This window comes from Schistocerca serialis, chromosome 3 (genome assembly GCF_023864345.2).
Source record: "Schistocerca serialis cubense isolate TAMUIC-IGC-003099 chromosome 3, iqSchSeri2.2, whole genome shotgun sequence".
NCBI lineage: Eukaryota > Metazoa > Arthropoda > Insecta > Orthoptera > Acrididae > Schistocerca > Schistocerca serialis.
In genome coordinates this window covers 239,795,212-239,939,390 of record NC_064640.1, presented here as the reverse complement: position 1 = coordinate 239,939,390, position 144,179 = coordinate 239,795,212, and the positions used below count along the sequence as shown (strand labels likewise).

The following is a 144,179-nucleotide window of genomic DNA, read 5'->3' as shown; positions in this document are numbered from 1 at the left end:
AGGCAGGATTCGAACCTGCGACCGGAGCGGTCGCTCGGCTCCAGACTGTAGCGCCTAGAACCGCACGGCCATTCCGGCCGGCAAGAATTGCTCAACTACATGTTAATTGTATTGACACCTCATTACCCCACACACTACAAAAGTGCGCCATCTTGGTTGGTAAGTATATTATTTACGCTTTCTATTGCTCGTTTATGTGAATGTAATTTCCTGTTGGTGCTAAATCCCTTTACTTAGGAACTGTTGCTGTAAAGCTTAACACTGATAGCAGATTTAGTGACAGGTGAACAAAACTCTTGGATATCACATGGGATATTGAACTAAATTGACAGGGCACTGAACCACGTAAGTCTAAACAAGGCATATGGAGTAGACAACATTCCCTCAAAATAATTGAGACCTTTGGGAAAAAATACCATGTCAAAACTTATCATCTGCTATGTAACATGTATGATAGAGGAGAAATTCCCCTCAGACTTCACGAATAGCGTAATTATTCCAGTTACAAAGGTGATCGTTGCTTACAGATGAGAATATTACCGAACTATCGATCTAATAAGTCATGGTTGCAAAATACTGACACAAGTTATTTACAGAGATATCGAAAAATACTTACATCCTTAAGGCATGCGTTAGTCTTGTTTACCTGTTTTGTACTGCCTTAACAGATATGACATGGTAATGGTCTAAGAACTTTTAGCATTGTCCTTGATAATGGCATAAAAGCCGAAATCTAGATAATATACAAGATAAATACAGTAATACATAGTCAAATGGCGGTTTATTCATTCAAAAATATTGCATAACTATGGCTCTACACCATTGAAAACTTGTTAGTAGAAGCCACGTTCAGGAAAGATCAGTTTGGGTCACGCAGAAAACTGGAAACACGTGAGACGATATTGGCCCTGTCTTAGACAATATGTTGAAGAATGTCATAATTACGTTTCTTGTATTTGTCGATTTTGAGTAAACGTATATCAATGTTGACTGGAAGACACACCGAAATTCTGAAGATAGCAGCATAAAATACAGGGAACTGAAGGTTATTAATGATACAGTTAACGTCTTTGGAAAAGTTATTGTTTGGTTTTCAGCGAATGGGCTTGCTCTGAAGTTTGGAAAAGCATAGTACATCCAATTTTCTACTTCAAGGAGTACAGTTCCTTCAATAAATATAACTCATCAACAGAAGTTAGTAGCAGGGTAGAGCATACTATGTTATTGGAGTACATATAGATGCGAATCTTAATTGGAAAATTCATATTTTGGATCTCCTAAAGTAACTAGGTTGAACAACTTTTGTAATCAGAATAATTGCCAATTTTGCGGATGTACAAATTAGTAAGTTAACATTCTTTGCATACTTTCACTCTATGATGTGAATAATATTTTGGCGTAACACTAAGACAAAAAGCATTCACTACTTGAGAAAAAGTGGTTCGAATAATGTGTGGGACTCATAGTCGCACATCTTGTAGGCATTTGTTTAAAATGTTAGGAGTTCTTACAACAGTACATTTACTCAGTAATGAAACTTGTTCTCAACAACACAGACCAGTTTGGAAACAACAGTGACATTCCTGATTATAATACCAGAAGAAAGACAGACTTACACTATCCTCTGCTTAACCTATCTTTGGCACCGAAAGGGGTAAAATTTGCTGCTGTAAAACTTTTCAGTAAATTACCAGATGAAACAAAATGTCTGACAGACAGAAAAAAATAAATTGAAATCATATCTCCTTGACAACTCTTTCTATACTATGGACAAATTCTTGAATAGGACTAAATAAATCTGTAGGTGTAATATATGAATTTTGTGCCATTTAAGGTAATTGGGTAGGTACTAAAAATTTTAAGCTTTTTTTTAAAAGAAAAGCTTTGATCCATGTGTGCATTTTTTATGCGCCTGACACTTTCCACATCATAACGATCACCGTGAGATTTATCAATGTAACACGTATCTAAGTAACTTACAACTTGTATAAAAACAAGATTGTAGTCCAAGGAAATAAAGGATAGCAATTTTTGAAAAGACAGTGAGAGTGTTGCAGTCTATTCCCGATGTTATTCAATCTATACACTGAGCAACCAGTAAAGGACACCAAGGATAAATTTTGAAAGGAAATTAAAGTTCAGAGAACAAAGAAAATTTTGAAGTTGGCGGAAGACATTGTAATTCTGTCAATAACGCCAAAAACTTCGAAGAGCAGTTGGACGGAATGGATAGCGCTATGAAAAGAGAGGCAATGTTGTCAAATATCAACAAAAGTTGGAGAATGATGATGAATTGTTGTCTGCTTAAACCAGGCGATGGTGAGGGAATTAGATTAGGAAATGGGATACTAAAAGTATTAGATAAGTCTTATTACGTAGTGTAGATGGCTGAAAGAGAAGACAGAAAAAGCAGGGTGCAATTTATGAAAAATAGAAACTAGTTCACATCTAACGTAAATTTAAGTGTTGGAAAGACTTTTTGTAAGGTACTTGTCTGGAGTATAACCGTGACCGGAACTGGAACGTGGTCTATAAGTAGTTTAGAAAAGAAGAAAATAGAAGCTTTTCAAATGTGGTGCTTCAGAAGAATGCTGCAGATCAGAAGGGTAATGAGGAGGTACTGAACTGATTTGGGAAGAATAGAATTTTATTTTACATTGTGACTAAAAGCAGGGATCGTTTGGTAGAAATCATCAAGCAATCGTAATTTGGTAATGGAGGGGGTATGGAGGGTTGGGAGAGGGGGTAATAACAATTGAGGAAGACCAAGGTTTGAATGTGGTAAGCAGGTCCAAGTGGATACAGTTTGCAATAGTTGTGTTGAGATAATACACATGTTAAATTGGTGTAGAGAACTGCCTCAAAACAATCTTCGCACTGAAGAACACAACAACAAAAACAATAGCAACGTCATATGTAATTATCTAGTGAAGGTTTTTTTCTCCTCTAGCCTTCTGAATAATTTGATGCAGCTCGTCATGACTTCCTCTCCTGTACCTGCATCTCCACCTGCACTAAATGTTCTCATTTATACGATGCATTTATTGCAATATCTTTCTTCCATTACAACTTTTGCCCTCTATGGTTCTCTCTAGTATCATTAACATTTTTTCTTGATGTCTTAGCACTTGTTCTGTCACCCTGTTTTAATTAATGTTTTCCACATATACCTTTCGTCGTCTCCCAATTTCTCATGTTATCAGAGCCGGTCGGGGTGGCCGAGCGGTTTTAGGCCCTACAGTCTGGAACCGCGCGACCGCTACGGTGGCAAGTTCGAATCCTGCCGCGGATATGGATGTGTGTGATGTCCTTAGGTTAGTTAGGTTTAAGTAGTTCTAAGTTCTAGGGGACTGATGACTTCAGAAGTTAAGTCCCATAGTACTCAAAATCATTTGAACCATTTTTGAACCATTTTATCAGACACTTAATTTTCATCATTCTTCTGTAAAATCACATCTCAGACTAATCGACTATCTTCTTTTCCAGATTTCAAGTGAAATTGTAATTGTATCACAAAAATTGAAGGGTTATCATGCTAAAGGGGCTAAGAAACAAATGTACTTTTTAGGTTATTCAGAACAAACTTTATTCGAACTACAGGAACTTAAATATGCACTAACTCCACATTAACACTTGCTCACTAACTTTGGGAAAGCAAGTTATCATTCGACATGATCCAAATATAAAAAATAAACACGTCACTGTTACTAGTCACTGTTTATTTATACCCATAATGCGTATCGAAGTTTAAACCTCTATCATCAGGTGGATTTACATGCGTTAGTACGACATGTGAGTGTGTTGTGTCACGACTTTGAGGCAACCAGTGGGACTGTATCCAGTGGTCACAAGCTCCTTTCTCTGTCGTAACACGCACATCTCATGTAAAGTGTCATACTTTATTTAGTAAACAAAAATGGTGTCTTAAAGTACGACAGTCTATATGTGGTGTATTACGACAGAGAAAGAAGTCTATGACCACTGGAGACGGTGCCACACTTACCCCAAAGTCGTAACATAACACACACACACACACACATGTCGTACTAACACATGTAAATCCACCTAATAATGGAGGTTTAAACCTTCGAATCGCATGTTCATATAAATAAACAGTGATTGGTAAGAGACCGCGCGGAGTGGCCGCGCGGTTTGAGGCGCAATGTCGCGGATTTCGCGGCCCCTCCCGCCGGAGGTTCGAGTCCTCCCTTGGACGTGGGTGTGGGTGTTGTTCTTAGTATAAGTTAGTTTAAGTAGTGTGTAAGTCTAGGGCTCGACGACCTCAGCAGTTTGCTCCCTTAGGAATTCACACACATTTGAACATTTGACTGGTAACAGTTAACTTGTTTCATTCGGTTTCAATAACAGTAAGAGTAAACTCTAATCTAAAGTGTTGGCATTTAAAGTTAACACTGAAATGCTAATAGTGGTCAAGTTCTCGAAACAAGTTTCGTAATATTTCTACTTCTAGCAATCATTTTACTATTCAACAATGGAACAATTCACTGTAAAACTGTTTGCGCCTCTCAGGTTGGTGTTATACCATACTTTTGTGGTCTCTTTTCTTCTTTGAATACAATCCTTTTGCACCAGTGACCTCACTAAACGTGATCGTTTTGTATTCTTCATTTCAACACTCTGTCATTCGTTTCTCTTAAACAGGACATCCATAATTATTAATGTTCATAAACAATGATAAAATCAGCTACAATTGTAAAACTTATTTATTTATAAAAAGGAAAGCTCAACTCGGTTTCAGGACCTGAGTCCCATTTTCAGGTGCATCTACAAAATTATAAATCTATAACAACACCTGTCCACATCGTTAATATAATAAAAGCTTCGCAGGACCAACAAAAGTTCTTAGCAAAAAACCATGTACATATATTTAAATGTTAGTCCATAAAGGATGCATAACTCAGGTTAAAATAGGTCAAAATATGATAAAATAGTGCAACCCTGTTATCAGCCTGAAACATGATATCCTCTTCACGTGTAGACGCGGTAATTTGTAATTATTGCCTCACTGGTACGAGAGAGAAGTTAGGTTTCTCTGCGACGGATGCTAGTTTGTGATTTGTTACACCTGTTGTTGGCGGTTACGTTAATTCAAATTCTGATCGTCAGATGGCGCGAGGAGTCCAGCCGCTAACGTTACGGGCACACGGACGCTACCGCCGGCATTTCAACTTTGGGTTGTGCTTGGCACGGATGTGATGGGTGTGTGTGCAGTACTGGTGAGTCGCAAATTTTACTCAGGGGGTTACATTGTTTTTTCACACATGCCTGCAGGTACACAGTGTATATAACACCGTTGTTTGGATGTCTGATGTTTACGTGTACGAAAGATCGCTTATCTGTCTTCATGTGAAGCCACATGTGGCACGTCCTTAAGCCCGGACCATTGTGAGTTTTGTGATGGGGATTTGGGATGTCGGGCGGTTAATATTTTACATTTGATTCAACTGGGTTTCCATTCTTTTAATTGGGGACCTTTGTCCTTTTATGTAGGTCCTCTTCTGCAAGAGATCTTCTGCCAGGCCTTGGATTGAAGAGGATCTCCTGTTTATTCCATGTACCAGAGCTACACTATTTTGAAGTAGTTTATGGACTCACATTCTAATATTCGTACAGGGCCTGCTCAAAGTCCATAAAATAGCTGCCTTTCATGTGAACAACTTAAAATCGTTGCTTGCGAGCTGTTGCTACGATGTTCATGATATCAGCAGAAATAAAATACTTCTTCATCTTCGCTCACGCTTTCTTTTAGAGCTATCACTGTTTCTGTTACTTCTCTTTGCTAAATTATTTATGTTCTTTTTACCATTCAAGACACGCAAGTGAGAGGCTTCAAAACGGCAGGAACACGCGACAGTGTATCATCTCTAGTAACACATACTGCACTTACCACATTTAGCATGAACAACGCATAGGAGCTACCCCTCATGCCATGTACTGGTCTTCGTAGCACCTACATCAGCCATCACTGGAGATACCGGAAGCCCTTTTAGTATGTAAAAGCCCTGTTCACATATGTCCTAACGAAGTAGAAATACCAATTAATGCAAAACTGGCGCTTAACCCCTTCAGCACAACAACCCTTCAATTGTCAAAGGTGAAAGCTCCTATGTGAAAGTTTTAGAATAACCCGTTCCGGTGTTGAAAAATGTTTTGCGACTGATAAAACATTGTGAAGCAGCCAGTATCTCAGCTTTCGGCTGTTGTTTTGAGCTTTGGCAAAGAAGCACTAATTTGTAAAGTTGAGGTAGTGCATCGAAAGTGAAATATAGACGGGAACGAGTCTACAAAAATGTGTCATTCTCTTTCATCAGCGACGTGCCAACTTTCAGTAATAATCTGAACAGTGAAAGGTAGGCGACAGTGGACTGATTATTTATCAAATTGTAATATACAGAACAGAAGCAGTGAGCATCATTTCATTAATGTACCAGACGATACGATTCCTTATGCAGATTAGCTATGGAATGAACATAGTAACTGTAGATAAACGATCAATTACGGTAGTGAGCAACCAGTTGCTAAGAAGAAGTAGTCCCGTACAACAATGACTGCAACCGGTTCTTACTATCGGCCGATAGAACACTGTCATGGCGACTTTCACAACATAGGCAAAACTACTTCCAGAGCAGTTTGGAACTCCTTCTGTATGTGATCAACAGATGAAATGAAATTAAAATTAACGTCACTGACTGAGTCATACACGTAGAGTACTATTTAACGTAGCAGTCTGTTTGAACAATTACTCTTTGATAATCCTCCTATGAAGTTTCTGATAGCCTAGAGGCTTCGCTAGTATAAAACAATCAGGAACTAGTTGTATAACAGACATCGCCAGTTGCGAAGCACTGCATAGAACTTCACCCCACGCTCAGCTTGATGGTCCTCTTACTGACATTTTGGTTTCCCAGCGTCTGAAGTGTGCTGCATCTTGACACGATCATTCATCAGATGCATTTTGCTTTCACTGACAGTGCCATCTCAGCAATCATATTGTAATCGCTCCGAGTAGATGATAATATAATTACTTCTTTTTGCAGATGACACTAATACTGTAATTAATACAAGTATACAAAAACACAATAAATGGTAAGCAATGTCCTTAATAGTACCATTGACTGGTTTTCTATGAAAGGTCACATCCTGAAATTTAAAAAGACATAAATATTCAGTTCTGCACATCTAAAGGTAACATACCGGTGATAAGTGTAACACATAGTCAGGAAATAAAATATAGGGTGTAAACCCCAAAATTCTTAAGTGTACATACTGATGAGAGTTTCAATAGGAAAAACACATTTTGGAACTCCTAAAACATCTTAGTTTAGCCACATCTGTACTTAGAATCATTACAAATCTTGGGGAGAGACAAATCATTAAGTTGACATATTTTACATATCGTCGTTCAGTAATGTCATATGGAATAATGTTCTGGTGTAACTCATCCTCAAGAAAGGAAGTTTTCATTGCTCAAAAACGCGCTCCAAGAACAATGTGTGATGCAAACCCACGAACATCTTGTAGACATGTGTATAAGGAATGGGGCATTCTGACTACTGTTCTAGAGTATATTTATTCCGTCGTGAAGTTTGTTGGAAATAATGCACTGCAGTGCACAAGGAACAATTATGCACATAACTTTAATACCAGAAGCAAAAATGACAATTTTACCCCACATAAAGGTGGTTCTTAGTACAAAAAGGAGTGGACAATGCTGCAACCAAAGTGTTTGATCACTTACTCAGTGATGTAAAATATCTGACAGACATCAAAGGTAAATTTGAGAACAAACTGTAAAAGTTTCTCCTTGACAGCTACTTCTGTTCCGTAGAAGAACTTCTGTTACTGTAATGTGTAAAGGGTAGTGGGTCGCAATTACTAACTCACATTTGTATTTAAAAAGATCTTATAAATGTTCAGCATGTAGCCATATTTACAAATTAATTTAAGATGATAATGTAAAATGACTCGTTCCACATCGTCACGATTTATCGTGCAGACTTCTCCATGGAACACGAAACTAACTAACTAACTAACTATTCGTTATTTTGATTACCGTAGAATGATTGGCAGTTTCGTTTAATGACGTCATATCTCAGACAATACAGATAGCTGATGACAGGTGCTTCTCCCTTCGTGTTATCCGAGGCAGAAATTGAATTTGCAAAGGTTCTAAGCGCTTAAGTTGGGAACCGCGCTGCTGCAACGGTCGCAGGTTCGAATTCTGCCCCGGGCATGGATGTGTGTGATGTCCTTAGGTTAGTTAGGTTTAAGTAGTTCTAAGTCTAGCGGACTGATGACCTCAGATGTTAAGTCCCGTTATGCTTAGAGCCATTTGAAATTTTTGAATTTGCGCTGCACATATTCGCCGATTTCTTTTTTTTCTGAGTTTTTGGGTCCACTTTACTGTCTTGATTTCAAACTCTATGTTAATCTCAGCTTTACGGATACTGCGAATGAAAGCATTCCTCAGAAACATTGTTTTTATGTTCATGACGATCAAAAGAATAAGAAGTGTCATCTCCTCATAATGTTTAAGTGATAACCACAGGTGATGCCGGAAAATGAAAAGAAGAGAATCGTGTCTCGCGAATTAGTGTCTCAGTTTGACAGAAAATACATAAATAAATAATTTCGGCAGCTACTAACGGGTAATGCCATCCAAATAATTCCCCCTGCTCTATATTTATGACGTACGAGTTACAGTCGGTGCGTCTGGATATTGTTTGTAACCACGCTTTAGACACATATCATAGTTAAAGAATGATGACTCATTGGCCTTTAGGTATTTCGGCTACCAGTCAACACAGTAGCTGTCGGCGTCGCCGCAAGGGCGAGCATCCCAAGTGCTAGCAAGCTCAGCACATCGGCTGAGCAAGCGTGTTCTTCTTGTGGCTAGTCTAAGAAAATTAAGAATTGGCAAATTGTAGAATATGTTTGGCAACTACGTGACCATCTATTTACTTCCTGGAGTGACTCAGAATTGTTCTGTTAAATTCACTTGATATTTCGTTGTCATTTCTGATAAATCATCTGAATGTTTCCCACTTAAGGTGTAACATAAGGTTCTCAAATTTATTATTTGATTCCAGTAAGGTCGTTGCACATAATCTATAACTAATCTCTTATTTAACTTCAAGAATTGTCTGGTTTTGAGATCACTACGGCAATGGGAGCATACTACTGCCAGTATCGGCGTGCTCTTTGTAAAGGAGAAGGCGCTAGGTTCTAGGCTTGCTGGAGGCCTAGAAGAGTTTTTAGCTTTTTAATTCGTCTCTTACGGAGCTGTAAGCTTCCAGATCGGAAACCACCAAAGAAATCGTCACTTCACCATCTCTAGTCTTATCTCAATCTCGATTTAGTACACCCAAAGGTGAAAAACTTAGGAAACTGTGGCATTTCAACTTTGTTAAAACTTGGTTTTTTCTACATACTATTTTGCAGATGGGGCAGCCACAACTAAAAATATAATAATGTTAATATTTAACAATCTTCAAATCGTTATTTACCAAAGAAGGTCCTATGACTTGATGGGATTCGCCGTGAATGAAGCCACTTTACCTGTTTTGTAGTCCTTTATTGGGAATACTACCGGTTTCGTACCGTTATAGGTGCATCCTCAGGTGACGCAATGATCAGTCTTCAATCAATCGGAAGCTACGATGTCCCATAGTTCAGTTACAAATCGAAACTGTTGATCCACTATAGGCTGTTGTCAGTTGTAAAATTGGCGTTAAGCACCAGCGGGTGACTATCAGATTGTACACATGATGATAAGACCAAGAAAATGTAAAAATCACTGCCGTTTGTTACGCCAATGCTACGGACTGTAGTTGGTGGTGGTGTACTAGAAGCTCATATTGGCAAGCATTTATCCCCAATTTGATTTCATGAATCCTGAGATTCCTAAGCCTTTTTACAGAGAAGCCTTAATAAAAGCATAAAATCAGGAAAAGCACTTCTATAACAAGCGTTTCCTCCGTCAGGCGTAGACCCAGTACCAACATCCGCGACACAGCTGTTGCAGGTTGCGTGCGATAGACTGGGTCTTGGGCAATTGTTGCTCAAGACCCTGTCTACCGCACGCAACTTACAACAGCTGTTTCACGGATGGTTCCCGTACTGGATCTATGTCTGGCAGAGGAAACGCTTGTTATAGAAGTGCTTTTCCTGATTTTATGCTTTTATTAGTGCGAATCTGCAAAAAGCCTTAGATGAATGCTTGCCAGTATGAGCTTCTAGTACAACTTCGCCTACTATAGTCCGTAGCATTGGTATAACAAACAATCGCCGTTGTCACATTTGCTTAATGGTCTTATCACCCTATGTGTCCAGAAGGTCATTCCCCTGCTGGTGCGTAATGCCAATTTACTAGCGACAACAGCCTATAAAGGATCAACGGTTTCCGTTTGCAACAGAACTATTGGACGTCATAGCTTCCCGATTATTTGAAGGTTGATCATTGCATCACCTGAGGATCCACCTGTAACGGTGCGAAACTGCTAGTGTTCCCAATAAAGGACTACAGGACAGCTAAAGCGTCTTGAAGAGTTTTCACTCACTGTGAATCCCATCAATTCATATCACTTTTTTTAAATAAAAAACGCTTTGAACATTCTTTTCGTTTTGGGTTTACTCTCACTCCGAGGCTTACATATTTTCGTGGTAGTCTCGAAATGCTTCTTGGTTAGGACACTGGACTTTACGTGGACATATACCATATCGGAGACAAACGTGCCTAATACCGTGCTAATGAATGGTTTTTGAGCAGGCTCGTACTGCAGATACTATTTGTTTTATTAAATTAGACTTTTATCGTAAACTGGTAAATTGTAATTAGTTTGTATTAGAACAGTGCATATTTCATAGTTTCTCTCGTTGGGTTATTGAATATAACAGAAAAACATAAGAGAAAAATTAGTCAACGATACATACCCTCACATTAACTAAAGCAGTCTCATGATGCTAAGGCAGTTTCTACATTACAAGCCGATAGAAAGGTATTATTTCGGAGATAAATATGTCATCAGTCCCTGTTTAAAATGCATTTTCGTCCCCAAAGAAATTTTCATGATGGTTTTCGATGAGGGCGCTATATCAGAAAAATTAGTGCGGTAGAGACTGCTTTCCACCCAAGCTCCTTGATAGGCACTTTTGTGAAAACAGAAGAGTGTATGTGGGCATTCTCTTATAGTAGCAACATTTGTTGCAGTTTCCTTGGTTGCTTTTCGTGTGTTGCGACCGCAAGGCGTCTCAGTTGTTGGCAACAGACGCCAACAGCAATGGACATACCTTCTGTTTATGAAGTTAATGCCCAGTGGCTCAAATCCCCGTTTGAATATGATGATTTAGGCTTTATATTATTTCTTTAAAGCGTTTAAGGGATATGCTGAGACCTTTTCTTTGAAAGGACACAGACGATTTCCTTCCCTATCCTTCCCAACCGTAGCTTCTGCTTTGTCGCCGAGGATCTCGTAGTCGACGGGATGTTTAACCTTAATGTTCATTTCTACCAATTTCCCCGAATACTGCCCATTAAATGCAAGTGTCTCACGAAGGCTAAATGGTCAAAGTTCAATACATTTACCAGTAATCGGGTGTACCACAATGGTAAACCAAAAAACGTCATTCCTCAAAGCCCTTTAATCTTTTTGGATGTGGTAAATAATTCACGTCGAAAAGATCCTACTTGAAATGAGAAAATTCTGTCGTGTTTTCTTCCACACACTTATCCCATCTTCACACCTGCCTTCGCTGCCTGAAACCCTCTATTAAATCCAAAGAGGACAAAACGTCAAAAATGTTAAAGTTTTTCCCGTTTCAAGCTTTGCTTTCTAACGCTTCGACAACGCTTATCATAACTATCAAACATGCAACGTTTACGTTCACCACACGGAAACTGAGGTTTTACTTTCTTTCTTTCTTTATTCGTGATTTAATAAATTCTGTTATCAAATGGCCCATGAAATAGTGTTTGGTGCTATTTCACTTGTGTTGTTCCAATGGTAAACGTTATAGCAGGGGCCAACATTTATCTTTGACTTAGTTATTAAATTCTGACCTTCATAAAAATGTAGAATTACTGAAAATCTGAAGGCTTTTCTTTACTATTATTTTCAAAATATCAACGGCCCACAGTTTACTTGGAAACAGTTAGTTTAGTTTAATTCTCTGACGTCGTAATATTGACGTAAACTCCATGAATCTTAAAAGTTCGAAAAGACTATCCGCCTTCGGAATAAAGGAAAGTGATTGTAAGTTCTATTGTAATTAATGACTGTGAAAAATATTGCTGAACTTGTCAGTTGAAATTAATTCCTATACCAAACGAAACGATTCCGTATTTAAATATTTCACTTTTTTTCCTCTTATGAGCCTTTCTCTTTAATAAAATAGAGAGATAAGTTAAAGAAAGTAATCGGGATATAGTTAACTTTTTCACTTTAATTATTTCAAACACTGACATACACGATAATGTGTGACAACTTACATGGATCAGCAATATCGATCACAAAGAGAAATCAATTGAGAGACAATCTAATAACGAGTCAATGTAGCAATGACCGATTTCGCCATTGAATCGTCTTTATATAATACACTCCTGGAAATTGAAATAAGAACACCGTGAATTCATTGTCCCAGGAAGGGGAAACTTTATTGACACATTCTTGGGGTCAGATACATCACATGATCACACTGACAGAACCACAGGCACATAGACACAGGCAACAGAGCATGCACAATGTCGGCACTAGTACAGTGTATATCCACCTTTCGCAGCAATGCAGGCTGCTATTCTCCCATGGAGACGATCGTAGAGATGCTGGATGTAGTCCTGTGGAACGGCTTGACATGCCATTTCCACCTGGCGCCTCAGTTGGACCAGCGTTCGTGCTGGACGTGCAGACCGCGTGAGACGACGCTTCATCCAGTCCCAAACATGCTCAATGGGGGACAGATCCGGAGATCTTGCTGGCCAGGGTAGTTGACTTACACCTTCTAGAGCACGTTGGGTGGCACGGGATACATGCGGACGTGCATTGTCCTGTTGGAACAGCAAGTTCCCTTTCCGGTCTAGGAATGGTAGAACGATGGGTTCGATGACGGTTTGGATGTACCGTGCACTATTCAGTGTCCCCTCGACGATCACCAGTGGTGTACGGCCAGTGTAGGAGATCGCTCCCCACACCATGATGCCGGGTGTTGGCCCTGTGTGCCTCGGTCGTATGCAGTCCTGATTGTGGCGCTCACCTGCACGGCGCCAAACACGCATACGACCATCATTGGCACCAAGGCAGAAGCGACTCTCATCGCTGAAGACGACACGTCTCCATTCGTCCCTCCATTCACGCCTGTCGCGACACCACTGGAGGCGGGCTGCACGATGTTGGGGCGTGAGCGGAAGACGGCCTAACGGTGTGCGGGACCGTAGCCCAGCTTCATGGAGACGGTTGCGAATGGTCCTCGCCGATACCCCAGGAGCAACAGTGTCCCTAATTTGCTGGGAAGTGGCGGTGCGGTCCCCTACGGCACTGCATAGGATCCTACGGTCTTGGCGTGCATCCGTGCGTCGCTGCGGTCCGGTCCCAGGTCGACGGGCACGTGCACCTTCCTCCGACCACTGGCGACAACATCGATGTACTGTGGAGACCTCACGCCCCACGTGTTGAGCAATTCGGCGGTACGTCCACCCGACCTCCCGCATGCCCACTATACGCCCTCGCTCAAAGTCCGTCAACTGCACATACGGTTCACGTCCACGCTGTCGCGGCATGCTACCAGTGTTAAAGACTGCGATGGAGCTCCGTATGCCATGGCAAACTGGCTGACACTGACGGCGGCGGTGCACAAATGCTGCGCAGCTAGCGCGATTCGACGGCCAACACCGCGGGTCCTGGTGTGTCCGCTGTGCCGTGCGTGTGATCATTGCTTGTACAGCCCTCTCGCAGTGTCCGGAGCAAGTATTGTGGGTCTGACACACCGATGTCAATGTGTTCTTTTTTCCATTTCCAGGAGTGTACATCATTCTTGAGGATCTTTGACTTCTTTGTTTTGCTCACAATGATATTAGCACTGTTTTCATAAAGATCACTGGTCTTGTACAGACGACAAATATTTTATACATTAATTATTATTTCACTTCGTGCTTACATGACGCTTTCATGACATCCTTAATGATTTGAATAAAAAACAGAGGTAAATGCTTTTACTTTTGGCTGTGACGGAATAAATGCCTATCCACGTCAGAGAACAACCTTTAACACAAAGTTTATTTCGTCTCGTTCTACATTTCAATGTTAGTTCGTCAAAAATGTTAATAGGCAGTTACATTGACTTTGACACATTACGTTCTTTCTATATGTTTGTACTCCAGCTACATTTTGTTACAAGTGATTGTTTGCAGCTTCTGAACAGCTGATAATCATGTCTGATTTACTTTGTCTTGACTATTGTTCGATTATACAGCTTCACTGGCGTCTGTTTTACGACTTATGCCCCAAAAATTTTATCGTCCACCTATTCAGGCGCAGTCCACTGGAAAAACTAACGTCCAAAAACCAGAGATGGACGTACAGGCTCCAATAGTTAGTTTACTATTACATTTTATTTTGATATGCATATGGTACTACTAGTATTACAAAAATACGTAATACATTTTTACAATGATTTTGAATTATGATCATAAATATACTCGATACTTTCATTAGGAAATACATCACCAGTATTGGATGAGTGGTAAATTTTATTATCTTTTGCCATTTCAAAAATACTGAATACTTGATAAGTGCATGAAACTTTTTGAACGAGAATTTTTTATAAGCATTACAAATTTTCGGAAGCTCTTCCGGATGTAATACAATAGTATTTATACAATGTTTATCTTGTGATGATTTAGTGGTTCGTGAGGAGCCGTCAAGGTAGAGGGAACTCGCATCAGGTCATCAAACAGCTGATCGGTTACACCAGGACCCTCTTAGTCATACTGGAACATGAGCACGTCAGCTGACGTACCGAACTGTGTCGAAAGGGCTCAGAGCTGACAGGTGACATTCTCAAATAAATAAACTTTTTGTTGTCGTTCAACTGTTACAACAATTGAAAATGTCAAGTTACAATTGTATATAAATATGTAGTACATACACAAAGCAGATTAATGAAAGCTGAAACTACAATAAATTTCCAAAAAAGTACGATATTTAAGCCAAAACAATTTGAGCAAAGCGTCTTACGTTGACAATGTTAAATAAATTGTGGTAGACTCCCAAAGAATTACCACCATGCTGTCACATTTTCACATTCATAAAACTCATTCACTCAGTAAAAAGGATTGATGGATAAACGACTGTACCATCTGTCCTTAAATAAGTCGAATTGAGCTTCTACTCATTCTAAAGGCGGTTTATTGAAAATTTTCATGCCCATCACTTCATAGCTTTTCTATAATTTACATAGTCAACAGTAAGGTATGCTGATATGCCTATTATTTCTATTGATGTATCTATTGTTTCTGGTGCCATGAGAGTGCAAATCCTATATAAGCTGGTAATCTGATAAGTTATTCTTTGTTTACAAAAGAACCGTAAATGTACGGGTTTATTGTAGTTAAAATTTTTAGGTCCATAAACGATTATCTGCAGTGGGCAAGTTTCCCTGAGTTTGTAACAACAATAATAACTTTTTTTAAAATACCCAAAATATTCTGAACACATCTGCTATTGTCCCAGAATAAAAGCTCATAGTATAGAATATTGTGAAAAAAAAACTAGGCGATCTTACATAAGCCAAAGGCACATGATTTTTTTAATTTCTTAACAATTACACCACTCTATACAGGCTTGCCCTAACATACTTAAAGTGTGAATCCCTAGACATTTTAGTATCAATGACAGTACCTAAAAACTTAACACTACCTAAACAGTCCCCTACTGGCCAGTCTCTTAATGTAAACTCAGTTTGTTGAATTGTACTCTCATTGATTAAAAATCCGTTTACTCGAAACCAGACTGGTATTTGTGATGGTTGTCTTTAGTCATAGTCTGAAGGGTATCAGAGTCTCAACTGACATTGAAAAAAGTGGTATCCTCTATGTGGAGAATGGAGTGAGTATTTATACAAAACAGCAAACCATTTATCATTAGAATAAATACTAAATATCTCAAAACTGAACTTTGTGGCACACCACACTTAATTTCAGCTATCTGCGATCTCTCATTTTCAGTACACACCGTCTGCTTACTGTTATTAAGAAATGATTAAAAAGTGTCACCTGCTTTGTTGTTAACGACTCCATAATAAACTAATTTGTTGGGAAGCGAATCACACTCCACATAATCGAAGGCCTTGCTAATATCACAAAAAGTAGACTGAGCAAAGTTTCTCTGCTCATTAGTACTAAGCACCTTTTCAATGAAAGATCAGTAACATGAACAGTCGGTTTGCCCTTCCTTAAGTCAAACAGTGCAGCAGAAAGGTTGTTATTATATTCAAAATCGCATAACTGGTAATAGATGATAGATTCTAAAATCTTAGATAAAGCTGGTGTCAGAGATCCATCGGCGATATTACGGGACAATTTCTCTCTCCCTTCTTATATATGGGCACAACTCTTGATAATTTTCACACTTTGAGGAATACACTTTCATTTAAATATTTGTTTATACAATAAGTAAGGGGAAAAACTGTACAACCAACTATGTTTTTTAACTTATTACTAGAAAGATAATAAACATCTGCACTATCAGAAGGCCTAAAATTATCTACAAGACTTAACACAATATCTGGTGTTATCCCTGAAACAAAATTTTGTCTTTCCGTGAATAGCTTACATTATGGCATTTTATGATATTAGATACAGTTTCACGAGGCCTAAAAATGCTTTCACAAATTTCATTGACAGACTCCATACAAGTTATTAAATTCAGCTGGTGATACAGCTACAGCCCCTTTTCTTTTCTTTTGGCACTGGATTTATTACACTCCATGCTTTCTTGCATATATTTTTGGATGACGCTATACTAAACAACTTATGTTTATTCTCAGTCTCGCTGACTGTTCGTTTATAATCCTTTTGAGCTCTTAAGTAACTTAGCTCAGCCATATATGTTTGACACACGGGGAAGCCCCGCGGTCTACGGCGCCTTGCCACGGTTCGTACGGCTCCCCACGCCCCCGTCGGAGGTTCGAGTCCTCCCTCGGGCATGGGTGTGTGTGTTGTCCTTAGTGTAAGTTAGTCTATGTTAGATTAAGTAGTGTGTAAGCCTAGGGACTGGACTGAAGACCTCAGCAGTTTGGTCCCATAGGAACTTACCACAATTTCCATATCTGCTTTGAGTAATCTATAAAAATCAAAATAGATTAACAATCTGTTTTCCATATTTGCTAGTTGAAAAGTATACCATGCATTCTTATTCCTATAGTTATTTGTGTTGGGACTGACTTTACATTTGTGCTGAGGAAAGTTGGTCTCAAAAATATTTAAGAAAGCATGAAAAAATCTATCAAAACTTATACTAACAGTAAAATGTCTATTACTGTTAAAGAAACCTATCCAGTCATAATTCTCGGATGAAACCATTAAATTAGAAATTTTGGCCTTTATTATTGCTCTCGTAATGGCCACTTTAGGCTCTTTGCGCTCTTTAGACTTCATATTAGGCTTAATTACGTCTACCCAAACGGAATCATGATCTGAGATAGCAAAAATAGCTACATCAGAACAGTAAATCTCTACTAATATTTGTAAGTATATTGTCAAGTAGGTTTACAGTTGTTGGAACTAAATAATGGGGAGGGCATCATCTGGCAGTCACTCATGGAATATAACCGTTTAGCATTAATATACATAAATGGGATTGATGCTTCTGGTGAAAAGACGTTTGATTATTGCACATATTACCATAAATATGCTCTTGTTATGTTGAGATTGTTGTTTGTGGTGACGGTTTTTCTTTCAGTTTTGAAATAGAAATATATTTGTTGTGTTCTATGTTTCATATGTAGTACTGTGGTACACGGTGAGATTGCTATTAGCAGCGCACACACGGCTGTCTACAATAGTGGTTACATGTATTGTTATACCTTTAAACAGCGCTATTTGCCCTCGAAGAGTGTCCATAGCAAGGTAGTCATTGTGTGGGCCGTATTTACGTGGAACGCTGTACACGAAGATGACTGGTATTCCACCGCAAAAATATGAACTTCACCCGTAGCTTATTATCGTCTACTAAAGTTGAGACCGAGCGAGGTGGCGCAGTGGTTAGCACACTGGACTCGCATTCGGGAGGACGACGGTTCAATCCCGTCTGCAACCATCCTGATTTGGGTTTTCCGTGATTTCCCTAAATCGTTTCAGGCAAATGCCGGGATGGTTCCTTTGAAAGGGCACGGCCAATTTCCTTCCCACTCCTTCCCTAACCCGAGCTTGCGCTCCGTCTCTAATGACCTCGTTGTCGACGGGACGTTAAACTCTAACCACCACCACCACTAAAGTTGAGACTGCAGCAGAAACGACAGTGGGCGGAATATAATGTGTTCACAAGCATGCTCACTTCAGAGTCCAGCAAAACCTTGGCTTTGGTCCCTTTTAGGAGTTCTTTCGTGTGATGCTGCTTTCGCTCGTGAAATTAGGCACTTCATTTAAGGTAAGTGAAATTCTTCGTTGTCTGATTGACACATGTTTTGTTGTCTGTTTTAACACTAGTATGATCACACTATTCATAACTCCAGTTTCACTCAAAGGTCTAGCATTATGACTTACAATGAAAATCTTTAATAACACTGACTTCGATATGATTCACCATTAGGTATCGTTTAATATGTGAGGTTTTTACTTAGTCACATTTTGAGGTTTTGTTATTGTCGGTTTTATACAGTCCATAATAGTGGCTTAGTGAGTTGCACTCTGTTGTTGATCATAATGTAATGCATAAAAACTTATTTAACAAAATTGATTACTCATTTCAACATATTTACATTGTGAACAATGTACGTTCCAGCCATGCTTTACATTTTTCGCGAAGCGAATTCGTGTTTGACCTTGTACCTTTGATCTGTATGGCTGCACTTTACACAACTGTACTGATTTAAATTTTTTGGCACCCAGTTAAGGTTTCCATTTCAAGGAAACCACTGTTCTGGAGTTTACTCAATCTTTGCTCCATGAACAGCAAAATTCGTGTAAGGATGTCTCACTTTATCAAAAAGGGAAGGATGCCTAAAGAGTGTGCCAGCAATTATGACACAAAATTTTGAAAATGCAAGATTTTCTAAAGTAGATGATTGTGGCCTTTTTACTGTCACTAGGTACATGTACAGTCATCAATACACAGTTCATTTAAAAACTTGTTAAGTGTATTTCTGTAGGAATTCAATGAAAGTGCTCAATACTATTTCAATTCATGCCTTTTCAACAGAAGGCCATATAGTCACTTTATCTACTACAAGTCCAACATGATGCTCAATCACAGCACATAGTTGATTTTGGGGATAAAATACACAGCTGAAATAAATGTGAAACTCTTATTCTTACTACAGTTTCTACAAACCTTAACCTTTAAATTATTTTTTTCCTTAACCTACTATATACGTTTGAAATTATACATTCTCATTTTTTACTGTCATTCCATAGGCAGATATCCGTCAAGTTTCATAAAAACTAAGACTCAGCTGTTCTCGTACTAAGGCACTGGATCCTCTTTAGACATTTCTAATACATTTAGCATTTTTATTGATTTACTACACCATTCCTACGTCGTGGGAGCAAGGCATGTTAAAATGTACACAGGCTTACATTATAACATGAAATACCCTTTATTACTGTAGACAAATAATCAAGTTGAGTAAAAATTTTGTAACTACTGAACACATTTTTCCACTCTTGATGTGGATATAAACCACATATTTTGCTAGATTCAGGAAAAGCAAGTAAATAAGTTCCTTCGTGAGAAATATTCACAATCTTATACAGTCCAGTGTATTAAGCACTGATGCAATAATTTGCAGCTCATAAGGAAATTTAAAGCCTGATGATCATAGAAAATCTTCATACGTTTGTCATGAACGAAACAGTTAAACTTCTTTAGCGACCACACTATTACCAGTGCCTCTAACTCTGTTTGCTGAGTATCATCTTTCACATTCCAACAATCTCCTAGTCGCAAATCCGATGATTAGGATACCAGTGCTACAGTTATCTTCTTCTAACTGAAAGAGAAAAGATCCAAGGCCTGGGAAGGAAGCATCGGTAGCTAAACAAAAATGTTCGTTCACATCAATATTAAGTAAAATTGGTGCATTCATCAGAGCCTGTTTGATCTCGTCTAAATCTGCTTGACAGTTACCGTCGCAGCACCAAGGTACGTTTCTCCTTAGCAGTAGGAGTAAAGGATCATTGTTAAGCAATTGATTCGAAATGAATCGGCGGAAAAATGAGACTAATCCTGAGGAAACATTCAGTTGATTCTTCGTGCGGAGAGGTGGCATATTTTTCACTGCATTTATCTTTTTTGGATCGGGGTTAATACCTTCAAATGAAATGATATGCCCTAAAAACTTGATTTTTTCCTTATAAATTTTAATTTGAATAAATTTTCCGTATCTCCCGCTTCCTGGAACTTTCGAAGCACTCTTTCTAAAAGCTGCGGAGACAGCTACTTCATCCACGAGGTGAGGACCCAAACGTGTGCCTAAGGCTGCGTTCACAGTGGGATCGACAACGATCGTTAGACACGGTCGCCAGAGGTCACAGGTCACCCAATAACATCGGCCGAAAGTTTGGTCATGGCGCGTCTGATTTCCTTCGTCAGTTTTTGGCGGGGTCGAGAAGTTTAGGTGAGGTTCGAATCTATTCTATGTACGAAGCAGGTTTGTTTTTAACCTCCAAGGGTGGTGTGGATACCACACCGCCTCTGTGATTGGAGACCAGTGCTGTAGTGCGGCTCTTGCTATTAAAAAGACGTTGAATACATGTGAACGACCTATATTTGTCTCGAAAATAACATGGCAGGTACTGTATATTCTATCCTCAGTTACTGGAATCGCCAGAGAAGTTTTACAAATATATGAGATGAAGGGAGAAACGTTCTGTCACATACTTGAGATGATTCGTAGTGACTTTGAAAAGCAAGATTACAAAGACTGTTTTGCTGAATTTATTTGAAGTTGTGCACACATAGATCAATTAATCTGCAATGACTGTCATTCATCCTACCTGTGAAAGACAAACAAAATGTTTAGAATCAGATACTCTGAACACCTAAAGCACTGAAAAGTGGAAAAAAATACACTGCATTTGCAAACCCCTTCATGTAACAGAATCATCACCCTCCTCGCATAAAAACGCCAGTAAACAATACTAATAATTTGTAGACAGCTAACATCCACCTATCACGACCTAAAAAAGAGCCACTGGAGTAGGTTTAAGCACTTCTCACAGGAACAATTTTTTTGAGATTGTAATTTACTTCTAAAATTTCCGATATAGAATAATTTTCAATAAACCTGCAGTTTCATTCCATAGTTTCCGAAATATGTCTCGATTATATTTTTTATCCTCAGGATGCCACAAACTCCTTCTTTGACTTAACTCATCAGTTTCTCACACTCCATGTTTCATGTTATGTCGGCCAGTATAACCAAAGAAAAGAAACTGATCTGAATTTCATCGACTGTCGTCCGAAGTCTGTACGTTCGGGAGATGAGATCGGCTACGTAGTGACTGCCCACGTAGTGGCGTACTGGTTTGGAAAGATCGGATGTCTTCGGCCCATATCGGTAGTCGGCAGAAGCCATCGGTGCCACTATGACCGCAGCCTGAGGCTGTTATAAATGCAACAGCGCTCACATTGAGGCTAAATGGTACGATATGAAAATGATAACTTCTACCGTTAAAAATAAAGGCGGTACATTGGCGAGGATCTTCCGACGTTAAGACCTCCCATTAGGAAGATCTCAAATGGATTGAAGACAAATACCGCACATCGAAGACAAATACTGCACATCATAAAACTTCTGGATTTGTTTTCTGGTCGCGTCCTAACAGCTACAATAATCTTATTTATGTCCCTCACATCTAGCACTAACCGTGCGCTGCGTCTGTTTTCGTGACGGGCTGTAGCAGAGTACTATAAGGGGAGAGAGATGGCTCAATTATTCTCCAGTCAGGTATCTTCCTGATTTCTTTATTCTTCTTGGTCCAGCGAATATATTAGGGGGATCGGCAATATGTTTCACGTGTTTTAACTTGCACATGATATACGTATCCTTTTACGGTACTAGGTTTCTCAGTGAATGCTGCTAAGTACTTACATAGCAAGTTACTGAGTTTCATTGAGTCTCAGTTACACAATCAGACTCAAATACTTTATCTTGCAATACAGTTTCTAACTCATGCATGTCAATCCTATTCATTAAGACTTGGGCGACTTCAGCTGATTTGAACACTGGGCTACCTGTGTGTGGTACCTCAATCTGTATATACGAAAACTACCCCCTGCGATATTATCACCCAATCAGAAGTCTGTGAAATTTGCACCCAGAGTACTTGGAAACTACCTGCTCACTACATTACTGCCTATCTGCTCCCCGAGTTCTCGCTCACCCCCTCCCTAAGCCCGCTGGGGGTGATGTGCGGCCCTCTCAGAGCCGCGTCGACGCCACGTTGAAAATGATCAACGTAAAAAGAATATCCTATTGCCGGAAAAAGAGCAAGAGATATTATCTGTTACATAAGCTTATGGCACTAGTTCTATGTGTTTTAACGTTTACATCCTACGTTCTCTTCTTTTATGATGTTTGTTTATTTGCATCTACAGCCACTTCTACTTCTAGATCTACATCTACTGAACTGCTCAGTAATTCACATTTAATCCCTGGCAGATGATTCACGAATCACTTGCACACTATTTCCCTACCGTTCCAATCTTGAACAGCGCGCGGGAAAAATGAACACCTAAACCTTTCTTTGTGAGCTGTGATTTCTCTTATATTATTACAATGATCTTTTCTCCGCCTGCAGGCTGACGTCAATAAAATATTTCAGCTTTTGGAGAAGGACCGTGCGACTGATCCCGGCGGAGGTTCGAGTCCTCCCTCGGGCATGGGTGTGTGTGTTTGTCCTTAGGATAATTTAGATTAAGTAGTGTGTAAGCGTAGGGACTGATGACCTTAGCAGTTAAGTCCCATAAGATTTCACACACATCTGAACATTTTTTTGAATTTTTGAGAAGGAAGTTGGATATTTAAATTTCGTGAAAAGATCTCGCCGCAACTAAGAACAGCATTGTTTTAATAACTGCCACCCCAACTCGTTTATCATATCCGTGACACTCTCTCCCTGGTAGCTACTTCGACATAATACAAAACGAACTGCCTTCTTTGAACTTTTTCGATATTCTCCCCGTCAGTCCTATCTGGTGAGGATCCCATACCGCACAGCAGTACTCTAGCATAAGACGGACAACCGTAGTATAGGCAATCGCTTTACTGGCTTTGTTGCATTTTCTAAGTGTTCTGCCAATAAAACGCAATTTGATTAGAAGTCGGTTGTGAGGAACGGTATCAACAGTCTTCTGAAAATCTAGAAATATGGAATCAGTTTGATATCTCCCGTCGATAGCACTCTTTGCTTTCTGAGAATAAAGTAGTTGTGTTATTCTGAATTCGCGCTTGCTGCATGTCAATAGATCGTTTTCTTGGAAGTTATTCATAATGCTCGAACACAGTATATGTTCCAGAATCATTCTGCAAATTGACGTCTCTGATATAAGTCTGTAATTCAGTGGACTACTCATATTTCTTTTCTTGAGTACTGGTGGGACCTGGTAACTTTCCAGTCTTTAGGTATGAATCTTTCGTCGAGCGAGCGGTTGTATATGATTGCAAAATATGGAGTTATTACATCAGCATTCTCTGAAAGGAACCTAATTGGAATACAATTTGGACCCGAAGACTTCTCTTTATTAAGCGCTTTGAGATGCTTCGCTCCACCGAGGATTTTTCCTTCCAAGCTAGTCATGTTAGTAGCATTTGTAAATTCGAATTCTGGAATATTTACCTCGTCTTCTTTGATGAAGGAATTTCAGAAAACCGTATTTAGTCACTCTGCTTGAATGACACTGTCATCGGTAACATTGCCATCCATATTCTGCCCTGATTTGAAAGATCATTATGCTTTGCCACCTTAAAAAAATTGTTTTTTTGTTACGTAAGTTATGATGTTACGTAATTTGTGATGAATACTCTAATCCTTTAAAGTGTATCTTACTTAATATACAATTTTATAGTGCTCATGTATCTTCCATTCCACAATAACGACAATGATACGCTGAATTACCCGGGAGTACTGCCCCTGTACAATTCTCGCACCACTGCAAAGAGAAGTGATATATATATATTAGTGTCAGTGCTGTTTAAAAAAACTGAAATCGCTAAAATTTAACAACTTTAGCACCCGATGCAATCTCTGTTAGACCCTACACAATACTTTCGTCTGAATTAATCCCTCTCTTAATCATAATCTATTATAGATCCTTAAAACAAAAAATGGTGCCCTGTGGGTAGAAGAAAGCACCCGTCTACAAGAAGCGTATCAGAAGTCATCAACAGAATTAACGTTTAATGTCCTTGGTATCCATTAGTTGTAGAATCTTAGAACACATTCTAAGCTCCACACCAAATAGCATGGATTCCTGAAAGCCATGGATCAAGGCAGTCTCAGGTAGAAAAGCATTTGACTTAGTACCTAATCTATGCTTACTATCAAGAGTACGATTTCATGGAGTATCAAGCGAAAGTTGTGTCTAGATTGAGGATTTTTTGATAGGAAGGATGCAGTAAGTTATCTTGGATGGAGAGTCATCAACAGAAGCAGAAGTAACTTCAAGTGTGCCCCAGGGCAGTGTGTTGGGATCCCCGTTGTTCAAGTTACATAGTAATGACCTTGCAGACAATATTTTATTATGACCTTTTTTTTTTTTTTTTTTTTTTTACTCAATCTCCGATCGCTTAGTATAGTAGCTACGCAAGCGGCAGAAAGTGGACATGCGCTGTAGGATACTGCGCAACTCTCGCACTCATCCACTGCCGACCTCAAGGCATCAGTTGCGTTCTACTGCAACCACGTAAACATGGCTGCCGTCATTGTTGCTCCCGCCAAGTGTGAATTACAAAGTGTAATGAGGTTTCTGCAAGCAGAAGGGAATAGTGCTGCAGAAATTCATCGGAAAATGAGCCGAGTGTACGGTGATAACTTCACGACTGTTGGTGTTGTGCGTGAATGGTGCCGAAAGTTTAAAGATGGTCGAAATGACGTGCATGATGAAGGGGGCCAAGGATGCAGGTCTGTCGTTACAGCCGACCTTGTTGAACGAGTTGACAGAACGGTTAGAGAAAATCATAGATTTACCATAACTACTTTTCCAACGGAAATTCCGGAAGTTTCAAGATTTGTCGTACACTCTGTCGTTACTGAACATTTTTGCTACAAAAAACTTTGTGCTTGTTGAGTTCCAAAAATGTTGGCAGAAGCCCACAAAAGTCGCCGAATGGCGTCAGCTTTAAATTTTCTTGCTCGTTATCATGATGAAGGAGAGAACTTTTTGAAATCAATTGTTATTGCAGATGAAAATTGGATCCAATACAACACACCAGAAGCAAAACGACAATCACAACAATGGATGCAATCAACCCCCAAAAAAATTCAAGCAAACATTCAACAACAGAAAGGGTATGGCTACTGTGTTTTGGAACCAAAAAGATGTGTTGCTTGTAGAGTTTATGCAGCTTGGAACCACTATCAATGCACCTGCTTATTGTGAAACCTTACGACATTTGCAGAGAACCATTCAAAGCAAACAAAGAGGAATGCTGACTTCAGAAATTGTGTTGATCCATGACAACGCTCGTCCATACACTGCTGGCACAACCCAACGGCTCCTCGAATAATTTCAGTGGGACATTTTCGATCATGTGCCGTACAGTCCTGACCTGAGTCATTCCATGTCAAATCAACACACCTATTTTACCTCACCCTCTTAGATTTTGCTGAAAGTTGGTATTCTTATAGTGGGTGCTGAAAGTAAGAAAAATACGAAATTTCAATTTTTTACCTCAAACCATTCCTGAAATATGGTCATGTAAACTTTTCAAAAACTAGCCAAAAATGTGTGAACGGACTTCTTTTAAATTGTCCTAGGAGCTGCCCTAATTGAGCTAGAGAAATGGGAAAGGTGTCATTTTGCAGCATTTTTCATGCTCTTTCCAGTGATAGCTTCTAATTAATAACCTTTTTCAAAATGGTAATTAATATATTGATTTAATTTTTTTCACAAAAAGTACATAACTGAAAATTTTCAAAATATTTCCATAACTACTTCATACTATCGTAAATCACATGGCAAAATATAAATCTGGGATGTTGATGGGTTCATTGTTAAAAAAAATTATTCCGGACTCTTGTTTTTCACTAACGGCCCTAGTTTCACCAAACTGACCTTTAACAAACAGGAATTTCTTTAAAGTATACAGAAAGGTAAGTAAAAAAAGTATTAGAAATACCAAAACATCACCTTATTGAACCAAAACTAATCGGCATATTTTATAATTAAGTTGATTGCTTATTTTAATTTCATTCAACTTCACTAACAGTATATCAACCGATATAACAAAAACATGAAATTGAACATTTAACTACAAATTGAAATAAAGTATGAATAAGTATAAGTATTTACATAATAGTTCTGGTCCATGGTGTTTGAAATGTAACTATTAAACAAATTAAATATGTAATGCTTGTTTTTGAGTAACAGGTATCTGTACATAGCTAAATTTAACACAATAGGTACTAACAATAATTTTGAAACAACTTTCTATAAAATATACATTAACACTAACCTGAGACAAAAATTAAGTTTTGAGTTGAAAGCAGTTTCCCAATAAATTGTCTTGGAACTTCATATACTGTTGTTGTTGTTGTTGTTGTTGTTGTGGTCTCCAGTCCTGAGACTGGTTTGATGCAGCTCTCCATGCTAATCTATCCTGTGCAAGCTTCTTCATCTCCCAGTACCTACTGCAACCTACATCCTTCTGAATCTGTTTAATGTATTCATCTCGTGGTCTCCCTCTACGATTTTTACCCTCCACACTGCTCTCCAGTACTATACTGGTGATCCCTTGGTGCCTCAGAATATGTCCTACCAACCGATCCCTTCTTCTAGTCAAGTTGTGCCACAAACCTTCTCTTCTCCCCAGTCCTGTTCAATACTTCCTCATTAGTTATGTGATCTACCCATCTAATCTTCAGCATTCTTCTGTAGCACCACATTTCAAAAGCTTCTATTCTCTTCTTGCCCAAACTATTTATCGTCCATGTTTCACTTCCATACATACCTACACTCCATACAAATACTTCCAGAATCGACTTCCTGACACTTAAATCTATATTCGATGTTAACAAATTTCTCTTCCTCAGAAATGCTTTGCTTGCCATTGCCAGTCTACATTTGATATCCTCTCTACTTCGACCATCATCAGTTATTTTGCTTCCCAACTAGCAAAACTCCTTTACTACTTTAAGTGACTCATTTCCTAATCTAATTCCCTCAACATCACCCGATTTAATTCGACTGCATTCCATTATCCTCGTTTTGCTTTTGTTGATGTTCATCTTATATCCTCTTTTCAAGACCCTGTCCATTCCGTTCAACTGCTCACATTTTAATAAAGCTGGCTGGGTTTGGTTTACATCACTTTCATTAAGAATGTATGTTCTCCCTGTCGGAGTAAATGGATTCACTTTTGTGAGAACATCCACAACTGACACCCACAGGACATCTCCATGTGCAGGATAAGAGAATGACTTAGCTGGTCTACATGGATGAAGAAAAGTTATTTTCACTTCATCAAGTTCTTCGTTTTTTTCTAAAATGTACCCAAGTCACCAGATTCTGCCGTATACAGTGGTGACATAGCCTGATACATCTTGTAACTTCAGTTTCTCTGGTCATGTAGTTACTTCCCTCTCCCATATCACCTGAGAAGTATTTGACTGTTAATTTTGATGTAGTGTTGGGAATGAAAGTTTGAAATTGCTGTGTTCCTTCGATTGTCAATGCCTCTTCAAGCCGGCTTTTTAAGAATATTTCTGAAGCAGCGTAGTCTTCTTGAGTGGAACATTTGTGATATTATCTACTGACCACTCAAATAGATCCCGTGCGGTTTTGATCTGATTTTGGTATGGCATTTGCAAACTTGCACGAGCTGCCAGTCTCTTTACTGAACCCCCTACTCCATCACAAGGCCCTTTCCCATGTGCTGTGGCTGAAAAGTGCCACTCAGCTTTTATGTTGAAGTCTTCCTCATGAAGGCAAACGTTCAGGAAGTTTTTCTTATTTTTATACTGAGCGGCAGAACCGTCAGAATAATAGTACATCTTTTTTGGAATCTTTTGAAATTTATTTGTTAGATATGAAATTAGCTTCTTTTTAAAGGTGTAAACTGCAGTTGTATTGTGCTCCAGGCAAACAGAAACAATGACAAAGGTCATATGCTCAATTTTGCCTTCCTGTTTGTAATATATAACAAAAGGATGAATGGTAATCTGTTGTCTTGTCCAGTGGAAACTCTGAGCTTCATCCTGTAGAACTACACGATAATTTTCTGAAAAATCACATATGGCAACAAATTCAGATTCCATAAGGTTTTCTCTTGTGGAGTTAAGGAATGTTCGTTGTTGTTGCCAATGAAGTCATGCCAAATCAAAGTCGACATCTTACTACAAAATAAATATATGAATTCTTCAGAAGTTTCCTGAACAGTTTCCAGATTACATCGGTCAACTGACGTCACTGTCGGAACTGAACTTGTTCACTTAAGTTTTCATGAAAAGAGTCTTTTAAAATTTTATGTATGACAGTTTCTCCTGGGCAGTATTCACGGTTTCCCATGTTGCAATCAACTGATGAAGGGTTGCAAAGCATTATTGCAATGCACTGCTTGTAATTGTTTAAGCTACTGTTTGTTACTGTATTTAGTTTGGCATTTTCTATCATAATTTTATGTTTTGGTGAGTTGTGCACACGCAGAGAGTGTGTGTGCCATTCCGGCCAGCTAATACACAATATTTTGGTCTCAACTCAGCAAATTTCGAGAAACCTATTTTTATGTTACGAAAATTGTCTTTAAAATGCTTGTAAGCTTCTTTAAGGTTACACAAAATAAGTATTTTTGATATTTTTGTTTTATTGCCACTTGTTTCTGTAATTTTACACAATCTTTAATACCTGGCATTTCCCTGCTAACTTTATCATTTTCAGTTCAGTTTTGACAGTTTCTGTTGGTAAACACTTCCCTGGTTTTGTGTTTGAACCGTCCATGAATCCTTTCTCTTTCAAAAATTTTTTTGGATTGCCGAACAATGTAATTATGGGCATTAAATTCCCTCATTATCATCCTGACACTCCAGTTTTCAGGTAAACTTGTAGGAATCGTTAGTTTTTTTTCTCTACTTATAGAATTTTTAAAATTTCTTTTAAGATTTTCAAGAATGGATTCATCAGTATCAGTATCTGACAAAGAAATTTCAGGAGCAACAAAAAATTTACGTGTCATTGATGAGATTTTCTTCACTTTTGATTTGGCGTAATGCCTAGATGTTAGTTTTCTCTTGTCAACTGGGGACTCACCTAGTTCTTTAAGTGTTGTGTTAAATGTTTTAACAGCTACTGAAGTTGGAGTGAAGTCAGGAACTTGGTCTCGGATGATTATCTCTGATCCAGAAGATTCTTCTTCAACACTTTCATCACTGATGGGCTCTAGTGTATTTTTCAAGTAGGTTACATCTTTCCTACATTTATCACAAATCTTGGCACCACTTGGTATTTGAGGAAATAATTTGGGCATCCATGTTGTGACATTTCTCAGTTTTTTTCTGTATCTAATAACATGATTTGACTTCTTCAATGGATTACAACACTGCACTCTTACAGCACTGCACTTTTTACTTGGTTCCATATTTATACAAAAACCACTTATAAACTGTCCTTCAATGTATAGATTTACTTGAAAATGAACTATTAAATATAATAGATGCAGACTGGTCAACACAGAGGTAACAATTGATTTGCACTAAAACCACAGTGCAGAATAATGCTGTAGGCACACAAAGCCTTAGAAGGTAACAATGCAGACTACATCATCTCAACAATGGCTCCAGTCTCTGAACTATTGTACAGACATCAAGCCCTATGTATACGGTCCTCTACTGACGTACTATCTTAAAGGACAGTTTGGTCAACCTAGGGCCGTTAGTGAAAAACAAGAGTCCGGAATTATTTTTTTAACAATGAACCCATCATCATCCCACACTTATATTTTTCTATGTGATTTACAACAGTATGAAGTAATTATGGAAATATTTTGAAAATTTTCAATTATGTACTTTTTGTAAAAAAAATTAAATCAAAATATTAATTACCATTTTGAAAAAGGTTATTAATTAGAAGCTATGTTTCTTGTCTATCACCGGAAAGAGCATGAAAAATGCTGCAAAATGACACCTTTCCCAGTTCTCTAGCTCAATTAGGGCAGCTCGTAGGGCAATTTGAAAAAAGTCTGTTCACACATTTTTCGCCAGTTTTTGAAAAGTTTACATGACCATATTTCAAGAATGGTTTGAGGTAAAAAATTGAAATTTCGTATTTTTCTTAGTTTCAGCACCCACTGTAAGTATACCAACTTTCAGCAAAATCGAAGAGGGTGAGGTAAAATTTTTATTTAAAGTGTGTTGATTTGACATAGAATGACTCACCTGGCACCCAGCGACTTTCACCTTTTCCCTGAATTGAAGACGTGGCTAGGAGGGCAGCACTTTCAAACCAATGAAGATCTTCAAAACAATGTCAATGCTTATTTGACAGCATTGACGGCAACATTTTTTGAAGAGGGTATTGCAAAGCTTGTGCGCAGGTACAATAAATGTCTCAATCTTTTCGGCGATTATGTTGAAAAGTAACCATAACTGAACAAAACTTTTGGTAATAAAATAATTGTTTTCTGTGAACTTGTCTTTTATTTATAGTATATCGGAGGTTGAAAAAAAAACAGCCCTTGTAGTAACCTCAGATCTTTCGAAGATGATGTAGTTATCTATAGTGAAGTACTACGTATAAAAAGAGGCATAAATATCTTGATAAGACTCCAATGTGGTGCAAATATAGGAAACTTGCTTAACATGTTCAGAAATGTAAAACTGTGCAGTTAACGAAACGAAAACAACGTTGTATCCTATGATTACAGTATCAATGAGTCACAACTGTAATCGGTAAACTCATACTAATATATGGACATAACAGTTTGTAGAGGTATTAAATGGCATGATCACATAGGTTCAGTCGTAGGTAAAACACGTGGCAGACCCCTGTTCATGGACAGTAGATAAATGCAGTCAGTCTACAGAGGAGACTGCACACAAAAGACTCATTCTAGAATATAAACATAATTGACTTCATGGTTTGAGCTACATATAGAGGACGTGCACAGGTAATGCTAGAAATGGGAGAAAAAAGTACGTACCAACTTACGTCGCCTATAGAGGGTGAACGAGAAATCCACCGACAAAATTTCGAATGTTGTTCACGGATATTTTCTGAGTATTTTGGTACAGGGAACCCGTGGTCTCTGGCGCATCGTTAAAAAGTAATAATGCAATTATGACTAATTTGGCTTTGTTACCAGAATTGTTTTTGGCTCTGTGAAAATACTTCCTCTAATATGGAACCAACAAAACGCAATAACACGAAAGGATCCGGTTATTCGTGGTCGACTATGTACGGATGCAAAAATACTGTTACGAAAAATTTCAAATCAAAAACACCTTCAGCCGTCTATAGTTCCAATTTTACTTTGTTTTTGCTACTAGTTTCAACGTTAAACTACGCCATCTTCAGCCCCTGTGTAAACAACAATAATAACAATGTAAACTACATAACAAAAGGAACGGTGTAAAATTTAAGAAATGAAATTAGGCCTATGTGTTGTAGTGGTCTTGAGTCTGAAGACTGGTTTGATGCAGCTCTCCGTGCTATTCTATCCTGTGCAAGCCTCTTAGTCTTCGAGTAATTACTGCAACCTACATCCTTCAGAATCTGCTTGCTGTAGGCCTACCTATCTCTTAGCCTGCCTCTACGATTTTTACCTTCCACACTTCCCTCCAGTACTAAATTTGCGACCTCTTGATGTCTTAGAATGTGTTCTACCAACTGATCCCTCTTCTTCTTGTCATGTTGTGCCAGAAATTTCTTTTTCCCCAAATCTATTCAGTACCTTCTCATTAGTTACGTGATCTACCCGTCTAATCTTCAGCATGCTTCTGTAGCACAACATTTCAAAAGTTTCTATTCTCTTCTCATCTAAACTGTTTATCGTCCATGTTTCACTTCCATACATGCCTACATCCATACCCATATATTCAGAACGACTTCCTGACACTTAAATCTATACTCGATGTTAACATATTTCTCTTCTTCAGAAATTCTTTTCTTGCCATTGCCAGTCTACATTTTGTATCCTCTCTACTTCGGCCATCATCATTTATTTTGCTGCCCAAATAGCAAAACTCATCTACCACTGTAAGCGTCTCATTTCCAAACTAATTCCCTCAGCATCATCTGATTTAATTCGACTACATTCTATTATCCTCACTTTGCTTTTGTTGATGTTCATCTTACATCCTTCTTTCAAGACACAGTTCATTCCATTTAACTGCTCTTTCAAGTACTTTACTGTCTCTGACAGTATTACAATGTCATTGGCCAACCACAAAGTCTTCATTTCTTCTCCCTGAACTTTTAATTCCTACTCCAAATTTTTCTTTTGTTTCCTTTAGTGGCTGCTCAATGTACATATTGAATAATGCTGGGCATAGGCTTCAACCCTGTATCCATCCCTTCTCAACCACTGCTTCACTTTCATGCCCGTCGACTCTTGTAACTGCCATCTGGTTCCTCTACAAATTGTAAACAGCCTTTCGCCCCCTTTATTTTACCTCTGCCACCTTTAGAATTCGAAATAGAGAATTCCAGTTAACATTGTTAAACGTTTTCTCTAAGTCTACAAATACTGTAAACGTAGGTTTGCCTTTCCTTAACCGAACTTCTATGAGAAATCATAGGGTCAGTATTGCCTCGCGTGTTCCTACATTTCTCTGGAATCCATATTGATCGTCCCAGAGGCTGGCTTCCACGAGAATTCGTGTTAGTATTTTGCTACAGTGACTTATTAAACTGATAGTTCGGAAATTTTCACATGTATTAGCACTTGCTTTCTTTGGAATTGGAATTATTATACTCTTCTTAGAGTCTGAAGTCTGATACACCTCGCTCAGTAGATGGAAGATGTTTGTCATTGCTGGCTCTCCCAAGGCTATCAATAGCTCTAACGGAATGTTATCTACTCCCGTGGTCTTATTTCTACTTAGGTCTTTCAGTGTTCAGTCAAATTTTTCACGCAGTATCTTATCTCTCGTTTCATCTTCATCTACATCCTCTTCCATTTCCATAATATTGCCCTCAAGCACATCTCTCGTGAATATACCATCTATATAAACCTTCTACCTTGCTGCTTTAACTTCTTTGCTTAGGACTGGTTTTTCATCTGAAAAAATATTCATATAGGTGGTTCTCTTTTCTCCAAAGGTCTCTTTAATTTCGCTTAGGTGGCATCTATCTTTCCACTAGTGATATATGCTTCTAAATCCTCACATTTGTCCTCTAGCCATTCCTGCTTAGCCATTTGCACTCCCTGTCAATCTTATTTTTTTAGACGTTTGTATTCCCTTTCACCTCCTTCATTTACTGCAATTTTATATTTTCTCCTTTCGTAAATTAAATGCAATATCTCTCGTTTTCCCAAGGATTTTTGCTATCCCTCGTCTTTTTATATACTTGAGCATCCGCTGCCTTCACTGTTTCGTCTCTCAAACTACCCATTCGTCTTCTACTGTATTCCTTTCCCCTGTTTTTGTCTATCGTTCGCTAAAGCTCTCTCTGTAACTCTCAACAACCTCTAGTTCTTTCAACTTATCGAGGTTCTGTGTCCTTAATTTCCTATCCTTTTGCAGTTTCTTCAAATTTAAAGTACAGTGCATAACTAATAAAGTGTGGTGAGAGTCCGCATCTGCCCCTGGAAATGTCTTACAATCTAAACTCTGGTTCCGAAATATGTGTCTTACTATTATATAGTCAATCTGAAACCTTTCAGTGTCTCTAGGCCTCTTCCATGTATACAGCCGTCTTAAATCAAGTGTCACCTGTGATTAAGTTATGCTCTGTGGAAAATTCTACCAGGCGGCTTCCTCTTTCATTCCTTTCTCCGGTCGATATTCACCTACTATTTTTCCTTCTCCCACTATCGAATTCCATTTGCCCATGACTACTAAATTTTCGCCTCCCTTAACTGTCTGAATACTTCTTTTATCTCATCATGTAGAATGTTAGATGCCTCTGGCACTTAAACAGAACAGTTCATGTAAGTGTAAGCCATTACCTACAAAGTTTTTTAAGAAATTTACTTTATAAGTTTCACAAACTGAACAAATTAGTTCAATTCATTTTCACCCATTTCTTTTAGTGTTCTATTTGAATGATGGGTTCCAGTAATTTCTTTCCATTTGAGACTCCATATATGATTGTCTGAAAGCTGATTAAGGTGATTCATTTACATAAGGTAAAATTTCGAGAATAAAATTATTTTTGAATCTACTGGAGCAGTTTAAAAGTTCTAATTTTACAATTGGAAATTTTTATTTATGCTACATTTTTATTTATTTAGTCATCAGTAGTTATTTCGTAAAGATCATCCAACACACAGTTAATGACATGTCCAAATTATTAAATGATAAACCTTTTTTATATTTTTACCTATAGGAACAACTTTTTTAAGGGTAAATAATACTCAAATTTATGTGTTTTTTTGTTCATTTCGGTTTTAAACGAAAGTCCAGTAGTTTGCTTAGACCTTATTTTTTAATCTATTAAATTCATCTAAGGCATAATTAAGTGTTGAATACATATTAGTTTCCTTTTTATGATAATATTCTATAGCACAATCATAAATTGTGCTCATAATTTTTAAGGTATGTGCCTTAGAGCACATGTTTACATGACATTTGTGTTTCTATTATCGTGTACTTTCAGCTGTGTAAGTTTGCGCCATGCTTTTTGATTATATATATATATGTGTGTGTGTGTGTGTGTGTGTGTGTGTGTGTGTGTGTGTGTGTGTGTGTGTGTGTGCCTTCTTTCACCTGCTGCTGCTAGATCCCATTTCCAAAATATTGTATATGGAAATGATCAACCCAAGCAGAAAATAACAATTAAAATATCGTGTAAGAAAGTGATAACTGCATATACAGGGCTATTACAAATGATTGAAGCGATTTCATAAATTCACTGTAGCTCCATTCATTGGCATATGGTCACGACACACTACAGATACGTAGAAAAACTCATAAAGTTTTGTTCGGCTGAAGCCACACTTCAGGTTTCTGCCACCAGAGCGCTCGAGAGTGCAGTGAGACAAAATGGCGACAGGAGCCGAGAAAGCGTATGTCATGCTTGAAATGCACTCCCATCAGGCAGTCATAACAGTGTAACGACACTTCAGGACGAAGTTCAACAAAGATCCACCAACTGCTAACTCCATTCGGCGATGGTATGTGCAGTTTAAAGCTTCTGGGTGCCCGTAGCCCGCGGTAGTCGACGAATTAAGCAAGCAGGGAGCTAAACGTACCCCAGCCGACGGTTTGGAAAATCTTACGGAAAAGGCTAAAGCAGAAGCCTTACGGTTTACAATTGCTACATTTCCTGACACCCGATGACAAAGTCAAACGCTTTGAATTTTCTCTGCTGTTGCAACAGCTCATGGAAGAGGATGCGTTCAGTGTGAAACTTGTTTTCAGTGATGAAGCAACATTTTTTCTTAATGGTGAAGTGAACAGACACAATGTGCGAATCTGGGCGGTAGAGAATCCTCACGCATTCGTGCAGCAAATTCGCAATTCACCAAAAGTTAACATGTTTTGTGCAATCTCACAGTTTAAAGTTTACGGCCCCTTTTTCTTCTGCGAAAAAAACGTGTATCTGGACATGCTGGAAAATTGGCTAATGCCACAACTGGAGACCGACAGCGCCGACTTCATCTTTCAAGAGGATGGTGCTCCACCGCACTTCCATCATGATGTTCGGCATTTCTCAAACAGGAGATTGGAAAACCGATGGATCAGTCGTGGTGGAGATCATGATCAGCAATTCATGTCATGGACTCTACGCTCTCCCGACTTAACCCCATGCGATTTCTTTCTGTGGGGTTATGTGAAAGATTCAGTGTTTAAACCTCCTCTACCTAGAAACGTGCCAGAACTGCGAGCTCGCATCAACGATGCTTTCGAACTCATTGATGGGGACATGCTGCGCCGAGTGTGGGAGGAACTTGATTATCGGCTTGATGTCTGCCGAATCACTAAAGGGGCACATATCGAACATTTGTGAATGCCTAAAAAAACTTTTTGAGTTTTTGTATGTGTGTGCAAAGTATTGTGAAAATATCTCAAATAATAAAGTTACTGTAGAGCTGTGAAATCGCTTCAATCATTTGTAATAACCCTGTATTAGGCATGCACAAATGAAAAGGAGACCTTTGCTTTAGTGGGCGCAGTTCATTGCCTGATGGATTCCTCCCCATCAGCACAAAGTGCAGTTATCCAATTTATTCTTGGAGAAGGGAAGCATGCTTCACAAATTTATCACTAGATGAAAGAGATTTGCAGAGATGTTTGATGCACAACATTCTGGTGGTGTCCCTGCTATGAGGTGCAGTCTGTGACCAGGAAGACCCTTGAGCTCCCTAAAAAATTTCGACCCTAGAACTTCCTCCTTACAGCCCCTATATCTTCCCATGCAACTCGCATAACTATGGCCCCTTAAAACAATCTGAAAGGTCAGAGGTTCACCTGTTACAAAGAAGTGCAGGACACCACAGAAAACTATCTGTCAACAAATCAGGAGTTTCCACACACAAGCCATCCACACCCTTCCTGCACGCTGTGACCGGTATTTGAATAGCAATGACAATTATGTATAGTTGTACTGTTCCACATTAATAGTAATTACAATATCGTTATCAAAATTTCTTTGCCTATAACTGCAGTTTCCTTATCTTTGGAGACACATTATATAATGAAATAAACCAATCACAAAGTACAACTCCAGTGGGAAACGTAGTATTTAAGTTCTTTTTCTTGTCTCTGCTAGTTTTTAGTCTAAATAAACGGTGTAAATGCGCCTGATAGTATTAGTTTCAAATACTGTATACAGGGTGGTCAGAAACAGTCTGAAAAGCTTGTAAGGGTGCACAGGGTAGTCTGTGCTGAGAAACAATCGTTATGTTGCACCATTCCCGAGTTAATTAGTATTGAAGTTAGTCAATCAGGCTGTTGAGTGCAAATTCAAGTGGCCCACCGGATACAATCGGTGCCAGTTGTCATAGCGTAGATGAAAGTGTCTGAGACTGTTCAGCCTTTGGCTTGGTGTCGATCCTTACTACAATCCAATGTCCAATTTTAGGGAACCAAATGAAGAACACATTTGGCAACACTGTCTCTGTCAGGCCACCTGAATTTGCTTGTGCAATAGCTAACTTTGATGCTAATTAACTCGGAAATGGCGCAACATTTCGAATTTCGTTCTCAAAAGTTATTTTTCAGTACAACCTATCCTGCAAAGCCCTTCTAACCATGCTTTATATGTGTATACAACACCAGAAAAGATTATTTATTGTAAAGCAGGTTTGCAAATTATTAAATGATTATAAGAAATTGATAATAAACAACCAAAATTATAGTTAGCAAATTGTATTGCTAAAAATCGTTGACAATAAACCATAAATTAATTTTTTATATCATTGTTATTATTTACAAAAAAACCTGGCACTTTTGCTACAGAATACAACTGAACTATGGAGAGAAAAAATTATTCTAAAAAATTCAGAACTTAATTTGTATATAACAAACCTGATCCTCTCACTTTGGCACAATTACTCTACTAACAAAACTGGGAGGGGTGAGGGGGAGCTTGAATCTTGTTGGTCCAGAGGGGAGGAAGTGACCTTCACTTTCCCACCAATAATAGTGTCATGCAATTGTCCAAGATGCATAGGGTGGGAGGGGGGGGGGGGGGGGAATCTTATTAAGTTCTGACCTTCATTGCACCACACACAATAGCCCAATGACTACGTGATCAGTATCGGATTACTTCATGACCTTGGATGTACCACATCAATGTTCCACAACCAGGTGCATCGGCAGGACGAGAGGGTTCCCCTGGGTGACCTTGAGTAGAACTCACCCAGCTGCCTTAGGTGTAATCTTATGCTACATGCCCTTATCTTATCTAAAGTAAGTAATGGAGCATAAGCGGTTTGGTCGTTGACCCACCCTAAATAGCTGCTACTTATCAATTACTGCATCACTTTACATAATCACCAGAGGTGATGCATCAAGCGATGTTGACCTGTCTTCATATTGATACTGCATAACTAATGACGTGAGGTAAGTGACTATAATCTGTGTGAACTAGAACCAACTGCTATCCAATTACCTCAGAAGTTATCGTCAGCTTGTCTAGAAATACCTGATATGTTATCTTCAATTTGTTGAATGAGTGTCATTACAGAAAATTAGCAACAATTTATTACATGTGGCTGAAATTGAAGCTGAAACATAGTCTCAGTACAGGTATATAATTTCAAATGTGAAAACACATTGCCTTCAAAATTTCTTTTAATAGCACTAGGGATGTTCAATAAGTAATGTAGCACTTTTTTATCGGCCAGTTAAGATTGAAAAAATGTGAAATTTGCTGTGGGATATCGCGGAATATTCCCACTTCAGACCAAAGAGTTTCACGAATTTCCGATAGGTAGTGGCGCTATACATAGCCTTCAAAGTATCGTCTGTGATGGAGGTGCATTCCAAGCAGAGAGCTGTCACTGAGTTTCTTTTGGCAGAAAACCAGAGCAACACAGATAATGATAAGTTTTAATGTGTATGGAGATCTGGCATGAATAAAAGTACTAGGGGTTGTTATGTGAGCCGTCTGTCATCTTCGCAATAAAGTAAAGTCATGATGACGGTCTCCTGGGACTGTGAAGGGGCTATTCTGTTTGATGTCCTCTCTCATGGAGGAACAATCAATTCTGAATTGTGTTTTACTACCCTCAAGAAATTGAAGAAACGACTTCAGCATGATCGTCGACACAAAAGAACAGTGAAAAGAGTAGTGAATAATACTGTGTATTTTAATCCTGATTAAAACCAATCTGCCTTCAAATGCAGATAAACACATAAAGGACAATGGAGACGGACTGCGGTTGCACTGACTGCCTGACACAGAAAAAACGCAGTTTATCTGCTGCTGAACACTTCTTTCTACTCCAATAGGATTTTAGCTTTGTTTATGGCACTAAAGTGGATAGTATGCTTCTGGAAAATACACAGTCTTCTTTTAACAGCATGGAGAGATGTAACTACGCAAACTGACACCTAAAAAAGGAGTTATTTTGGTCTACTCGTTGAAGTAGGCCACTTCATTATTGTATGTATTTTGGAGTCCTTTTGATTCCAGAGAGCAGAGTTCATTCCATACATGGTAGCAGGCAGTGTTCTACCTGTGAATAAATTTTTTAGCTAATCAGAAACGTGCTAATATATCTCATATGAATATATATTGTTGTTAGGTTTGTGTATGAAAATGAATCAGAAGTTTTATTTGATGGTGCCTATGACAACAAATAGGGACAGAAATGTTTCTCTTCAGTTTTGTGGGGTCAATTGATTATTTATTGATAAAGTATGTCTGCCACTCTCAGTAAGGTCTGCTTACTGTAACCATATATGATTGTTCATGAAGTTTATTTGAGTTATCACAATTGGTAACTGAAGTAGAATTAACAAAAACCTATAACACTTTAGCGACATACTTAAGGCATATTGAAACTGTAAGCAATTATTATAAATAACAAGACGCATGTGCTGCAGCTTCTGCATTTTGCTACAATTAATGTTACCTGTTAAAGTATTCTGCTAAAGAGGACATGAAATCAAACCCTCACTCCAAAGAGTCAGAGAAAGATTCTTCCCTTCTTGCCAGTATGTTTGTGGCTTCTTATGGATTAAAAAAATTATAGTCATGACACTTAACGTTTATGCACTATTGCACTCAGCTGTGTAGTCTGCCAGATTGCACTCACTACAGTAGCATTAAAAACCTATCCAGTATATGAAACTCCTTACCTGAAACTGATTATAATGTCCTATTTGATCTCGTTAAAATGATAATATTACACGTTTTGATGTCAAAGAACAAAACTGGCATATACTTTTTCATTTCCACTTTGTTTGATGGCTATTCATTGATTCAGATTTATGTAACATTAACCTTCTTCATTTTATATATATTCCTAGTCACTTTATACCGCTATACTGTTCTGAACACCTTCCAACTAAAACAAAAATTAATCATGTATTTATTCACGAATCAGTATACTCTGATATAGTCAAAACATTACTTAATAGTGCATTGGTCTGCATTTGGAACTCAATACAGCAGAAGTTCTGTGTGGTCTGGATTAGACAAGTATTAGGTAGGTTTCCAGAGGTGTGTGTCATGAGATAACTATGCATGGGACACAGAGTAACCATACATTACAGGCTGGTGGTTATCAGGTGTGAAGCTGGTGCCCAGTGGTATCCTAGATGCATCTACCAGTTTCAGATCGGACATACTTGGCGCCTAGACATCATAATGAGTTCACTACCATTCTCCTCAAACTAATGGCACACGATTCTGGCTTGTGACATGGACAGTTATCCTACTAGAAGATACCATCACCCCCTGTGAAGACATCAGTCACATAGTGATGCAGGTGGTCCACAATGGTGCTCACATAGTCCACAGCTGTCATGGTACCTTCTGTTACTAGCACCGTTCCCATGGACGCCCTGGTGAATATCCCCCAAACAATAATAATGCCAGTCAAAATATCCACGGGTGTGCTGCCGGTCTATAGTGTCCAACAGGCACAATATTTCGGCGATCATACATGTCGCCATCATCAGGTGAACTGACGGACTGAGCTCGTGTCAACGTGCCGGCACGGAGATCCGTACGCTATGGCTGCTCAGAGGGAACTGGGTTCGGTCGCGGCGGCGGCCGATTTAAATACCCTCCGCCCGCGGCGCGCTCCCTCCGCCGTCCGCGCCCCGCGCCACGGTCGCGCGGTGGAACAGATTGCTACGGCGTCTGAGATGACGTCGGTGTCATGGCTCTATCCGCCGTGGTCGTCACAACTATACGTTTGCTCGATTTACTCTTGATTAACCCAATCGCTGGTTCCCAAGCCTTGCTAAGATTATAGCCACAGTCACGGTTTATGAGGTCGTCATTGGTGCGAATTTCGATGGCCTCTCTAACAACGCTGTCCCAGTATCTCGACGTCTGTACCAGAATCCTCGTGCGGTCATACTCCATGGCGTGATTTTCCGACAAACAATGTTCAGCGACCGCCGTCTTGCTCGGATACATCAGTCGAGTGTGCCTCTGGTGTTCACGGCATCGATCCTCGACGGTACGCATCGTCTGACCAATATACGACTTGCCACATTGACACGGAATCTGGTACACGCCGGCCTTCCTCAAACCGAGGTCATCTTTGGCGCTCCCCACCAGTGCACGAGTTTTATTTGGAGGACAAAACACAGTTCCGACCCGGTGTTTCTGCAGAATGCGAGCGATTTTCCCCGAGAGTGCGCCTGTGTATGGAATAAATGCAGTGCCTAACTCCTCCCTCGTGACTTCATCCATCTCAACAGGTTGTGCTGTAGTGGTTGGGCGGAGAGCACGTTGAATCTGCCACTCTGAGTACCCATTCTTTCGAAATACAGTTTTCAGATGTTCCAATTCCTGGGGTAAACTCTCTGCGTCAGAGATAGTGCGCGCCCTATGTACTAGAGTTTTAAGTACCCCATTCCTCTGTGAAGTGTGGTGGCAGCTGTCTGCGTGCAAATACAGATCAGTGTGCGTTGTCTTCCGATACACCCCATGACCTAGGGTGCCGTCAGCCCTTCTCTTGACCAAGACGTCAAGGAAAGGTAATTTACCCTCCGTTTCAGTCTCCATAGTGAATTTGATGTTGGGGTGTATGGAGTTTAGATGTGTAAGGAAGTCAAGGAGTTTATCCATACCATGTGGCCAGATGACGGACGTGTCGTCCACGTAACGGAAAAAGCAAGTAGGTTTCCATACGGATGACGACAGGGCTTCCTCCTCGAAGTTCTCCATGTACAAATTCGCTACCACCGGTGAGAGTGGGCTACCCATGGCGACTCCCTCCGTTTGTTCGTAGTATTCTCCATTAAAAAGAAAATACGTGGAAGTCAAGACATGCCTAAAAAGTTCACTGGTCTTCTCGTCAAACTTCTGACTAATCAATTCTAGTGACTCTCGCAGGGGTACCCTCGTAAACAAGGAAACGACGTCAAAACTCACCATGATATCTGACTCATCCAACCTGAAGCTATCAAGGCGTCTAACAAAATCCACGGAATTACGAATGTGATGAGGGCATTTACCCACATAAGGACTTAATATTCCCGTCAGGTATTTGGCCAACAAATATGTAGGTGCCCTGATGTTGCTGACAATGGGGCGTAATGGTACCCCCTCTTTGTGAACCTTCGGGAGTCCATATAGTCTAGGCGGTACCGGACCTTGGGGTAACAATGCCCCCACCAGCCTGTGTCAGTGTTGCAGTGCATGACAACATTTGTGATTCATCTGACCTGGCAACACGTTTCTGTTGATCAAGTGTCCAATCTCGATAATCCCATGCCCATTGCAGTGATAACTGATAATGTTGTTGGGTCAGCATGGCAATCCAAAAGGTTGTCTACTGCAGAGCCCCATGATCAACAATGTGTGCTGAATGGCGCATTATGAAACATTTGTGCCTGCACCAAACACTGTACTCTGTCATCAGATATAATACAGATCGCAGCCTATCCTGCTTTAGAGAGCGGGATAGCCTCCCAGCGCTCCCGTTCTGTGATACGACATAGACGCCCAACTCCTTGTCACCTACTCGTTGTTTTACTGTCCTTTATCCGCTTTTCCATAGGTGCTCACGACAGTTGCATGTGAACAGCCGACCTCTTTTGCACTTACGTCTGGGGACTGCAAATTGTGGAGCCATTCGAGTGAACTCCGCTAACTTCGGTTCGGTTGACTTCGGGTCTGCTGCATTCGTAGTGCTTCTGGTGGCTGACGGTAAAAGGTTGACGGTTTACACTTTACAGTCCCGGTTACTTTCGTCTGAGTCTTGTGTGTACTGTTCGTTACCTCGCTTGTTTTTGTTGTTGTTACTATGTTGTTCTTATTGTTGTTGTTATTGTTATTTTTTGGTACAGTTCTCCTTAGAAATATGGAGCAATACAATTGCAACAATAGAAACTTATATCGCCACGTCCGCTGCAAGCACCCGGCTGCTGTTAGTGAAAAATTTACATGTGTTTTGTGCAGGTATTCCACTCCTAGAGCAGAGTCTCTAAAGTGTCATGATAATGTTGTACATAAAACAGAATGCAAAAATATAGTACTGTGTGCTTTATGTGAGTTTGGCAGCTCAAATAGAAACGAAATGCTTCAACGTTATTCATTGCTCCATGATCTAGTTATCCGCGAAGAAAAATCTTGAATTTTGTGATCAAAGTAAATTTTATGAATGGAAACGTTAATTAGAAAAAGATACTGTGAACGAATTTGTACATGCATGAGGACAATGTAATAAAAGTGTTGATGGAAGCAGTAAGTTATATCTTTAAGTGCCATGGTGATGGAAATTACAAACCCGATGGAAGCAATGAGCGTCAGTTAAAACTAATGGGCAGTGATAAAATTGGTGGTCACTGCTCATCTAGAATGGATGTGACACTTTATCAATCAAGCCAAGTGAAAGTTATCTTTTATAGCACACATGCGGGTCATCAGCAGGAGATGGGCCGGTTGAGGCTTTCGAAATTTGAAAGAGAGGAAATAGCAAAGAAAATTGCTATGAAAATTCTATTTGATCGCATTCTCAACTCCCTTATATACCCGATTCAAGATAGTGGTTCGCAGTGTCATAACTTGCTGTCAAGAAAAGATATCCACAATGTAGCACAAAGTTACAACCTGAAGTCTGAGGCTAAAAGACATAAAAACGATTGTACTGGTGTGAATTGTGGGTGAGGGAGACGCAGGAAACAGGATCTGTTGACCAGTACTACAAACCACAAGATGTTGCATCACAAGAATACAATCTGTGAAATGAAGATTTCATTTTAATAATAATGAACAAAGCTGAAAAAGATATGTTGGTGAAATTTGGAGGTAATTGTGCTTGTATGGACAGCACTCATGGTTTAAATGACTATGGGTTCGAATTGACAACTTTATTGGTGTTAGACGAATTATGCAGGGATTTCCATATTCGTTCATATTTTCTAATAGATGAGATCTTCTAGTTATGGAAGCTTTTTAAGTGTCATAAGAAACGCACTGCAAGTCCCAGTACACACAAATGTGTTGATGTCTGACATGGCAGATGTATTTTTCAATGCCTGGTGCAAAATAATGACTCCACCCAAGCACAGATTTTTCTGTTCATGGCATGTTGACAGAGCATGGAGAGAAAAATCTGTGTACGGTAAAGGGACACGAAAATCAAGAGCAAGTGTGTAAGCTAATTAGAACATTAATGGAGTACAACAGCCGAGAAAGTTTTCAGGGAATTTTAGAAGAGGCTTTACACTACATGAAAACAGAACCGGACCTTTCGGAATGTGGAATGTATTTTGAAAAAACCTACAATGCCACATCTATGAATTGGGCATATTGTTACCGACAGCACAACACTCCGAACACCAACATGCATTTAGAAGGAATACACGGTGTGATCAAACTATATATTTGAAGGGAAAGAAGCCAAAGCGACTGGATGTGGCCATCCACGCCCTTATGCACTACTTGCAAGACAAGTTGGGTGATAGGTTGATTCATATGGACAAAAGAAAACTGATGATCAAATTATCAACCATTGGCAACGGCATCTATCATCAGGGCAGTTGAAACCTGGAAATGTTATTTGTGGAGATAGAGAGTGGGAAGTAGTATCAGCAAACAATGAGGAGACATATATTGTAAAAAAAAATGCAAAACAATCTATTGCAAATGTGAGCTACGTTTCTCTGACTGCAAAGCTTGCATTCATGAATGCATCTGTAGTTTTGTTGATTCAGCTATCAAACTCAACATGTGCAAACATATTCATTTAGTTTGCACATTTACAGCTGAAAAAGTTGGCAGTGAACCTGAGTCCTCGGACACTGACTTGACTGTCTGTGAGCCAGGTAGTGGCGATAATCAGAACATCATAATAAAGGTACTGCAAAACCCTGTCACATCGAAACACTTTAAAAGCCTGGAACACAAGCGAGAAAACTTTTGCAACAGTTGAATCTATGTTTGAATGAAGCCACATCTGAAGAGGCATGTGAAGTCATCAGCAAATGTCTGTCCTCTCTGATGCCCTCTCTCCAAGCTATGCAATCTACATCAACTAAATTACCTGCCCTTTCATCAAGTAACATTTCTCAATTTGAGCCTCAGAAAAGGTTTGTGTCCACCAAAAGGAAATGGGAAACACTGTATGAGTCAATCTTGAAGCCTGACACCTCGGAAAGAAGAAATACTGTCACTGGAATACTACCAACACATCAACATGAGGGATTGAGCAGTGACTGATATACACTTTGCAGGAGTGGTCTTGTGTCTTTAATGTTGAGACTTGGAACGGAGACAATAGACAGTTCTTGAGTGAATGTTTAGAACCCTATTATTCTTGAATTCAAAACACGTAAAACATATTTTTTTAATTGACTGCTGTACTGATGTTTTTTTCATATTTTGGATATGAGGAGCAAGATCAATTACCTCCTTAACCTCTCCATTTCTGATTGATGAAATACGTATCAAAAGCTGGGCAATTCTTCATTCTATTGTATATACCAATACATATCTGCAAATTTTTACAACACTCTTGGAGGTTTTTTAAAGAGGCACTCCATACGTAAATGGAGTGGGGAAAAATCTAATAATCAGTACAGAGGGCTTAACCTCTGTCATACACTTCACTGGTTTGTGATGTATGGAATAATGAAAATCAGCTGAGAAGCTACCGAGTATAGATTTGTTTTATATACATGGCCACACTACTGATTATATTTCAAAATCATTCTCCTTGAATATAATTGTGGATGTATCAAATGTTGCCATTAAAGAATTATGTTGACAATGATATACCAACATACCAAACTTTAGGCTTGTCATGCAATGCAAACCAAATTTCATCAAAATGGTAACTGATGAAATTTTTATAGATATTTGAACAATCTGATACAGAATGTCTTATGTGAAATTTAAATTGCATATCTGAGGCATTTAAGATTACAAATCTTTTCAAAGAAAAATACTATCTTCTACTTCACCATGGTTCAAACCACATAAAAATTGTGCTTTGACGGTTTCCTTTACTTTTATCAGTGTATATATGACATTAAAGTGGCGGGCATTACTGTTTTACACTTAAAAGCAAATACATTTATGCAAGAAATGTGCTTAATGAGAATTAAAGGACAAATTAAAATGATATTACTGGTGGATATTCTCACCACATATGATAAAATAAAAATACACTTATTACAAACGTCTTATGCCAGCTACACACAAAATTCTTTCATTGAAATTCCAGGTACATGAAACGAGATATGCATTGGTACTTAAAAATTAAGATTACTGTGTGCACAACAGTTCGCGAAAACATCGTTCCCATGATATAACACGTCATGCCTAACAGGGTTTCACAAGATTAGCTGTCAATAAAACATACATGAGACAAACTGACCACAAGCACATCAGGTGTCGCTGCAGTACATAGATTCCATCAGTAAGAGTCAAATATGCAATTTAAAAATAACCATGATTCCAAATATACACATATAAATTATTCTGAAGCGTTTATTCTACTCATTAGATGAATTTTTGGATATAGTAAGTGGGTAATTTCCCCACTCCCTACCCAAAAAAAATTAAAAATATTAAGTGCCATGTAATATTTTGTAAAATGTAATATCTTGTATAGGCACCTTTTATTTACCTGACACATTCCACATCATTATGAAGTGTTGTATTCATGATCTATGGAACAATTACTAATCTAATCAAATCTCTAATCTTATAAAATATTGTTAATGACTTCTTCATGACAGAATACTGCTAAAGAACCCTAAACATAATGTTTACGATAGTTGGTTTATATCATTACAAAACTGCAATTACCAATGTTTTGGCGAATTGTGGCGCACATAGTAATTTTAATTCTGACATGCCAATGCATCTCTCATTTCACGTTTCATGTACGTGTAAATTCAATGGAATGGTTTAGTGTTTAGCTGATATGAGATGCTTGTAATAACCTTTATGATGGTATGTTGTCATTTGGTTCTTATATGGGCTAATGTTCCATTATTTATATAAAAATTGGTAGCACTTCTTGTAATTTTATTACAGATCTAAAGATTGTAACTTAGTTTTACCGAAACTGGTTATCTACAGTGAAATTTTTTGTAGTGATCTCAGCTAAGAAGTTCTTCCTCTCCTAAGTAAACACTGCGGATTGGCCCTTTGAGCTAAACATGAATAAACTAATAGTATGTTTTATGTTTACAAAACCGTTGCCATACCACTTGCTAACATCACAATCAGCGTTACTACAAGTAAGAACAGCCCCTTTCATGAAAGGACTCGAATAAACTGATTTACAACAAAAAACTGTACAAGAATAGCAGAAGTATAAATGTGATTTGGCGTAACAAAACAATTATTTAACTTAATGAAACAGAAAAAAGGACAACAGTCGGATTTGTCCTGAGGGGCATTATGGATATTATGGAAGGGTAGGGAATTTTTAGCATTTGTCAGCAGATTTGATAATTATGAAACATGGTAAAGAAATTATTTAGCTGGAGAAGTATATAGAAAGGCTTCATTTCATAAATTCCAGCAAAAACAGTTTTCAGTGCATCCTTTGAGGTAACTAAAAGACTTCATCATATGACTCTGAATGTACGTAGATATACATAATTTGATTAAAATGTTTATGATATTTATATTTGTCTTTGATGCAAATATTTCTGTAGAAAGTTCCAATCTGTAAACTACTTAATTAAGTGGTTAGGTGGATACCACTATTCACAACGATTTGAAGATGAATAAGTATAATAATAATTGTAGAAAAAGTTAGAGATGTGTCAAAATTTGACAGTGGAAAAAGCAGAAATACCCAATGGTAACTACAGGTTATAGTGACACGGAATAGATAATGTTCACTAAGAACATTGGTTTGTAATTTATGAACGTTTATAGGAGATGTCGTAATATTTGATCTTGTCACACTAGTAGTTGAAGAAGTGACAGAGCGTTATTAAAACATGTCTAACATAAAATTTTATTTCATTGGCGACTTTCGTAACATGATTGAATGTGTCCTATTTTATACAGTGTATTTCATTTATGTATGATATGTATATTCTCATACTTGAGATGAGATATATGGCAAGTCAAGGAACTGTATATTCCAATTTCGGTTACTAATAACGGAAATATCTTTTTTTTAACAAAATAGTTACTCTTCTGTAACTTCTAATGGCAATTATCAGTGCTGTTCTGGCAATTATTGAAACCAAATTATTTCAGGTATTGAGTTTGTGTTTAATACTGCCCTCTGTATGAAGATCCGAATCTCTAATATTGTTCTTATATATTTTTGAGGGACTTAATAAAGTTACTGAGCAAAAAAGAAACTCTGCTTTGCAATATCTGGCATACAGTCACCCTCGACGGGAAATTTACGCAAGAAGCGTCTCACATTACACTCGTAACATCGCTGCTGCAAAGACATGATTTGACTGTCAAATAATCAGTGACTAACAAGAATACGGACTTCACTAATAATGCAGATTAGGTGTAAAATTTTGAGTTAGTGGAGCATGATTTGTTTGTGACGTTTAAGAAAAATAAAGTATTTAAAAAATAGATATGTGATCACATTTTGCGTGTGCATGTTTGTACCCAACACCTACGAAAGATGAAATAGCTGTAGTAAGTCCTCCTGCTTATAATGTCATGAAAGCTGTCATATGGTAAGCTCACGACAGTTCTTATAATTACTTTAATTACTATCTAAAGCTGGCATACAGTAATTTTCCGCAGTTTAGATGTGCTTGATTATTTTACGTAATTTGCTACAAAAGTTTAGCAGATAACAGAACGTCGAAAAATGTAGGTGGTATAGGGACACACAGATGTGGGAATCTCGTCAGTGAGCAATTTATGCCAAGTGACACCTTTATCCTTGGATCATCGGTTTGATATGTTAATTCTGTGACATCAGCGTAGAGTGAAAAACTGGATGTACACCTGCTACATATTTAATGATGATATTGTACGTATCTAATCAGAACTTAACTTGGATTATAGCAGACCAGCCTAATATTTCCGTATTAGCAAGACGTTTTACGTGTTTTACTAAGGGAAGATGCATGACGTTTGGTTACTGAAATGTGGGTCTGCTTCAGCTGAGCTTCGTAACTATTCCTGTTATCCGTATGCTAACTGAATCGTCCCGTTGTTACGCAGGAGAGCAAGTAGAATACGGAAACTATATTTGGTGTCACTTATTTCATACCTACGAGCTATTGTTGAGCCGTTAACTAGTTAAACACAGCTCTGAGTTATAAGAAGAACAAGCCACAGGTGACTGAAGACTTAAAGTATCATGTCACACGTTATCATATCTCACATTCAGCATAGCTGTTACATTGTTAAGTGCAAATTGTATAAAAGCTACATGGTACTTGTGAAGGGCAGCATATTGGGTATTCACATAAGGTGTGCGTTTGCAGAAATTTCAGCAAATAAAACTTTGAAGGATTTATTATGTAAAAACCTTTAGCATGGTGTGTGCCAGGAAATGAAAGTGACATGAGCGCATTGCAGTTAGAGCTTCCATTCAGTTTCATGAGAGAAACATTTGTTCTTCATTTTAATTTACACAATTTTTTGTGTGCTGTACTTTATTACTTAAAAGTTTAGTAGTGTCTACTGCACATAAGGACATTATTGTTACTGTTAGCATATTAACAGTATATAATTTCAAACTGAAATGTTTGTAAGGTCTTTAGTGGGGTTATACATTATAGGTCCATGTAGCCTAAGTGTATCAGTTGTTTTATTGGTGGAATAATTATGTTGTGCATCTCAATGCTTACATGGAATGTTCATTGCAGAAAATATGCAGCAGCTAGAAGTGTCTTATAGACAGTTTATGCATAGGCCTACTGACAACAGCCTTACAACATTTTTACAAGGAGCACATATTTACTTTGAGGTGGCACATATTCAGCATTGTGTGTGTGTGTGTGTGTGTGTGTGTGTGTGTGTGTGTGTGTGTGTGTGTGTGTGTGTGTGTAGGGGTGGTCATTTAACCCTTGTTAGGCACAGTTTAACAATTTTCTGAATTGGATTTTTCTCATTTTATTATAGTGTAGTTACTCCTCTCTAATGTTATTAACAACAGCTCTCAGTTTAAAAACAGTGACATTCATAGAGGCATGGAAAAAATGTGATCTCCGTAAATTGTAGTGTAACCAAAGATCTCAATTATGCAAATAAAAAAATTGTTCACTCTTCCCCAACTGAGTAAAATTTCTAACAGACAATAAGTAGAGTTTTAAAATTACGTGGAAATCTGTATGACAGTTCACAGTTTCTGCCACAATTCTTGGGTTCATTCATTAATTGATAATTATGTATGGACATGAGATTTCGGTCCAACTGCCTGAAAGGTGCATATTTCAAAATCTCCTCTCTTCACATGTAGCTTGTCACTTCTATATAGACAAGCATGATTTTCTCATAAATGTTCCATAACATAATACATATATTTAAATAATACTTATAATGAAACTTGGGATTTCTGGACTTTCAGAAAGTTAACAGTTGCCACCTGATTCCCTGAAGGTGAAACTGTGTCTTGAAATAACGTGTACTTGTATAAGGTTGTTGACATACTGTCATTTAACTTCTGAAAATGTCATGGTTATTGAGTTTATATGTGATTTGGATTATTTATTAGCCCAAGGATCATCTCACAATGATATAGGATTTGTTGTTATACAATGAAAATAAATAGATCAAAATAAACACACACAAATAGTATGTAAGTATGCTTCTATGAGGCGAGGATATTTAATTGGCAGTGACCCTGTTGAAGGAACCATCCCAGCATTTGCCTGAAATGATTTGCGGAAACCTAAATTGAGATGGCCGGACAGAGCAAACTCCATCCACCGTAATATGAGGTCAGTGTCTTAACAAGTACATTGCCTAATTTGGTTGGTTTCTATTGTACAATGTCCTTTAATTTATGCACAATTTGCTCCATATAACATAAAACAAAACATAATTTTACTGTGCAGTAAGAACATCCACTAATGACTGCTGGACCTTGGGCATGCTGCTGTGCCCGTTCTATTAACTCCAGTCTATTTAGAAAGCTTACTCTGGGCCCATGAACATGCAGCTAAGTCCAATGCATGTCTTCGTGTCCTCCCAACAGGCTACCTGAAAAACTGAGTCGACATCTTCCTATGGTAAGTGGGATGTTGAGCTCAGGAGAATGATAAGACATTACTGTTGCACATCATAGGTCTTTTGTAGTCCCTTTTTTGCAAGTTTAAAAGTCATGTCCATCTTGTACCTTCAATCTCTAGTAAAAAGTCCCATGGCCAAGAATTGATGTATATAGGAATGTTGCCACAAGTCAATGACTGTTACAAACTGATGATAGAACTTCAATTCCTTCACCCAAAGAAATTTCTAAGTGACAGATGTCTGAGAAGAGGTGGCATGTACTTCGACTAGGCATAATGATGTTTGGCAAAATACTCATGAACATATTGAAAATAATTTAAAAAAATGGAAACTGAAGAGAGTGTTAATTCAAAAATGTCTTGTGAAAAGGAAATATATGAATGAAATTGAAATGACAAAGTACTTAAACTCATTCACAATGACAAAAAAACAGAGATGACAAAAATATTAAATGTAGTAGTGATGAATTAACAGTTGTCATCACAATATTCAGTGCCCAACAAAGTGCAACAGTCAGAGTTTGAGCTAGAGGGTTTAGACATGGGTGTTGTTCTTATCACAGAACATTGGTGCAAAGAATCAGAAATTAATCATGTAATCTTAAAGTCTTAAGATTTAGCATGTGCATACAGCAGAACATCTAAGAAGTATGGAGGTAGTTGTATTTACGTAAAACAGAAGTGTCCGTTTAATTCAAGAGTAAATGTAAATGTTGTGTGACTAGGACCTCCTGTTGGGTAGACCGTTCGTCAGGTGCAAGTCTTTCGATTTGACGCCACTTCGGTGACTTGCACATTGATGGGGATGAAATGATTATGATTAAAACAGCACAGCACCCAGTCCCTGAGCGAAGAAAATCTCAGATCCAGCCGGGAATCAAAGCCGGGCTCCTTAAGATTGACAGTCTGTCGCACTGACCACTCAGCTACTGGGGGCGGACAATTCAAGAGTGATCACATGTGCAGTCAGTGAAGAGAAGCATTTTGAGTTGTCAGCAATAAATTAAGGGACCAATATAAGTGTAGAAAATTGACTATTGTATGTGTGTACAAATCTCCTAACAGAGAGAGAAATATATTTTTGTTTAAACTAAATAGGGTCTGGATATGATATCTACTCCAAAGGACAAGATCCTCACATATGGAGACCTAAATATAAATACACTGAATCCTGATACTACCTGTAATTTATTCTTAAGCATCAGTCAGTTTCAATTTAGTGTCAATGGTTAGCAACAAGAAGAACAGACCAATCAATAACAGTTATTGATCATGTTTTAACAAATTTAGACAAAGAAAACTGTAGTGTGGGTGAAGGAGAGCTAGGGTTATCTGACCACTTCAAGTCAAACTGTAAATATGGAAGTGGCCACAGCAGAAACATTGAAAATCCATATTTATAAATGAATATTTTCTAAACCAAAAAGGTATGACTTTTTCAAACAAATAGCAAATCAAACATGGGAGTAGTATACAAAGAGTTAGATGCAAATGAAAAATTCAAAAATTTCAGGACACTGTTCAAACTAAAATTCAAAGAGACTTTTGCTAAAATCCATTAGCCTCAGTGGAACAAAACATATGGACAACAAAGGGCAAAAAAAAAAAAAAAAAAAAAAAATCATGCCAAACACTGAAGTACCTCACGTCCATAAAAAACAGCCAATCTAATACAGATTTCTCACGCTTTTATAAACAGGATAGAGAAACAAACATGAAAGTTCTGCTTACAGCAAAGAGGGCTCATAATTCCAAATACTCTTAGCTGAAAACAAAAACAAAGCATGTGGAATATTGTAGAGGAGGACACAGGTACCAGAAAGATGAATAAAACAAACCTACAGATCCAAGACAAGGGACCCTAATAGCTCCAAAACCTTTGCAAACTATATAAATAACTACTTCAGCTGCAGAGGAACAAAATTACAAGAAAAATTCAAAACAGCCCCTTATGTCAAAAAGTTTACTGCATTCAAAGCTATTACTGCCCACAGCAAAATAGTAAGTCTATAGAGCAGTTGTTGTGGTTGTCAGTCCAAAGGCTGGTTTGATACTGCACTAAATGGTACTCTATCTTGTGCAAGCATCTTTATCTCTGAATAATTAGTGCACTCTACATCCTTATGAATCTGCTTACTGTATTCATCTCTAGGTCTCGCTCTATAATTTTTGCTCCCCCCCCCCCCCCCCCCACCACACACTCTCTCTCTCTCTCTCTCTCTCTCTCTCTCTCTCTCTCTCTCTCTCTTCTTTCTTTCTTCCCTCCAATACCAATATGGTGATCCCTTGATGTATCAGAATGTGTTCTATCAACTGATCCCTTCTTTTGGTTAAGTTGTGCGACAAATTTCTTGTCTCCCCAATTCCATTCAGTACTTCATCATTAGTTAAATGATCTATCCATCTAATCTTCAACATTCTTCTGTAGTACATCACTCCCTTCCCAACCACTGCTTTCCTTTCATGTCCCCTTACTCTTATAACTGCCATCTGGTTTCTGCACAAGTTGTAAATAGCCTTTGCTCCCTGTTTTGTGCCCATGTTATCTTCAGAATTTCAAAGAGAGTATTCAAGTCAATGTTGTCAAAAGCTTTTTCTAAGTCTACTAATGCTGCAAACACAGATTTGTGTTTCCTTAATGTATCTTCTATGAGAAGTCGTAGGGTCAATATTGCCTCGCATGTTCCTACTTTCTCCGGAATCCAAACTGATGTTCCTTGAGGTCGGCTTCTATAAGTTTTTTCATTCTTCTGTACAGAATTTGTATTAGTATTTTGAAACCTTGACTTATTAAAATGATAGTTCGGAATATTCACACCTGTCGGCACCTCCAGTTAACAAACTGAAAAATAAAATTTCAGCAGGTTTGTATGCTGTTCCAGCTTGTCTTAAGGACTGTACAGGGAACCTAACATCACAGTTAGTTGACATTATAAAACATTTGTCCAAATAGGGTTGCTTTCCTAACTACTTAAAGTATGCTAAATTTCTGCCTCTCTTCAAAAAGTGACATGGAAGATATATACTATTGGAGGCCACTTTCACTACTCTCGTGCTTTGCAAAAATAGTAAACACTATTGTGAAAGATAGATTTATTAACTATTTAAATAAATACAACCTTCTTTCCAATGACCAGTTTGGTTTCTCACCAGAAAACGGTACCGAATTAAAAATTGTGCATCTCTCAAAACATGTTGTAGAAGCATTGGGTACAGTGAACTATATACCATGTATAGTCCTCAGTCTAACTAAAGTATTTGACACAGTCAACCACAAAATACTGTTAATTAAACTAGATGAATTGGGAATAAGGGGGCTGGCGAAAAAATGGTTTCAGTCATATCAATAAAATAGAGTACAGTTAACTGAGGTTATACATTTATCAAGTAGCTGTAAATATATTTAAGAAAATACTCTTGACTCTAAATATATAAATATAGGCTTACCACAGGATAGTGTGCTAGGTCCAGTACTGTACCTTATGTTCATTAATGATTTATGACGAAGTATGAAGTGTGGGCAAACAATATTGTTTGCAGATGACTCTAACATACTGATTACCGACAAGTTGCAAGAAGCACTAAGAGAGAAAGCTGATGAAACTCTTAGTAGTGTCTATAATTGGGCAATAAACAATAAAGTCACACTTAATACAAAGAAAACAAGCAATATCAACCCATACATTAAAAAAAAAAAAAAAAAAAAAAATAGATTTGAATTACCTGAAAATAAATAGCAAATTTATACTGTGTGTGGAAAGCACAAAATTTTCGGAAATGCGTGTTGACTGTCAGTTAAAGTGGGAAGAGCATGTAAAAATACTTATCAACGGAACCTCTACAGATGCTGTTGCCTGCTAATTTTTACATCAGTGTGTGATGTTTCATGCATCGAATCAGTACATTTTGCTTATATTCATTCTGTTATTAGTTATGCCATAACATTTTGGGGAGTGAACAGAAATAATATTAAAGCTCTATTCAGACTGCAGAAAAGAGCATTATGTATAATGACCATGAGTGGAAGCATGGATCATTGCCTCAAACTTTTTAAAATGCTGCAAATATTAATTTTTTCTTTTCAATATATTTTAGTGTTATGTAAAAAAAGAAATATTGACTACTATGTTAAAAATTGTTTAGTACATGATTATAAAACTAGAAACAGTTATGATTTGCATCTGGAACAGAAAAAAATAAAGTTAAAGCTCAGCAGAGTTTATTGTGCATTGGAATCAAATTATGTAGTAAAGTACCACAACATATAAAAGACATAGAAACTATTTGCTCTTTTCAAACAGGACTAAAAGATTATTTACAAAATAAAAGTTTGTGTGTCGTAATGGAGTACCAGATTTGAAACAGGTTACCTTATTTAAGTAGTACTGTATTATTTATAGTAATAATAATTAACCAAGGTTAAAAAACAAATGTAATTAGATTAAATGAAAAGGCATTGATGGCTACTATATAATAGATTAATTTTAGGCTGTTAATTTTCCAATGTTTTGAATGATGAAATCCCTGCAGTGTATATTGTTTCACTGATTAATAAAGAAATCATTGAAAAGATCATAACCTGCTGATGAGATTCTTTTTGCCAGTAACTTTGTGCGTTCATTCCACATTAATTGAATATCTGTATTCACCCCTAAACACTTCGTATTTGTTACACAATATGTAGATTTATCATCTATGCTTAATGTGGCAGAGTTATTTCCCCTCTTTATGTAGGAGTACATGCTCTTTAGTCCAGCATTAGTTTACTGCATAAAGCCCAATCATAAACATCCTTGAATGTTTTCTTTGCTTTCACTAGTAAGAGTTCTGGTGTTTTATCAGTTGCTGTGATGTTGCTGTCCTCAGCAAAGAGGATTGCGTCTTCATGTTTCAGACTGTCTGGAAAGTCATTAATAACCATTAAAAATAGAATTGAACCTTCGATATCCTTTGAAACCAGAATCGAACCCAATATGCTGGTACACCCATGTTTATACGTTTCTTCTTTGACAGTTGTTTTACCAAGAATTTTTCAGCAGACGTGAAATATCCCTATCTTTTCGACCCTTTTTTCCAGATAAGACTGGAACCATTCTACTGAACTTTTGACAATTTTCCTTTAGTGTCAGGGAACGCAAATTTTTTTACAAATAAAGACGCACTGATTTGCCAAAATTTAACGCATAAACAATCAGGTTAGGTCTGAAAAGTTCATGCAACAGTAGACTTCGTTACGATAATGAATTTTCTTGCATAATTTTGTGTAGCTGGCTTGAAATCTGAGCAGTGTACTGTCATCTTGTTTTAAAGGAACTAACCCTTACAAAATTTACTAATTTCTCTTGTGAAGATAGTTCCTATCTTTGAATTTAGTGCTTATCAGCTTCTAACACATAATGCTCCTTCACTTCTCTTATTGTTTTTTTTTTAATAGTAAAATGAGAATATTAAGTTGAGTTATTTTTGGAGTAATGTGCTCCAAGCCAGCAGTCCCCATTGATATGGTTGCTACTTCATAAGTACAGCCATAAATTAAAATAAAAGGTGAATTATTATTATTTATTAAATAATCCTTATTATTGTAATGAACATTGTTACTCAGTAGGTAAGCAAAATAGCATTATTACTTTATGTACGATTTGTTACTTCCACTATATTTATACAAAGACACTATGCCAGTCTTTTGTTGAAACTTGTTACATGCTTATTTTTGTGTGTTTGCTTACCAGCTTCATAATAAATGTCAGTTATCCAAAAGTAGGTATGTAGTTTTCTCCATCTTGTAAATGACAAGCCTTATGACATTTACTGACAAACAAAAGTAAGTAGCAATGATAGCCTGTCCTCTGTTACGGAGTTAGTAGTGAGGCATGTACACATTGTGATGCACAAAAAAATTGTTAGAATTATTCAGGAAACTTTGAAGTGACATTCAGCTATTCTGACGTTTCCTACAACTAGCCCAGTCAACGAAGGAAAATTAGGGGAAAAAATTTGTGTAGTCGCAAGTTTTTGTAGAATGGTAGGGCGAAGTGTCATGAAAAACATACTAAAAATCCTGACCTGTAGGGTGTGAACATTGGGGTGGGGGGGAAATTAAAGGGCACTTGTTCATTTTTTCCTTGAATAACTCGAAAACCATGGCTTCAAACAAAACTGTTTCCCAGTACAAAATTAAAGTACATTCAATTTCCTACAAAAAAACTCCTATTAATTTTTTCTCTAGAACTAATAGTTTCCGAATTACAAGGGGTGTAAAAGACACAATTTTTTTAAAAAAACAGTGTTTTACTGGTGTAAATTAATGTTTAATGCCTAATGAACTTGAAAATAACAGAAAACATACATTGGTTATTATAAAACATCATCTTATCTTCGATTTGTAAATCTCAAAGATTAACAACTGTATTGTTATCACCACCACCTTCTTCTTCTTCTTCTTCTTCTTCTTCTTCCAGATCGAGCCATGGTGCACTATTTGTATGTGTACCATGGCACATGCCAAAGACATCACCACATTCTTCTTAAACTGTTTTTTGTCACCAAAATTACAAGCAACATTACTCTGCATGGTTCTGGAACCAATTTCTATTTTTGAGTTTCCGGTTATCCCTGTCAAGAGAGACATTGGTGAACTCATTTTTGAAAAAGGAGGATGGTCACTGAACCACTCGTAGACCTTTGCCCGGCCTTGCCCATCCCTAATTTGCCATGACACCCGGAGATCAACATGCTGGTTCCCACTTAATAAAGTCACTCCAGTAAACTCCTCTAATGCTGAGCAGATGGTGGCTGCTCCAGGAGATCCTCCAACCAACTTTGCTAGAACGGAGTTAGTTATGACTCCTCCTCATGCCAAACCACCTGAGCTTTTAATGGAGCATGTTAGTCTGTTCTATGGTCATGTCTGACAAAACCCCTGCCCAAGAAGGTGCAATTCTATTTATGGTGAAATAATCCTTAGCTGCAAATCCTTGAACGCATCTGGCCAGCTAGTTTTTAATGCTATCATATCTTGAATGTAAAGATGTGCACATTTTGCATACTGAGAATTATCACTTGCATGAAAGAAAGGTATCATTTTCTGAACACATGCCAAATAGCCATTCCCATTACCATGACATTCAAAATCTATTAACTTGTTCATTAATGAAACCATATTGAAATACTCAACCCACAAAGCAGCAGTAGGTCCATTGTCTGTGTGACGAGCCAGCTCATTCTTAAATTTATTTGAAAGTGATGCCAAACAATCATACCCCTCAATTTTTTGTACAGTAAGATCTTCTTTGTTGCTAAAAATGCTGATAAAACTCTTCTTTCCTTCCTCTGAGACACTGGCATCTTCCTGAATGATCAGAGATAAAACACTTGAACAACTAGGTGTTCTCTAATACCTCTGTTGTAAGCATACAGAATTTGCGGCATAAACTAAGCTTAACACTTCTTTCAGCCCAGACCCTGCCATTGTGTGATCAGTGCACCCCACGAACGATTTGAGTGTATGAAATCCTCCAAATCTCACGGATATTATCTCACACTGGATTTCTCGAGCCTTTATGTATAGTGGCTGGTCGAAAGTAACGAGACAAATTATGGCATCTTGCAGCTGGCTATTGTTAGTAGTGTATTGTAAATCTGTGTACTCTGTATTGTAGTCATTTGGTGGTGAATTGATGAACGTTAGGAAATTTTCTGCACTTCTTTCAACACTACTTGTGTTACTGAGAGGCTGCATAAATCCCTTTCACTGGGGAACTGCTGACACTTGTGGAGTGGTCTGCACAGAATGAAGCCATTTAACACACATCCACAGTATATCTGGCATGGTGGGTGTTAATATGTCAGAGGGAATGGGATCAATTATGTTAAAGTCAGGGACAGTAATGTGCCATAATGCATTTCTTCTGGGGTGTTCAAATGTTTGAAGTTCCCTGACACCAAGTTGGCCTACTGCTGTGCCAGAGAGAGCCAATTTAACCTTTTGGACCTCTTTAGATGGTGGAAGAGCTGAGGCTTGGGTGATGCATTTGATGCCCCCCGCCCCCCCCCCTCCCCCCCATGCCCAAATACTGTGGAAACTATTCCAGCTATCGATAGTGGAGACATTGAAATTGGCGTTGTCGAATACATACTGACAAAATGTTCCACTTGGGACAGGCTTTTCAGCGTGGCAGACAACTGATAGCTCTAGCTTTGTCCTTTCTAATATGTTCCACTGAATCCGAAACCAGCTAGTAGATTGATCAAAGTTTTTGATCCACACTTGCTGTGAATGAAGAGTGTGTCAGCATGTAGTATAGGTGATAGGAATGAATGAGGGTGAATGGCAGCAATGAGCGTATGGGATATAGGTGTCAGCTTTCTTTTAATTTTCTGTTTTGCCCTTTTTTTTTCAGCTTCACTACAGAATTTTTGTCACTGGGTGGAGAAACAGAAAATCATACACCGTTAACTGAACGTCTTCTAAGATTATAGTGGCAGCTGCCTTTACAGTTCTTACCTATTCTGCTTGTTCATTTGGCACTTTGAAGAATACCATGCATCATTTAAAATTTTTTCGCCTGAGCTACGAAAGCGCAGAACAGTTTTTATGGTGTGGACTGTGCTGAAAACAATAGCATCCCCATACTTTTCTCTCTGTCTGTCCTTGACTGTCTTTATGTGAGGTAATGTTCCAGAAACTTGCGCCAACAACTCTTCTAAGGTGAACTGGCAGTCAAAATTCCCCTCTATGTAATAGAATATTTCCTCTATAGATGCATTAATTCCTTCATTCTCATGGCATCCACTCTGTCTAGATTTAGGCACTGAACCGATGAAGAACCTTTTGTAGCAATCCTCATGATACTTTGCATTTGCAGTGTTTAGATCTCTAATGGAACAGATATGTCTTTAGGTGGTATCTCCCCATTCATCCTTCCTCTGCTGTGCATGAACTAAAATTTTATTATCGTAACTGTAAACCTTCCAATGCCATTTTTGGGTTTTTTCTTCTGTCTATCAAAAAAATTCTTCATCAGTTGCTTCTGCACAAAACAGACAGTTAGTTTTAAAATCAAATTTTGCTTCAGCTGAACGCAGTTGTTTGACTCCAGCTGATGTTGAAGGCTGTTCCTCTGAAAGAGATTCTCTTAAAAACCTTTTAATTGAATCACCTATAGTGTACTTTTTCCTGCGAGATGCATGAACAACACCGCTTGTTTTGTTTCTGAAACCTTCAGCTTTCCCATCTTTCCTGAAATAACTGGCATTTAGCAATCCACATATTCCTTTCCCAACAACATTGCATAGGTCTCTGTCATCACACTCACAGATCAAACACTTCTCTGCCATTGTGTATAGGAACATATTTCATGTACAGTCTCTCTTAATAACTTAGTAAAATTAATTCCAAATATAAGACAGTCTCTGCTAGAATATTTAATAAGGAATGACACGTTTCGTGCTCTTAGTGCATGATCATATAAACTGCAACAAGTAATTATTACATGAAACTTTTGATTTGTGAACCTGTCTAAACCATTAAATAGTAGTATAAACAAAAAGTGCGAGGTACGAACATACCTTATAAAGGTAAAGGGTACCACTGAACTCACTCAACAGTAAAGTTGTTTTGTCGACTCTCATAACAGAAGTGGACATAAAATGCCGTGTGTAAATTGAAGAGTGAGCAGTTCTCATGGTGGGGGAAGGGGTCTTTCCCAGAAAAAAGCCGCAACAAACGTACAGTGTTCCCAGCAATCAGTTTCCCACCTACTGGTGCAAGGTGGCGTGCAGAGATGTATGTAGATTCTTTTCAAATGTGTAGTTCCATTAATAACTAATATCTGTATTCCACTTACTGTTAATGCAGTGCCGGCCGAAGTGGCCGTGCAGTTAAAGGCGCTGCAGTCTGGAACCGCAAGACCGCTACGGTCGCAGGTTCGAATCCTGCCTCGGGCATGGATGTTTGTGATGTCCTTAGGTTAGTTAGGTTTAACTAGTTCTAAGTTCTAGGGGACTAATGACCTTAGCAGTTGAGTCCCATAGTGCTCAGAGCCATTTTTTGTTAATGCAGTTGTGGAAAATTAAACACTTCCTGCATGTGTCATCGTCCAACGCATTTTGTGAAATATCAAAAATCTCCAGCTGTGTCTGCACACTGCGTCACCAGTGATTTACAAGGTGCGCTGTGGAAGGGTCAGAATAACTTGGTAAAAACCCTGGAGTTGGTCCTTGCAACATAATGGGGTAGGCGGAGTGAGGACTCATTAACATGCTCTTTGTTTTGCAGACGCACAAATAAGGGAAGTGCTTAACATCGTTCCACGTCATGTGTTCCATCATCTTCTACCCTCCACCGCCCATCCCCTCCTCCTCTCTCCAAACCCCTACCCTTACTTGCTGCCACCTGTTACATCATCAGACCAAAATTTGTCCATAAGTACTGTTCTACTATGTAAATGAGTTAGAGCCATTTAATATCTGGTCTTAATCAACTTCATTTAACAATAAACATTAATTGTATACCATTAAGGCATTGTTTTCATAAATTTGCAATTTTTCACCCCTTGTAATGTGAAAACTATTGATCCTAGAGAAAACATGAATTGGACCATTTTTGTAGAAAATTCAGCATACTTTAATTTCGTTCTGGGAAACGTTTCCGCTAGATAGAAGCCACGGTTTTCGAGTTATTCAAGAAAAACTTTAAAAAAAGTGATATTTAAATGTGCCCCCCCCCCCCCCCCCCACACACACACACACACACACTCATGCCCTACAGATCAGGATTTTTAGTATGTTGTTCATGACACCCCCCCCCCCCCCCCCCTTACCACTATACAAAAATTTGCGACAACATGAATTTTTTCCCCTACTTGCCATTTTTTGTCTTCGTTGACTGAGCTATATGCTATTTGACAAGTGCAAATTCCACAGATTATCAGTTGTTACATTGCTTATAGTAGTGTTAGTGAATAAAACTAAGTTCAACAGAATACCAATCCCTATTCATAAAATTCTCTCTTGCTTCCAACTAAGTCAAGTAGTTTAAAATTCATGAGCTTGTGACTGAGTAGTGCTTGGCTATTTTCAAATGGTGGCTGTCATGATGTTACTGCTGCCATCCTTATACAGGGTGTCCAAGTTGAAATGGTCAGTACTCAGGAATATGACAGGAATGATCAATGGAAGCAACAAAGTAAAGTAAAGTAAACGTGGACTATCAAATGCATACCATAAGAGATATGAGCATCTGATAATCTTTGATACTGTGGAACAAATCTCTTTTGGTGCAAGTTCTTTGCTTTTCATATTTTGGGAAGAGGTAATATGGACAAAAATAAGGGAGAAAAAGTCCAGTAAACATGGGCTCTAAATTGCGTACCTTGAGAGCAACAAGCAATCATTCATCTCCGCTACTGTGGAACATAGTTCTGCTGAACAAGTGCACAGAACTCTTAAGTTATGCATTTTAGAGCCCATCTTTACTGGACTTACTTGCTTCGAATGATTGGTCCTTTCATAGCTCTAAATATTTGCCATCCGTTGTGGGGCATCCTTTATACCTGTGATGTCACTGACGGCCAGTCCAGTGCCATATAATATAATGTTCTGGTTGCAAAACAACTGTGCTTCATTCAACCTTCCAGTGACTTGAGTCCCAAGCTGTGCTTAACTGCAGCCCGTCACATTTATTTAGGGCATTGTCAGAAATTTCAGTCTCAATTGCTTTGATTAAGCTATCCCAGAAACCATTTGCCCGTTTAATAATAAATCTTATGCCAAATACAATTCAGTGTTTGTTTCCTGGAGCATGCTCGGTTACTGCTGATTTCTCAGGATCCTGTAGGCGGAAACATGTCTTATGTTCTACATGCCACTGTTCCAATAGTGTACACAGTCAGTCCATTACAAATCTGTCCACACCCATGCAGTATTGTGTACATTACTGGCGTGCTAAGGCTTACTTCATATTTCACTGGACTAATCTGTTGTCTTATTTTTGCTGGAGACCTGACGACTAAATCAATTGTTTTCCTCCTTTGGAGCCATCTAGTCTTTCCTGTTACTGAGCCACATAGTGGCAAAAATATGAGCTGCTTTGTGTCATCCTAGTCGGCCAGTGAAAGATGATACAGGCCTCCGAATGCCAGCATACCAAGTAGGTGTGGATATTTTTGTGTTGGAAAGACTGTGCGAATTGTTGGTGTTTCCGCCTGTGCTTTCCTAAGAAATCAGTGGTAGCACTGTCTCTATTGATACATATCACTAAACTGAATTTTGTACTGGACTAACTGTATACTGCTGTATTGAACAGCCATGTAAAGTTTTGCTTTAAAAGTAATTTTGTTTGGGCTAGTTCCAGCTACACATTGCGCGAATTAAATTGCAAATATCTGCCCAAACGCCAGAGTAAATGGCTCTGACAACTCTTAGGTGAGAGACCCAGTATAAGGATGGCGGCAGCAACCGCACGGCAATCACTACTTGAGAATGGCTAGATAGTGCTCTTCCAAAAGCTCATGGATTTTAAATGACATCATTTTGCTGGAAGCTTGAGAGAATTTTATCATATTGCTGTAAAACCATGCATTCATGTACCAGTCCCTTTATTTTGTAAAATAACTCAAATAATCTTACTACTTTATTGAAATGTGGTGCTCCAATTGCCAATTGTTTTGTACCACTAGTTTTGTTACTGTGACTTCCTACCAGCCAATTGAGAGTTATTCTCAAATGCTTTAAATGTTTATTCTGAGGACAGTGCAATTATATAAAAAAATGTATAAATTCAGACACACAATTGTTGTCTGGAGTAAATAACTAACTACGCTGAAATAACTAACTAAGCTGAAATTTTGTAACATTAGTTACCAGTCGATCAACTGATACTGATATTACATCAGACTTTCTCTAAAATTCTTGTACTTGCCCTCCATTTTGTAAAATGTGGGAAACGTCTTTGTCAGACTTTAAGATGGAGCTGAATAAAGAAAACATCCCTAATCTGAAGACACTTCTAGAGAATCTTCATATTTTTAACAGTGTCTGGCTAACTGAAGTTACAAATTGTCCTATTGATCTACAGTATTTTCGGTGCTATCAAAAAATTTAACTTTACCTGTTTTATGCTTATACCAATTAGTGATTGCTTAAATTCTGGTTACCAAAGAATGAATAAAAGCAGTTTACCTGGATTTTTACTTTCACAGCCTCTTTATTTTATGTACTTTGTAAGTTATCACTACTTTCTTCTTCATCTCATCTCAAAGGTTAGAGTGTGTTCTCTGAAATACTGATCATGTTGACAGACCTATCTGTAGTGTAGCCTAAGGTGTAAATTAGCCTGGATGGTTATAGGCCTAATTTAGTGAGTTGGTGAAACCAGCAAACATTAATGCCAAACAAAGGATATTGTAACAGATTGACCTGTAGCGTAGCCTAATGTTTACATCTGCACCATGTTTAAAACGCTTCGTAATATTTAACACTGCAAGGTTGATTCAGGAAACCTATATTGGACAATAGACAAGTTTATTTTGATATTTTTTACACATCGTACGTAAACTACAAAAAAAATCTGGGGGGGATTCCACTTTGTAACTTTTGCTCATATTCAGCTGAATAATCTAGTTTCTGTGGTTCTGAACTACATATATGTCTGAGAATAAATTCATGGTAACACTCTTTTTAGGTGTTTTTGTGTGTTGCTACCCACTTGGCTTTTATTCTTTTTACGTGGAAAGCAGCTCCTGATTTTCATTTTTGATGTGCTGACACGAATACGTATGTGTCTGCCATTAAACCAAACTGTTTCTGTTCCAGATGGAGAGGGTGCACAAACTACATGAAGTGCGCCCATCTCTCAGCCAGATCACACACACAGAGTTCCATCATGGCCACAGCCGTCGATATCTACGATGTTTTGTAGCATGTTTCGTGTTCTTATTCTTTCTGTTAATGCTGTATGTCCCAGCATATCATCAGACTCGTACACGCGAAGACCAAATACACATTGGTAAGTTCTTTGCATGATGTCTTTCTAGGGTTTAATGGTGGTATATCTTTGGAATATCTTGTCTGCATCTGGAGGATTTATACAGACAGACAACTGAGATCAATTCGCAAAGAGTATTTAAAGAACCACATTGTTTGATCAGAAATGCATAGTACCTAAAATAAAAGATTTTCCCGATTATGACTTGAAGTTGTACAGTCTACTCTAAAAGTTTTGATAAAGTAATCAGGTACTTTCTATAAAGTTATGTGCACAGTGCATCTCCTCATACCATTAACTGAAAGCTCCATGATATGCCTCCTTATGTATGTTGTTCAGCAGAGCTACAAAGAAACAAGCTGATTCTGTGGTTTAAAAGTCACTGGTCGGTTTTTTAAAAATTGAGGGGGGGGGGGGGGGACAATAAGAATCCATACAGGGTAAGAATCAGATTGTAAGGTAATAGCTGAAATGCCTGTGTTGAGGAAATCTCAAGAAATGCTTATATGTTTTGTTAGCCAGTGAAGCACATTGTCACGACACATTATTTTGTGCAGGCCCACATTAACTTCCTGAATTCGTATTAAAAGGTTTGACAGTTGTTGTGCAACTTATTAATCTGTGATTACTATCCTTATTTCTTAATGTAATGGTAACAATTCTGACCTTCAAGAAAAAATAAAAAAAATTCAGTACAGTGTGTGTTCTGATCCTTGACTGGACAATGTAATATCAACTAACTGCATTCCTGAGGTGAAGACTTTAGTACAAACTCTTAGAGGCATTAGCTGCTTGAATCCCAGGAGTACTCTATGTGTGTAGGTAAGGACAGTGATCATTCTCCAAAACGACAAATGCACTTTTTGCAGAGTGCCACAAAAGACAGTAGCTGTGGGAGGTGAAAAATCAACAAATGCACCCACAATCAAATCCATATTGAAATCATAACAAAGGCATCACAGTCATGCTCCCACTTAATCTCTATGGTTGACTGTCATGTGGAATGTCACAGAGATAGAGATGATGATGATGATGATGATGATGATGATGATGATGATGATGATGATGTGTTGAGGGGGGGGGGGGGGGGGCAGTCCAGCCATGCAATGCTTGTACAGAATACTACATACAATGTTGCTGTTGTTTGTTGTTCCTTAAAGTGAACAGTGAACCAGATTTCACCCATTTTTAAAAATTTTTGTCTCACTCGTATTAAACCAGAGTCAGAAATAAATTATAGTAATTTTAGTAAAAATGCTCAGCGTACTGTAGCCCTGAGACAGATAGAAATAAATCCAATTTCTCTTAAATTGAGTGGTCTTTTCTGTGCACAGCATATATTTCAAGACTGAGAATAATCACTGAAGTGTAGATGTTGAAGATTTTCTAAGACTATGCACATACCAGTAGGCTTTAGTTTTGAGGAACAGAGCCACAAGTGAAATAACAAAAATCGTGAAATCTTAATAACTGAAGATCATGCAGTAGTACCATAAAAATCTTCTTACTGTCTGGTTGTAACCACACTGAAGTCCAAATAAAAAAACAGGGCCATCAATGAAATACAACACGCTAGAACTGAAAGCAAGTTTATTACCAACACCAGCATACAGCAAGAACAGAATGCAGAGTGCAACGATTTATACAAAAACTGAATATTCAAGACTATACAAACATTACAAACATAATATATGTCAAGAACATTCCAGAAATGATATATACTAAATATCAAATAACTACTGGTGGTGGAGTTTGAACTGATGATGTGCAACATGCCAAACAATGAGGATAACCACTGTGCTGCACTGCATGCACCACAGTGCATAGCATTGCTCCCTCTCCAGGAGAAACAGGAACCCACTGTTTCAGAAGTTCTCACTACATCCTGGATTTAGATTTTGTCAATGGCCTTCTGTATCATGGTGCTGGTATATTATAATGTTCTGGTCTTGATGTTACATCCTCTTCACTGTGATCAGCATTGAAGACCACCACTCACGCCAAAGCTTTATCGTTGAGCGGTTGTTCTGTTTCCTCGAACCTTCAACTGTAGATCTGCACCTCTCAGCTGTAGTAGGACTTCATATAGAGGACATGCACAGTGTCTCTGTGCTTTTGGTGTGAAGAAGGATCATAATCCTAGACTTCACATGTGACACCCAACAAGCACCTAAGGATGCAAAAAAAACCCAAAGTAGCACTTTAGTAACTTTTGTGATAGCTCTACTTGTCGCAAAGGCATAAAAATCCATGCCAAGTCTCCTGGGCTGTACCTCACAGGCTGGTGCTGGCTATTATAGTGCTCTCCGTCTTTCTCCTGGGTGTTCAAATCCCAATACTCATATCTGCTAGACTGTCAAAGTATAATTTTATAACAAACCTTTCAAATCACTTCTTTGCATATGTTTGTGAAATGTATTCTGCCTCTGAGAACATGTATGATTGAATTATTCATAAAATAGTGATAACTTAACTTGTTATCCTCATTCAATGTTGTTGTTGGCTCTGTAACTAGAAGTATAATCAGTTTTGGCTAAACTGTAAATGTGACATAATTTGTTTGTTCTAATATTTTTGACAACACAATTGTCAGTATTGAAACATCTTTAGTGGTAGGATGTTCCACATAGTCAACCTGACTATTGTCCAGTAGAACTGGGGACAGTGTAGCTATTGTCATAGCAGCTTCATGACCATGGACTGGAAAGAATGGTGTAAGCCTGTAGTGTGTTGCTTCGCTGTGTTGTATGCTAATGTCACAGTGTGTAGCACTGTATACCAGTCTCTCTGTTCAACATCAATGTGTATTGAGAGCATATCTGCCATTGTCTTATTAAAGCATTCCGTGAGGGCATTCATCTGTGGATGGTATGCAGTCGTCATGCTGTGGGTGATGTCACAATGTGAAATTACCTGTGATACTAATCTTGCACGGAAAACTTTCGTGCGATTAGATATTGTCACACTGGATGCTCTCTGTTTCAGAATGATATCTTCTGCAAGGAATTTTGCAATTTCTGGGCTTCTGAAGTTGGCACAGTGTTGGTGACAGTGTAGTGGGTGAGACAGTCAGTGCAGACTGTTATCCATTGATTGACATTTGTCAGCTTAGGGAACCTTCTCAAGAGATCGATTCCAATTTCAGGAATGGCACTGCTGCAGGTGGGATTCGTACCAGATGCCCTGGAGGTAATAGTGGCATGTGCTACTATCATTAGCACTCCTTACAGTGATTCGGATAGTGTATAACAGATCAGTAGAGACCAGGTCAGTGACATATTCAGGGCAAATGGTTTCTCGTCTGTTCAGATTCCCTTACAATTGTTGCAGACTGTGTACCCAGCTGAGAAGTTGGCCCTGCTGATACAACACCAACTATACTTGCTCCAGTGGCAGGGAAAACAGGCGTCATTCTGCTGACTCCTCCTTTTTTATTCTTGCAGTCAGCCAACCTAATTCATCTGCTATATTGTTTTAGCTCCTTATACCCTTTTCCTCCTGCTTAGTCAATGTTCTAATATTGACGCAATACTTCGTTCCGTGCTTCTGTGCGGGTACGCATATAGTTTTCTGACTTCTGTTACTTTTATTTTACATGCTGTTTTATACTCCTGTTTAGTGTATTTTACCAACACTTGTCTCAAACAGATTTTGCGCGGACACTGAAGACCTGTACCGACATATCCACACACACATACACACAGACCAGGCCAGTGATATCTGCATCTGAGTTTTTCTGGAGTATTCACAAATCCCAAGTGACCGGATGTTGGAGTATCATGGAAATACTTAAGGATAGGTGGCCACAGATGAACTGAGATGATGAGCAACCATTTCTGCCCCATCACATTGTAGGTCCTCTTGTATAAAATTCTGTTTACCAATTTTCATTTTCCTTTCGTCAGTTCCTCATTCATCAACACTTTTATAGTTTTCAACAATGCTGGATCTTCATTCTTTTCAGCAGCAGTGTCATTTAATGCAGTGATGACTGAGATTTCGTCTGTGCTGCTGTTTTCTGACAAAGGATTCTTTGAAAGGCAGTCAGTGTCCTTACATTTGCATCCTTTTTTGTATACTATTGTGACGACGTACTTCAGAAGCGGTGCCCAGCTCACCAGCCGACATGAAGGATCCTTGAGGCTAGTCATCCAGCAGAGAGTGTGGTAATCCATCATAACAGTGAATGAATGCTTTGCTGAATAAATATGGAAAGAATTTTGTTGATGGCCCACCATTTTAAAGGCAGTCTTCCTCAGTTTTAGGGTAGTTCATCATAGACTTGTAGAATATTCAGAAGCATAAGCTATCATCTTTTCAGCGCCTTCCTGAATTTGTACTAGAACTGCCTCTATCCCAAAACTGCTAGTGTTGGTGTGAAGCTCTGTCTTGACATTCTCATCATATAATGCTATAATTGGAGATGATTGTAGCACTTCCTTAAGGACAAGGAAAGGTCTTTCTTGCACTTTGTTCCAGGAAAATTTGGTGTCTCCCTGCAGTAGTTCTTGAAAGGGAAGTGCCTTGGTACAAAAGTTCTTTATGAAATGCCAGTAGTACAAACAAATTTTGAGAAGACTTCACACATCATGAATGTGCCAGGGGATCGGACAGTCTATGACTGCTCTTATATTTTCTGGACTGGGATGGACTCCATCATCGTTCACTCACTCAAAGATTTTTGTTTTGTGAGTGATTTAGAGGCATTTTTTCCAATTTGGGAGAGCTGCAGTCTGAGCACATTTTAACATCTTTGTCAGGCATTTTAAGTGTTCTTCAGATGTCTTTGAAAAAAGATGGCATCATGCATATAGCAAAGATATATCGTTCACTTAAGGTGTCGAATCAGGTTGTCCTTCATACATTCGATGGTGGCTGGAACATCAAATAGTCCAGACTGTGTAACTCCTGCTGTGTCATCTGAACAAGACACAGCCAGGGCAAAAGCTCCACAGGCACAAAGATGTGAGCTGATGCCAGTGCCACTTGCACAAGTTCCACCAGTGTCACAGGTGGTGCTGAGGAAGAAGACATTGACTTTGCCTCGGCCAATTTCTGACTGAGTGCAATCCGCTAATGACCAGACGACAACATACAGAAGCCTACTTGGAAGATAGAAGAGCAGCTCATGCTCACTGGGCTACAGACCATCGTCCAGGGCTGAATTAGACAGGGAACGTCATTTAGTGAGCTGTTAGATGTGAACAGACAGTTGTAAATTGCATTTGCTATGTACTGTGAAGCTTACCTACAATTATTTGCTCTTAGCCTTTGAGAGCCTTTTTTGTGTTATATAATATGCTGTGTTGCAGACTTCATTATTTGACAAGTCACAAAGATAAGTAAACCTTTTTAACTCATTTGTGTGACTTTGTTCCTAATGTGTTGGAGTGTTGTAGACCTGTGTTCTCCTATCCTGTTACCTGACCCTGGGGCATAGCTATGTAATAGGAACAGGGACAAATTGTTGTAGCAGCATACTGCACCAGAAGCTGTTTCACGAACTCACAAACTGGCTGTATCGTAACAACAGTGGCGACTCGGCCTCCACTGCAGTAGCAATGAGGGTTTACAAAGACGTTGAACCCATAGAGGCTGTCAGTGTTGTCAACCTCTATTTATCAATAATGTCCATAGATTATATACTTTGCTCCTTTCAAGCAGTTGAGGGCGTTATCCATGCGGGGCAATGGATAGATATTTTTCTTAGTGATTTTGTTCAGTTGTCCATAGCTCAAAGAGAGATGCCATTGCCGTCATCCTGCTTCACAGGACCACAAGGGAGGACCAAGGATCTGAGAAGGTTGAAAGATGTCGTCTTACAGCATCTTACCCATTCCCTTCTGGTTTTTCCATCATTCAGGTGGTGACACTATATGATTGCTGGATAATTGGTAAATAATCCCCAATGTTGATATTGTGTTTTACCGTGGGCCACTTGATCTGGCTTTTCTCCTCTCCAGAATTGAAAGCATCCATACATTAATGCAGAATGGCTATCACTCACTGACACAATCACTGACAGTGCTCAGATTCAGGCTAGATCCTATTGGCAGTTCAATAGTAGATTCCTCCCCTACACTGTCTGTAGTGATATCAAAGCAAGATTCTTTGCCCATGACACTAATCTTCCCTTCCTGGTCTGGTTTGGCTGTCCCTATACACACACCTTCAGGGATGAGTTTGGGGCTGCTTGTGACAGTAATTGATCGAAAGTTCTCCTTGATCATTTACCACACTTACCATGCTTATGATCATCATAGGCAACTATATTTCTTATGTGAGCCTTAATAGAGTAGCTTTTTTCAATTGGCAAAAGCTGCACAATTTAACTGAGCATCTCGACTGATGACTGGAATGCATCTAGTTTATGATGGCAGGATAACAGTGTCTTAAATGGCAAACAACTGCCAAGAGCAATCTTTATTGTGTGTGACTGTTGGAATAGCTTCAACGTTCTGGATCTCTTCCGCAATCTATGATCACTTGTGATGCCTGCAAAAGTCTTATAAGAGAAGAAGATCGAAAATGACTTTCGATCTGTTAAAATGACAAATGTGAAGAGCGGTGTTCTGTCAGTGATAGTTATTCTTGCAATACATGTTCCCATCAGGTGGATGTACTTGCCATTTTTGATTATCAGTACAATCACTTTTGTATCATGGAACATAGTGTTCTTTAGCTAATGATCATAAGCATCTGACATAACAGGAAAGGAAGCCCCTGCGTTGACTAGTGCCCAGATAGGCTGATCATTGATGATATCAGTGAGATTTCTTGACATTTTGGTGGCTATAATCCATGACATTTTTGCATCGGTGATGGCCTCACTTCCATAAATGGTCACCTTATTTTAGTTTTCCTGAAGTCATAGCTAGGCAGCAGCTGGTACCTCTGTACAGCGATGGGAAATGGCTCCTTTGTGTTAGGGAGCGGCATCTTCTGGGGTACAGCAGTGGACTTCATCCTGCATGTTGACTATAATCACCTTCAGCTGACTGGCATGAATAGCACTGTTGTGATGGATGATATCTTGTGGCGTGGTGGTGGTGGTGGTTTATATAGGGCACTCAACAGCTAGATTATCATAGCCATCCAAAAATCACCTTCTTTCTCAAGCAGTAGCATACAATCTCTCCAGGGCATCGACAGTGGAAACAGACCCTTATGTTGTCCTCCATCCGCCAAATGTCTTTTCTTCTCTGGGACATTTTATTTGGTGGAGGAGTTGATTGTACCTGTATTGGTTGGATGCTGGGTTGTCGGTTGAGGGTGATGGCATAAATCTGCATTGGCAAAGTCCACTCTTCCTAGCACATTCGACTGGTTGTGGAGATTGGTGCCAAACATTGGTAAAGCTCTTCAACATATTCTATCACCTCTTGAATTATGTTTGATGCTCTCTCTCTCTCTCTCTCTCTCTCTCTCTCTCTCTCTCTCTCTCTCTCATGTATACAGTCTGACAGCTCTGGCTGCCATAAAATGCTGTATCTCTTCTCCTACTCCCTTGCATTTGAGAGAGGCAGGATTATGGTGGTCTTCCATAACTGTCATAGGGACCACATTCAGGAGATGATCATAGCTCCTTCATCCAACTCTTTTTCTGTTGCATTTTCTTGATATCCTGGCGCCACTTGATAATTTTTTCTGTTGTTGTGACGTCCTTTGTTAGATTTTGTCGGCTTCTGTCATATCCGGATTCACAACGTTGCAAAGGGTCAAAACATTCTGTGGGTATGACTGTGTCATTTTGTCGTGATGTTGGGCCCTGTTCTTTAATTGTTCTTCTGTGAAGTAGGCTTGCTGTTGATTGTCACCAAATGTTTTCTTCAGTTTGGGCTAGAACTTCTCCCACCTATTGAGCTTCTCTTTGTTCTCAAACTGCTGCTGGACTGTGCTACTCAGGTAAAAGTATACATTTGTCAAATGCATTACATCATCCCACCTATTGTGTTTGGCAACTCGCTTCAATCCTTTCAGCCATTTTGTTAGGTCAATGTACTGCTTGTATTCTGGTTCCTGTCCATGTGGGTGACTGCTTTTATGTTGTCTGAGTGGAACCATGGTGATGTAAATGTTTTGAAGTATTCGGCATCTCCACCAGTGTCACATCATAACCACACTGAAGTCCTAATCCGAAAGCAGAGTCATCAGTGAATACAACACTTACAACTGAAAGCAGGTTTACTACCACAACAGTGTACAGCCAGAACAGAATTGTCCTCCTGGTTGGAGAGTGCAGCTATTTGAATAGCCATTGAATACTCCAGAATACACAAACATTACAAGCATTACAAACATTGAGATATTTCAAAAACTCCCCTGGAGCAGTAAATACGAAGTAACAAATACTTGCTGGTGGTTGGGTTAAACCGGCGATCCACAGCATGGCACGCAGTGAGGTTAACCACTACTCTATGCTACACTACACTGCACTGTATGCATCACAGCTTGTGACATCCCCCTGCGGGTCTGTGGGATAGAATAGGCCCAAGGTATTCCCGCCTGTTGTAAGAGGTAACTAAAGGAGTCCCACACTTTTTGGACCAATGAGTTCAGGTCCCATGCTATGGTTGGACCTGCCACTTTCAAAATTCTACAGAAGTGCGGGCCATATGGGGAAGGACACCTTACGTCGTGCACGAGTTATCCATAATGCCCTTAGATTTGATCTCCTGAATCTCTTGTCATGGCTTTGCATCTCCACCAGCGATTCACCTATTTGGGCGAGGACACTTTCTGGGGTATCTCATCTTCTTCCATTGTCTCTTGTCCTCTTTCGCCCCCATGACAATATTGGATTTCTCTGCGCCCAATATCCAGCACGGTAGCCAGTCCGTTGTGGTGGGGCCATCGTGTACCCATTTGGTGGTAGCCCCCTGACAAAACAGGGATTGTACTGCTGATGCCTGAGCTGTAAACTCCCCATGTATATCAGGGAGAAGATGCCTGTCTTCCTGGGGCATCAGGACTCCTGACAATGGCCATTATGCCAGTTGGCCTTTGCTGTGGCTTGGTGGTACCCATGGGGAGAGCCCCTGATTAGAGTGGGTGGCATCAGGATGGATGACCCGCAATGAAGCGGGCTCATTCATATCTTGCTGGTGACCGTACGGCACCAGCAGTCTCTAAGAAGGGCAAGATCGAATACAACGCCGACAGGTACGACCCTAAATCATTTCCCTCCCTCGCTACACCGTGGGAGGAACGTAGAGCTACAGAACGGAGAGAGCCATATTCACCTCGGTTTTTAGTCTGTAGCAGAACTGATGGGGACTCCTTTCTACCTACGAAGCCACAGTTTTTCATGGAACACCTTAAGGATAAGTTTGGAGAAGTGACAGCGCTGTCCAAGATGTGAAACGGGGCAGTCTTGATTCAGACAGCATCCCCAGTCCAATGCCAAGCATTATTCGACTGTGACACGCTGGGTGATATTCCTGTTTCTGCCACTCCCCATAAATGGCTCAACATGGTCCAGGGGATTATTTTCCATAGCAGTCTCCTCTTGCACTTTGACGATGAGCTCTGCGCCAATTTAGAATGGTGGGGTGTTCATTTCATTTGGTGCATTTACAGGGGACCCAAAGACAACAGGGTTGCTACCGGTGCCTTCATCTTGGCCTTTGGGGATGATTCATTGCCTGAAAAGGTCAATTTGATGGTTTACCGCTGTGACAAACCATACGTCCCTCCCCATATGAGGTGCTTTAAGGGCTGTAAGTTCGGGCACATGCCTTCCTGCTGCACTTCCAGCACCACATTTTGAGACTACGGACGTCCACTGCACTCACATACTCCATGTGCGCCACCTCTCACTTGCATCAACTCCCCTGCTCGCCAGACTGCTCAGTACCGTAAAAGGAGCTGAAAACCATGGAGTACAAGACCCTGGACTGGTTGACTTACACGGAGGCTAAACGTAAATTTGAAAGATTACACCTCATTCAGTTGACATTGACATATTCTGCAGCTACATCGTCATCTCTGTCCCAAGTGTCGGTGGTTCCTCTCTCTGTGCCATGAACAGTCGGCCCTCCAGGGCCACCATAATACATCTGCTCCCTTGGTGGTAGGGGGCAAATCTTCCTCCATTGCTCCCAAAGCACCTACTTCAGGAGCAAGACCTTCCAAACGCAGGGGACATTGGTCCCCTTGCCCCTGCCGGAGAAGCAACAGCCTGCTCTGGCTCCTCTCATGCGGAAGGGGTTCCTTGGGGCCCTTTCTCCCAAGGTCTCCACTAATGCCATGGCAGACATTCACCAGTGGCTCAAGGAGCCAAAAGCTGCTGGATGAAGAGCTTCACGGTCTTCCTGCCTGAAGCTGCTTCGGGGAAATCTTCCCAGCAAGCCCCTAAACAGAAGCGAGAGAGCAAGCAAACTAAGTAGTAGTCTGCTAAGCAACAGGACCCTCTGGTGGCCACAACATCACCACTCCCTATCAATTCTGCATCTAAGGATACAGTGGGGATCCTAGCGTCCCCTGTGGACTTGGATCTCACTGATGCCTCATCCACTATAGAAATGGCTACAACTACTCCATAGGTGACAGCAGGTGCCTCTGAGGCGTAACCTGCCTCCTTGCGTGCTTCATGCCTTTCCAGCCTCACTATAATGTCATCTTCCAGTGGAATTGCAGCAGTTTTTTCCACCACCTGGCTGAGATATGGCAACTCTTAAGCTTTACACCTGCTTTCTGCATTGCCCTTCAGGAAACCTGGTTCCCAGAAATGCAGACCCTTGCCCTCCATAGCTGTAGGGGATATTACAAAAACCATAGTGACTATAATAGTGTGTCAGGTGGAGTTTGTGTCTATGTCCTGAATTTAGTATGCAGTGAACCTGTGCCCCTTCAAACCACTCTTGAAGCTGTGGCTGTCAGGATAAGGACAACACAGAAAATAACTGTGTGCAATGTATATCTTCCTCCAGATGGTGCAGTACCCCTGAACGCATTGGCTGCACTGATTGATCAACTCTCTAAACCTTTCCTACTTTTGGGAGATTTTAACACTCATAACCCCTTGTGGGTGGCACCGTGCTTACTGGCCAAGGCAGAGATGTCGAAAATTCACTGTCACAACTCAACCTCTGCCTCTTAAATCCAGGTGCCCCCCCCACCACGCGCGCGCGCGCACACACACACACACACACACACACACACACACACACACACTTCAGTGTGGCACATGGCACATATTCGGCCATTGATCTCACGGTTTGCAGTCCTGGCCTTCTCCCAGCTATCCACTGGAGAGCACATGACAACCTGTGTGGCAGTGACCATTCCCCATCTTCTTGTGGCTGCCCCAGCTTCAGGCCCACAGACACTTGCCCAGATGGGCTTTAAACGAGACAAACTGGGAAGCCTTCATTTCTGCTGTCAACATTGAATCTCCCCGACATGGTAACATCAATGTGGTGGTTGAGCAGGTAACTGCGGTGGAAAATGCAATCCCTCATTCTTTAGGGTGCCCCCGGTGAAGGACAGTCCCTTGGTGGTTGCCAGAAGTCACTGAGTCAATTAAGGAGCGTTGGTGAGCTCTACAGCAGCATAAGCTGCACACTTCCCTGGAGCACCTCATAGCCTTTAAACGGCTCCGTGCCCGCGTTTGCCAGCTTGTCAAACGATGGAAACAGGAGTGTTGGGAGAGATACTTCTTGACCATTGGGTGCCATTCGTCACTTTCCCAAGTCTAGGCAAAGATCAAACGAGTTTTTGGGTACCAGACCTCAGCAGGTGTTCCTGGTGTTAACATAAATGGCGTGTTATCTACTGATGCAATGACGCAATTGCAATTGCTGAGCACTTTGCTGAGCACTATGCTCACACCTCTGCATTGGAGAATTACCTCTCCCCCCCCACCTGCCCCCCCCCCCCCCCAGCCTTTCGCAATCTCAAAAGGCGGATGGAAGGGAAAGTCCTCTCGTTCAGTACATGCCACAGTGAACCCTATAACGCCCCATTTACAGAGTGGGAACTCCTCAGTGCTCTTGCACATTGCCCTGACACAGCTCGTAGGCCCGATGGAATCCACAGTCAGATGTTGAAACATCCCTTGTCTGACTAGAAGCCACATCTCCTTGTGATCTTCAGCCAGATCTGGTGTGATGGTGTCGTTCCATCGCACTGGCGGGAGAGTGCCATCATATAAGTACTCAAACATGTCAAAAGCCTGGTTGATGTGGATAGCTATCGGCCTATCAGCCTAACCAACATTCTTTGTAAGCTGCTGGAACATATGGTGTGTTCATGTTTGTGTTGGGTCAGTGGAAGTGCTGGCAGCACCTCAATGCCCTCCGCTGCCTGAGCGACACCAACTGTGGTGCAGATCGATCTACGCTATAGAGCCCTTGTTCAATCCCGCCTTAACTATGGGAGTGTGGTTTATGATTCGGCGGTGCCCTCAACATTGCGTTTACTTGACCCAGTGCACCACTGTGGCATTCGCCTAGCGACGGGAGTTTTTAGGACGAGTCCAGTGACCAGCGTCCTGGCAGAGGCTGAAGTCCCTCCATTGCACATCAGGCGTGCACAGGTGCTTGCCAGTTACGTTGCACACTTTTGTAGTTCTCCGGCGCATCCAAATTACCATCTCCTTTTCCCACCGATGGCAGTTCATCTCCCGCATTGACAGCCCAGATCAGGGCTTAAAATTGCAGTTCACGTCCAATCCCTTCCATCTGATCTGGAGTCTTTGCCTTTACCACCTATACCTTAGATCAATTCAGATACACCTCTGTGGTGTACACCTAGGCCGCAGCTTCGCCTGGACCTTTCACATGGCCCAAAGGACTCCGCTGTCACTTCCTCTCCATTCTTGACATGTACCAAGGCCATGAAATAGTTTACACTGACAGCTCAATGGCTGATGGTCACATTGGCTTCACATGCGTCCATGGAGGACATATTGAACAGCATTGCTTGCCCGATGATTGCAGTGTTTTCGCTGCAGAGCTGGTGGCTATATCTCGTGCTCTTTAGCACATCTGTTCATGCCCTGGGGAGTCGTTTCTTCTGTGTACTGACTCCTTGAGCAGCCTACAAGCTATCGACCAGTTCTACCCTCTGCATCCTTTGGTAGCGACCATCCAGGAGTCCATCTATGCCCTGGAACAGTCGGTTGTTCAGTGGTATTTGTGTGGACCGTAGGACACGTCGGAAACCCAGGCAACGAACTTGCTGACAGGCAGGCTACACAGGCTACACGAAAACCGCTTATGGAGATCAGCATTCCAGTAACTGACGTGTGTTCGTTTTTATGCTGCCAGACTTTTCAGCTTTGGGAGAGGGGATGGCATGGTCTCAGTATGAACAACAAACTGCGTGCCATTAAGAAGACTACGAATGTGTGGCAGCCCTCCATGCTGGCCTCTCGCAGAGACTCTGTGGTTCTCTGCCGGCTCCGCATTGGCCATGCTTGGGCGACCAACGGCTACCTCCTGTGCCGTGAAGACCCACCTCAGTGTCGGGTGTGACACCCAGTTGACAGTGGCCCATATTCTGGTGCACTGTCCCACTTTGACTGCTCTGCGATGAAATCTTCAGATGCCAGGCTGATTTAGTTTTACATTTTATTCATGAGGGTATGCTTTATCATTTGATCTAAATTTTAGCACATGTCCTTTCTCCCTCTGTGTCCTCCATCCTAGTGCTTTTAGGGTGGAGGTTTTAATGTGTTGCAGAGTGGCTGGCTTCTCCTTTTTATTCTCATGGTCAGCCAGCCATGGTAATCTGTTTTGTTGTTTTAATTTCTTCTACCTGTTTCTTGTGTTTCTGTGGTTTTCTTCTCCGCTTTTATCCATTTAAGTGTTTGTTGCTCTTCCGTCGTTCTTGGGGTTTTTCCTTTCTCTTCGTTTTGTGTTGTCAGTCTCGCTTGTTTTATTCTCACCCTTGTGGCATTGTTTTATTTGGAACAAGGGACTGATGACCTAGCAGTTTGGTCCCTTTCCCCATCTTTTAAACCAACCAACCAACTGCTTGTGACAATATTTTTACACTGTCTCTCTTTATAACAACTTTTGCTGCAACTTGCAGTTACCACATATAACCTGTTACTGTTGGAAGTTCAGAAAACAAGCAACTACCTTAATACAAACATTATTTTTCAAGCTTCTAGCAGATATAAAGCAAGACGTAGAGAACACACGCACTTTAAAAACTATAGTGTGAAAACTATACTTTACTAACTACACTTCCCAAGAGTCCTCCAAAATTCTGGAATCTCTGTTGGCTCCATCCAATAGACTACATCTATTAGAATAACTCCTTAGTTTCCTTTTGTGTGTAGGTTAAGTGGCTAGGTCAATCTGTTTGAAGGTTGAAGGAAAGCAATGGCATACCACCTCCCAATAGGTCCATGCCTAGTAAAGCACTGCAGTGTTCAAACCAATCATCTGCTTCATGACAGAATAAAATTTTCATTTGCTGTTTCATCTACGCGTACATACAAGTAAAGTTGCAGTGTGTGATTGGACTAACACAGAAGATACTTGTATATAATTACTGATGTAGTGCAATTAAAATAATTTTATAGATGATAGATTGTGAGCTGAGAATGGTTTTTCCATCTGTTGGTTAGCATTCCACATGCTCGTTTAATATGAAACTTTTGTGGTTGTGTGGTCCTTGTAGCAAATAGTTCAAAAGACAAGGTGTAGTGGAAATCCTTGGATAACCCAAGTATTTAACTGATGAAAGGAGAAAATATAAAAATGCAGAAAATGAAGCAGATGAAAGGGAATACAAACTTCTAAAAAGTAAGGTTTTTAGGAAGTGCAAAATGGTCTAGCTGGAATGGCCTAGTGGACAAATGTGAAGATTTGTAAACATATATCACTAAGGAAAAGATAGATACCACCTACAGGAAAATTAGAGGCCTTCGAAGAAAAGAGAAGCAGCTGTGTGAATATCAAGAGTTCAAATGGAAAATCAGGCCTAAGCAAAGAAGGGAAAGTTGTAATGTGAAAGGAGTATATAGGGAGTCTATACAAGGGAGATGAACTTGTGAGGGCATTATTATAGAACTAAAAGAGGATGTACATGAAGATGAGGGGTGAGATTTTGTGTTGCAGGAAGAATTTGACCGAAAACTGAAAAACCTAAGTCAAAACAAGGCCCGGGAGTAGATTACGTTCCTTAAGAGCTATTGGTAGACTCGGCAGAACCAGCCATGACAAAACACTTCCATCTGGTGTGCAAGATGTATGAGACAGGTGAAATACCATCAGATTTCAAGGAGAATATAATAATTCCAATTCCGAAGAAAGCAGGTGGTGACCCTTGTGTATATTACTGAACTATCATTTTAATAAGTCATGGTTGTAAAATACTAACACAAATTCTGTACAGAAGGATGAAAAAACTGATAGAATCAGACCTCGAGGAGGATCAGTTTGGATTCTGGAGAAATATAGGAACATGTGAGGCAACATTGACCCTACGACTTCTCACAGAAGATATGTTAAGGAAAGGCAAATCTACATTTATAGAATTTGTAGACTTAGAGAAAGATTTTGACATCATTGACTGGAATATTCTCTTTGAAATTCAGAAGGCAGCAGGGGTAAAGTACAGGGAGCAAAAGGCTGTTTACAACTTGTACAGAAACCAGATGGCAGTTATAAGAGTGAAAAAGCATGACAGGGAAATGGTGGTTGTGAAGGGAGTGATACAGGGATGTGGCATATCCCTGATGTTATTCAATCTGTACAGTGAGCAAGCAGTGAAGGAAAGCAAAGAAAAATTTGGAGTGGGAATTACAGTTCAAGGAGAAGAAATAAAAACTTCGAGGTTTGCCAAGGACATTGGAATTCTGTCAGAGACAGCAAAGGACTTGGAGGAGGAGCTGAATGGAGTCGACAGTGTCTTGAAAGGAGGATATAAGATGATAAAAAAAAGGCAAAACCCAGGTACTGGAATGTAGTCAAATGAAATCAGGTGATGCTGAGGGAATTAAACATTTAAATTAGGTGAGTTTTGTTATTTTGGCAGGAAAATAACTGATGATGACCAAAGTAGAGAGGATATAAAATGTAGACTGTCAATGGCAAAAAAGCGTTCCTGAAGAAGAGAAATCTGTTGTCATCGATTATGGATTTAAGTGTTAGGAAGTCTTTCCTGAAAGTATTTTTATGTAGTTTAGTCATATATGAAAGGGAAACATGGATGATAAACATATTAGACAAAAAGAGAGTAGAAGTGTTTGAAATTGGTGCTACAGAAAAATGCTGAATTTTAGATGAGTAGATCACGTAAGTTATGAGAAGGTAGTGTATAGAATTAGGAGGAAAAGAACTCTGTGGTACTACCTGACTGGAAGAAGGAGAATAGGTTTGTAGGACATGTTCTGAGACATCAAGCAGTCACCAAATTGGTACTGGAGGAAAGTGTGTGCAAGAGGGGGGGGGGGGTAAAAATTGTAGTGGGAGAACAAGAGATGAATATGAATATGGTAAGCAGATTCTGAAGGTTGTAGGTTGCAGTAGTTACTTGGAGATGAAGAGACTTGCACAGGGTAGAGTAGCATGTAGAGCTGCATCAAACCAGTGTTTGGACTGAAGACAACAACAACAACAACAACAACAACAACAGTAGCATGATGTTCCTTGTTTTTTCTGTTCATTGTTGTGTGTTGTGACAGCAAGTTTTTATTTCCAGTGTAAACACCAGCATTTTAATGGTATGTTTAAAGGTGAATAGCACACAAAAAAGAGGGTTCAGACAAAGCCTGTGGGTCCAGAAAGTTTTGAGGCTGGATTAATAAAAAATAGAGAAGCTGTAGATGGTGGTCTTAATGTGTCATGTATTCTACATAGCCTCTGCCCACTCAAATGCAAAATACTGAACGTTCAGACAAACCAGTGAAACTGTCATAAAAGCCATTCTTTGAGATTTGTTTGGTGTTAATCCAGGACAAACAATGCAATAGCTTAGGTAGTAAACACTGTCAGTCAGAGAAATGAAGGTATGTTTGAAGTCACATGTGTATGAGATCCTGGATCATGAAAAGGATTGCATTATTAGACTGGAGTAATCATACTGTGTTGAATCTTCTTTCTTCTTTTTATTCCATGCCTGTGGCCATTTCTCTACGGGGTCCACATTGTTATATGGGTTGAGGTAATGTTAATGACCAACATGATGCTCTTCCTCACCACCACACTCCCCAGGACAGAATCTGTGTACCTCACTTGTCTGTCTGGTGTAAATCTCATATTCAAGTGTGATAATGTTTTCAGAATGTTCGCGTAGTGTGTAATGTAGGTGGAACATGACAACCAGCTCTGTATTCACCTAGCTGGATGTGGGGAAACCATCTAGAAAGCACATCCAGGCTGGTCGGGTCACCAGCAGAGTGATAATGTTAAAAGAACTCTTCCCACTCTTGCACTGAGGATAGAGAGTACATGGAATTAGACTGAAGAAGAAAGATTGTTTTTGCACTAGAGCTTTTTTTTTTTTTTACCAATAAAAAGAAAATTAGAGTATAAATGTTATAGGAAAGTTCTGGTAGGTTGTAAGTATTTTTGGATTAAAGGAGACCACTCACTGAAGAGCAGAAACATTTAGTAATCAATAGGCACACACAAAAAGAAAGAAAAAACTTGCTAGTTTTTGGAGTAATCATTTTCAAGCTAGAGTAAAATACACACACACACACACACACACACACACACACACACACACACACACAAAGAAAAAAAAACCACCACCACCACATCTGTGCTGACCATACATTTGTTAGTTTTATTGTGTCATTTAATACCTGAGAGAGAGATTCAAAATGGCCAACTGTGGGTGCAAATAACTGTTGGTAATGTTTTATAATATGCACTTTAACACCAAGTTCACATTTGGAGACAGAAGAAAGCCATTATATTTAGGGATTTGAACTGAACTTAATGTGCTCCTCAGTACTACCGGTATGTAGCCAGTGCTTGCAGACATTTAACTCAAGAGTGCAAAGCTTTTGTCTGGCCCAGAAAAGAGTAGTTTTAAATACTTTGATACATCCAGATAATCTGTAACAAAGAATACCTGAATTCCATAAGTGCTCGCTTGAAGAGCACCCCAAAATTAAGGCTTTAGTAGATACAGTATAGACTTCGGGTTTCTGAATTTTTGAGAGCACGATGACATTAATTCAATAAAAAATTATCCACCTATAGAAGTACTCACTTTTGTAAGCTATGTATTACAGTATCCCATGTGAGGGCATCAGCACAAGTGATATTGGAGAGACAATGGATAGTTTCATAGAGATGAAACATTTCATGTCAAAGTGCTGCACAGAAGACTGATTGCATGTTAAATACAAAAATTTGGGAAAAACAGTGGTCTCTTAGCACAAGAATTAAATTATGTTTATGACCAAAATATATCCCAAGTATTAAGATTCTTTTTTCATGTAGGAATACCAGCATTATTACCTTCATGTGGCGGCCAGTGACTCTACTTGTAAAGAGAAGGAAGACAGTTCTGGTTATGAATTTAACAAATGTAGAGAGGACAGATTTTTCTAACTAGGCAGATACCATTAAAGGAGTTACGCAAGGTTCAGTATTAGGTCAGCTTTCAATCCTGATGTATGTAAATGATCCTCAATTTAATACATATGAAGCAGAATTAGTTTCCTTTTGCAGATGACGCAGGTATCATAATAGCATCCAACAAACCTAGAGTAGCAGAAGAGATTAAAGCAATGCATGTAAAAGAATTATTATTGACTGTTTTTCTCCAAATTATCTCTTTCTTTATTAAACAAAAAATGCATATTCAGTCCTGCACTTCAAATGGTAGAGTACCCAGTTATCACAGAGGCAAGAATTAATAAGACAGAATCTTCAAAACTTTGAATTATACATATAAATGAGATTTAAAACTTGAATTATTTTCTGGCACAACTATATTTTAAGGAAGAACACTTTCTTTGCACAGAAGAGTGCCAAGAGAATAATTTGTGGTGCTTACACACGACCATCTTGTAGACGCCTGTTTGAGGAACACATTGCGTCACAGTACATATTTTATCTCACAAAAGTTGTTATAAGTACTCTGTTGGGGTTTAGAAAGAAGTATAAGATTTAAGATATCCATAATTACAGTGCCAGAAAAAAAGAGTCCATCATTACTTCTTATTAAAACTATCTTTAGCTCAAAGGCGGTGAATAATGCTGGTACCGTAATCTTTGGTCACTTACCCAATGATATAAAATGCCTAATTTTTAAAATGGCTTAAAAAGGTTTCTTCTGATATGTAGAAATTTGTACTTGTGTGTGAAAAAGTAATACATCCCTACTTGTGTTACTAAACTGAGTATTGTTATTTTTTCATATGGGTTCATCATGTGCCCATATATACAGGATGTTTTTAAGAGGAGATTCATCCAATTTCACAAGACTGTCTTCTACATTAACTTGGGGCAAATTTTAACTTGTGCACTGAAATTAAAAGTTTTTGTTGGTGCCCTTTGTAAGTTGCTGTTTCATGTGGTTGCCACTTGGGGTCTCCCTGGTGCAGCTAGTTCACTCATTTACCAACATATATTAATTTAAGATGGTGATAATACAGCAAGTGAAGGTGTTTCACATTTTCCATTTCAACAGTTGCAGTGCAGTTAGGACTTATTTTCATTGAGAATACTGCCTTGCACCACCTACAGCACAAAACATGTGATGATAATACCAGCTGTTTTAAGACACTGGTTGTTTATGTAAGGGAAATCCTCTGTGTGCATTCAACACAGCTTTGCACATAGTCTACAGAAGTCTACTCATTTTACCAGCCAAGCATGAGCCATTCCTCATGTGTGTGTTTTGCGACAAACGTTTTTGTTTCAAACTATGCAAGATTCAGTTCCTACAAGCCCTTCATGAGGGTGATAAACAATATGTAGAGTTTATTTTAATTCATTCTGCATGTGTAGACAGAAGATAGAAATTTCCTTTCACGTTTAGTGCTCAGTGATGAAGCTATGTTCTGTTTAAGTGGGAAAGCAAACGACCACATCATAATAATATGGTGAACGCAGCAGCTACATTCTGTAGTTGAGCATGAGAGAAACCCATTAACAGGGTTTTACACCATTTCCTGAGAAATAATTTACGCCACATTCATTTTCGTGGAAAAGACAATTACAGGAATCACAATGCATTGCCAGAACTAGTAAGGTGTAGGAAACCCTGTGGCATTCAAAACAGCTTTCATTTGTCTCCCAATGGCGAAATACGCGTCCTGTATAGTTTTCAAGGGAATCTTACACTATTCTTCCAGCAGAATAGTGACAAGTTCAGGTAATGGAGATGGCGGTGGATAGTGATCACATGCTCTTCTCTCCAAAGTAGATTACAAAGGCTCAGTATTATGAGGTCTGGTGACTGTGGTGGCCAGGGGAGATGAGAAAACTCATTCTTGTGCTCATGCTCACAAAACCAGTTCTGGACAATGTGAAGTGTGTGAACAGGGGCTCTGTTATCTTTGAACCCATCATCACCATTGGGGAACAAAGATTGTACCATTGGATGGACCTGATTGGCCAAAGAGGTAACTTAATGCTTGGCAGTAATGTAACTTTGCAGAGTGACTATGGGACCCATGGAATGGCTGCCCAATTCATCACCGAACCCTGACATGTTTTTCTCTTGGAATGTAAACTCAGGCAGTAGTTGGAAACAGTGTGAAACAACAGCCACCTGACCAAGTGACTTTCTTCTATTGCTCCATATTACAGGTTTTATGGGTTGAACACCACATTGTCATGTTATGGGTATTTGCATCACTGATGAATGGTTATAGAATTCCACCTCACCCTGCAATTCCCTGCTCTTAGTCCTCCCTTCATGTTGTTTTGTTGCTCACAGGGTTCACGAGTGCGACATTCAGTTCTACACTGACTTTTGCAGCTGTCATCATCTTCTTTTTCATCACGATCACTCAGCACACACTTTCATCGGCATTGTGACTTAGTAAATGATGATTTCCCACTTCCTTTCCACTTTCCTTGCATGTGGTATAAATCTTTGATATGGTGCATCTTGAAACACCAAAAGCTTAATCTACATTGGTTATGGAAGATGCTCATTATACAATCACCAGCTGTTTGCCCATGTTCTAATTCACTTAGCACCAACAAGTGCCATTCTTGGTCAAATAAAACAGCACAACCAGCAGGCTTGCATGTCATCTGCATGTATGTTCAAGTATGAATTTCCAGCAGTGTTTCCAAATTTTTATCCATCCATTGTATGTGCCTCCCTTTTCAGCAACTTTGGATTAATTGTGATGCTACATTGCAATAGGAGGGAATGCAGTAACTCCAGGAATACTTCCAATAGCATGGAATGTGTTTGACTAGCATATGAATGTTTGTCATGCGTCCAATGGAGTGCACACTGAACATTTGTGATAGTTAAATGGAATCTATGATTCTAAATGTACTTGTAAAAAGTACCCCAAGGTTGTATGTGCTGCATGCAAAAGATATAGCCTCATAGAATCTGATGGTTCGTTAGTAAATAAAAGCTTTGAAGTACTGTGAACAAGTTCAAATTTAGGCAAAGCTTTTATCTTCATTTGGGAAGCAAATATAGTCTTAAGAAATATAATGCATCTTCTTGTAACACCGTATACTTGAAAATTAATTTAATAACTTGAAAATCTGTGACAATATACTGTACGTGTGACTAATAAACCCATGGAAACAAGAACTAAATGCTGGAAGGCTAAAGAGGGAACAGGGAAAATATTTGCATTAAAATAGATTTGGTGTAATTACTAGCATCCCTGCGTCACAAGTAGCAACGTAATCTCACCTTGACTTTTACAACCAGTTATAGGTCAACTTGAGTTGTGAAAGGAGATGATGCTTGCAGCCATGACAATCAGTTGCATCTGACAGTGTCAATGGCATTGGTAGAAGTTGTTGAAAGGTAGAGTTTTTGTATTTGATATGGAAGTAAGGCCAAGAATATTTTGTACACATGTATTTTTATTCTTGAATTAGTACACCAGGAGAATCTGTGTAATGGAATCCCAAGATAAGGTAAAGAAGTGTGTGATTTTTTAAAAATTTATTATTGGTCTCATGAGTATATTCAGAATTTTGTTCCATGTAATAAAGAATGCTTTTGTGCTCATTGTGTGCTGTAAGGAGCTGACATATGATGGATTTCCTGAAAATGTTTGTTGCACTAATTTCTGTTTTATGTAACTCATATGCAATACCATTTGATTACAGTAAACATTCCGGGCTGGTCTCTAAATACAAGCAGAGATTTGAAGCTGTATGTGCTGCCAGAGAATTTGACAGCAATTATTCCTCAGCCAGATATATGTAGTGAAAAGCTATTCCTCCTCATTGTTGTGTGCTCAGCTGTTGGTAACTTTGAAGCTCGATCAGCAATCAGGCAGACATGGGCATCTGCACCTGTTGTTACTGAAAAAGCTAGTGCTATAAGAGTAGCATTCCTACTGGGTGAATCGGAAAACAATACTCTGCAGGTACTGTACCACATGATTGTAATTCATAATGCTATAAATTAAGTAATTTGGTTAGTCAGGTTACATCAGTACTGGAAGTGATTTTATTCATCAAGTGGAATAATTAATTTAGTGACAAATATAAAATGTTATATAACAACATGTTTACAAGTTCTGCTTTGTGACATCAATGGGAACTGAGAATAATTTTACAAATAATTGGGTTGTAGATTGCTCTCCGTACTTCTTTAATAAATATGTTGTACCAGGGTGCAACTGGGAGATCCAGGGAAATCCTGGGAATTTTTTTCATCCAGGAAAAACCCTGGAATTTTTCATTGTTTTAGTTTTTAGTTAAATTTTTGTAATTTTGGCTGGTAAGAACCTATACCCTAACAAAGTGTGTCTGCCCCGAGTGGCAATTTCAGGGGTCTTCATAGTTAATGTGTGTTAGAGGTGCACATCTCTCACTCGATTGATGATGATCTGTGCCACGTTGTCACTATGTATAATAATCAGGTGAATTGTGGCTCCTCATCCACATAATTGCACTGACTCCTTTGTATTTTGGTGATACAAAAATTGTCAGTAACATTCCAAAGTTGTCGCCTTTAACTTTCTTTCTTTTGATGAAGAGGTACAGTATGTTCATATTTTAGTGTGTAATTCTCCAAGTGTGCCATTATTCATACACATTTGTGTGCTGTTATTCATACACTTTTGAGGCAAATATTGTCAAATCACATGAGTAATCACTTTGAGATTATCATATACTTACTTTATAAATTTTGCACCCAAAACCCAGTTGTTTACCAATGTCACTCATTTTATAAATAACAGTGTGTTTTTACACATAAAATGTGGTCTTGGAAAATAGATTATAGCTTTCGTCTGTTGTGAAGTGTTGTTGTTGTGAATCAGAAAGGTAAAGATTTGGTTTTATAGAAATACAGGAAGATTATGATGTAGTATGGACTTTTAGGTTTTTAAAATATTCTTTAACAGTGTTTAAGATCATGGTGGACAGTTATTTCTTAGAGTGTACCCTAATTCTGTGTAGTGGAGTCCTGCAGTGTGGAGAATCCTCACTCATACACATGAAATAAGACTGAATGTGCGGAATTTGACTTAAAATCCACACGACACCGCTAATAATGAAAATTTATGAACATGGTAGAATTGCAGATCTGTTATGACAGCTTGTACTCGTATCCTTAAACTTGAAATAAAAATGTGTGTCTAAGTTTTTTTGAAAAGTGCTTTAATAAGCATTGTCCCAATAGAAGTAAGGTGTCCTTGCCTTTTTCTGACATTTGGACTGCCTTAACCAGTCAGATGTATGGGGACTTACAGTTTAATGTGGGCGCCAAACAAGGATACATTAGCATTTTTCACACAGAAAAATGATAGCCAAAGGTGAAAGAAGCAATAAAAGCCAGAAAAAATCCTGGGAGTCATGGAGAATTGATCCCCAAACCTTTATTGTTGTAATTTGATACATAACTGTCTTTCCCATAAGAATGTAAAAGTTCAGACTTCCATAAATCCACAAATATTCAATTTTTTTATACCTGCTACAGGTAATGAGAAATTAGTCAGAAAGGTGATTTAGCAGTGAAAAACATTAATTAGGAAGAGCTAAGTCAGAGTCCCAGTACCAATAATACCGATTTAACTTCATCACAGATTTCCTGGAAGTCATGACTATTCTGACGTCAACATTGATAGAATTGGACCAGCATCTCCACTTCCAATACTTTCATTGCCAATAGGATATGAATTACTGATGAAGAGGAGACAAAAGGAGGAGGAGGAGAAAGAAGTGAAAGGAAAGTTGGGAGGGGGGGTGGAAGGGGGGAGAGTGATGAAGAAGAAAGTAGTGAAGGGAAAATGGGGGTGATTAGGGGTGGGGTTGTAGATTTTTGGTATAGGAATAATATGCGGTAATAAAACATTGTCACTCTCCATGGAGATAAAATAGTGACTGATGAACAGATGGCAGAAACTAGGTTGACATTTCAGCCATTGAAATGAAGATCTCATTAAAAGTGATCTGCAAAAAGGACAGGACAGGGAAGGGAATAAGGGGTTGTGCAGGGTGGCACAGAAAATGGGAAAATTTTTAAATGTATGTTGACAGCCTTGCATGGGTATCAAAATTGGGGAGGAGAGGCTTTGACAATTGTAGCAGTACCAGACATTTAGTTACCATGGAGCACTGGAAAAGTGCATAACATGCGTGGTAACAATTTGAGAGCAGCAAGATGAATTTTTGGCACCATTATCAAATCTTGGCCCCATGGTCAAGTTCCATAGTTACACACAGTCTCTATGTATGTCTGTAATTTTTGAGAGACTGGTTCAGTTATGAAGAAGTAGTGTAATGGTGTTGCACAGTTTGTATGTCCTGTGATTACTTACTTACTCCTTGGCACTATAGCCCTTGTGTAGGGTCTTGGCCTCTCTGACGATCAAAGCCCGATCTTGATCTTCCGCTTGTATCCTCCATCTTCTGCCTCCCATCTTTTTCAGATCATTTCCATGTCCTCCTCCCATCATTTCTGGGGTCTCCCCTTACACCTTCTACCACCTTGTTTCCTCTGTAGGTCTTCGTGACAGATCTAGTCTCAATCATTCACTCTACAGGGCCCAGCCATCACCATCTGTTACACTTCGTTTCTGTAACTAAGTCAGCATTACTATACAGTTCCACCAATTCCTTGTTTCTCCAGATCCTCCAATTCCCCACCTCACTCACAGCTCCAAAAATCTTTCTTAATATTTCCCTCTCTCATCTTCTCAAGTAATCGTCCTCTATTACCATCATTGTGCATGTTTGAGCCATACCTGCCCTGCAGCTGTTCGATAGACAGTAACCTTCGATTTTTTGCTCATGCTACATGACAGAAAGATCTTAATCAGGGCCCAGTAAGATCTATTTTCCACAGCAATCCTTGCTTTTATTTCTTCTCTTATAGTGTTATCCTCTGTAACCAAATGTATTTGTCTTTAACAACAGTATATATCCTGGAAGCAAAGAGGTGTGTTTTGGTGTTACTTACATGGAGCTCAAATGTTTGGCCTACTTTTCTAGTCTGCGAAATCTTTCTCTATATTCTTTCAGTCTTCTAAACAGCATACACACCTGATCAGCATGTGCTAGATTTTGGTTCATATGGTTAAATAGTGTGCCATATGGCTTCTCAGTCTCCACCCTTTGTGTCACTCTCTCCAACACAATGTTTAAGAGTAGTGTGGATAATACATCACCCTGTCATAACCCTTGGCTGACGTCAAATTCCCTATGAGTTTTCCTTCCCTTTTTACTTGGCATTTTGTGCTGTGAGAGTCATTCGCACCAATCTGATTATTTTATATGGGAATTCCATCTCCATTAAGGTCTGACACAGATTTATCCTTTTAACACTGTCATAGGCCTGTTTGAAGTCTACAAAGAGCAGACGTATATCCACATTGTATTCACAACTCTTTTCCATTATTTGCCTTTTAGCGAAGATTTGGTCGGTTGTTGATCTGCCCTGTCAAAACCCATACTGGTACTCTCCAGGTACTACTTCTGTCAGTGGAGCAAGTCTCGTAGCAATGAATTCAACTAATACTTTGTATACAACATTGACTAAAGCAATATGTGGTAATTTTCACAGTTAACTTTATCCTTCTCCTAATGAATCAGGCAAATAATGGGCGAATTCTGCTGGTCTGGCATCACTTCCTTTTCTCATATTTCAATAGTTAGTTGATGAACGTATCTTGCCAGATGTTCACCTCCACCCTTGATCATCTTTGCTGTAGTGTTAGCAGTATCTGGAGCCTTATTATTCTGTAGGGTCTTTACTGCCTGTCTAACTTCCTCTGTTGTTGGTATGGGTACAGGTATTTCATCCAGACTAACATCTTTCATCATATTCCACCACCCTCTGATACTTTCCACAGCCCAGCTTTGTTTAGCTTCAAACTTCTTCTGCAGTTCTGTTTAATACTTTTTGGATACTCCCTTCTCTTTTAATTTGGAAACATTGTATCTTTGTGGAGCTTTTCTCTTCCCTCTGTATCTAAACACAGCTATGCGTTGTCTGTATTTCAATCTTACCATATAATGATCCAAGTTGCAGGCAGTCCCCTTGCAACTCTGATACTCAAGGATGTCAGATGCATGTCTCCTGTCAATTACTATATGGACAGTTTGATTAAAAGTAGTGCCATCTGGCGAGCACCAATTGGCTTACCTTACTCTTCACTACCATAGCACTGCCCATGGCAAAGTCTATAAGTCTTTGTCGCTTTTTATTTGACATCTCATGCAGACTTTCATTTCCTAGTGTTTCTCTATAAAGGTTTCTTCTTTTCCAACTTTTGCATTCAAGTCACCTATTGCTATCTTCATAATTTGCCTTGGTATACCTTCTAATTCCTGTTCCAGTCAACCATAAAACTCATTGTTCATGTCATATGCATCATCTTTTGTAGATGTGTACACACATGCTTGAGTGATGTTGAAGAAGAGAGCCTTCATTCTCAAAGTGTGCATCCTTTCATTTACAGGGTTAAAATTTATGCCTACTTCTTTACACTTACTGTCTACAAGAAAGCTTGTGCCGCCTACTATACCACTGTCCCCTTCGCTGTACAAAATTGTATAACTATCACTTTTTATGATACCATTTCCTTTCCATCTGACCTCTTGGATTGCTGCTACACCTATGTGGTATTTCTCCATATCTTGTTTGAGTCCTTGTAGAGTTGCTGGTTTGTTCAAAGTTCTTACATTCCAAGTAGCAAACTATCACTTTTCTGTTTACTGTTTCCTTTTTTTTGTGTGGGTCATTCATCAGTATGGCTTTCCCTGTCTTCGAGTTTCATAACAATATGTTGTTTTTTTTCCAATATGGGGTTGTTAGCCCCGTGATAAACACCCCAACATGAGGGACCAGGGTTTGTGTCAGGTGTGCTCCCTTAGGGAGACTGGCTTCAACATGCCTCTAGAGCCCTCCCTGCCTTATGTTGTTGGACACTCTTCATCTGTCAAGACAACTCTAGCTTGGGTGACCCTACCAGTAGCTGTGCTACCGCTGGTGCAGCTCTTGACTTCGTCGGAGCACCAAGTGCTTCCACCTGGCACTGAGGGGGTGCCTCCAACAAGGTGGTGTTCCCTGGGAGGTTTGTATGTACTGCTGATAATATTAAAGCTGTGCAAGCTGCCATTGAAACGGGGCTTCACTGTTTGGTACAAAAAACTTCCCATGTGATTGCAGCTCAGAAATTGGAGCCATGAAAGAACATTGTCAGTTTGTTTCATTCATACAATTTTCAGACTTAATTCTACTCACTGAGGATGCACATTTGTTCAAAATCATTGGATGTCCAAGTGAAGTCCATTTTCACTTATTTGATTAACTAAATAAGCAGAACTTCCATTAGTGACTTAAAGGAAACCCTGCTATACTTCACCATTCCTCTTGACACAGTACCAGAGTTACAATATGGTATGGAGCATCATGTTGTGCAGTGATAGGCTTTCTTTCCCTCTAGAATGAGCAAGGTTGTGCTGTCACTTTGATGTCTGAACATTATCTCACTCTATGAGACACATTTCTGGCTCCAAGGTTCCATATATTTTCAAATCATGACATTCAGCACCCACCTGATTTTTAACAGGTTAGGGCCATCTTGCACACTACCAGGCAGTTGATGGCAGCAGTAGAGTGTTTGTAGACTGCATAATTTCAAGGGATGCTAACTTTGCTTGTCCTCACCAGTCTCCGATCTTTAAGTCTGTGGCATAGTTAATCAGACAAGACAAGAACGCAGGTTAGCTTAGCTCAAGATGTGGCTGAAAGAAAAAATTGCCAGTATCCTGTGTGTCTTGTTGTGCTGTGCTTTACAAAATCTACAGAGTAACTTAATGAATACATGTGGCAAGATTGACAGCATTAGAATGACGTGATTTTTAAAACATTCTACCTAATGCAATTTGCAGTACTATACAACATATTTTGGACCTCAAATAAAGTTATGTAATATTCCTCCATTTTTTGTAATTTCAAATTTTCCCCTTCTTCTGTGCCACCCTGTTTCACTAAACAAGAGTTGCTGAGAACAGAGAATGTGAATTTACACTTGATATCAACAAAATGTCATGTAAAAGAACAGAATGTCGTTGTCAAATGGCAGTATATTCGCAATAGGTGGGATGTCAGCATAATGTCACATCACTTAGCTCAGTGCTTGAAAGATGGGAGTGAGGTTATAAGAAACTGCCTGTCTTAAAAAAGTTGAAGTATACAAAAGTACAGAGATAGTGGGATGAATTAATTATATCAGACAATACAAAAGGAACTAGCAATGATTGTAGAGATTGTTAATGACAGAAGCAAAATTCATTATGGATATTCTTCACAAAGATTGTATGGCAGAGATGTGAAAGAATATGAAACATTTTGTCCAAATATTCCAAGACATCATTTATTTACTCACCAAATACTCTATCTGATCAAAAGTATCTGGACTCCCTTATGTAATGCAGAATCGATCACCAGATGTCACGAGAGGCAGACTCACCAGTATAAAATGAGGCAGAGAGTATTGTGTTGTCAGTAAAGGAGTAACAGCAGAATGGGTGGGTTAGGAGAACTCATTGACTTCAAACATGGACTAGTCATTGGCTGTCACATGGGTAACGAATCCATCAGGGCCATTTATCCCTTCTAAAGGTGCCCAAGTCAACTCTTGATGTGATTGTGAACAGGAAACATGCATGAATAACCATGGCGAAATTGAGACGAGACTGACCTCATGTTCTGATGATTAGATACGTTTGAGCATTGCAGAGGATGGTTGTAAAATATTGCCTGGGATAATTGGAAGGACTTATTTGTTAGTTCCAGAGTGCTACCAGCAGGCCAGCTAGCACAATGAATGTATGTAGGGAGTCAAAAAGAGTTTCTGGTGGTTGAGCAGCTCCTCATAAGCCGCACATTTCTGTAGTCAATGCTAAGGAGCACTTGAGGTGGTGTAAAAAGTGATGTCACGATACAGTGGCTTGTAAATGAGTGATTCTTAGTTACTGTTCACACATGTGGTAATCAGATGAAAGGGTTTGGGTTTGGCAGATGCCTGGAGAATGTTACCGACCATCATGTGTAATGCCAACACTGAAGCACGGAGGAGATGATGCTCGTGGTGGAGATGTTTTTTGTGGTTGGAATGTGATCCACTTATTGCATGTAAGAAAATGCTGAATTCAGGACAAGAATACATTTTACAGCATTGTGTACTGTATACAGTACAGGAGCAGTTTGATGATGATTAACAAATAAAGAATTTGGAGATGATGAGTGATGGTATCAGGGTTCCTGCCCAGAGCCCCAGTTTCAACCCAATGGCACACCATCATCACTACCTGGCTTCAGGTCTTCACGAACAATGGCTGCCATTCATCCACAAGCATTCAGACACCTCGCTGAAAGTGTCCCCAGTGGAGTTAAAGCCATCATAAAGGCAAAGGGTGGATACACCCCATATTAATGTCCACTAATAGTAGTCTGAACACCTTTGATCCAATAATGTATAGACATAAAAACATGTCAAATGGTATTTAGAAGGCAATTCATAGCACCTTTTTACTTTACCTGCTGTGTTTTGTCTGCCTTTTAGATACTAAATAATGTAAAAACAGGGTGTGTTTCTCTTACAAAATAAATGTGTTAAATGAAGGTTTCTTAGTTGACATTTTCATCAGTGTTCTTTTATATGCACAGTGTAACCGTTTTCTGTAACCAGGTATTGTAAAATCTACATTGTTTTTCACTTTAATATTTGGCTTCTTTTGTGGAAGAACACTCAGTGGGAAAATGATTAAGACCTTGTGGAATGTTCACTTAATGTCACAAAAACAGAGCAGACAATAAAAATAAAGATTAAGAAGGCACAAAAGCACAATATCCCCAACTACACTATAAGTGAGAATAGTTAAATTCTGATGTTACCAGATGATGCGCCTCTCATTTCACCAGCGTCAAAACTCTCTTCCTGAGAATAATTGACATTGACATCTCATTCTGTTCCATTCCATTGTAAGTCTGTGAATGCTGCCATTTGAAATGCATAAAGGAATGTTTTGATGTTCTGTGTCATGATATCCAGTGTAAGTTGACCTTTGTGGTGAAGTGTCCCCTAAACCAGTTGATTTCACTGCCTTCAGCAGATGCCACATGTATCAATTATCCATTGCACCAAATGATGACCAAGTGGTGTGGCATAGTGGTTGAGATGTTGGACTTGGATTTGTGGGAAGTATGAAGTTCCAATACCTGTCCCAGTCATTGTGATTTAGATTTTCTGCGATACCCCTTAATTATTTCAGATGAAGTCTGGGATGATTCCTTCAACAGTTATAGTCTATTGTCGTCTTCATCTTTGTCTGTCCAAACAATGTTGTGCCATTCCTCTGTGCAAATTATTGGAAAAGTAATGATGTATAAGCTACAGTAAAACAAATTTTTTATTGTAAAACAAGCTGTTGTCATTAGGAAGTCTGATACATAATTACTTAATTCCAGGAACAAGTTGAGGAAGAGAGCTTTAAACACAGTGATATAATCCAAGAAGGCTTTTTGGACACATACAACAACTTGACTTTAAAAAGTGTCATGTTACTGAAATGGACTGTTACAAACTGCCCGTCTGTTCGTTACATTATGAAAACAGATGATGATATGTTCGTCAATATTGAAAGCCTTGTACGCTTGCTTCGTTCTAAAGGTTCAACTGGTTTGTTGATTGGTGCTCTTATTTGTGGTGCACATCCAATATCGGATTCGCATAGTAAGTGGTATGTACATATTTTGCATTTTTATTAATTTACTTTGTAATGTGGTTTTACTTTAAGCTCCACTTTCAACAAAATAATACTTAGTCAGTAGAAAGAAAGATCTTAGTCCTAATATATGTTGCTAACCTTCAAATGAAATAAAATTCTAGGAGCTAAGTTAAAATATAACACAGTAAACTGCATGCAAGAAACTTTAACTGATTGGAGTATGTTGCAGAAATATGTGGCCCCTTGTGTATTGTCTGTTGTATGTACTTTGTTTGTCATGTGTTTTATGCTTTTACATATAATAAAGTTACAGTGTTGTTGGGTTAGAACACTTTATCAATTTCCAATATAGTCATTGATACCAGTTTTTGGGACTGAGTCCATACAGAAAACATGGGGCGCAATTTGGCATCAAAAATGTGTCTCATCCTGATTATGCCATTCTCTGAGCATTAGTTTCTGCCTTATCTATTTTGCTAAAAATTCCACCTCAGCTGATCAACTGGAAGTGTTCTTGAGCTGACAAATACATTATAGTCTTATGAGTAAATGTTGTAAAAATACATCTGTGAGCATTCTGAAAGATAGCCGAGCTCTGTTCATTTTGTTTGTGTACCTATCGATGATGCAGTGCTTCTGCTTTTCGGTAAGTTGCCTCCTTTATTCCTAAATAATTTGTAATTGTCAAAAATTTAGGATTATGTAGCTGATCTGTAAGATACATGAAATACTTCAACTGAGATTATATAAGGACACAAGTGACACATACTGTATAAAGGTATATGTAAATGTAGACTTGGTCAATAAGAATGTTAAGGTCAACATTCAGAATTACACTTTATTTTTTTAATATCCACTAGAAATAGCATTAAATTTATTCTTTTGATACAAAAATGGAAAGGAGGTAATCATTCAGTGTAAAATAGACATTAAAATCTTTAAAGGTAAATCATTAAATAGATTGAAAATATTGGGAAGGTAACTGACATGGCATTGTTGGAGGAAGTAGCTACACATTAACATTTACTTAGTTAGAGAAAGCATAGGGAACCTGTATAAGGTTGGACAAATGGAGAGTTAATATCTTGCATTAATATCTATTAACAGCATAAACGGCATTTGTTCTATGTTTTATGTATTTCAGACTTTTTACACTTCTTGGTGTAGCAGTATGTTGCTACAGTTAGTTGATTTGAGAGTATCTGAGCTGTTGTCATGGTAACAGAACTTTTCTTCCCCCTGGTGTGAACTGCAATACTGGTACTGTGGTACCTACACAAAACAAATTTTAACAATTATGTGAAGAACTTGCAGCAGGTAAATTGAGTAATTGCAAACCTTTATGTCTGATAGAGAGATTTGTTGACTTTACCAGGTTGAATTTAATGCTAGATGTTATTTGAACTTAAAACAAGTTTGCTTGCATTAACAACAAATCAGAAACTGTACTTAATCTCCTATTTGCTTGGGATCCTAACATGGAGAGAGAAACAAAAAACTCTCCAAAGAACAAATACTCTGCTTTATGTGTGTTGTGAAGTGAACCCAGGATGTAGGGCCTCTTCCTTGCAGAGTTGGGTGGCAGTCTGACTTTAAAGCACAGTTTTTGTAAACTATCTACAACTAGTGACAAAAGACTAACAGGGCAAACAATATGAAAATTGTGAAGAAAAAAGTTTATAACATGAATATGTGCGTAAGTTGTTGTTTGATCACCAATCTGTGACCAGATGAGAGGAAACACAGATGCCAACCACAAATGCAAAGAAGTATTCCACTGATGATGCCTTAAAGTAAAAGGCAAATAAATAGTTGCAGCAAGAAAAGTTTTTTTTCAAAACAAATATGGTGAGAGTTTACATAGTAACTCAACATTCTACCAATAGTATGATGCACATGCTGTGTTCTGCCATTAGTTTGTGGGTGCAGTGGTCTAGTTCTTATTTTCTAAACCCATAGCAAATGACAGTTGTTTAATCAAGTTCAAAATGAAATTTGTCCCTTCGTCAAAGATTACTGTTTTAGGCACACTAACTTGAGCAACCTGTTGTTGGTCATGGCCTGTACCACAGTAGTTGTCTGCTAATCTGAAATGGCTATCATTTCCACACACCATGAAAAATGGTCAATAATTGTTAAGACAAAATCCCTCAGAGTCCAATTAATTGGACCTAGGATATTCATTCCTATCATCTCAGATGCTGTAGTTGCCTCTGGTAACCTCTATAATGGTGTTTGCTTATGATTCATTTCCATTCCCTATGCACACTGTACACAGTTCATAATGTGTTGGTCGATGTCTTCCTACCTTCCTTCCCTTCCACCAGTACCATCTGAAACCCTCCATTTCATTGCCCTCTGACCTCCAAGCACAGACAGCATGTTGTCGTGTGTTTCCCTCAACACTCAATCCTTCAACCTAGCTGACACCACTGTATTTGGTCACAACCTAATTGTCTTACATAACAAGCCATCACACATGCTCAACTGTGACTGCCTATTTGTACGGCTTGCAGTTGGTGTCAGCCCCTTGCACTGCTTACCATTTAGCAAGGCCATGACCCAGTGCCTGTATGTAATACTGATACCTTCCTGCTCAACTTGTTTGTGGTTCTGTGCTTTTTGTCTGGTTTATGTACAGCTTCGTGATCAAAGATGCGTAGCCTCAATGCCCACCTCGTGTCCGTTGGAAGGGTCCTTCAACTCTAATAACCATTTCAGAACCATAAGATCAAAAGTGCTTTTTTCTCCAATGATTCTGGCTTCTGGAGCATTACCCTCATATTTAATGCATTTAAAAGGCCACTAGAAAGAGACTATTTATGGTTTATTTAAACAGTAACACCCTAACCTTAATATTGAATGTATGATGCAGAAGTTACATTTATTGTCATGTAAGGTTAGCATCGTTTATTTAAACAGTAACCCCCTAACCTTAGTATTGAATGTATTATACTGAAGTTACATTTATTGTCCTGTAAGATTAGCATGATTAAATTAACACAAGCCATGTGATGGCTTGCTGTGCAAAGTACTTGTGTGTCTTGCTTGCCGTGAGAGCCTGCCAGTGCTCTTTCAGATCTATGTGCGTTAAATGGAAACTAATAGCATTGTCTGTGTAAATTATGCTGGGCACTTGTCTTCCCATGTACCTTTGTAGGACTAGAAAAAATCTGTCAGTTGACATATTTGAGCAAAGTTCCCAGTATAGGACTCATGTTGTTGTGCACATGAATAGAGCTGTATATACCTTCTTCATTACATTTCCTTTTCTGACATGTGATGAGCCAGTGAGGTCAGTGCATGTGACTTCAAATGAGTTCGCTGGTGAGACTTGTTCAGCTGGCAATGGAGCCTTGGTTTGTTGAACAAAGTGAGCTTTCAATAGTAGTGCAAGACATGTTTCATTGACTGCCGAGATCTTAGAATCCAGAATTCTGTTCTCAGTTCAGATAACACTGTTTACTCCAAAGTGGTGTAGACGAATGTTAGTCTGCTGGATCAGAAAATGGGTTAAATGATGCTGCCAATAGAGAAGAACTGGATGTCATTTCTCTGTGGATAATTCTGCAAACTGCAGATGTCCAGTGAGATGAATAAGAATGTAACCAAGAAGGGTTGAAACGAGCTAATTTAGAATTTTGTGGTGGAGACATATTGTTGTACAGAGCACACAATTTGAGTGCAAACTGTTGCTGTTAAACAACTTGAATCCAATAAATATGTGCTTCATGCCAGTCTAATGTTATCAATTCTCCGGACATCTTATTTTCTTTCATTAACTGCTGTCTGAAGCGAAGTAGCCATCCTATGATTTGAAACACCTTATAGTTAATGTAGTATGTAACTGTTAAAACAGGGAGTGTTGTTTTTACCATGAAGTGTTGGTCTCTTTAATTTCTTCTCTACTGGCAAGCAATGATCTTTCATCTGTATAAATTGTTGCCACTGTGTTCGGTTCTTTCTTAACCAAGCAGGCCCATGGAACCATTTAGTAGGACAATGAAGATTTTGCTGTGGTGATTTTGGATAATAAATCAGCTGGGTTTTCCACACCGGGATTGTGTCTCCAATGTGATGGGTTGGTTAGTCCTTGAATTTCTGTAACATGGTAGGCCCAAAACTCTTCTGACAGTTAGCATTATGTCATATCCATCCTAAGGCTACAGTTGACTCAGTCCGCAATGTTGCACAACATATATCATAGCCCTGGCCTTACAAAAATAATGAAGTGGTCTTGATCTAAGAAGTGCTGCTAGAAGTTCCAGCCGTGGAAGAGTTATCTTCTTGATGGGAGCTAATGTGTTTTTACTGCAAACTAAATGAACTAATGTCATGTTGGAAGTGGTGCACCGTACATAAAGGGTTGCCTTGTGTATGTCAGAAAATTCGTGGATTTCTGATTTATTGTCTTTGGAAACTCTAACCCATTGGGGGATTTTTTATGTGTGAACATGATGGGAAAGTTGATAACCGCATGTACCAATATAAAGAGGTGAAATCTCATCCCACTCCACTCCCCTAGACCAAATTTCCTTGCAAATTAGTACCTGCTACTACAGAATCATGTTATCTTCGACAAGTGAAGTGGGTTGAGGAAAATTTGTTGTGTGCATTGTGGCAAGTTCTTTCAGCATGGCTGTGAGAAGAAACGGGCTGCAGGTAAGTTCGAAAGGTAGGCAGGTGAAGAGATTTATAATCCTTTTGGCAGTTGTAATATAGTTTCCTTGTTGACCTATGATTACTTTGTACCAGAAAACCTTGTGGAATCATTGTCTTTACTGTGAAGAACTAATTGCAGAAATACTTGTGCAGTATCAGTAGTTACGGCTACTATATATTGATGGAATCTCCTCATGCAACAAACTGTCAAATACAAACTTCCATTTGATGACACTTAACATTTCTTCTTTTTTTACTGCATGATGTGGCACACAAAATGTCCTGCAATGTCCATCCAGAAGGAATGATTCCCCTTCTCTCTTTTTGCTGTGGTCTACCTTTTGGCCTAGTAAATGTATTTCAGGTTGCTGTCCTTCATACATTTTTTCCTCCAGTGCATTAAGTCTCTTCTCTGCTTGGTAAAGATTATTAGATACAATAACATTGGGTTTTCTGGAGAAGGTCACAGCCCTTCTTTTGTTTTTGATGCAGTAGAATTTTGACAAATCTTGCAATAAGGTCTGTTACTTTGGATTTGGAGTTGTATTATGTGATCCCCATTGTTTCTATTTCCTGAAAGACTATAGAATATTATCTGTTTCCATTGTTGTCCGTAAACTGATGTCTGCTATCACAAGGTTTGCCATAGTGCTTGATTAGCTCCCACTTAGTATCCAACCAGGAATGGAAGATCACAGTGCAGTGGATGATGTTGGTCGAATCTGAGGGGAATCTTCAGTGGTTTTGCAATAGTAATCTGCTCCGATAAGGATCTCCATGGGAAGATTTTCTATGTCATTCTGTGGATCCACTCACTGGAGTCTCTGGTGTGCACTAGGTTTCTTATACTGGAAGGGACAGTTGGGTGTACAGCAAATGAGTACAAATGCAGTCACAGAGATTGTGTAACAAGTTCCATGATGTCTGTGAATTCTGCAACTTTATGGTGTGTAGAAGTTGGGGATGACATTTCAAAGGTGCTGACAGATTGTGATGTTCAGTAGTTACTAAACTCAGCACATCGGTGACGAACTTGGAAATGAAGCTTGTGTGACTACCACTATCTGGAATGCAGCAAGTAAGTCAGCTTAATCCTCTGGGTCCACTGATGCAAACTCGAGCTGTGTGGAGATATTTAAAATCTGCTGAACTTGTTAATTTTCCCTACAGAACTAGTGACATCTTGCTGATAAGATGACACAGAGGTAACAGTGTCAGTACTAATAGCTTTATGATGGAGTTTATTGCACCTAGAACACCAAACCTTGCCCTTCTTATTGTAGTTTTTAGCATTACAGTGTCAGTTTGGACACACAAAATCATGATTATCTTGCTTTAATTTATTGATACATCATTATGTTGCAGCCTTTGTCCTAAAAAGTGTAGGCTTCATTAAAAACACAATATGGTTGTACCACTCTCAGATTTTTGCAAGTTTTTAGCTTGCTCTGAATTTGCATGAAGTGTCTCTGCAGTGGCTGTGAAGTTAGAGGAGGGCAGATATCCTGCCCAAATTTTTTGTGCAGTAAGAGCACCATGAACTGCTACTTCCAAAAAATTCACTAATTTCAATGCCTCCCTGTCTGATCCTTTAGTTCTCCTAGCATGAATAACCAATTTCTGAGTGCATGCAGAATTTTTGGAGTGAGAACTTGATACCATGTACTGCTACGTCTTCTCCTAGAGCACACCGTATTTGATGAATATTATGGTTACATTCTAGGAATGTATTGTTCAGCATTTCAGGAGTCACTGACTGGGGGCCTTAGCACATCCAAATAATCAAGGTTTACCTGTATAATGTAATTGCTATCTCTGTACTGATTCGATAAAATTTTCTTTATTTCCTTGTACATGTTTGCTGTTATAAGTATTCTATCTACTAACAACTCCAGTTTGCCTAACAGATACCCTCATAGGAAAACATGTTTATTTACTGTAGAAAGGAATGAGTATTTATCAATAGTAGATTCAAATTCTTCCCAAAAGTGGGACCACATTTTAAAATCTCCACAAAATAGCTAAAGTTTAATGAGTGGTAACTTGACAGAGTGGAATACAGCAGGGTGCGTGGACACTAGGCGACCGTATTCATCTGCAGCATTAAGGTTGAAAGTTTATAATCAGTTTCTTTTGTAGCCATCTGATAGCGTGTTTAATTTTTTCTTTATATTCCTCGCAGCTCAGCATGTGTGTGTCATATTCATCATCACAGAGAAAATTCTGAATAACATCATTCAATGAAATGAGCTTCTCTAAAGTGTCTTGGAGACATTTCCTGTTGTGTTCAAAATCATCAAACAGGCCTCCTGTAGCAAGCGAAACACCTGAATAAAAACTGTGCACCATTAGTCCTAGCCCTAGCTATCTTTCCTTTGAAGTGTGCTTTTTTTATGTCTTACTAAAGACAGCTGTTGCAAAATTGTTCACAAGTGGCCTTGGGAATATTTTTGATGTCTGAGAGATTGGGTACGCATAAACATAAAACGAATGAAACTTTTGTCAACAAATTAACTACTCGACGCAAAAGTTTGAGACATGCAATACAAAGTTCCTGAAACATTGTTTTTGAAGCAAGCAATTCATATGATTATATTATATTATATTGGGAAGGACTTATCTTGTAATGTGGTCCAACATAGGGGAGGGCCTGGGGGAGGAGTGCTTCCTTGTGAATGCCTATGGGTATATTGTTGTTACATCACTACACTGAGACCCGGAGACACTCAAAAGTATTAAAAATGTTCAAGTTTTTGGTAATTGGTACATTATTCAAGCCATGTTTTTATTATTTCAAGTTTTAGTGATGTCATATGCGATAGAAGTGGATACAAGTTGTCGGAGCTAAGCTAAGCTTTTACATCAAAGGAATGTGAGGTGCACAGAAAGCAGAAAGGAGAATTTTGTCCCCACTTTGAGTAGGGACATTAGAGGGGGAATGTTATGTCTGCTGTAAAATGGTGCATCTTTAGGCATGCATGTAGATAATCAGTAACTATGGTGTAAGTAAAAAGGTTATGTGGAAGAATATCAAAGAGGTGTTCATGTTCAGACACAATTGTTATGCGATCTGTTTTTCTGTTGACACAAACACAAGTCCACCACACTACTCTACTGCTACAGCTAGAGTTGGCAGCAGTCATAAACATAAGACAGAATACACAAGGTGTACCAACATGTGCCAATAACAAGTAGAGAGCCAAAGCTCACCTTAGCATCTCAACTTACAGGTATTGTGCCACTTTTCCCTGCTGCCTAACTTGGCAATCTAACAATCACTGTAAGTGTTCAACAGGCAAAATTTAATATTCATTACAAATAATAATTCCCATATTTTAACCTGAGTGACTTGAACCCCATTTAAAAAACTTAATGGTTCTGAAGGGAGGAAGGAAGGAATGGGGGCCGGGAGGGTGGGGGAGGGGTGGTGTTTCAAGTGTAGGACCACCTCCTCCACATCAACGCCACAGCAATGCATCAAAATGTAATTTGGGTTCTATACTCACCTAAAGCAACTTCCCATTGCCCTCCCGCACGGTACCTTAAGAATCAATCCTTATTGTTTTTGTACCCAGCTTAATCGATTTGCTCCTTAAGTGAGATGAACCTTGAGACAGTATTTTTTGCTGACAATAGTTTCCCTTAGATAGAATGCCATCCCAGTGAAATTCCACCAAATGCTGCCAACGGTCAATTTTGAAATGATGATCTGAAAGAAAGTCCAACCCTAGTGCCATACAGTAGTTTTCACTATGTGGGGCACCACCAACACATGTTGTTCAAATGGAACCACCCCAGAATGATATTTTCACTCTGCAGTGGAGTATGTGCTGGTATGAAACTTCCTGGCAGAGTAAAACTGTGTGCCAGACCGAGACTCGAACTCGGCCCCTTTGCCTTTCACGGGCAAGTGCTCTAACAACTGAGACTGAAAATATCATTCTGGAAACATCCTCCAGGCTGTGGCTAAGCTATGTCTCCACAATATGCTTTCTTCCAGGAGTGCATATTCTGGAAGGTCGGCAGAAGAGCTTCTGCGAAGTTTGTAAGGTAGGAGACAAGGTACTGGCAGAATTGAAGCTGTGAGGACAGGTCACGAGTCGTGCTTGGGTACCTCAGTTGGTAGAGCACTTTCGCGCCAAAGGCAAAGGTCCCGAGTTCGAGTCTCGGTCCGGCATACAGTTTTAATCTGGTAGGAAGTTTCAGAACAACCCCAAACTGAAAATCTGATAACACTGATGCTAATGCTTTCAAAACATTCTCTCCCACCCGACACAACCTATAACATGGCCGATTTAATTGTTTCTGACCTACGAGTTTCCAATTAACCATCGGCACATGTGTCCCCTGCATCCAACAAGAACTGCAACTCCCACTGTACCATATACCAGACTTGGATTCCCTTTTTGCTTCTCCACTTTTCCCATATCTATTCCCACCTTTACTCCCATAATCTGATTTGGTCCGTACCCTTACCATTCTTACCGCATTGAGACCGGCTACACTGCCTGTGGACATGTCCCAATCATCCACACCTATAACATATCAAGTTAGTGGAAAATACTACTCACTTGTCCCACAGTCCTGTTGCTATGTAAATTTCTTCAAACTCAGCAGCCAATCTGCCAGTAGGTACAGGTGTTTCGGGGTATCTGCCCAAGCCCTTCTTAACATATCAAGTGACAAGCCCCTCATGAAGATGTCAAGTGCACTATACTCAGCTTCCTGGAGTATAATCTATTTGCCTCATTATGCTCCCCTAGTTTGTATGTTTGCACATTAATCTTGCGTATTCTGTCTTGGAAACCCTCCACCATTTCATTATGCCCCATTGTCACACTATTTAACTGCCTGCTGGAAAATCTCACAGTATTTTGCTTTTTGTATCACTGTAGGAGACCTTCCTTCAACTGCTTAAACGTCTGTGAATCCCTCAACCTCTCAGTACACCTGTCAAACATTTTTGCCTCCTCAAGCTACTGCAATTACATTATTTGCAGCAATTGATTATCTGTCCAACCTTCCAACTTTCCTGGTGATGCCAGTCATCCGAGAAAGACATTAAGCCCTCAGTTCACATACCAGAAAAAAGGAGTAGTTAAGCCGGAGGTGGCTGGATCTATCCGCGGATCAGCCAAACTGACTAACATTAATTCCTCATCTTTAGCTAAAAGTTGCCCCAGCAACTGTGTCTTCTTTGCTCTCAGTTGTGCTATCTCATTAAGTAAATTCTGTGTCATGTCCTGTTGGACAGAACTCTGCATTCCAGACTCTTTCATTGTGGAATCTTTATCCCAATACATAAGTAAGTACGGTACAGTATCAGTCAACAATAACTCAAACATTCACAATTACAATACAACAATTTAAATACTATGTCTCATCACAAGCCATCTTGACTCCATGCATTGTCTAGCCATATGGCAATACTGGTAATAAGTAACACACACTACGGCCACTGTCTTGACACGCAGTGCAATGTGATCAGACAAATTACACTGAAGACATCATATGGGTTGCAAATTCTGTTTCCTTGTATTGCTCCTAAACTCATATGATTCTAAAGGCTTTATTAACATGTCCCACAAGTTTTTTTTAAAAACCCTCTGCCTTTGACCCCATTTCCTTTGCACATAGCAGTAGAAACAGTCAACTTATTCACTCACCCCACAGTTATGACAGTGTGAGCTATGATTGTGCCATTATGCTGTGTGGAGGTCAACTTCTGACACCAATTGAGATGGACCTTGAATGTAGGGCCACATCAGTGCAGAGTTGGGTAGTGGTGGTGGACTGTGGTGGGGATGCATGCCAATGGCAGCTGAGAGAAGCATCAAAAGTCAGATACAGGATGTTTACAATCAAGCTTTCACTACTTGAGAGGGTGTCATGACAAACGAGTTGTTGTAGGACAATGAAACTTCACCGAGCGGAGTAGCACAGTGGCTAGCAATCTGGGCTCGCATTCTTGGGATGATGGTTCAAACCTGCGTCTGGTCATCTTGATTTAGGATGCCTTAAATCACTTAAGGCAAAAGCTGCTTTCCTTCTCCGTTCTTCCCTCCTCTGAGCTTGTGCTCTTTCTCCAATGACCTTTTTGTTGATGAGACATTAAACACTAATCTGCTCTTCTGACAAAGAAAATTTGTTGAAACATTTGTAACGGCATGCAGAAGAGAGACAATGAATAAGCTATTGAAATAAACACATCTTAATTTCCACATGAGAGGGTAACATTTGTTACTTGTGTACCATGTTTACATTCCAGGTTACAAACATTCCTCAGTGCGTTGACCATCTGCATCTACGACAGCCTGGAACCACCATAGAGTTACCATTTCACAATTGTTCACAGCACTTTGTGAATGGTAGACCATGGAATGTTCAATTAGCACGACACAGTTTTCACACTGCTTGAAGATCGCATGTTGTGTCCAGCATTCACAGCCATGGTAACAGTGTATTCTCCAACAATTTGTGGCGCAGTTGGCCATCAGCCTCTCCCAGAAGCAGATCCCAAATCGCCAGTGAATTTTGATCTGATGAATCATGGTCTTTGACCTCGGTGTGGAAACAGGACTACTCTGTTTTCTTGTAACATGTCAATACTCACGAACAGCAGCAATACTATTGCTGATGTTTTGATGAAACAGCTTTGTTACTAAAGTCCTGCTTACCCTGTCCAGACTCCTGTTGACTGTGTGTAATTGTAATTCACACTGGTACTTTGTTTCAACCCTACATTGCCGTACCAGTACTGGCATCTTATGGCAAGTCATGCCACTACTAACAATGCCAATCTGGCAGTGCACAGTCTGAATGTCATTCCCATAAAGGTGTGTTCCCTTATGATAAGTAGTATTTTGTCTACAGTGGCTCAAGTAGTGAAAGTTTCAAGCGAAAGTTTAATTGTAACCATCCCATCTGCGAGCCCCCCCCCCCCCCCCCCTCCCCTTCTCCACGTGATGAAGATGGTGCATGGTATGCTGAGGTGGCCAGCTGGCAGCCAGTAGGTCAACAGGTACATCGGCATCCAGGAATGCAGGCAATGATGTCTGCACCAGGAATGCTCACACAATGAAGCCCGCTCAGCAACATGTTCCCCATTTAGTGCAGCATCACTGCTTATGGTAGACACCAGTGTCTCACAATGTATAAGCTTCCCTGTTGGTGCAAGTGGCATGCCGACACCTTGGTACCTGCCAGCTTCATATGGTTTCTGCAACTGCTGCAACTGGGCTGCTAGTTTCTGTAGTGACACTACAGTTGGGAAGAGCATTGGTGCTCACTGTGCAGGTATCCTCTGAGAAGATCGATGTAGGGAAATTAATACATTGTTAGTGATCTTCATACTTCAGTGCAGAAACCACCTCCAAGCTATTTGCCTGTTCGTGTATTGATTTCCTCTTCATTATGAAATCCATGAGGGTTTGTTAGATTGCACAATAGCTCAAGTCTCTTGAACATGAGTAGAAAATAATTCCGGTATATGTGGCATCCTCTCTGATTAGCTTGTCATCGCGCCAACGCATGTAAATGAAGAGTTGAAACAAGTTATTACTGTTACATCTGTCACTGCGCAAATAGGTATTGCCCAGGTGTTTCCTATGTAACCTTTTAGTTAGGTAAAAGGACATCAGAAAAACACTTCATGTAGAATAAAAGACCGAAAAGAGGAATGATGTACTCCCAAGAAAAAAAAGTTAATGTGTTGTGCAAAAGACTCCTTTATTAAACTGTGACCTTACTGACTGTAAACTTCCATGTGATACCCAAAATTGTAGCTGTATCTGCACACTAAATGTGCCGTAAACATTTCCTGTAAAATTAAATGTTTTACTACACAGGAAAAAAAAGTAGAAGAAGTAGTATTATAGTAATAATGTTGATGAGCCAAAACTATGCCCACTGCACACCTTGAGATTCAGTGCTGCCTGTTGTTGCTGCGAACATGTGACATGATAAGGAAAGAATATAAGTAGAGCAGAGGTGAATGGGGAATCATTCTACTGATGATACAGGCTGAAAATAGGGAAATCCACTGACATAAGCAACTTTCACAAAGGGCAGTTTAGTATGGACCAACTGCTGGGCACAAGCATATCGGAAACAGTGAAGCAGGTTGGCTGTTTGTATGCAACTGTCATGAGCATATGTGAAAAGTAGTTGAAGCACGGTGAAATCGTTAGCGGGCAACAAGGTGTTGGTTGTTGCAATTTCATCGAAGAACGTGGAGTTTGGAGGCTTTACTACTTCATATGACAGGGTAGGCAGGTGATCTGTGGCAGATCTGTCGTATTGTCAGGGTATAATGCTGGTGCAAGCAAAAGTGTTTCAGAACACACTGTTTAGCGCACATTGTTGAACACGAAACTTTGCAGCAGGCATCCCCTACATGTTCCCATGTTGACCCAACATCATCATCAGTTGTGATTGCAGTGGATATGAGATTATAAAGAGTGGATCATGACTCAGTGGATGTGTACCCTTTGATTTGATGAATTATGTTTCTTTTTACACCAGGTGGATGGTAATGTCCAGATACACTGTAATACAGGTGAATGGGTGTGCAAAACATGCACCATACCACAGATGCAGCATGTTGAAGGCCATATTATGCTATGGAGGATGTTCATCTGTGGTAGCAATCAAAGGTGTCATGACAGCTATGGACTACATGAATAGTATTGCAGATCACCTGTATCCCTTTATGCTTGACATCTTCTCCAACATCAATGGCATCTTCTAGCAGGTTAACAGTCCATGTCACAAGGCCAGAATCATGCTACAGTGATTTGAGGAGCATGATGGTGAATTGTTGTTTGCAGATGACAGTGTTGTTGTTTCATTTCCAAGTTTTGGTGCCATTTCTAAAAGCTTATTTTTCATTATTGTTTTATATTTTTGTCTATATTTATTAGATATTACACATCATGTTTATTTACAATACATAAGAGAAAAGTTAAACTTGTGCAACCTACATAACAAAGAAAGCTTTCGAAAAATCATGCTTATAGTCCTTCAACCAAACAGTGCTGAAAGTGTTTCCATGTTATCTTTTGGGTGGTTGTGCTGCTGATCCATCAGCACTGTAGTCAGAAAATAACCATTCACTATTTATTTAAACCTGAAACCCAAACTGATTTCAGTGGCACAACAGCAAATAACTAATTATTGAGTTGGCTACTTGGACGAAAAGTAGCTTTTCCACTAAAGAGGTTTGAATCCCTTCAGAATATCTACACAGCTGTTGTCTGTCATCCCAGATACACATACTTAGATCTGGGGCCCAAAGAGGAGTCAGTCTAATCAGAAGGTGTAACACAGTGTGTTTAATATTTCCTTTGCCTGCCTGAAGTATTTCTCTTCAAGACTTCAGACATCTGAATCAAGCTTATGGCCTTGCTTTTTCATCAGATATTCTTAATGTTGTGTATTTATGTAGCTATTCAGGCATTAGAAATGCAGAGAAGAAGAAAATAGTTTAGAATCTCTGATATTTTTGCATGTATGGAGAAAATTTTGTTCTAAATTCATTGTTGTGTATTATGTATAAAACTGGCTTTATGTAGCAGGCTATTAGTAAATTTTGATTTCTGAGGTGATGAAACTGTTAAAAGGGTGTGGAAAAGCTTGAAGATTGTGATTAAACTTAAAGTTCAGGAGTATTGTTAGTTTTAACTTTCAGTGGTTGCTAAATAATACTTATTTTCATGCAAGAAAAAAATTAAATTTATGCCTCTTCTCCACGTTTTTTCTCCAGCTATGCATAGGATCTTAATTCTGATACAGAAAAGGAAAGCCATCCACAGCCTGAAAATTGATTTAAATGCTGCAGTGCTTTTACTAGATGTGGTCCTGCTGTCTGATGCATCCTTCTTTTCTTCTGAGCTTCAACCTGACTTATCCACTTTAATATGCACTCTATGCCCCAGTGTAACTACACATTTTTCATATTAACAAAGCATTGCCAGAAGTGAAGGAAGTGATAAGTGACAGAAAAAAATCCAAGGATCGACTTGAGATCAAACACCAGATTCTTAGATTTGAAGCCTGGTATCTAACCACTGACCATGCTGCTTGCCTCTGTCTGAACATAATAAATTTCATGTTTACTAACAGAATAGTATTCTCAGACTAAAACCTGTCCTGTGGTATACGCAAAGTATACAATGCTACGTACTGTGAAATTCCATTCACTCTTTTGTTTTATTTATTGATGCCCGTTCAGAACACATTACTCAGTATCCCTGCACCACTGGTTGGCTTTGCTCCATCTAAATGACTGCCTGGTCTGTTAGCTCTAGCCCATGTTCAACTGGTTCGTCACCTCATACTGTTATATTGGTGAGAACTAAGGAGAGTGTACTTCTTGCAAATTTTGAGTTAGGCACTTGCTTAAGACCAGTTTTAGTGTGAATTCATCAATAAGGAAGATTATTGCACTTCAACATTTTGGAAACTAGGAACAGCTAGAAAACTTCAAAATGAATAAGACACATTCATATTCCTAAACACAGACTTGGCTAATGTTTTTTCACTCTCACTGTTCACTGTTTATGGGAGCTTTTACCAGTTTAGGAATTAGCCAGCTAGATAGAATTGCTAGTCAGTTTGATTTTTCTACTTCATCAAAGATATCATCATTTACACGTCTCCGTCTACTACGCAGTGAAAATGAAATGTACTTTTTTCAGTTAAATGTAGAAAATTAATATTTTTCAAGTCAATCAAATCCTTTTTCTTTCCACATAAAATTGCTTTGTCCACATTAACCATCATTTCAAAAAGAAAGTAGCCACCTTACCACCCAAACATTACTTAAATGTGAATACTGCCTATAGAAGATGAAATCCACCAATCAAAACTGAATTTCTGGAATCAGTATTGGAGTATATGCATGAATAACCACATACCATATTGGAAAATCAGTTTACAGTAAACTCGATGTGTGTATTTCATAAACATAGTGTATAGTATGTTTTATAGGACTCTACTGTTGAGTTCTGGGTGACTGTAAGAACTGAAAAGAAACTTTTCTTTCATAAGTGGCTGGTTTAAATATATTTGGGTTGCATAAATTCTTCTTCACTTAAAATAGTTCGTTGATTCCAAAATCAACTTGTTGAACCACTTCCCCTGACTTTCCATGCCCTTATTTTCAAGTTGGTTTACCTGCTCTCTTTTCCGAGAGTGTCTTCTGTTATTTTTGTCTCCTCTATCATACGGGGTTTGCTCTTCCATCTTTCTTAAAAGAATTTGCAACTAGTTGTTCAGCCATTGTCATTGTCTTATCCTGTCATTGTTTCTTCTCTTTCCTGATTCCAGCAATTTTCTCTCTGTATGCATAATTATACCTGGTGTTTGATACTCACCTTCCTGCTTCTGCTCTTCGCCTCACTTCGTGTGGGTCCTTTTTTTTCCATCCTTTATTTAGTTTCTTCCTTCTCCTACCTCTTTTGCTCCTCAGTTGCCTTAGAGCCTCCATAACACACCTAAACATTTACCTAATATTGTGTGGGGATTCCCTTGGACTACTTTATTTTCAAATATGTGTTGGCATGTGCAGCTGAAACTGATTATTCTCCCATGCATCTTCTTCATGTATCTTTGTGAAATCATATTCCTAAAACTTTTACTCCATAATTAGTTTCTCTCTCTCGCTTGTATTTATCAGAGTCAAAATGCTTGAATAACCTGGCCTTTGCTGCCAAATGTAATCTTCACTGCCAAAATATAGAATTCCCTATCAAATTGCCATCTACATTGTTGTATCCATCCCATTACCCAAAACTTGTGGCTTTTTGTGGGTCACCACTACTATAATATTACTATGCCTAAAGGTTTGACACGGAATGACATGAACCTGACCAAATGAGGGTGGTGGGATTCTTCAGTTGTTCACTTTATTTTTTATATATTTCCTTTCTTGAATCAAAAAATTCCACTTCTCTGTTGAATTAGACTCTTTCAGGAAAATTAATCATCTCACATCAGATGTGCCGAAAGTATCATTTGCTTCGTGATCATACACTAACTCTGCTGAACATTCTTAATAGCAGCATACTGCATACTGCAGAACAACAGAATCTATCCCAGCCAAACAATACCACCACTTGAAAAACAACTCTACAAGCTAGAAAAAATAGAAATAGACTCAGCTAATAAAGACCAGTCAGTTACTAGAATTTACTGTGAATCCAGAATTTTCATAATTTTAAAAATATGCTTTACAAGTTAACTTTACTGTGAATCTTTGTGAAACTGTTGTGTCAAATTATAAAATGCTTAACTGTTATATAGATATAAATTGTGTGAGGATAGACAGACACTTGTCATAAACTTAGATTTGGCACATAAACTTAGATTTGTGTCATCACAAAGTATCAGTATGGCAAGAACACACCCACACACACACACACACACACACACACACAGAGAGAGAGAGAGAGAGAGAGAGAGAGAGAGAGAGAGAGAAACACTCTCTGTGTGTTGCTTGTTAAATTCATCATTTGTGCCGTGAATGGTGATGTGAGTAGACAAGCTCAAGTTGGGGAAGGAAATTTCTGTTACCTATTCAAAGGAACCATCTCAGCATTTGCACTAAGTGATTTAGAGAATAAAGAAAATCTTTCCATCTTCGTTTTGCTGCATTTGCTTTTGTAGTTGTCATACTACAAGACATAATAAATGGCTAAATGGCTGCCAGCATCAGAGTCCCTGTTATACTTCCGTTACATGCGTGATATTATATTAGTTTTTGTTGATTGGTTTTTGTCCAAAACAAATTTCTGGGTTTCACCTGTTGTGATATATTCCATCCAGCTGGATATTCTTAAAGTGTGTGCATCATTATAAAAGCTCAAACCCAAGTAACTTGTCTCCAACTTGAAAGTTTTGATTTGTGTGCTATCATTAAGTGATGAAGATCATTAGTAATCTTTCAACAGTTTTTACTTCTTTTTCTTCATTCGATTATGAAACACATATGTCCAGTGTGATTTCTTTCATTCCTATGCTTTTTAGCCCTGTTTCATAGGTTTCACCAATAATTTAAATTTCATGAAACATATTGGTGTTTGTGTAACTGGGATACTCATTTCTGGTTTCACTATGGAATGAGATGGGGCATTGGTTAGACACTGTAGTCATTCCCAGGAGGACAGCAGTTCAAATCCCTGTTCAGCCATTGAGACTTACATTTTCTGTTCGCTTAAATAAGTTAATATAAACACTGACATATTTCCTTTGAACAGAGCATGTCTATTTTTCTTTTCTATCCACCAAAATCTTAGTTTGTCATTATTGAGCTCTAATTTTCCTTCTTTCCTTTTTAGAAACAGTAACATTTAACTTTGTTTTTGTCTGATTGTTATCAGAAAAAGATGTGTGTGAAATATGCTGTTTTTTTCATCTTTTTATGCCTAAAAACTTTCTACAGTTTCATTATGTCAGGGTTTGTGTTGTTTGTTAAATAAGCATGGGTAACTTGGCACAAGCTGTTTTATAACCATAGTGAATAATACAAGTTTCACTGCTATTTAATTGCTGGGGTAGCTAGAGTATATATAATGTATCCACTAATACTTCGAAACTTTCTTTCTGTGCAGGTATGCTCCGAGATATATGTATCCTGGAAGAGTTTACCCAAATTACCTGTCAGGCACAGGATACGTAATGTCAAATGATGTTATGAAACGACTGTACAAAGCCGCTCTGCAGACGCCACTCTTCCATTTGGAGGATGTATATGTGACAGGACTGTGTTCCAAAGCAGCAGGCATACGTCCACGTGATCATCCAGCTTTCACATATGCACGTCGTCGAATTGATCCTTGCTTGTTGCGTGATCGTTCAGTTATCACCAGCCATCGCATGGATAGTGCTCAGCTTCGGAAGATTTGGCCTCGCATCCGGGATCCAAATCTTGATTGCTCAAGTTTCACTGCATCGCAGAAACCAAGTTCCAGACCCAACAAGAAAACAGCAAAAGTGAGGCGTCCAGTAAATAAATGTGTTTAATTACCTGTATATGTGGACATGATTAGTCAGGAAATGTCTTGGTTGTGATACTGCTGAATTGGTGTGAACATGTGTGTTTATTTTGTGTGTGTGCTATCTTTTTTGTCATGCTACCATTAGGATTATTTGCGAAATTTCTCTTCACGTTTCAGTGATTTATTTGATTTTAAACAAAACAGAAAATTGTTGGCTGTATATGTTACAGAACACTAAGTTTTTTAAAGTATGAGATTACATATTTTTTATGCGAAAACCTAAGGTACTCAGTCATAAGCTCTCCAGTACTGTAGGAAGCTGATTGAGGGATTTTGTCAGATTTGTAAATCAGTTTGCACAAATATTTTGGTCCCAGCAAATGATAGGGACAAATAGTATTAGTCCACTGTTTCTGTTGCATTTTGGACACCATTGCCTGAACTAGTCGTACAAAGTATGAAATAATGGATGCATTGACGATGTGTAACCAAGCAAACATTTTATAGTATTTATGCATTCATATTTTTTTACAGGAAGACATTGAGCATTGCAGTGAAATGAAGTGAGACTGGTTGGAATTAAAATTTTGTGAAAGAAAGAAATGATCAATTGATGCTTCAGTCTGCCATACACTCTGAGAGTAATTTACCAAATTAAATTTCATATCAGATTTACTATTTAGCTAACAGTACCATATTATTGTTGTGGTTGTTTTCTTAAATCTTTTATATTTGACCTAAGCTCAAGCAACTGGCAATCACAACATAAAAAGTTATTCTCTAACATTTGATTTTGCAATTATTTATTTATTTATTTATTGCTATTTTAGGCTTCTGTTGTTTTTTTTCCCTGCATATCAGTGATTTAAAAAAAACCTCAGATATTAAAAGTAAGGTGACAAAAAATGAGAGTTTCAGAAGTCTTAAGAAAGATAACATGAAAATTTTTGGAATGTGGTACTGTAGAGCACCACTTTTATTTTTAGAAAAAGGGTGTATGGCAAATTTGTGGGACTATTGCTTTTTTCTTTCATTGTACTCTGACAATATTGTTTGCTAATTGTGTTCCATAAAAATAGAGTTGTGAATATACAAATGCAACAGTATTACTATTCCGTTGTTCCTAAGTATCATAGTCAATAATTTTTAAATTAACTGTGGCAGTTTGAACACAACTACGAGTGTTCCTTGTATACATTTTAATGCAAGTAATTTAAAAAAATCTCCTTCGTGTTGCAACTGCGAAGTTGAATGATTCTCTTTGTTATTTTTCTGGTTTCTTTTTCATGTACTGATATTTGCAATTTCATCTCTTACCTTTGTGAATATATCTCTGTGAATCAGCTGCCTTGCAGAACTCGTATAATAATAATAATAATAATAATAATAATAATAATAAAAGTGTTGACCTTTTAGTGGTTGTGCATTTAGGAAAATCTTCATATTTCAAAATTTACATAATTATTTTGTTATGCTCATCGCTAAAATTGTCAGCAGCTGTATATTACTGCTCGACAGTTTTCTTGGAATTATTTTTGCTATAGTGTGTATTTAGTGAATTGTGGAGAACTTGGTAATAAACATATCGGAAAAGTGTTGATCTAGTACATTAAAAAAGTTTAATATATAAATGAATCCAAGAATAAGATCATTTATTAGGCTGTTACAATACCTTACATTCTGATTTTTGACATTCAGTGATCAGGTGCTAAATGTACACTATTTCTGACAATGAACCACCAGATTTTGTAAATACCCATCTTGAGTGAGTGTCCAGTTAGCTTTGTAAATGTATTGTTCTCTTGCCATTATGTTGTTTATCAATTCAGTTATAGTAAGACGCTGTATTTCAAGAGTTCTGAGTTTCTTTGATTTCTGTTTAACTGAAATGTTCAGTGGTTGCGTCAGTGGTAATTTATATAGTCTTTATAGTGAACCTAGAGTTTTGTTACCAATATTCTTACTACTGTCTAAATTGCTTTTGTATATTAATACTGTAAACTACCTAGAAGATGTTATTGAATTTACTGTAAGTTATTGTATCGGACTGGTGCTTGTGTGTGCTGGCGCACATTGCCTTTTTTCCCCTCTGTTTTTTTAATATGGTGAAAGACATCAACTCTTAATTGGGGGTGGGGCAGGGTACTGTTGTTTTTATTGAGTCTAGTTTATGTGTGTTTAAGAAGGAAAAGATGTTTTAGCGGGCATTTCAACATCATATTGCTTATCCAAATCAGTTACTTTTTTTATTAGAGTTTAAAATAAGTCTTGCTTTTTCTGTATTTCCCTTCAATAGTTTACTGCTCTTTGGTGTATCAGATATTTTGCTCTTTGATACATTCATTTTATTTTTATTCTTCACAAAATGTAACTAATGCTTCTGTAAACCTGATTATTTTATACTGATTGCTAATACTGAAAAATTTATATACCAATTTCTCTGAATGCATTGATTGAATATATTTTCATCTACATTATCAACAAAAAAATTGTGAAGCTTCATCATGTGTGACCGACTGATGGGAGTGCTAAAGAATACTCATATTTAATAATTTTTTAAAATATTGTGCAGAAACAGTTAATTTGTAGTAGAATTGCACAACCCCAGCAACATGTCAATTGTGACTGCACATTGACATTAACGAAACTTGGTGCTGTGCTTTCACTTAGTTCTGATGACACCTTTGATTGTCAGGAGCTGAGTAGTAACTCTGTAGGTACATGACCATTCACATTTCTCTTTTTACCTCATACTGAAAGCTTCATAGTCAATTCAGTAGTCAGTCACAAATAATGAGATATATTTTTGAATATGTGCAATAATAAAAACTTCAACTGTTTTTATTACAGTATAATTTACTTGTGTGTGCCCACAAATGGTGTAACTAGTTTGTGAGTGAAATGTGGATTGCTGAAATTATCAGGAGCTTTAGCTTGGTCCCTGTCTCTTCAGAGTGATTGACGTGTGCTAGTAATTTAGATATTGTTTTTTAAGGTGATGTGCCATAGGTGTGTGTGTGTGTGTGTGTGTGTGTGTGTGTGTGTGTGCGAGAGAGAGAGAGAGAGAGAGAGAGAGAGAGAACAGGGTATCATGCCATCGCCAGCAGCCCCCAGGTTTTAGTAATTTTAATCCATTATTTTATTTATCAGATCATATCTGCATATAATATATTTTCAAACCAATAGTTTTGGTTAATAGGAATGCCAAAATATTTCTCAGGCCATAGTTCAGAGACAGATCTTCATGGTGCTATATTGTTCTTATATTTCAGCTGGATCAGTAGTAAAAATTTGCTTGCTTTAAGTTTACAAATTTCAACTACTTTGAGTTGGAGGATAAACAGTGAACTGTCCGAGAGTAATGTAAATATTGGACTTGTATTGTTGTTTCTCTTTTTCATCGTTGAGAATGCATTTTTTCTTAGAAATAATGTTCTTGTAGGTGCTTCATTTGCCCATCCATGTTTAAAAGAATTGTGGCTAATATATTTACAATAGTAGTTCATGTCACATTAAATTTCCATAATGTCGCTGATGGAAGAGCATTAAGATTAGAGAGACACTGATTTATGTGTATGTGGTCATTTTACCTCTTCCTTTGGTTAGACCTCACTTTGTGTGTGTGTGTGTGTGTGTGTGTGTGTGTGTGTGTGTGTGTGTTTCAGCACCTTGCATATGCATGTGCCCGCACTTGGCTGTGCAAATTCGTGTAGCTTGCACATGTAACTGATACAAATGTGGCAGAATGAAATTAGAGAGGCACATTTTTCGAACAGGTTGTGAATCTGCAAATCAGTGTATGTGCTTAATATATTTTTATCATACTAAAAATTTGCATGTTTATAGTGTTGAATGTTGATGTAACATTTTCAGATTTAATATTTTGTGAAAAATTAAATTTGCTTTTTCGTGTGCATATTGTGCCATAAATGAGTCCTAAGATTCCATTGTTTTCTGATAATAAGTTTACATATTGCACTTCTTTCAGCTGTTTGAAGGTGAAATCTTCACTTTTGGTGGCAGAAAGAGTAATGTAAGTCATAAAATTAGAAATTTGTGGGCCTATTCTAAGGAAGAAAATCAAAGAACACTAACTTTCAAGCCATCACTGTAGAGTGCTAGAGTTATTATAAAAGTGGAAGTACGAGAGTCATATTCTGTAAATGGTATAGTAAGGGATGATTGCTCTATATTCCATGAGACTTTTTCATATACTTCCTGCTAATTGCATAGGAACAGGGTAGGACATTTTTGCTTATGCTGTTGTGCTATCTTTGCCGTAAGTGTGTAGTGCACAGTGAATTCTGTTTTCACCTTTGAAACATTTAAAAAATGCATTGTGCTTGTAAGTGATAAAGCAACTGTTCTCATCCTAACACTTTTCCTTCACCTGAAGGTGTTTCCTTCTTTTTGTCATTAAAAAGGTAACTACCAAAATGTCTTCTTAAGACCTGTTCTGTTGGTTGATTTATTGAAGCTAGGATCATATTCAGTATACTAGAGACTCCTTTCCTTCTACAGATCTCTTGTATATTTATGTTGTTCAATTTATTAATACCACTGTTACTTGTAGCCTGTTTATACGGCAATGTTAAGTTTGTTATTTACAGTTTTCATATTCTGTAAAGCTAAGCTCTTAAAACTCGGAGGGGGGGGGGGGGGGCGGCTTGAAAATGTATATCACTTGAGATGTACTATTGTTATGCAAAAAAAAGAAAGAATCAGTTCACCTGAAATATAATATTGCTGTAAAAAAATTAGACTCAGTTTCCTTACTGGCAGTCTATTGCTGCCATAGATACATTAAAGTAGATTTTATGAAATAGTTTTTTGTGCAGAAAGAATGAGGGTAGATGTATTTAATGTCGAATCAAACTAAATACTTTTAGAATCAGTTTCTACTTCAGTCAGTATGCAATATATCATACTTTCAGTTGGCAAAGTTTGTCCAGTTCCATCAAAAGAAGAGAACAGCTGCTTGTCTGATATGAATCTAAAACTGTGTGCTGAAGATAATATAATTAATATGCAAATATTTAACTATCTAGAGATTTCTTTTCATCACAGCAACATTCGTGATACAGTCTCTGCTAGCCATTTTATATGTATAGGTTTGCAATATAATATTCTTTTCTTTGTAGCCCTGGTGCCAATATTGATTCCAACTCATGAGTTATCATGTTATTATTTCATTGTTTATAACTGTACAATATTGTGTTTTTACAGCAACTTTATGCCCAATTTTAGTCCAATCTTTGTGTGGGATTTGGAAAAGTACTTAATGATTAATAACTGAAACTTGACTCGAAGGCTGAAACTTTGTAACTAGATGACTTAAAGGAATCTGGTTTATATTTGATAAGCTCTATAATTCTCATGGATGAATAATGGGCTACTTCAGAATTGAATTTGTTTTTACACTGACAAAATAAAAAAGCCAAGTATGCAGGAAGTTTATGGGATAATCTCTTGATGGACATGCATTTAGTAAAGCTCCATAGGCTCTTTAATGCAGCAATTAGTAGTTAATTACAGTAAAAGTCTATCAGTACCTAAGTAAATGTTGGCAGTCACAAATGCCTATGTATCATTTAATGTAACTTACTGGACACAGTTGCTTGGCATTGTTGACAAAAGTTTAGTGGTTTTATATGTGTGTTTCGTGCAAGGCAACAGAAAAATGTACCCCACTGCTCATCCATACCACCACAGTGCACTTGTCTCTTGTATGGTCCCTCCAGATGCTTGTCTAACTTAAAATGTATCCTTCCGTGGATACTTTTGGTCCTATAATGTTGAAGTTCATAAGTAGTGATTGAAAACATTTATAGATGCAGTGCCTGAGTGTGCAGAGTACAAGCATTGTAACTTCATAGCCCATGCTGTCTTTTTCACAAGACAAGAATAAATATTTAGCCATTGGTTACCAACTGTCCTCCCTGAGGGATTGCCTTAAATTGAGTTATGTACTTGAAGTTGGCACATAACATCATATGAAACCAAGATTATGTTAAGGGGATGATGGTTTTCTGAGATTACATATTCTGTGGAAATATGTAATATTATGTGCAAACATTTTGTTATGTTGTATCTATTCAAATAAGAAACATCAGGAGCAAAAACGACACTTGGTTCCTGTGTATTATCTAGGTCAGTAAAAATGAAACTAATGAAGAGGTACAGAGTTATATTCTGTTTAGATTTTTAATAACTTACTATTGATGATTGCATCTGCTAGATTTAACACACAATTTTTGACTGATCATGACTTTCAGATTTATTTAGTATAAGAAGTGGTTTGCAGTTTTACATTATGAAGAATATCTTGTCATTTTTTTTTCTCAATAGCAAGAAGCATTGAGTCAGTTTCTGTCTAAGATAATGCAACTGTTTTAGTGTGATTCTATGAATCATCAAAAATAATTTAATAGAGATGTTTTGTACTGTTCATGTAATCAGAGTTTCTGTAAAGGCACATTTTAGAAACTTGAATATATGGATTGATGATTTCTCACTGCTTACATTGCAGTCTCAGTGAAACAATGCGGGACATGTATTATTGTATCATTGTATTTCTCTCTGCTTATTCGTGAAACATTCAGTCAAGGTAGAGGAGTATAGGTTTTAGTACAGAAAGAGCTCAAATATGTCAGGTCTTCCATTTTATGGGATTTTATCATACTCAGTGTCATCAATTCATGCTGCTTGCATCATGGGTTCTTTTACAAGGCAGTCTCCCTAATGTGTGGAAGGAGAATGAGATTTCATGTTCCCTGAAGAACTTTATTTTACTTGAGCTTTTAATTGCGTTAAGTTGCATGCAGTCCTCCTGTGAGTTTTCAGTGCTTATATTATTATTTTAACATTAATTATTCAGCTCTCTGATACTTTTATGTCTGATTTTAGATAGAATTTTTTGCATACAGGATATCACTGGTTTCCTCTGTATGTAATTTTGTTCTCCTCTTATTTGTGATATGGCAGGCAGAAATTGCATATCTGCTTCCAAGACCAAGATGAGCAAAGTATGAAAATATGTTTGAGTTTTCAGTTCAGTTCCATCTAATTTATGTTGTATGGAAACTATACTCTGTGGTGCTGTTTTCATCATCAGTGCTAATGGAAAATGAAGTAATTATTAAACAATATTGTTATGCATGTTAAATGTAAAATAATTCCTTTGGTGCCACTACAAAAAGAAAACAATGTCCTTACAAATTGTGTTTGTTGTAATACAAATATGAGTCAATTGCAGAGCATTCCTCCTTTGATGGCCATTGTCATGACTTTAGCAGCAGCTCTACTCAAATTTCCATTGTTTGATCCCTTTTATCCAGTGCCAATAAATTACACAAAAAACTTAGATATATAACGTTCAGAAAGTGGAAACCACTGGAATTAAGAGAAGAGGATGGGAGGGGGCAAGCTCACAGTGGAGTAATTTTTTAAGCACAGTGTGACCTTGATAGGTAATGTCACTCATGTTTTCAGTTATTTTAGATATAGATGCACATGAAATATCACTGTAATCTTTTTTATGTATGTCATGCATGATGTAACCATTATCATATTCCAGTAACTACAGTCTTCAGTTTTCCAAAATACACTATTTGTCACAGTTATTTATCTTCAATGTTACATTTAGAAAGGTACTGTAGCATGTCTCTAGAGCATACTATATAAAAAATTTTAGGTTCTATTTTAGTGTCTTTCTATGAGTAATGCTAACATTAGCCAGACAGCTTTCATTGGTATCATTTTTACACACATGTAGTTCAACATATGCCATCAATTGCCTGAAGTGCTTACTACAGAAAGTGCAGAACTATATATAGCAGTGCACTTCTTTCTTGTAATTGTCTTGTAAAGTTAAAATTTTTCAGGTTGTAATAATTCTGTGCCAGCATACTTTTCATACTTTTGTATGTAATTTTACAACAGTGTAAATTAATTATTTCTTGTTTTGTAATGTAACTGTAAGGGTGAAAGCTGTTGTTACCTTTAAAACTATCTTTGCCATATGTTTTAGAAAAGCCTACAGTATTTTTGATACAGCTGCAACAGCATATAGGGTGCTATTTTGTGTGTGTGTGTGTGTAGGGGGGGGGGGGGGTGCATGCACGTTTCATACAATTATTCCCTATTTTAATTCTGGAAATTTAACTGAAATAGTACTCTTTCACATTGTGCAAAAAAAATTGAGACATTTATCTGTGTGTTGTAAAACCACCTACACACAAATATGTGTACATAATTGATAAGTTTATTAATGTAATTTTGGTGCAGCAAATTGGTTCCCTGAATGTACTACACATGTAAGATTATTTCACCACTCTGATATGCTTGGGACATTTTTGGAATATTAAAAATGTGTAAAAATTAGTTTTGTGCATGTGTCTAATTTTTACATAAAATTTAGTGATTTTATTTAATGACTTTCTGCTGACTAATGTAAGATGCCATATGTATTTGTTAGATAGTGCTGAGCATAATATAGTTAAGAGTTGCAATTACATCCTAATTATTGTCATATCTATTTATTGCACATTGCAAAAATAACAGGGCCAATAGTCTGTAGACTTCTGTTAAAATGTCAGATTTAATATATTCTTTGGCAAAGTAAGTAATTCTATCTCCAATACACTATGTGGAGAACTTCTATAAATTCTGATCACTTGTATTTCTATGTCTCCAGTGTGCTGCAGACACACTGATGTGTATCATAGCTTTTCATGCATACCATTTGTTTTTCATTTCTCAGAAAAAAAAGTTGTAGCGAGTCTTATAGTTTGCAAATTATAAATGGTTTTATCACACTTTCAATCTTCATGAATCCCATATGGTGTTTCTAATGTTTTTATTCGCATTGTTTCATGAAATTTTAGGAACAACATATTTTTGGGTAGTGTGACTTCTTTTCCATATAATGGGAGTCTGAAGAATCCACTGAGACCTTTATACATTTAGCCTATTGTTTCCTTCCAATTTGACAGGTAAACACATAGTTGCTGCTTTACAGTATTAACTATAGTAACCCCTCATGTCATGTGACTATTATTTTTACTTTAATAAATAAATCTTTTTGGGTCATTTATTATAATGTCACTATGACAAAAACATTTGCGTATTGGCAGCTTATATGTACAGTTTGTAAGCTGCTGTGTCACCATTTATGAATATGAGAGAAAATACAGTTACAGAAGTTGTTAATGATTCCTGAGAGAAGTAAAGAAAAACTCTGTGGAGAGTCTTACATGGTAGGTTATTCAATATTATAACTACCTCTTGACATTCCTAATCTATGTTGGGAACTGTTGAGAAATTTATTAAAAGCAAATGTGTGGAAATTGCAAAGAAACTGGGCTGTTTTACCATAAGAGTATGTTTCTATAATTCTTTTATACCATTCGTGTCTCCCATACTGCATGGGGAAAAATATGGTATCTATACATTTTCACCTCTGGTTATACTAAATTCTATACTTTTTAGTTACAGCTCAGTCTTTTTTTCCATTTTCTTTTTAAAAATGAATCTGTAATTTTTCCATTTCCATTTGAAACTTTCTCTGTATGTCTTCCCTGTTTATAATTCTGATAGTCATCTAACTGAAAGATGAGTGAAAATTGGGAGTATGCTGAGTTTCCAATATCCGGAGCACAGGTTTCTTTCATGCTTATGAGGAGTGCTCTTACTGCCACAAGTTGTGAGCAGTTTCCACACTTTTTTCCAGTCTTGTAACAATTTCTACACTTATTTTAAACAAAATACAGCAGCCTGTGTTCCAAGAGCTATCTGTGTTAAGAATTTGTAATCTTAAAGCTTGACCTCTAACACTGTGTTCGTAGGTTCTTCTAACTACTTAACTGCCCTTTTTTAGCATTTCTATTTGAATTCTGTCTTGGGAATTACAATAACCAGGTAGTTGCATTTCAGAGAGCTTTGTAAACATTCTGAGCAGTACATGCATTTAAAAATCTCTTCCACAGTTAAAAACTCCAATCTTACTCACAGTTAAATTGTCTGTTCAAAAGAATTATTTTAGTTGTTTAATGCTTGTTGTATGCTTGTTGTGTTACTGAAAAAAATTAAGCCTCAACATAAAGACTGTTACATAATTCATGTAAACATTTATTTTTCACTATAAGCTGTCCATCATATTTACAGGACATTGTCACTTCTGGGTGTGATACTTCCGTTGTTCTTTTTGATTAGTTACTCTATTTCCTCGGTAACTCATACCCAAATATAAGTGAATTAAATTTTAAAGGCAATTCATTCAAGTAAGTGGTGACATAAAGAAGTCTTTTTTTATTATGCATTTTTAAACAAAGTGCCTATATTGTAACTCCATGGTATTTGGTAATAGTAGCCCAAACAGTAGAATTCATTAACTTCTTACACTTAAGATTGCTAAACTGATAATAAATATAGATGGAGATGTAAATTGTTCTCATTATTTTATAACAATCCAGTTTCAAAGAAACGGAATTTAGTTACTTGTGCATACTGAGAAGACAAGAAAATCGGTGTTTAGTGATCCTGAACCATCCACTTAATATTACACACTGAACTTTTGCACTTGGATAAATATTACCAAATACCATCTAATGAATCAAATGTCAAAATGTGTTTCTTTGCCAATAGTAGTTGCAGAGTGTGGAGGTATAAAATGGTGACATGACAGAATTCAGATTGTAGTGTACAAGTAATCATAAATGTGTATCAATATTGGTTTAAGCAGTCTGTTTCAGGATTGTTGCATATAACACAAATTACAAAAGAAAGACAAAACAATGTTATTACACATACATAATCCTCGGACAAGTATTATTATGCGACATTTCAGATATTAATGGAGATTCTTTTCAACATTGTCTTGAAGATACATATCATTTCAGACATTTTTATCATTACGATTGTGATAAATGGTGAAAAAAAGAAAAAAGTCATTCTCTGGAAAGACCCTCAACTGGCTTTTGGATGTTACTTATACTTCATTTGATGTATTAGTTACTCACAGTTCATAGAGATTGATCATATAGAAAGACAATGGCTTCTGTGCCACAGGCAGTGCTTAAGTGCTTTCGTAGAAGATTGCAGAAGTTTCTGATAGATGGATTCTTTGAAATTTGTTGCACTGACATTTGGATCAGTTTTATATTTAATAAGAGAGTCTAGTTATTCTCTCTAAGCTAAGGCAATGTTCCCAAACATTTTACATGTCTATCCAGTTGTATTTTTGACTATGTTAAGAGTATATTGTAAAAGTGAAAGGATTGCAAAACATATTGCTGGCTACCCTCAATAAAACTGTAATTATCGTTAACATCAGGATAATTTATTGTTAACATCAGGATTTTGGAGAGTAGTGTGATGAGAAAAATGTTGCACAACTGTGCAACAAGTTTGTCCTTTCATTCACTCTACTGTGCTGTAATATTGCTTTATTAAAATGTTTGTCAAATTTTTAATGGTTCTTATCATTGTGTTTCTACATAGCTCATCTCTGTCATAAATTGTTAATTGCTTTCTGACTCCAAGTCTCATTTTATTATTTCTTCTGTGTATTACATGTAACCTTAATGTTGAGAAAAGTGGAAATCTTATATTGCAAGCCCATGATGACAAGCAATTACTGCTGTATGTTTTCCACAGAGTTGCTATGTTCTTAGTACAGCTGCCTAATTTTTTTGTATTAATATTTATTTTTGTAGGGAGTTTTTTATGTTTTGCATATTAAAAGATTCTCAAACTCCACAAGAATAGACTGTAAACGATGTGTTGTTTTCATGGATATTTTGAAACTGAAATAAAATCTATGTGATATACATATTTTGAATACTTTCCAAATAAAGACTGTTTATGAAGATTTAAATCTGCATTTTAATATTTGCTCATTGACATACTACATTATTTTGTTACTTCCAGCAATAAATGAAAAGGAACCTTGTGAGACTTGGTGTCTCATTGCAATTATTTCATTTTAAGGAACAAGTGTGTCTTATCAGTGTAGACTTCATTGTTAGTAGCTAAGTCAAGATGTCATTTTAATGTGTTGTGTTTGAATTGAATAAATGATTGCTATATTGTAAGTTGAAAATAACTGTAATGACTGACCAGCTGACCAACATTTGGAAGCAGCATAAATAATCAAATGCGAGAATTCACCAATGCTGTTAGCCAACATTATACACTGAAGTGCCAAAGAAACAGATAAAGGCATGCGTATTCAAATACAGAGCTATGTAAACAGGCAGATTGTGGCACTGTGGTCAGCAGTGCCTATATAAGACAAGTATCTGGTGCAGTTGTTAGATTGGTTACTGCTGCTACAATGGCACGTTATCAAGATTTAAGTGTGTTTGAACATGGTGTTACAGTCAGCGCATGAGAGATAGGACACAGCATCTGCAAGGTAGCGATGAAGGTGGGGACTTTCCCATAAAACCATTTCACAAGTGTACCTTGAATATCCTCTGGCTAATCATGGTAGGGAGATGGAAATCAGACCCCATTATCTTGCACACTGTTCTGTTTAGTAACAAACCACTCCCATATAATTCAAACCTCTTTGCTGACATAAGCTTTCCCTGCTTGAAACAACTAGCCACTACTTCCATCTTGTCAGAGGTAGAGTACAACCAATCAGGCCCAGAACAAGGGGATGAGGGGGGGGGGGGGGGGGGACAAACTGGGGTATCAGCAACTTGTGGGGGGGGGGGGGGGGGCAAATTCATAATCTTGAAGAAAAAACCTTGTTTCACAAAGCGCCTACCATCCAGTGCACATTGGTCTATCGAATATTCATACAATCTTAAAAAACATCCCAATTTGCTTTCATATATTTTTGAGCACATTATAACTTGATTTCTGAACAAATAATAAGTTGATTTTTGAATGTGTGCGTACTGTATGTGATGTCTCTGCCAGGGAAATCCCCGCTGCATCTAGAAATAAAAAAACTTGCCCACAGACAAAAAGAGGACGTGGCTATACAAGCTGAGCCGAATAAATCCGAATGGGTAAATGCCAATTGCTGTTTGTTTATGTGGTTGATTGGAGGTGTGAATGATCAGTGTTGTTATAATTACAAGCAAAATCTATAGATCCAGACTACCAGAGTGGAAATAAATAAGTAACAGCAATGACAGATGTCTTCTCACTGTATCAAAGAAAATGAACAGAAAATTTTTGCCAGAAGGCTACACTGCCAAGGGCCAGTTGTACAGTCTGTAGTTAACAGCCACTTAAGTTCTGTTCTCAGAATAGTGTGGAAAATGTGTTGTACAAACACATAATAATGCCTAACCAGAGAATAAATGCAGGATAACTGAACTAATGATTCTGGCAGGGCTAGTGTATTGAACCAGAGAATAATTTTTGACAATGGCAGGAACAGTTACAGAATTTATGATGACAAGATTGTTAGAATGAGGAAGGAGAAGAAAGGTGGACATCAGACAAATTACACGGAAAGATTGACGATTTTAAATGTATATAAAAATTTTGTACTACTACTGTTTGATCTCATGCTTGAGAAACTGGAGTGTATGAATGAAATGTGAAACTGTTTCCTAACATAAAACTTTTTGCTTTTAGTAGGCCTAATAGGCATTTGTTATTGGTACTTCATGAATTATATTCTGCCGTGTTATTTTTTTTAAATGAGGTACATAAAACTGACCATTTGCGTCAAAACAGTCTCACTTATTTGGCATGTGTTTCAATTGCTGCAATGTTAGAAAGGCCTGTTTTGTTCTATCTCGGAGACAGTGACAAAATAGATGTCATCAGACTGAGAAACCACACTAGTCTTTGGTACTATTCGTATTAACAGCTTTTCACTATTAGACAATGACATTAGCAAAACTTTTGATGAGGTACCAGATTGTTTCGCAGAAAGGAAAACATGCTGTGTAAAGCTGTAGCATGATTAGAGAGAAAAAAATGTTGTAACCTAAGTTTTGAAGAAATGCACACTGTCTTGCTTGTCTGTACTATTTTTATGTTTACTATATTTAATTTTATGTCACACAAAAGAGAAAGTTATTAGCTAACAGGCAATAAAGAGTACAAATTTCCTGAAGAGTTCCTATTCCTCTGGTCAAAAATAATCCCACCCAGTATTAATTGTGTGGTTTTTTTGGAGGGGGGGGGGGGGGGGGGATGGCAGGCTGTCAAACCGGCTGACTGGGAGCAGGAGAGGCACCACAGGACATTTTTATTTCCACCGCCCTGAATATAGGTTTGATGGCTTCCATTACAAAATATACACGTTTTAGTTCCACAGAGTGAAATGCAGTGACATGCGATAGATGAATGCTGTGTGAAGAGGTGTGGCACTGCACTTTGACACACTTAAGACCAACGTATCTTACATGCCTTGAACATTTGTTTTATATATCAAACTCCTCAGAAAGAGTTGCACTACCAAATGAACATATTTTTGAAAAATTGATTTCTTTTTTTGAATTGTTGACATCCTATCTGAAACTCTGAAACACTCAAGCGAGAGGGGGAAGTGGGGGGGGGGGGGGGGGGAGTTTTTGCCACTACCAAGTTTTTGCCCCAGTTCAGAAATATAGTAGATCTGGGGCTGTACCTCAACTGCTGTACAGTTCCAGTTTGATCACTTCTTTATTACATTCTTTTACCTCCTTTTGTGCCATTAGCAATTTCACTGCACACTCTTATTGCCGTATTCGGAAAGACTGTAATTTTTGTAACTTTGTTTCCTCCATTTCTACGTATCTTCCCTTGTCTTTTGCAATTAATAATAATCACTGTGTTTTTACTGGTACAAATTTCTTCAGTATCCTGCACTTGACAGGATACACATGAACTATGTACCACTTGTAACATACTTGTTTCCCTGCTACTGGTATAGAAATGGAAATGTAAGCTTTCTCTCCATCATATCTCACCAATACTTCAGCCGCCTTTACATAAAAAGGTAAGTTCGTGTGCTCCTGTTCTCAAACCAATTGGCAGTAGTTCCTTCTGTACTTTCCTTAGAACCCTCTAGACACTGCTCTGGAGCCAACAAGTTTACCCCTAGCTGACCTCTTACAGCCTGCTGCGTTTTACAACCATGTACTTCTTTGTATGGTGATAATCCCGTATTGTATGCTGTTTTGAGTTGTAGGTGGAGATGATGTATTTTGAATAGACTTCCCAGTTGGCATGATGTAAGTCAACATAGTATTCAAGCATCTTCCTGGTCGTCATATGCACAGCGCATAGGAGATGAGACATGAAGTTTGTTTCCTGGTCTGTTACTATTCTCTCAGGCATTCAGAATTCCAGTGTCCAATTATTCACAAATGCCTGTGCCACTGTTGCTGGCGGCTAGTTTGGCAAGGTGACACATTTCTATGTGTCTTGAAAAATAAACTATAATTGTGAGTACATTCTTACTCCCTGCGAGTATTTTATTGAATGTACCTGGTAGCCTCTGCAATGGTACTCTTGTTTGACACAAATCCACTCTCTGTCTGCACTGTATGCAATTCCGCAGATACTGATTTACATCTGACTGCCTATTCCTCCACCAGTAAATTTCTGCTACTCTTCTGTTGGTGGATCTGCAGTCTTCATGACCCACTAATATACCAGTAAATTTCTGCTACTCTTCTGTTGGTGGATCTGCAGTCTTCATGACCCACTAATATATAATCATGAGCATCTTGTAGCACTCTGTTCCTTAGTTTCTCTGGTACCACTACCCACGGTCCCAACTTGGTTTCTCTGTATAGCAACCCACCCTGCATGCAAAACTGTAACTGCTTAAAATACTGCTTGCAGTCATCATCCACTCTCTGTGCAGTTTTCCATTCTTTATTCTCATTACCCCCAAAATGTAATACTGCTAATTTTCTACTTAAGCCATCCGTATTTCTGTGCTTCTTTCCAGGTTTATGAGTGACTTCAAAATCAAATTCACTTACTCTTACTGCCCATTGAGTCAATCTACTAGAAGAATCCTTTAACCCCAAACAACCATTTTAATGCTGCATGATCTGTTATTAATCTGAACCTTTTGCTATACAGATAACATTTGAAATATGTGATTCTATAAATAAGACTTAAAATCTCTTTCTCTGTTGTGGAATAATTTATTTCTGCAGAATTTAGTTGTCTTGGTGCATAAGCTACTGGATGTTCTATGCCTTCTATCTCTTGTGACAACACAGCCAAGCTCATGGTTTGATGCATCATATGATAAAATTAATTCTCTATTAAAATCTAGGAATACCAATATCAGACTTAATGTTAAAGCTCCTTCTAGCTACTCAAAAGCATGCTGCACTCTTATGACCACACAAATTTAGTACCTTTATTTTAGCAACTGTGTCAACAGTCCGGCAATATCTGCAAATCCTTTTATGACCCAACAGAAATATTTCATAACTCCTAGAACAATTGCAACTCATTTACAGATTCTGTTACAGGAAGTTCGCATACAGTTATAATTAATCTTGGGTCTATCTTAACTGCATCTTTACTTATGATATGATATTGGTATGTTACCTCTTCAATCACAAAATTACACTTTTCTGCACTCAGTGTTAACTTTGCTGCTTTTAACCTTAGAAATATGTCTCTTAATTGCTGCTTATGCTGTTCCCTATCACTCCCATAGACGATTAAGTCATTGAGATACTGTAAGCACTGCTGTGGTTTTAAAGCTCTGAATACTCCGTCCAACGATCTCTGAAGCATTGCAGGTGCATTTTGTAATCTATATGGCATTCTTCTGAATTGTTAGTGTCCTCAAGGTGCAGAAAACACTGTTTTATATCAATCCTGCAGTTCAACCTCTCTCTGATAATCACTCATCAAATCCATTGTTGAAAAATATTTGTAATACCCTAAATAGTCCAAGGTTTCTGTGATGTTTGGCAAAGGGTAGGCGTCTGTTATGGTTTTCACATTTAAATGTTTATAATCACAACAAAACCTATATTTTCGTGTTCCATCCATTGATTTTTTTTTTTTTTTTTTTTTTTTTTGTTCCTATTCCTGCCCTCTCCCCCCCCTCCCTGCATGCACTATTACTTACTTCAGTTATTCCATCTTTCAGCTGTTGATCAATAAATTCCTCCAAACCTGGTTGTAAGTACCTAGGTATTCTGCATGGTTTGCGGTAGACTGGTGATTCATTTACCATTGGTATGTGATGGTGTGTAATATGCACAGCTGGTAATGGCCCATTTGGAAAAAATAAATCCTTACATTCCAAAAATAATTTTTCCATCCATTCTCTCTTCAGGCTTCACTTTTCCTCGTAATGCAGTTTCAGTGGTGTTCAGTGATTGTCCGTGGCTGACACCCCTCGTGTGTCATTTTTCTTCCTTCAGTGTATCCATATTATCGATTAACAACCCCTTTGTTAATCCTATGTCCTCTGCGCTAAAATTATCTATAAAACAGGAACCTTCCTTTTATTCCTTATTTCTTGTACACATACAGTACCCTTCTAGCTAAGCAGCCCGTCTGATCTAATGCTTCATTCTCTTCTAACAGTTCCACCACTCACAAAATTCCTACTGGCAAGCTAGACTCAACACTGACCCAAAGTGATTTCCCTGTAGCCTTAGGTACACAATCGTGCGAATCAAGTCTTAGTGTAAACATTCACAGTTTAATTGGTTTGCCTTCCCCGACAGACACACCCCTATGACATCGCTACACTGGCAATGGCTTTATCAAGTTCCTCCCTGTGTTACTGAAGATTGATTATGGCAAATGCTGATATAAGAAATCTTATCCTAGGATCATGTTGTAGTCCTCACTCATGAGTGGCATATTCTCTAAATAGTGTTGAAATTGAACTATATCCAGGAAAAGTCTGTGTCCACTGATACTAACGATGTGACTTCTTTATCCCCCACTCCATGCAGTCTGTACTGTGGTGGGCCCCATTGCTTACATTTCATCAGATCACTACCAGTGACTGACACATGCACCCCTGTATCCAATAATACCTCCAACACCTTTTTCCTACGGTTCCTCATGTTGCACAATCCACCTCTGCATACGATTTTGTAGCATCCAATCTTACTAGAATGACTGTAGGTGGAACTGTGGTTCCTGTTGGCATTTTAACACCTTATTCTTCCTCAGTCCTCTACTTCTAAAACTATTATTTCTTCTCGCTTTATTCACATCACCCTGAGTTTGGAAACACTGCCTCCTTACATGCCCCATTAATCCACACCTGAAACATTTTATATTAGTTGTAAACACTATCTGTTTACCCTGCATTCCAATTGACAAAGCCATCTCCTCAGACTCTACAGCTACCTACACTCCTGTGCACAAAGCCATTGGACCTTCTGTCCATAGACGTTTCAACATTTCTGCATGCAACCCTCACAAAAAATTATTGAGCAACCTCTGCTCAGCTTCTTGCAAAATGATTTCATTGACTGCAGCATCCTGTCTTAATTCATAAGTACATCCATTAATTTTCCTTATCCTATCCACAAATTGTTCCACGGTTACTGGATTTCTCTTAGTTTTCACCAATTTTTTCCTATAGTGTTTGACACTATTTCATTTCATGTACTCAACCCTTCTTTAAATTCTTCAAATGTTGTGGCTTCCTTAAGAGGTTTTGTATACATTATATAAGTTTTAGCTTCCCCTATCAGTCTCAATTTTGCAACACTCAATAACTCTTTATCAGACTAACCTTCCATCTCGACCAGATTTCTAAGGCGTCCCACAAAGGTGTGCACATCCTAAGTTGCCATACCAGAAAGAGGAGCAATTAAACTTATGACTGACAAACCTACAACCCATTGTGATTATCACAACACAACCAACCCACACAGTTCTGCATTACCTACTGTTAATTGTGCTGCCTTTTCTAACAATTCATGTACTGCTTCCGGCTCTGATACACCTTGCATCCCTAGTTCCATCGAAGCTTTATCCTTGGCGACAGTCATTTTGACAATTAAAATTCACAACACAAGAAAACAAAATTCCTTAACTTAATTACTACATCTAACCATGAGCCATCTCGAATTCTGGCACTGTTTGTCCATATGCCCCTGATGATTACGTGTATAACATTTTATCGGATCAGATTCCGTACATGGCAATGAGTGGCCCTCAAGGTTCCACTTTGTGCATCTAACAGGCACTAACCAGTCGTGACTTCCATTACCTCTAAAACTAGACAAATCCACTGGTTTTCTACTCTCAATAAAATCTACTTTACAAAATGTACAACCATCAAACCTTTCCTCCATGACTAAAATACAATCAGAATTTTTTGGACTCACCATACTGTAGGCTGTAGGTTCAGACATTGCACTAAGAAGGCAACATCAATGATCTGACACCAGTGTTAGATGACCCATGGGTTGTCACCCATGGAAAATGAAATGAGATGACAGGACAGCAGTAAATTTGTTTAATTAACTTCTTTATTCCAGCCCTTAGCTATAGTACATCAGGAACAGCTTGGTGAAGGTGCCAGTTGCCATGTGAAATAATAGATGCCCAGCATTTCCGAGAGTGCAAAGAGTGGTGCCAAGCAGGGCATAATTCGAATGCAGCTGTCAGTGATGTCTCCAGCTGCGATTGTGATGACAGTGCAGCTGATGTTACTATGGAGGTGGTTGTGACCTCCCTCCAGTGAGTGGGCAGCTCTCTGCTCCAGTGGCAGCTCCTATCATGACTCTGGGAAGGTGCCCTGTCTCATGGTCGAACAGCGGACTCCATACTGAATTCTGGGATATCTCTCTGGGTGTCACAGGCTCATGGTGTCGGCTGTGATACTGGGATGAGAATATCTTAGTACACAAATGGCTAAGTACTTACATGCTCTAGACTATGTTCGTTCAAGGCTTACAGCATGTACCCTAAACACTCTCATGGTGGCAAGTGAGGAAAGGCTCCCGTCTTTCTGCCAGTGTATTGCAGCATCGGCTCTTGCTGTACCAATCTCAGTTGGCTCTGCTTGGCAAAGCCTGTCATTCACATTTTGTTTTGCAGGCTCTGTTGCAACTCACTTCCGCTCTGGCATACTTTTTGACCAAATTTGGTTGATATGCTACATAGGTAATAAAAATGTTGTTATATTCAAATTGAAATATTTGTATAAATTTTGTATATACATCAAACTCAAGAGGTACAAGACATTTTTGAAATTCAAAATAAAAATGTTGGAGACCTGAGCAAATGAAATTAAGATTAGAATAGACTCCATGTAGTTCAGCTGCCCTTTAATCCCTTCAAAGAACTACTTGCTGTGTTTCAGAAGCTGAAGAGTTAAGTTCATTTAATTTCATTTTAAAATGTTATGTGTTAACAATTAGTAGAACATATATATACAAAGTCAAACATTGCCATTTGTGAAACATAAAGCACATATTGGAGGCACTTTGTTTTCAATTCAGTGACTCAAGAGTTCTTATTTTATTTTAATTTATTATTATAGCAGAGTTATAAATTACTGGTTATGGATGCTCAATGGCAGATGTGAAGAACTAGAAGTGTGAATGTTGGGAAGAGTTTGAAATTGAAGAAAAATGGGTGAATGCAATGAATGAAAGTAATTACAATTCAATACTGAACGCCGGCCGTGGTTTTGTTTTGCAGGCTCTGTTGCAACTCACTTCCGCTCTGGCATACTTTTTGACCAAATTTGGTTGATATGCTACATAGGTAATAAAAATGTTGTTATATTCAAATTGAAATATTTGTATAAATTTTGTATATACATCAAACTCAAGAGGTACAAGACATTTTTGAAATTCAAAATAAAAATGTTGGAGACCTGAGCAAATGAAATTAAGATTAGAATAGACTCCATGTAGTTCAGCTGCCCTTTAATCCCTTCAAAGAACTACTTGCTGTGTTTCAGAAGCTGAAGAGTTAAGTTCATTTAATTTCATTTTAAAATTTTATGTGTTAACAATTAGTAGAACATATATATACAAAGTCAAACATTGCCATTTGTGAAACATAAAGCACATATTGGAGGCACTTTGTTTTCAATTCAGTGACTCAAGAGTTCTTATTTTATTTTAATTTATTATTATAGCAAAGTTATAAATTACTGGTTATGGATGCTCAATGGCAGATGTGAAGAACTAGAAGTGTGAATGTTGGGAAAAGTTTGAAATTGAAGAAAAATGGGTGAATGCAATGAATGAAAGTAATTACAATTCAATACTGAACGCCGGCCGTGGTGACCAAGTGGTTCTAGGCGCTTCAGTCTGGAACCGCGCGACTGCTACGGTCGCAGGTTCAAATCCTGCCTCAGGCATGGATGTGTGTGACGTCTTTTAGATTAGTTAGGTTTAAGTAGTTCTAAGTTAAAGGGGACTGATGATCTCAGATGTTAAGTCCCATAGTGCTCAGAGCCAATACTGAACAAAGCACAGTGAAATGAGAGACCACCAGAAAAAGAATGAGAATTAATAACATAAGGGCATAGCTACTGCCATCGTAGTGAACTTCACAATATCCAGACAGGTGTGCCAGCTTGCTGCCTGGGCTCCATGTGTAACGAGAAGTTGCACCTCATCATAAAAATGCCTGGGTGTTGCCCATATAAATAATGGCTACACTGGTCACACAGTATCTATTGTTGCCTGCCGCATGCGCCAAGAACACCTCTGTGCCAGCTGGGGGGACAGTGTGGGTCATCCAGGCTCATCTACAACTTGCTGCAGTGTCTGTTGGACACAAGTCTACAGGCTGTGTCTAGTCCTGATGCTGCTGGGGCCTAAGCTGGTGCCTTCCAGCTAGGGTCTGCTGCAGGCTGCAATTAACTGACTCCTGAGTGCCTCCAAGGGGTCTTTGACTCACATCGCAATCTTAGGTGCCTCCCTAACCTAATGTGAGCTGCTGATTAGGCACTACATTCATGTCTAATGGTATGAACAGTCCACCCACATGGCTGCTGACACTGCACCTGAAATCTGCAGGCCTGACATAACTGCACATCTGCTGAGGTGCTGATGCTTCTCCTTCATTCTGGCTGCATTTTCAGCCAAGCTTCCTTGTTCTGGTGGCATCTCCTGCTGCTGTGCGCTGAGATGGATAAGCACCACTGCCCAGGATCATTGCACATCACTGGAACACTGTGTACTTCAATTGCACATACTCTGGTGAATAGATACATTGCTGTTACCACCGTACTTATCTTTCCATGATGGCTGAGGAACTGGTTCTTCATATTTGCTGCCTCATCCACCATCCTGAACCATAATAACTGGTGTCAGAAGTGGAATTGGCAAAGGTGCTACAGACATTGCCACTGCAAGTAATTAGCAGCACATGTTAACTGTTACTGATCATTGGGTCTTTGTTTCCATTTTTCCTGGTTTTGTGTCCAATCCCTTTTTTCTTTCTGTGTAGGATATCACTCCTGCGAAAAAATAATTAATATCATTAATTTGAACCCAACAATTACGTTTGTTATTGTCACTGTTGCATTTCGAAATCTTTCCTGTCGTCTTATTTTCTCTTTGTGTTTTTGCCAGTAGTTTCACTTTGTATTCACCTTCTCCTTTTTACCGTAATCTGCTATACAATTTTATCCCGCCTATATATGCTCAATAATACGTAACCCACTTCCAAACCATAACCAAAAAATTTTTTTGCCACTTTCAACAGTACCGCTGCTATAAAATCCACCGTTTCTAGTTCACAAACAGTTCCTTTCACCTTTCAAACAACCATTTCGGCTATTTCTAATAACTTTCGCTTTATTTCCATTTCCGTTTTTCCCACATCACTGATAATATTTAGCCGCTTCCCACAGGTTTTAACGTCATTATTTCTTCGTCAGACAATTGTTAGCCTCATTTTCATAATCTGCCACCACAAAACCACTCCTTTTAATACATTACCGACCTGCCAGCGCTTTCGTTTGGTAAGTCACATCATCTTTGTTTTTAGATATATTTTTCCCACATATATATGTGTGTGTGTGTTTTTTATGTTTTTGTTTGAACGCATTTAGGAATTCTGAGATTCTGATCATTGCATTCTAATCCATGCAAGAGGCTTGCATGGGAGCAAATATGTGATTAGTTAATATATTACAGGAATTTCCAGGTGGAATTTCTGTTTTCAAGAAATGTCTAATGTTGTAAAGTGTATAATGGAAATATGTTGATCGTTTTGCAAGGAGCAATAGCTAGGTTAAAGAATGTAAGTGATATGTTTCTAAGATTAAGTAAAGTAGCAGTTGGAAAGGAGTGGTTACATAGATTCATAATGTTGTAGGATGGCTCCCAGATCTTCATACTCCTATGGTTATGAGATGGTTTAACACACAGTGAGGTGAAGCAGTGCTTAGCACACTGGACTCGCATTCGAGAGGATGACAGTTCGAGCCTATGACCGGCAATCATGATTCCTTAGAAAGATCATGGCTGATTTCCTTCCCATCATTCCCTAATCTTATGGGACCGATGACCCCACTGTTTTGTCCCCTCCCCCAACCAACCAACTAAGCAAGAGATTGTTTAACACCACTAGCAAATGAACAAGTGACTGTTGCGGACTGTAAGTGGTTTAAGGATTAACTTTGCCTTGAGAATTAGTGGGAGAGCATAGAAAATGTGAACATTTAATCAAAGTGTGAATGGTGTGGAAAAAAGTAACCATTGCACTCCAGTTTAATAACACAGTCAGATACACTGATCATCCAGAACATTATGACCACTTGCCCAATAGCCGGTATGTCCACCTTCGGCAGAAATAACAGCAGCAGTGCATCATGGCATTTTTAGAACACTGGAGGGAGTTGGCACCACATCTGCACACACAAGTCACTCAATTCCCGTAAATTCTGGGGAAGGGGGCAATGAGCTCTGATGCTACGTTCAATCGCACTCCAGATGCGTTCAATCAGGTTCCGACCTGGTGAGTTTGGGGGCAAGAACAGCAATTTGAACTCGCCATTGGGTTCCTTGAATCAGTCCATCACACTCATGGCCTTGTGATATGGTGCATTATCTTGTTGAAAAATGTCACTGCTATCAAGAAACCTGATCATTATGAAGGGGTGTATGTAGTCAGCAACCAGTATATGGTACTCCTTGGCTGTCATGATGGCCTGTATGAGCTACAATGGACCCATGGATGCCCAAGTGAATGTTCCCCAGAGTGTAATTGGGCTGCCACTAGCTTGTCTCTGCCCTGCAGTACAGTTGTCAAGGAGCTGTTCACCTGGAGGACGACAGATTTGCACCCTACCATTGGCATGATGAAGGCAGGATTGTCAGACGGTGCAATGCTCTGCCACTGTGGCAATGTCCAGTGCTGATAATCACTTGCTCATTTCAGTCATAGTTGCTGATGTTGTGCTGTTAACACCGATTGGCACATGCACGGGTTGCCGACTGCAGAGATCCATTGTTAGGAGTGTGCGTTGAGACACACCTGTACTCTGCCCAACATTAAAGTCTGATGTTAGTTCCACCACTGTTTGCCACCTGTCCTGTTTGACCAGTCTACCCAGCCTGCAATGTCCAATATCTGTAATGAGGGGTGACCGCCTAACCCCATGATAGCTGGATGTGGTTTCACCTAGGTTTCACCACGCATTGAAAACACTCACCATAGTGATCCTCGAACACTCAACAAGTTATACAGTTTCCAAATGCTCATGCTGAGCCTCCAGGCCATCACAATCTGCCGTCAGTCAAACTCAGATAGATCACACGTCTTTCCTGTTCTACACACTGACAGCACACTCACTGATACTACATGCACTGTGAGTGTGTCTGATTAGCAGTCATTCCTCGCCACATGATGCTACTATAGCCTAGATGGGTTTATATTGATAGAAGGTCAGTGGAAGTAATGTTCTAGATGATCAGTGTACACTTTCATCTGTGTAACAGGACTTGCGCATAGTTTTCTGAACCAGCCAGTGGCTAGAACTATACAATCTGTATAGGTAATTTTCATTATTAATTGTGTTTGTTTTAGACAGCGTTCATTGGTGCAGCACCAAACTAAATTTAGGGACTGAATATCTCCAAAGAATTCTGCATCCATGTTCTGACACCAGAATGTAGCAGGTCATGTTTGCAGTTATGGAGGGGTGGAAGAGCCATTCTGCTAGTTGTCAGCTTGATGTTCAACTCTTCACACTTGGGGTTGTGGGTATGATGGATTGGCAAGGGCTGTGGGAGTCTGTTGGATGTGAAAGTGGCTGCAGCAAGACAGGTGGCATGTACAGGGTGTTTCAAAAATGACCGGTATATTTGAAACGGCAATAAAAACTAAACGAGCAGCGATAGAAATACACTGTTTGTTGCAATATGCTTGGGACAACAGTACATTTTCAGGCGGACAAACTTTCGAAATTACAGTAGTTACAATTTTCAACAACAGATGGCGCTGCAAGTGATGTGAAAGATATAGAAGACAACGCAGTCTGTGGGTGCGCCATTCTGTACGTCATCATTCTGCTGTAAGCGTGTGCTGTTCACAACGTGCAAGTGTGCTGCGGACAACATGGTTTATTCCTTAGAACAGAGGATTTTTCTGGTGTTGGAATTCCACCGCCTAGAACACAGTGTTGTTGCAACAAGATGAAGTTTTCAACGGAGGTTTAATGTAACCAAAGGACCGAAAAGCGATACAATAAAGGATCTGTTTGAAAAATTTCAACGGACTGGGAACGTGACGGATGAACGTGCTGGGAAGGTAGGGCGACCGCGTACGGCAACCACAGAGGGCAACGCGCAGCTAGTGCAGCAGGTGATCCAACAGCGGCCTCGGGTTTCCGTTCGCCGTGTTGCAGCTGCAGTCCAAATGACGCCAACGTCCACGTATCGTCTCATGCGCCAGAGTTTACACCTCTATCCACACAAAATTCAAACGCGGCAACCCCTCAGCGCCGCTACCATTGCTGCACGAGAGACATTCGCTAACGATATAGTGCACAGGATTGATGACGGCGATATGTATGTGGGCAGCATTTGGTTTACTGACGAAGCTTATTTTTACCTGGACGGCTTCGTCAATAAACAGAACTGGCGCATATGGGGAACCGAAAAGCCCCATGTTGCAGTCCCATCATCCCTGCATCCTCAAAAAGTACTCGTCTGGGCCGCCATTTCTTCCAAAGGAATCATTGGGCCATTTTTCAGATCCGAAACGATTACTGCATCACGCTATCTGGACATACTTCGTGAATTTGTGGCGGTACAAACTGCCTTAGACGACACTGTGAACACCTCTTGGTTTATGCAAGATGGTGCCCGGCCACATCGCATGGCCGACGTCTTTAATTTCCTGAATGAATATTTCGATGATCGTGTGATTGCTTTGGGCTATCCGAAACATATAGGAGGTGGCGTGGATTGGCCTCCCTATTCGCCAGACATGAACCCCTATGACTTCTTTCTGTGGGGACACTTGAAAGACCAGGTGTACCGCCAGAATCCAGAAACAATTGAACAACTGAAGCAGTACATCTCTGCAACCGCCTAGAACACAGTGTTGTTGCAACAAGATGAAGTTTTCAACGGAGGTTTAATGTAACCAAAGGACCGAAAAGCGATACAATAAAGGATCTGTTTGAAAAATTTCAACGGACTGGGAACGTGACGGATGAACGTGCTGGGAAGGTAGGGCGACCGCGTACGGCAACCACAGAGGGCAACGCGCAGCTAGTGCAGATGCATGTGAAGCCATTCCGCCAGACACGTTGTCAAAGGTTTCGGGTAATTTCATTCAGAGACTACGCCATATTATTGCTACGCATGGTGGATATGTGGAAAATATCGTACTATAGAGTTTCCCAGACCGCAGCGCCATCTATTGTTGACAATTTTAACTACTGTAATTTCGAAAATTTGTCTGCCTGAAAATGTACTGTTGTCCCAAGCATATTGCAACAAACGGTGTATTTCTATCGCTGCTTGTTTAGTTTGTATTGCCGTTTCAAATATACTGGTCATTTTTGAAACACCCTGTATGTAGACCATTTATTGCTCTCCAACAGGCTACAGTTGCTACAGGTATATACTGCTGTTTGGTGGCACAGCCTAATATTGACCCATGGTATCAATATTCCATGAGACTGAGGTGTGAATGAGACTGACCTGAAGGAAACGATGAACAATTATTTTTTAGAAGTCTCTCTTTGGTTCTTCCACTCAGTTTAGCAAATCATTCCTTTGGAGCTCTTCTTTCACAAACAACCACCTGCGCACTTGACACTGTCCCTCATCTCACTCAAACTGCAAACTTAAAGAAACAAACTGGGTTCATTTCGAACTAGTTACTAACAAATTGAGCAAGCTACAACGCTATACTAAACACTGCACATTTGACAACACTTTTTTGTTTGCAGTTATCAACAACTATCAACTTAACAATTAGGTTTTTGGCTACAGAGCTTTCTGCAGTCTTAATATGTCCTTGCATCATTTAACTTTATGAATGTGGATTTATCTGGTATCAGTTACAAACTAATTAAAAATCATTGAAGAATCTAAAGCACTGACTTAAAATTTGCAGTAAAATATGTACTGCATATTTTGTGAGAGCACATTTGGTGACAGCATAATGAACTGAATCAAATTGCACCCAAGTAATTGCAATAAAATTGTCAGGACATATGACAAGCAATTATCAGTATCCTCCGGCATGGCTCATAGTGGGACAGAATAAGAGGAAAGTTGACTCTGGATATTTTGCTCCCTACTCAGATCATCCAATTGGACCCCCCTCTCAGTTGGGAAGAATAATAACTGTACAAGAAGCATGATGATTAGATTTTGCAAGGGAACACTATATTTTTTCCAGATGTTATGTTCTTAGACAACATGGCATGAGATATAATACTGAGCCTGAAACTACCACTGACCACAACTGAGCCTCAATTTATGAAATTGGATATGAGGGCTCACGCACTGACCACCCAACCACCAGTAATGTAATTACTAATTAATTTTACAAGGATTAATGACTAGTTATAGAAAGCAAACACATTTTGAAACAAATCCACTAAGCACTTAGTAATGAGGCACAATTAATTGTCAATTTAATACATATACACTAGACTCTCATTAATCTGACCATTCCTGGCACATATGGGTACCGGATTATTGAGTGTCTGAAATTCATTTTATTCATTTATTTTGTTTTTTATTTTGAAAACATCGGGGATATAGTGTACTGTACTTTATTAAACCAAAGGATACAATTTTAAAACATAAAGGATATACTTTATTAAATCCAAAAATACATAAATTTTCAAAGAAAACTTAGACCTTGAGTGGATACTGTACATAATTATACAATCGTATCACTCCCTATGAAACATTTCTCTAATTTTTAACTGTCACAATAAT

At 38.7% G+C, this 144,179-nt stretch overlaps 1 protein-coding gene across 1 annotated transcript; it reads left to right on the top strand.

Annotated features, from left to right (window-relative positions):
• The first annotated feature begins 49,141 nt into the window (after positions 1 to 49,141).
• Positions 49,142 to 119,607, top strand: LOC126469988 (beta-1,3-galactosyltransferase 1-like). The gene is made up of 5 exons (XM_050097435.1): positions 49,142 to 49,357; positions 65,681 to 65,873; positions 88,091 to 88,353; positions 96,912 to 97,183; positions 115,444 to 119,607. The coding sequence occupies exons 1-5, from the start codon at positions 49,355 to 49,357 to the stop codon at positions 115,853 to 115,855; spliced, it is 1,143 nt and encodes a 380-aa protein (XP_049953392.1). The 5' UTR covers positions 49,142 to 49,354; the 3' UTR covers positions 115,856 to 119,607.
• The last annotated feature ends 24,572 nt before the right edge of the window (positions 119,608 to 144,179 follow it).

Excerpts from the sequence above, each read along its gene's own strand:
- LOC126469988 (XM_050097435.1), top strand. Across the intron at positions 65,874-88,090 it reads CGAAGACCAAATACACATTG|TAAACATTCCGGGCTGGTCT; the intron begins GTAAGTTCTTTG and ends ATTTGATTACAG. Across the intron at positions 88,354-96,911 it reads CGGAAAACAATACTCTGCAG|GAACAAGTTGAGGAAGAGAG; the intron begins GTACTGTACCAC and ends ACTTAATTCCAG.